This window comes from Bos indicus, chromosome 6 (assembly GCF_029378745.1).
Source record: "Bos indicus isolate NIAB-ARS_2022 breed Sahiwal x Tharparkar chromosome 6, NIAB-ARS_B.indTharparkar_mat_pri_1.0, whole genome shotgun sequence".
NCBI classification, from domain to species: domain Eukaryota; kingdom Metazoa; phylum Chordata; class Mammalia; order Artiodactyla; family Bovidae; genus Bos; species Bos indicus.
In genome coordinates, this window is record NC_091765.1 from 26,292,725 (window position 1) to 26,436,903 (window position 144,179).

The 144,179-nt window shown below is 39.8% G+C and overlaps 3 protein-coding genes and 1 non-coding gene across 5 annotated transcripts; 2 read left to right on the forward strand and 2 right to left on the reverse strand.

The window, feature by feature from the left end:
* Positions 1 to 8,803: 8,803 nt before the first annotated feature.
* LOC109560322 (alcohol dehydrogenase class-3) lies at positions 8,804 to 23,740 on the forward strand. Its single transcript, XM_070791170.1, has 9 exons — positions 8,804 to 8,957; positions 11,725 to 11,826; positions 13,394 to 13,535; positions 14,029 to 14,116; positions 19,881 to 20,100; positions 20,251 to 20,511; positions 21,077 to 21,212; positions 23,161 to 23,299; positions 23,440 to 23,740. Exons 1-9 carry the CDS (start codon positions 8,946 to 8,948, stop codon positions 23,462 to 23,464), a joined length of 1,125 nt encoding a protein of 374 aa, XP_070647271.1. The 5' UTR covers positions 8,804 to 8,945; the 3' UTR covers positions 23,465 to 23,740.
* A 5,176-nt stretch (positions 23,741 to 28,916) lies between these two features.
* Positions 28,917 to 83,729, reverse strand: METAP1 (methionyl aminopeptidase 1). 2 transcript variants are annotated; one of them, XM_070791168.1, is made up of 11 exons: positions 83,543 to 83,729; positions 63,724 to 63,775; positions 58,078 to 58,190; positions 57,074 to 57,134; positions 51,271 to 51,362; positions 50,450 to 50,533; positions 46,908 to 47,046; positions 45,273 to 45,404; positions 42,340 to 42,483; positions 37,227 to 37,292; positions 28,917 to 34,546 (listed from the first exon to the last, which is right to left on the reverse strand). In XM_070791168.1, exons 1-11 carry the CDS (start codon positions 83,654 to 83,656, stop codon positions 34,383 to 34,385), a joined length of 1,161 nt encoding a protein of 386 aa, XP_070647269.1. In that variant the 5' UTR covers positions 83,657 to 83,729; the 3' UTR covers positions 28,917 to 34,382. The 2 variants fall into 2 exon arrangements, with proteins under 2 accessions (XP_070647269.1, XP_070647270.1); XM_070791169.1 differs by lacking the exons at positions 63,724 to 63,775; positions 83,543 to 83,729 and adding an exon at positions 62,465 to 63,673.
* A 787-nt stretch (positions 83,730 to 84,516) lies between these two features.
* On the forward strand, positions 84,517 to 84,588 carry TRNAC-ACA (transfer RNA cysteine (anticodon ACA)). The gene has a single exon. It is a non-coding gene; the product is annotated as a tRNA-Cys (tRNA).
* Positions 84,589 to 119,534: 34,946 nt separating this feature from the next.
* On the reverse strand, positions 119,535 to 119,807 carry LOC109560125 (small ribosomal subunit protein eS27-like). Its single transcript, XM_019962115.2, has one exon. The coding sequence runs from the start codon at positions 119,787 to 119,789 to the stop codon at positions 119,535 to 119,537; it is 255 nt and encodes an 84-aa protein (XP_019817674.1). The 5' UTR covers positions 119,790 to 119,807.
* Between the last annotated feature and the right edge of the window lie 24,372 nt (positions 119,808 to 144,179).

Below are 144,179 nucleotides of genomic sequence, written 5' to 3' on the forward strand. Positions count from 1 at the left end.
GAAGAATATCTTGGTTGCTTCCAAGTTTTGGCAACTATGAGTAAAGCTGTTATAAATCTTTGTGGGCATTAGTTTTCAACCTTTGGGTAAATATCAAGGAACAGGATTGCTGGATAGTATAGTAAGAAAATGTTTAGTTTTATAGGAAATCAACAAACTGTCTTCCAAAGTGGCTGTACCATTACACAATCCTACCAACAATGAATGAGAATTCCTGTTGCATTCGGTGATTTTGGATTTTGGCCATTCTAATAAGTGAGTAGTAGTATCTTACGACTGAGCGACTTCACTTTCACTTTTCACTTTCATGCATTGGAGAAGGAAATGGCAACCCACTCCAGTGTTCTTGCCTGGAGAATCCCAGGGATGGGGGAGCCTGGTGGGCTGCCATCTGTGGGGTCGCACAGAGTCAGACACAACTGAAGCAACGCAGCAGCAGCAGCAGTATCTTATTGTTTTAATTTACAGTTCCCAAATGACATATGATGTTGAATACCTTTTTATATGCTTAGTTGCAACATGGTGTGACTTTAATGACCAATTTTTTCAGATCTTTGCCCATTTTTTAATTGAGTTTTTAGTTTTCTTATTAAGAGTTCTTTGTATATTTTGGGAAATGGTCCTTTATCAGATACACCTTGCCAATATTATCTGTCTGTAGCTTGTCCTATTCTCTTGACAGTGTACTTCAGAGAGCAGAATTTTTTTATATTAGTGATGTCCAGCTTATTAATTGTTCTTTTTATAGATCATGCCTTTGGTATTTTAAAAGTAATCACAATAACCAAGGTCATCTAGATTTTCTCCTATGTTATCTTCTAGGGCTTTTATAGTTTTGCATTTTACATTCAGGTCTATGATCCATTACGGGTTTTAATTTTTGTGAAGTTTGCTTCTAGTTTCTTTTTTTTTTTTGGCATGTGAATGGCCAGTTGTTCCAGTTACCTTTTTTTTTTTTTTACCAAAAGACTACATTTTACCAAAAAGATTACATTTTCTCCATTGCATTTTCTTAGATATGTTGTCAAAAATCATTGACTGTATTTATGTGGGTCTGTGTCTGGGCTCTCTATTCTGTTCCACTGATCTATTTGTCTATTCTTTTGCCAATAACCACACTGTCTTGATTATTACCGCTTTATAGTAGGTCTTGAGGTTGGGTAGTGTCAGTCCTCCAACTTTCCTCTTTTCCTTCAATATTGAGTTGACTATTCTGGGTCTTTTGCCTCTTCATATAAACTTTAGAGTCAGTTTGTCAACAGCACAAAAATAACTGCTGACACTTTCTAACACCATACACACACACACACACAAACTCAAAATGAATTAAATTTCTAAATTTAAGACCAGAAACTATACAATTCCTAGAGGAAAACATAGGCAAAACACCTCTGACATAACTCACAGCAATATCCTCTATGACCCACCTCCTAGAGTAATGGAAATAAAAGCAAAAATAAACAAATGGGACCTAATTAAACTTAAAAGACTTTGCAAAATGATGGAAACTATAAGCAAGGTGAAAAGACAGCCTTTAGAATGGGAGAAAATAATAGCAAATGAAACAACTGACAAAGAATTAATCCCCAAAATATACAAGCAGCTCAATACCAGAAAAGTAAATGACCCAATCAAAAAATGGGCCAAAGAATTAAACAGACAGTTCTCCAAAGAAGACATACAAACACATGAAAAAATGCTCAGCATCACTTATTATCAGAGAAATGCAAATCAAAACCACAATGAGGTATGCTGGTTCAGAATGGCTGCCATCAAAAAGTATACAAACAATAAAAGCTGGAGAGGGTGTGGAGCAAAGGGAACCCTCTTACACTGTTGGTGGGAATGCAAACTAGTACAGCCACTATGGAAAACAGTGTGGAGATTCCTTAAAAAACTGGAAATAGAACTGCCATAAGACCCAGCAATCCCACTGCTGGGCATACACACTGAGGAAACCAGACTGAGAGAGATAGGTGTACCTAAATGTTCGTTGCAGCACTGTTTACAGTAGCTACAACATGGAACCAACCTAGATGTCCATCGGCAGACAAATGGATAAGAAAGTTGTACATATATAAAATGAAATATTATTCAGCTATAAAAAAGAATGCATTTGAGTCAGTTCTAATGAGATGGATGAAACTGGAGCCTATTGTACAGAGTGAAGTCAGAAAGAAAAACACCAAAACAGTATATTAACGCACATATATGGAATTTAGAAAGATGGTAACAATGACCCTATATGCAAGACAGGAAAAGAGACACAGATGTAAAGAACAAACTTTTGGACTCTGACGGAGAAGGCGAGGGTAGAGTGATTTGAGAGAATAGCACTGAAACATGTATATTATCATATGTGAAAGAGATGACCAGTCCAAGTTCGATACATGAAACAGGGCACTCAAAGCTGTTGCACTGGGACAACTCAGAGGGATGGGACAGGGAGGGAAGTGTGAGGGGGGTTTGGGACAGGGGGACACATATATACCCATGGCTGATTCATGTCAATGTATGGCAAAAACCACCATAATACTGTAAAGTAATTAGCCTCCAATTAAAATTAATTAAAAAAATAATAACTTGCTGAGACTTTTATTGGAATTGTGTTGAATCTATAAATCAAGAGAGGGAGAAATGGCTTCTTGACAGTATCAAGTCTTCCTATCTGTGATCATGGAATAAATATCTCTGCATTTATTTCATTCTTGCTCCTTCAGATTTTTGCAGTTTTTCTTTACAGATCTATACATACCTTACTAAACTTAAACCCAAGTATTTCATTTTCCCCATACTAATGTAAATTATGTTGTTTTTAATTTCCAATTCCACTTGTTCGTTGCTGGTATATAGGAAAGTATGGTATATACGAAACCAATGGACTCTTGTGTACCACCTATATCCTTCAACTTTGCTATAGTCATTAGTTAGTTCCACAAGTTTTTTGAGAATTCTTACAAATTAGGTCACAAAGAGTCAGATACAACTTAGTGACTGAAAAAGAACAACAGATTTTCTATACAGTCATATCATCTGTGAACAAAGACCACTTTATTTCTTCCTTGCCAATCACTGTATCTTTTATTGTCTTGGCTTACTGCATTAACTAGGATTTCCAGTGTAATATTGAGAAGGAGTGGTCAGAAAGGATATCCTTGCCTGGAGCCTGATTTTAGTAGGAAAGCTTCTACTTTCTCATCATTAAGTATGTTGTTAGCTGTAGATTTGTTGTAGATATTCTTTATCAAGTTGAGAATGTTCCCCTCTACTCCTAGAGTTGTCATCATGAATAGGTGTTGGATTTTGTCAAATGCTTTTCTGCATCTATTACTATGATCACAGGAGTTTTCTTCTTTAGCCTGTTAATGACTGTGGATCACAATAAACTGTGGAAAATTCTGAAAGAGATGGGAATACCAGACCACCTGACCTGCCTCTTGAGAAACCTGTATGCAGGTCAGGAAGCAACAGTTAGAACTGGACATGGAACAACAGACTGGTTCCAAATAGGAAAAGGAGTACGTCAAGGCTGTATATTGTCACCCTGCTCATTTAACTTATATGCAGAGTGAATCATGAGAAACGCTGGACTGGAAGAAGCACAAGCTGGAATTGAGATTGCCGGGAGAAATATCAATAACCTCAGATATGCAGATGATACCACCGTTATGGCAGAAAGTGAAGAACTAAAGAGCCTCTTGATGAAAGTGAAAGAGGAGAGTGAAAAAGTTGGCTTAAAGCTCAACATTCAGAAAACGAAGATCATGGCATCCAGTCCCATCACTTCATGGCAAACAGACGGGGAAACAGTGGCTGACTATTTTTTGGGGCTCCAAAATCACTGCAGATGGTGACTTGCAGCCATGATATTAAAAGACGCTTACTCCTTGGAAGGAAAGTTATGACCAACCTAGACAGCCTATTACGGAGAAGGCAATGGCACCCCACTCCAGGACTCTTGCCTGGAAAATCCATGGACGGAGGAGCCTGGTAGGCTGCAGTCCATGGGGTCGCTAGGAGTCGGACACGACTGAGTGACTTCACTTTCACTTTTCATTTTCATGCATTGGAGAAGGAAATGGCAACCCACTCCAGTGTTCTTGCCTGGAGAATCCCAGGGATGGGGAAGCCTGGTGGGCTGCCATCTATGCGGTCGCACAGAGTCGAACACAACTTAAGTGACTTAGCAGCAGACAGCCTATTAAAAAGCAGAGACATTACTTTGTCAACAAAGGTCCATCTAGTCAAGGCTACAGTTTTTCCAGTAGGCATGTATGAATGTGAGAGTTGGACTGTGAAGAAAGCTGAGTGCCAAAGAATTGATGCTTTTGAACTGTGGTGTTGGAGAAGACTCTTGAGAGTCCCTTGGACTGCAAGGAGATCCAGCCAGTCCATCCCAAAGGAAATCAGTCCTGGGTGTTCACTGGAAGGTCTGATGTTGAAGCTGAAACTCCAACACTTTGGCCACCTGATGCAAAGAGCTAACTCATTTGAAAAGACCCTGATGCTGGGAAAGATTGAGGGCAGGAGGAGAAGGGGATGACAGAGGATGAGATGGTTGGATGGCATTACCGACTCAATTGACATGAGTTTGGGTAAACTCCGGGAGTTGGTGATGGACAGGGAGGGCTGGTGTGCTGCAGTTCATGGGGTCGCAAAGAGTCGGACACGACTGAGTGACTGAACTAACTGTTAATGAAATGAATTACATTAGTTGATTCTCAAATGTTGAACAAAGCTGCATACCTGACATAAATCCCACTTGGTTGTGCCATTTAAGGTTTTTATTAATTACTGGATTCAATATGATAATATTTTGCTAAGGATTTTTACATGTAGGTTCATGAGTGATATTGGTGTCTAGTTTTCTTTTCTTGTAATGACTATGTCTGGTTTGGGTATTAAGGTAACGTCGGCTTCACAGAATGAATTAGTAAGTATCTATCTTCCTTTGTGTGTCCCTCTCTGGAAAAGACTATAGACAATTGGTATACTTTCTTTCTTAAATAGTTGGTAGAATTCACCAGTGAACCCCTCTGATCCTGGTGCTGTTTGGGAAGGTTATTAATTATTGATTTGATTTAAGATATAGGCCTATCCAAATGTTCTATTTCTTCTTGTGTGAGTTTTGGACAGATTGCCTTTCAAGGAATTGCACATTTAATCTAGGTTATAAAATTTGTGGGCGTAGAGTTATTCATAGTATTATTTATTATCTTTTGCATGTCCATAGAGATTTATCATGATGTCCCTTTTTCGTTTCCGAAATTGGTAATTTGTGTGCCTCCGTTTCATTCTTTTTATAAATTTAATGTTTTGACTGTGCCATGCAGCCTGCAGGATCTTAGTTCTTCAACCAGGGATTGAACCTGGAATCACGGCAGTGAAAAGTACTGAGTTGTAACCACTGGACTGCCAGGGAACTCCCCTCTACTCTAAATTTTACTATTTCTTTTCTTCTGCTTACTTTGGATTTAAAGTGATCTTTTTACTTTCCTAAGATAGAAGGTTAAATGATTAATTTTAGATCTTTTTTCTTTTCCAGTACCTGCATTCAATGTCATACATTTTTCCATAAGCACTGCTTTCATTACATTCCACAAATTTTAAGTTGTGTTTTCACTTTCATTAAGTTCAAAATATTTAATTCCTCTTAAGAGTTCTTTGACCCACGTGTTATTTAGAAATATATGGTTTAATCTCATGTATTTGTAGATTTTCTAGCTATCTTTAATTCCATTGCAGTCAGAGACAATACTTTGCAAGATTTTTACTCTTTTAAACTTAGTAAGATGTGTTTTATGGCCCAGAAGGTAGTTTATCTCAGTGAATGTCCCATGTGATAGTGAGAAGAAAATGTAGTCTGCTGTTGTTGAATGAAATAGTCTACTGATGTCAATTATGTCCAGGTGATTGATGGTGCTGTTGAGTTCAACCATGTCCTTACTGATTTTCTGCCTGCTGGGTCTATCCATTTCTGATAGAGGGGTGTTGAAGCTTCCAACTGTACTAGTGGATTTATGTATTTCTCCTTAAAGTTCTATCAGTTTTTGCCTCATGTATTATGAAGCTCTGTTGTTAGACACATACACATTAAGGATTGTTATGCCTTCTCGGATAACTGACTTCTTGATCATGCAACATTTCTCTTTATACCTCATACTTACTGCTTTGAATCTGCCATCTGAAATTAATATAGCTATTCTAAATTTATTTCGAGTAGTATTAGCTTATCTTTCTCCATTCTTTTACTTTTAATTTATATGTATCTCTCTATTTAAAGTGGGTTTTTTGGGGAATTCTCTGGCAGTCCAATGGTTAAGACTCCATGCTTTCACTGCTGAGGGCCTAGGTTCAATTCTTACTCAGGGAACTAAGATACCACACTTTGTGCAGCATGGCCAAAACAAATTTTTTTAATTTAAAAAACTAAAGCAGATTTTTAAAAATAAAACATATATTTGATACTTGTTTTTAGATTCACACTAACAATTTATTTTAATTGGTGCATTTAGACCATGGACATTTTAAATGATTATTGATACAGTCAGATTACTATCTATTGTATTTGTTACTGTTTTCCATTAACATTGGTTGCCCTTCTTTGTTACTATTTTAGTCTTCTCTTCCTTTTTGGTGTCAACCCAATACATGATTCCATTTTCCCTTCTTTCTAAGTATATCAATTGTACTTTTAAAAAAAAATTAGTGTTTGCCCTAGAATTTTCAATATATATTTATTACAACCAATCCAAGTTCACTTTCAAATAGCACTATACTGCTTCACTGGCAGTACTAACATCTTACAAAATCAATATAATCCTAATTCCTCTCTCTAATCCCTTGTGTCATTGCTGTCATCCATTTCAATTATGCTTACTTCATAATCATGAAGTAGTTTTTCTATTATTTTTGAATAATACTGTTTTGAATATTTTTACTTTGAATAAAACTTTGTTATATGCTACGTTCTCTGCTAAATCAATAAAGAAAAATAAAAGTTTTTATTTTACTGTCACTTATTCATTCCCTATTGCGCTTCTTTTATTTGGATGAGTTTCTGACCTGACTCACTTTCCTTCTCTCTGAAGAATTTCTTTTAACATTTCTTCCAAGGCATGTCTTCTGGCAACAAATTTCATCAATATTTATGTAAGAAAGTCTTTATCTCTCATTCACTTCTAAAGGATAAAGTTACAGAACACAGAATTCTAGATTGGAAGGTTTTTTTCTCCTCAACACATATGTTTCATTCCACTATATTTTTGCTTAGATGATTTCTGAGGGGAAACTGGATGTAATTTTTACCTTTGCTCCTCTTTTCATAAGATGTTTTCTTTCCTTCTGGCTTCTTTCAAGATTTTTTTCCTTTGATCTTCTGTAGTTTGAATATATTATGTCTAAGTGTATTTTTGTTTGGTTGGTTTTGTTTTGTGTTTTGGCATTAGGCTCCCTGGTGTTCCCTGAGCTTCTTTAATCTGTGGTTCAGTATTTAATATTGACTTGAGGAACTTCTCAAGTCTTGAGTTTACCAGAAGCCATCCTGATTCACAATCTAGAAGTTGTCTCTATATAAATAAAAGTTAACGTCACGGTAAAGATAAGTGGGTGACGTGAAACATTTTGGATATACTTGTGAGAGCACCAACCCTTAAGGTATATACTGAGGAGCCATTAAAATGCCGTTTAAAAAAAAATGAGCAGCGAGAAGAGAGTGGTCTGTCCAATAAAGCCATTTTAATAAAATCCAGCATCCCTAACAGAGTTTAAGAGTAAACTAGCAAATAATCCATCCTCTCTCTCTCTACACTCTGCTCCACTCTAAAAACACATCAACTGCATCCATGTCCCAGGGATTTTTCACTGCCCCCTTCTCCTCCTTGCATAGTTCTCTCCCCATGTTCTATGAACCACCACCATAAATCCTACTCACCCTTCAGCAGCAGCTGGAATAGGAGCCTGGCTTAAACTGAAGAATGTTGCCCATCACCCAGTTCTACAAGGCCTGAGTTATTAGCCACAGCAATCACTGACCCGCAGTACACACTTAGAGGAATTCCGGGAAAAGATCAAGAAAGAGGCACTCTGTGCTCTGGCAAAATAGGCCGTTAGATAGTTAGAAATATTTCAAGAGAAACATTTTTAGAACCTAGATTCTCACATCCTCCCATATTTAGAAAAAACACAAAAATCATTTAGATATCTGTTCCTCAGGACTAGCAATAATCCTCCAGGAGATGAATGCTTGATTACAACCCTGCACCCCAAAATCACACGTATACTAGCCTTCCCCCACCTTTTCAGAATAGTTCTTCAGGGATATCTGAGAGGCTGTCTCCAGGCCACAGTCCTCAGTAAGACGCTGAAGAAACTCAACTCACAGGTCTTCCTTTGTGCTTTTTTTTTTCCCAAGTTGACACTGGGACTTTCCCCAATAAGCCCTTTATCCTCCTTCTCAAAGCTCAGCTGATGGAGACTCTCCTGCGGAGCTGTCTTTCACTCATCTTGAGCCCTCAAGACGTGCCCACAAGCTGTATAGAAGGTGCGGTCCTCTTACGGTTTCTCACGTACTTCCAGTGAAAGTCCTGGTTCCTCGCCCTCCACATACCTCCTTTATAAGCTTTATCTACGCTGCCTGGGCTACAGTTACACGGGGAAACCCTCATCTATCTGACAGATACTTTACAGACTGTGTTACGTTGCTCACTGAGCGGCCGCCGCCGCTGCTTTCCAGCCTACTGCAAACTCCAACTTCTCGCGAGACCACCTGGTATCAACTAGAGCTCCGGCCTTGCCAGGGCTCAAGCCCCACCCGCCAAGCTCCAGCCCCCGCACCCCCGCCTCCACGCTCGCCCCGGCGCAGGCGGACGCATGCCCCGCCTACATCCCCGACCCTGCACGGCTGTTTCCAGTTATCTGCTTCACGCTGACTGCGGTCTGAGGAAATGGCGAACCAGGTATAATCAGCTGTTAGGCTGGCTGAGTCCAAGAAAGGGAGGGAGAGGGGGAAAGCATGGAGCGGAACCTGGCCGCAGGCTTGAGAGGAGTCGGGGACGCGTGGGGCTTGGCCTGGAGCCTGACTCTGGCTGGTGGAGCTGAAACGCGGCCGTGGGGAGCTAGCAGCTCAGCAGGGAGGGAGTGAGGAAGCTTTGATTCGGCTCCTTTCGTGGCTGGATTCTGCTGCTTCGCGGGCAGCCGAAGCGGGATGGGGGTGGGGAGAACCGTAGAGTGGGGGCTGGGTGGGATCGGTATCCTGGTATTTGGGAGGTGGTTTAAGAGTCCCCACGTTTTGCGTACATAAAGTTACATCACTTGCTGTGGATCATACTTTCAGGTAGCAAAGCTGCAGCTAGAGCCCGTGCTCTTAACCCCTAGGTTGTGTTTCACCATAGTAGTTCATAATTGAGCTATCTTTCTGCCTCCAAGGACTGTACTTTGGAAGGCTTCGTAAAGTTTTGGAGCACCTGGGCACCAGAGCTTTCTACACACCCTACTTGAATCCTTTTGTAACACCTATGCAAAATAGTACCCCATTTTAGATTAAAAAAACTTGAGAGTTACAGGTTAGTCGCGATTAGTGGTCACACTAAGGATGGTGAGCCGGGGTTGCACCCTGTGCAACATACTATTAAAAGTTCCTGAAATACACATTAGCCAGTAAAGGCAGAAATATGCGAGTAACAGGATTAATCTAACGTCGCTGTTTGTTTTAATGCTTTACAAAGTTAACAAATTTTCTTGAAAGATTTGAACTTGAATAGAAATGGTAAAGTCTAAACGACGACCTTTGAGATTTAACAAGTTGGCAGCTGTTTTTCCTGTGATAGTTCAGATGTTGAAGTAGGGCAGTTGCCTGCGGATTTAGTGAGGCTTTGTTTTGTTTAGAATTGTTATTGAAAGGAAAACGTTAAACTTTCAGATATGCTTTAAAAGGGGGGAGGAGGGATTTAAAGCTTAGATTGTGAATGAATTATTTATTCTTGTTGCTTTAGATCTTTAGAATATGTGATTTCATTGTTAGTATTTTGAATTTTACCTTTGGAGTTTGGGATTTATGGTACATTGAGGTGAAAAAAGTTTCTAATGCAGTGTATAAATTTTTTATCAGCTCTTAATATCTACATTTTAATTTTAAAAGTGATTATTTCCAGCCTCATAAGTTTATGCAAGCCACTCATCCCTCTGCATAGGTCAGCTCTTCTTTTCCTCCACTCTTTTGTTCTCTTGCTACTAATGGCTACTAACTTACTTCTGCGAAGCTACAATGGCAACCCACTCCAGTACTCTTGCCTGGAAAAACCCATGGGCGGAGGAGCCTGGTAGGCTGTAGTCCACCGGGTCGAGAAGAGTCAGACACCACTTGAGCGACTTCACTTTCACTTTTCACTTTCATGCATTGGAGAAGGAAATGGCAACCCACTCCAATGTTCTTGCCTGGAGAATCCCGGGGACAGGGGAGCCTGATGGGCTGCCCTCTGTGGGGTCGCACAGAGTCAGACACGACTGAAGCGACTTAGCAGCAGCAGCAGCAGCACCTTGTCAAGGACTGTATTAGGGGCTTCATTTTCATATCCACAGCTCACAATCATTCTATATGTAGATATTTTATCTCTATGTAACTGTTCCTCATCTTTCATCCTAGTTAAAAGTGACACTTCCCCAAACCCACCAACCAAAGTTACACTGTTACACTCTTTCTCCACATTTTGCATTCTGTAGCACTTTGTGCCTCTCCCTTTAAATCACACATTTTGTAATTATTGGCTTTTAAGTCTACTATAATCTCAGCAGGACCTTTATTCCATAAACATGTTTCATAATCATTCTGTGAACTAATCAAAACCTTCCTCATGCACTGTACTATAGAAATACAATATGAGTCATGTATATAATTTTCACTTTTCTAGTAGCCACATTAAAATGGCATTGTTGGATTAAAATTTAACCCAATATATTCAAAATACCATCTCAACATGTAATCAGCATTTTTTAAATAGTGAGTCTTCAAAACCTGGGATTATTTTACAGGTACAGCTTATCTCAGTTCAAACTGGCCATTTTTCAAGTGCTCAAAAGCTACATGTGGCAGGTGGCTACTGTATTGCATAGCACAATTGAAAGGGATAGGTACAGTTTGTTTGTTTTTTTTAGATCCCCCATTCTGATTCTCTTCCTTATACCACTTCCCGCTGTGCAGTTTTACAGTAAACCAGTGTTACTTACACCAGCCTGAGCAAAAAAATTTCATAGGACACATCTTAAGCATTCAGAGCCCTTGGGCCCTATACCAGACTACTGAATCAGATTCTCTTGGAACCTGTATTCTTAACCTTCTCCTGCTTATGCGTTGTAGAGGGTCATTAAATATTTGATGAATGAAGCTTTTTTTTGGTCATGTAGCTTGCAGGGATCTGAGTTTTCCCCTCCCTCACTCCCCCAACAGGGACCCAGGCCCCAGCAGTGAAAGTGCTGAGTCCTAACCACTGACTGCCAGGGAATTCCTGAATGAAACTTCCACATGTGATCATCTCAATGAAAATTTTTTAATGAGTACTATTTATATAAAGTATAAACACATGCCAGGAGATTCTCAATATCACTTGGAGTTGTGTCATTGTGAATCGGTGATATACTAAGATTAGCATTCATCATCATCTAAATTAACTAAGTAGTTGTGATTAGTTCAGGAGGATAAGCATCTTGCTCTGTTTTCCCCCATTGCAGGTTATCAAGTGCAAGGCTGCAGTTGCCTGGGAGGCTGGGAAGCCTCTTTCTATAGAGGAGGTAGAGGTGGCACCCCCAAAGGCTCATGAAGTTCGAATTAAGGTAATGAAACATCTAAGGCACTGGAAGGGAAGGCCTACAATTAGGTCTCTAGATAGATGAGTCCTCTGAGGTCTACAGAGGAGAAATCCCCAAGGACAGTGTCAAGGAGAAGGGACTGAGAGTCATCCAGCCTTGGAATCCCGGCTCTCAGTCCATCCCTCTCACTTTTGCAGTGCTCCTCTCCTCTTTTTAGCTTTGGTGTTGCACTGAACAGCCTTCTCCATGGATCAGTGGATGAGTGCAGTTGATCTTCTGTAGCCTGGGTTTAGGGTGACTTTATAGGATGTTCCCCTTTCTGCTGATCCCATAACTTAAGATGTATTCTGAAGATTCTTTGGATTATCAGAAGAAACTTCAAATAAGATTTGGGAACAGGTTCCTAACTGACTAGATCAACAAGCAAGTGAAGCAGGCTTGCTTAGAGAACTTTAAAATGTACTGACCTTTGCAGACAAGTCCAAGGTTCAGGGGATTCAGTATTCCAACACCTCTTAATCTCTGCTGTGGCAAAGAAAGGGAAGTTACCCCTGGAGAGAGGAATATCGCACAAGGCAGCCAGCTGGATACTCTGGCATTCTACTCTGTACTTATGATGTAAAATCAGTGCTTTAAAGTAATGACCATTGAGTAAAATGAACCTTCTAGAAAAAAATAACCATTTTTTGCTGTGAATTGGAGTATACTTCCCCCATCCCACCTCCAGTTCTCATGCTTCCAGGGATCACATTTAACAAGTCGAGAAGCCAGGGCCAAATAATTTTTTCAGATTCTTTTAACCCAGGCTCAGGAATCTGAAATCTTTACAGAAATCAACCTGATTGTGATTTTTCTGCTAAAGAAAAAGTTGATCCTGGATGTGCTAATATGAGCTGTACAGGGCTACCAGTCTTCCCTGGGAAACTGCTAACAAACAGCTAAGAATGTTACATTGTAATCAGGTTTAAATGTGAGAAGCAGAAAAACGGATACTCCCAAGACTTTTCCTTTCTGTGCTTTTGGCAGTGTGAAAAGAAAAGAGATACTTGAAAGCCAGAAAAATTGGGATAAAGGGCTTATTTAAGCAGAAATTCTGTGTGGCTGCTCAAGAGGGAGTTGGTTCCAATAAAAGCTCTTGAATTTTGCCACAGACCAAGTAAGCTGGCATATGTCTTTTTAGAAATCTCATTCCCCAACAGTCAGGAGGAGGCCAGCAGTGAGATGGGCTCTCCCTGCTTTTGCACACAGGTGGTGTTCCTCTCCACACCCGCAGAAAGCACCGTGCCCATAACATGCCCTGGTTTACCTTCTTCTGCTAACATGTATCAAAAAGGAAAATAGATACACTTATGTTTCATTGCCTATAAAGGTACCATTAATTTTATGTACCACTAAGAAAATGCTGCCAATTCCAATTGTTAAGATGCCATCGGTGATGAGCACATGCTGATTTTAGAGAGGTTAAAATATGAAAGAAGTGTATCTTCTAACCAATAAAATATGCTGTTAAGTAAAAATGTCTCTCCTTTGACCTGTGTGTCACTCTGAATTGCATGTGCATACACTCAGACGCTATTTAATATCCTGTTAGATTATTGCCACTGCAGTTTGCCACACTGACGCCTATACACTGAGTGGGGCTGATCCTGAAGGGAATTATCCAGTGATCTTGGGACACGAAGGTGCTGGAATTGTGGAGAGTGTTGGTGAAGGAGTTACTAAGCTGAAGGCAGGTGAGGATATTTGAACCACTTATTTTACAATTTTGGCTTATTTTTATACGAAATTATATTTCTGATACACTATTCATTGTTTATTTTTGAATAAGTTACCGCCTAAGTAAGTTGTCAAGATTGATTTTATTCCTCATCTGGAAAACACAAATATTTGAGAGCTGTTTCCTTTCTGATTATGAGACTGCTACTTATCTGACATGGTTTTTGCCCAATTAAGCAAGAATTTTTGAAGATGCATCAAGTCAGTATAGTAAAGCACATGACTTCCTTGTTCTCCACTTACTGTTTTGAAAGTTTCATTTAGATAAAAATTTGAAGCTTGTTTTTTTTTTTTTTTTTTGCATAGTCAGGCAGTGTCTGATGTTATGTAGGTAAAGTTCTAGGCCTTAAAGTTGTTAACCTGCAAAGCTGTGTGAGTTGACAAGAATGGGAATTTGTTTAGAATCAGGTGCTACCAATTCAGGACAGTGTCCTTGCGTTCGTTTTCTAGGTGATACTGTCATCCCACTTTACATCCCCCAGTGTGGAGAATGCAAATTTTGTCTGAATCCTAAAACAAACCTTTGCCAGAAGATAAGGTTAGTGTCTTTTTATTTTATTCTTAAAACAAGAGGTAATATTAATCATGATAAGTAATTATGTGGCAATTTATACAGAGCGTTCTACGTGCATTATTTCATTCTGTCTTCTTGGCAACCTGTCATTATCACTGGTATCACTGTATTTTCATAGATGAGAAAATTTAGACTTGGAAATTAAGTGGTATGCTCAGCATCATCAGCTGTTGGGAGAGATAATGCAATTTTCTGAACCCATTCTCTTTCCATAATACTAGGGTAAATTTGCCAAAATAGGTAGTAAGGAGGGACATGGTTATGAAATTGAATGAAGGCATTTTTATGAGCCATTTTATTGTCCATGAAACCAAAGTAATAAAACTTAGCTCATACGGTTTTGGGAAGCCTCCAAGAGATAACATAACCCTTTGACAAAGAAAAGGTGGTTATTTTATTGTAGCAAGGTAACACACTTAACTTCTTTGAGGCATTTAAGATCTTGTGTCTGTTTTCCCCCTTTTGCCTCTTTTTTGTCACTGAAGTAGAACATACACATAATGAAGTAATTAAAGTGTACAAATACTAAGTGTACAGTTCAATGAATTTTTATGCTTATACACACCTAATAGTTATAACCTTCACTCAGATCAAGATAGAAAACCCTTCCAGCTGCCCACACAGTGCTTCATGTCCCTTACAGGTCAACACCTACCTCCCTCAAGGGTAACCACTATTGTTATTTTTCACTGTAAAACTTCATAGAAACAGAATTATGCAGAATGTGCTCTTTTGCCTGGTTTATTTCATTCATAATGTCTGTTGAAGTGGCCGTGCTGCTGTATGCCTCTGATTCTCTTTTGTTTCATTCCAAATATCTCTGTTTACCCTTTCTCCCATGGACATTCACATTGCTCCCCACTTTGACCCTGCTATGGTTAGTGCCTCTCGGAGCGTCCATGTGTGTCTCTTGATGGATATCTTGATGGACATCTATGCAACTTTCTCTTGGGTATTTCCCTAGGATTGAAGTTGCTGAGTCATGGCATATACTCCCACCCAGCACTATTTGGGAGATCTGTTAGTTTTTGCATTGTTTTCTAACGCCATTGACAAAATTAGTTTCTTTTTTTGGAAGACGAAATTGCATTTATTTTATCACATGAACACAGTTACAAAACTAGAACCAAAAAAATATAACTATAGTCATTTTGAAAGGGAATTCCAAACACTATCTGAAAGACTTCTGACATACCAAGTAGGATAATGGTTGTAGGCTTTTTTGTGGCTGTCTGTAAGCTTTTAGAAGGACAAGTTCTTTCAAAGCTTAAAATATATCCCATATCACCTTTTGTTCATGAGCCTCTTCTGAAAGCAGAGCAGTTTCTGACATTGAGAGCTAAGCAAATTTAACTTGCTCTCATAAAGATATAAAGGTTATTGGGGTAGAGCTTTGTCATCTGTTTGTTTCTGGTCGTATTTATGTTTCTCTCAAAGGAAATGTTCTTGAATCCACAGGCAGTTGACTTTTTCTTCATCTGTATATATTTTATTCATATATATTCCAAAGGTTTATCCAAGAGTGTACATCAAGTTCTAGGGTTTATTTTTATTAAAAGTAACCTTTTTATTAAGCACTCTGTGCCAGGCACAGTGCTAATGCTTACATAACCTCTCATTTGATTTTTTAGTAATCTCTAAGAAAGATGGTTTCTCTGATTTTCTAATGACAGAATGAAGGCACAGGGGTTAATTCACTTGACAAGGGCCACCTGGGATTTGAACACAAGTGTGTGTGACCTTCTCGAACTAACACCAAAAAAAGATATCCTTTTCATTATAGGGGACTGGAATGCAAAAGTAGGGAGTCAATAAATACCTGGATTAACAGGCAAATTTGGCCTTGGAGTACAGAATGAAACAGTCAGCAAAAATAAGACCGGGAGCTGACTGTGGCACAGACCATGAACTCCTTATTGCCAAATTCAGGCTTAAATTGAAGAAAGTATGGAAAACCACTAGACCATTCAGATATGACCTAAATCAAATCCCTAACGATTATACAGGGGAAGTGAGAAATAGATTTAAGGGATTAGATCTGATAGGGTGCCTGAAGAACTATAGACGGAGGTTCCTGATGCTGTACAGGAGACAGGGATCAAGACCATCCCCAAGGAAAAGAAATGCAAAAAGGCAAAATGTTGTCTGAGGAGGCCTTACAAATAGCTATGAATAAAAGAGAAGCGAAAGGCAAAGAGAAAAGGACAGATATACCCATTCGAATGCAGAGTTCCAAGGAATAGCAAGGAGAGATAAGAAAGCCTTCCTTAGTGATTGGTGCAAAGAAATACAGGAAAACAATAGAATAGGAAAGACTACTGAGCGACTTCACTTTCACTTTTCACTTTCATGCATTGGAGAAGGAAATGGCAACCCACTCCAGTGTTCTTGCCGGGAGAATCCCAGGGACGGGGGAGCCTGGTGGGCTGCCATCTATGGGGTTGCACAGAGTCGGACACGACTGAAGCAACTTAGCAGCAGCAGCAGAGATTTCTTCAAGAAAATAGGAGATACCAAGGAAACATTTCATGCAAAGATGGGCTCAGTAAAGGACAGAAATGGTAAGGACCTAACAGAAGCAGAAGATATTAAAAAGAGGTGTCAAGAATACACAGAAGAACTATACAAAACAGATCTTCACGACTCAGATAATCATGATGGTGTGATCACTCACCTAGAGCCAGACATCCTAGAATGCAAAGTCAAGTGGGCCTTAGGAAGCATCACTACGAACAAAGCTAGTGGAGATGATGGAATTCCAGTTGAGCTGTTTCAAATCCTAAAAGATGATGGTGTGAAAGTGCTACACTGAATATGCCAGCAAATTTGGGAAACTCAGCAGTGACCACAGGACTAGAAAAGGTGAGTTTTCATTCCAATCCCAAAGAAAGGCAATGCCAAAGAATGCTCAAATGACCGCACAATTGCACTCATCTTACGCGCTAGTAAAGTAATGCTTAAATCCTCCAAGCCAGGCTTCAGCAGTCTGTGAACCATGAACTTCCAGATGTTCAAGCTGGATTTAGAAAAGGCAGAGGAACCAGAGATCAAATTGCCAACATCCATTGAATCATTGATAAAGCAAGAGAGTTCCAGAAAAACATCTATTTCTGCTTTATTGACTATGCCAAAGCCTTTGACTGTGTGGACCACAACAAACTGTGGAAAATTCTGAAAGAGATGGGAATACCAGACCACCTGACCTGCCTCTTGAGAAACCTATGTGCAGATGAGGAAGCAACAATTAGAACTGGACATGGAACAGACTGGTTCCAAATAGGAAAAGGAGTATGTCAAGGCTGTATATTGTGACCCTGCTTATTTAACTTATATGCAAGTACATCATGAGAAATGCTGGGCTGGAGGAAGCACAGCTGGAATCAAGATTGCCGGGAAAAATATCAATAACCTCAGATATGCAGATGATACCACCCTTATGGCAGAAAGTGAAGAGGAACTTAAAGAGCCTATTGATGAAAGTGAAAGAGGAGAGTGAAAAAGTTGGCTTAAAACTCAACGTTCAGAAAACGAAGATCATGGCATCTGGTCCCATCACTTCATGGGAAATAGATGGGGAAACAGAGACTATTTTGGGGGGTTCCAAAATCACTGCAGATGGTGACTGCAGCCATGAGATTAAAAGACGCTTGCTCCTTGGAAGAAAAGTTATGACCAACCTAGACAGCATATTAAGAAGCAGAGACATTACTTTGCCAATAAAGGTCCAACTAGTCAAGGCTATGGTTTTTCCAGTAATAATGTATGGGTGTGAGAGTTGGGCTATAAGGAAAGGTGAGCACCGAAGAATTGATGCTTTTGAACTGTGGTGTTGGAGAAGACTCTTGAGAGTCCCTTGGACTGCAAGGAGATCCAACCAGTCCATCCTAAAGGAGATCAGTCCTGAGTGTTCATTGGAAGTACGGATGTTGAAGCGGAAACTCCAATACTTTGGCCACCTGATGCAAAGAACTGACTCATTTGAAAAGACCCTGATGCTGGGAAAGATTGAAAGCAGAAGGAGAAGGGGACAACAGAGGATGAGATGGTTGGATGGCATCACCGACTCAGTGGACATGAGTTTGAGTAATCTCCGGGAGTTGTCGATGGCCAGGGAGGCCTGGCATGTTGCAGTCCGTGGAGTCTCAAAGAGTTGGACATTACTGAGCCACTGAACTGATTGACTGTGTCTGTCTTTAGGGCCCATATTCCTAAGCAAGATGTTACATCAACCATTTAGAATATCAAAAATAATTTTGAAACCGTTGCAAGAGAGAAGATAACTTGAATCCATGGGGACTATTACACTTTTGAAATAGGCCTCCTAAGAAATCTGAATTAACCAGTTTGGACATCTGCTTTTATGTGCTGATCTGGATCAGTTCAGTTCAGTCAGTCAGTCCTGTCTGATTCTTTGCGACCCCATGATCCGCAGCATGCCAGGCCTCCCTGTCCTTCACCAACTCCCTGAGTTGACCCAAACCCATGTCCATTGTGTTGGTGATGTAATCCAACCATCTCATCCTCTATCATTCCGTTCTCCTCCTGCCCTCAATCTTTCCCAGCATCAGGGTCTTTTCCAATGAGTCAGCTCCTCACATCAGGTGGCCAAAGTATTGGAGCTTCAGCGTCAACATCAGTCCTTCCAATGAACACCCAAGACTGATTTCCTTTAGGATGGACTGGCTGGATCTCCTTGCAGTCCAAGGGACTCTCAAGAGTCTTCTCCAACACCACAGTTCAAAAGCATCAATTCTTCTGTGCTCAGCTTTCTTTATAGTCCAACTCTCACATCCATACATGACCACTGGAAAAACCATAGCCTTGACTAGACGGACCTTTGTTGGCAAAGTAGCGTCTCTGCTTTTTAATATGCTGTCTAGGTTGGTCATAACTTTCCTTCCAAGGAGTAAGTGTCTTTTTAATTTCATAGTTGCAGTCACCATCTGCAGTGATTTTGAAGCCCAGAAAAATAAAGTCAGCCACTTTTTCTACTGTTTCCCCATCTTTTTAGTTGCTTGTAATCTCTGCTGTGTGGATGCTGTTTTGGCTTAATGCTTTTTGAAGTTATATTTGCTCACAGTTTCATGATGGAATTTTTTTTTTTCTTTTTTAAAAAATTAATAAAAAAATTAATGTATTTTAATTGGAGACTAATTACTTTACAGTACTGTAGTGGTTTTTGCCATACATCGACATGAATCAGCCTCGGGCGCACAAGTGTTCCCCATTCAGAACCTCTCTTCCACCTCCCTCCCCATCCCATCCCCCAGGGTCATCCCAGGGCACCAGCCCTGAGCACAATGTCTCATGCATAGAACCTGGACTAGCAATCCACTTCACATGTGATAATATACACGTTTCAGCACTACCCTCTCAAATCATCCCACCCTCACCTTCTCTCACAGAGTCCAAAAGACTGTTCTTTACATCTGTGTGTCTTTTGCTGTCTCGCATATAGGGTCACATGATGGAATTTTAAAATCATTTTATGTGATCCATAAGTTGTACCTGTTAAAATTATTTCAGTACTCTTGACAGGTAATCTAGAGGGACATTGAATGTTGGAAAAGATTCGTAAGATTATAGTTCTTTTAAAAGTTTTCCTAATCAGGCATTGGTGAAAGGTGCTAAATTGATTAATGAATACATTAGAAATTAGAGTTTTGGTCTTAGCACAGTCTTCTAACTACTGGTCATCATTTAAAAAAATTGATTTCTTTTTCTTTAGAGTCACTCAAGGAAAAGGATTAATGCCAGATGGCACTAGCAGATTTACTTGTAAAGGAAAGACAATTTTACATTACATGGGAACCAGCACATTTTCTGAATACACAGTTGTGGCTGACATTTCTGTTGCTAAAATTGATCCTTTAGCACCTTTGGATAAAGTTTGCCTTCTGGGTTGTGGCATTTCAACTGGCTATGGTGCTGCTTTGAATGCTGCCAAGGTAAGTGTTGGCCTGGGTTTTAGATTCCACCTTCTAACTTCATACAGCAAAGCTTTGCTGAAGTAGTGAACTTGGCCCAACCTGTAAGAAAACTAATGATTTCGCTGACTCTTACAGAATGAGTACCTTATAGGCTGTCTTTAATGTTAGGTGGAGCCTGGCTCTACTTGTGCTGTCTTTGGCCTGGGAGGAGTTGGATTGGCAGTTATCATGGGCTGTAAGATGGCTGGTGCAGCCCGGATCATTGGTGTGGACATCAATAAGGATAAATTCGCAAGAGCCAAGGAGTTCGGGGCCTCTGAGTGTATTAACCCCCAGGACTTCAGTAAACCGATCCAGGAAGTGCTCATTGAGATGACTGACGGGGGAGTCGACTACTCCTTTGAGTGTATTGGTAATGTGAAAGTCATGGTGAGTATGCCTGGCTTCATTCCATGTGCTTATGTGTGTGTGTAACTGCCTTTTTAAATGTAATTTCCTTTATTAAGATAAAATATTGTTTTGTTTTGCAAAGGAGAAATCTTAAATTCTCGGATAAGAATGGTTGCTGAAAGAAGGGAACAATAACTATTGAACTAGACAAGGGAAAGATGAAGGAAAATGTTATTTTGCCTTTCAGTCTCTGCTGTATCTTAAAGTGCGTTTCATTAAATGAAAAGGCAAAACGATGCAGTTATAGAGAACATGGGCTATGGAATTAGATACATATCCACATAGTGACTCAGTAACCTTAGTAGACAACAAATAAAAGCTTTAAATCCTTTCAATTTGTGTTAATATTTAGCCAAATTAGCAAATTCTTTTAAAAGTACCTGTTAAAATTGTTCAATAAAATTAAACAACTTAATAAATACTTGGATCATTTTGTTGCCACTTTTCTAAAACAGTTCTCTGTACCACTACCCTGTCCCCCAGAAGTTTCTGGAGAAGTAGATATTCTTAGCAAAATGCACTGACTTCTGTGGTTTGTCTGCAGAGAGCAGCGCTGGAGGCCTGCCACAAAGGCTGGGGCATCAGTGTGGTAGTGGGAGTAGCTGCCTCTGGTGAAGAAATCGCCACTCGTCCGTTCCAGCTAGTCACGGGCCGCACGTGGAAAGGCACTGCCTTTGGAGGTAATTTGATGGATGAGGACATTTTCTTCTGTTATTTCCTTCAGCAGAATTGTAATCCCAATGAGTACTAACCCTGGGACTGGGGAGGTGCTCAGCTTCTTCTGAAACACAAGGCTACTTTTTATACCCTGAAAAAAAATACTAATATTCCATTAATGAAATAGCTGGGGCTAGGTCAGAAGCTGGATACAGGATAAACCAGGCCAGCCACCTTGTGTCATCTGGTAGACTTATATAGGTTATTGGCATTTTTTTACTCATTTTCCCAGAGAGTGCAGTGATCCCTGGATGTGATCATGCTTCTCTCTAAACAGTACTGATTTCAGCAGTAACCAGTCTGAGTAAAACTTTAAGTTAGACAGAGCCTTATAACAAAATGGAAAAGCTGCCAGACTGATCGTTTTTCCCTTGAGTGTCCTAAAAGTATGTGGTTACCTGGGGTTGCCAACTACCAGGAGAATGCTAAGAAATAGTTTCTCTTTCTTAGGGTCGCTCAGCTAGGGAAGAGAAAAGACATCAAAACATGTTTATATATCCCAACTATTGTGAATGAAGGAAACCTTAAGTTTTTAATAGATTTTTAAAAAATACATCCTTACAATTCTCCTAAGGAAAAAGTATTACATAGCATAAGTTTCAAATGAAATGACCTGCGTCTAACAAAGTGTCTCATTCCCTGCCTCACATCATGCCACATTTTTTTTTCCAAGGCCAGAAAATTGGGAAAGTATGAAAAATGAGGGATTTGGCCTAAGTTTTCCTTCTTTATACTACACAATTTGTCAAGGAAAATGTCAAGCTGACTAAACCCTCTTTTCAAAGCCTTAGACACTAGTATGCCCCACTTGAGTGTATTAGAACAGACTTGTAGAACCACACATGCAGCTCAGGGACATCAGCTGAGGTTCCAGAGCTATATTTGAGAATGTTCTAAAAATGTCTGGGAGACTGAGCCAGGGGGGTTGGAAGTCACTTCTAACTGAAGCCTCACCGAAACACATGTTTGTTGAGAAATAAGCTGGAGCCTTGGGGCCCCATGGGTGTTGCTAACACATGACTCACAATGTAAATAGAAGTTTTGGTGTAGGGAATAGCAGTAGCTGTAGTTGTCTGTTACCAGGAGATTTAAATGAGGGGGAAAAAAAAGGTACCAGTTTGGAATGAAAAGGTAATCTGTCGAGGATGTAAGGAGGGAGATTTGGAAAAGGGTCAGAAAGATCCCCTGGAGAAGGAAATGGCAACCCACTCCAGTATTCTTGCCTGGAGAACCCCATGAACAGAGAAGGCTGGTGGGCGGCAGTCCATGGGTTCACAGAGTTGGATACAACTGAAGCGACTTAGCACACACATAAAAGCTTGAAATATAGTCCAAAGAAACCCTAGTTTAAAAAGGGGGAAAGCTTATTTGTACATTTACTGTTTCTTTTAATAATACAAGTGAAAAATTGAAGGATCTGACTTTGTTTAAAATCTTAACATATAAGTAAAGGTCTTCTACTTTGCTTTTCAGTTCACAGTTTTTTATTCTGAGATGTTATCTTTATGTTGAAATTAAAAGCACAGAAATAAAGTCATGTATCACATCAATTTTGTTCTTCCTTGAATTTCATGATTATAGAAATTTTGCTGTTGTGGATTTAAATAATCTTGTTCTGAGACTTCTAGAGTTCTGTCCTGTATAGTTTTAAAATCTCCGTTAAGGTTTAATGAGATTTTAGTAAATCTTAACACAGAAAAAAGAAAAGTGCTCAAAAGGCATCTGTTTTTTTCTTAACTAAAGATGTATATTAAATTCTTCCTCCTCTCTAGGCTGATTTTGAAGTTTTTCATTCCTCTTTAATTCATGAAAAAATTCATTCTCTTAGATGTCTTTGTCACCTACTAAATAATAAGCATACTATAGAGATTTGTTGGAAAAAGTAATGAATAGATGTATGATTTCCTTTAGGATGGAAGAGTGTAGAAAGTGTCCCAAAGTTGGTGTCTGAATATATGTCCAAAAAGATAAAAGTTGATGAGTTTGTGACTCACAGTCTGCCTTTTGACCAAATTAATGAAGCCTTTGATCTGATGCATGCCGGAAAGAGGTAAGCTTTCTCTTTAGCTGTGTAGTATAGACTGCGGTAATGATTTGGGGCTTACGGAGGAAGTAGTATTTTTTTTAAAAAAGTGTTTTAGTGGTATTAAAGGATTCTGAACCTTTGTTTATTGTTTTCTTCTCTTACAGCATCCGAACGGTTGTAAAGCTTTAAGTTCAAAAGAGGAGAATTCTTCCATCCTTGTAACTAAGTCTTAGGGTCTGGTTGGAGCAGCCACATAAGCAGATAGGAGCTCTTTCAAGTTCACAGATTGTTAGATCTTCATTAACCTACTCTAAGCAATAATGTTTTGTGTGTAAATTCCTACATATGTCTAACCAAGGATAAGGCTAATACTGTCATAAATCTGTTTTCTAGTCTCTTCTTCACATAAATAATTGCTAGCTCATTAAAGAATATTTCTAACATAATAAAAGGAATGCCTGTGTATGTGTGGGAGTTGTCATCTGTTTTATGCTGAATTCATTCTCATGATTTCTCTCCCTGTCATCTTCATTCTTTAAAGGAAAGACGGAGAAGGCAAGGCAGTGGTGAGTGTATGCCGTTGTCTTCACTGTCATTGGTAACTTTCTTGTAACTTTTAAGGATCTCAGACCCATTATTAAAGAACAGATTTCTCCAGTCAACCGAAATCTGCTTCGGTGAGATTATCCTTTTTTTTTTTGGCTGCACTGGGTCTTCGTTACTGCACCAGCTTTCTCTAGTTGAGGTGCATGGCCTTCTCATTGTGGTGGCTTCTCTTGTTGCAGAGCACAGGCTCTAGGGTGCTTGGGCTCAGGAGTTGCAACACGTGGGCTCTATATAGCGTGCGAGCTTAGTTGCCCCAAGGCATGTGGAATCTTCCCGGACCAGGGATAGAACCCATGTGCCCTGCATTGGCAGGTGGATCCTTAACCACGGGACCACCAGGGGCATTGAAGATTATCTTCTTGAGGGCAGGTACCGTGCATTGATCAAACTTAAGAGTCGCAGTTCCTGGTATGGCATCTGGCCCATATGGAGCACTAGAATTCGTCACTGAAACTACCTTTTAAGTAGGTAGTTTTGTGTTGTTGATCCCGCTGTGAACTTATTTCAAGTATATGGAAAACATTTACTTACTGAATATCCAAACTGAAGCACTTATTTTGTCAAATCCTAACATTTTACTCTTCCAGACCACATTACCTTTCCTCTCCTGTGGTATAGTCAGCACCCAGAATCATGTTTATCACTCTCACCCAGGTTGCCATACTTTTACTATACATATCTGTACACCCGCCAGTCTTCATGTTGTCATACATGTTAAACCGGATGCTATCTTATTCTGCAGCTTTTCCACTCATTACTGTGTGGTTAATCCCTGTTGTGTATGATGCTTCCGTTCACTGAGTACTGTGCAGTAGTAGTCACCTATATGAACTACCATCATTTACTGTCTCCAACTGTGGCATATAATTGTTTCCCAAATTGTTTCTCTGCTGCTGACAGCACTGGTGGAACATCCTTGCACATCATGCTCAGTGTCAGTCATGTAAGATGTGTGTCACAGGATAACATTTTAAACCTTACTAGAAATTGTCAAATTGCTCTTCAAGTTCAGTTCAGTTCAGTCACTCAGTCGTGTCCGACTCTTTGCAACCCCATGAATCACAGCATGCCAGGCCTCCCTGTCCATCACCAACTCCCAGAGTTCACTCAAACTCATGTCCATCGAGTCGGTGGTGCCATCCAGCCATCTCATCCTCTGTCGTCCCCTTGTCCTCTTGCCCCCAATCCTTCCCAGCATGAGAGTCTTTTCCAATGAGTCAACTCTTCACATGAGGTGGAGTATTGGAGTTTCAGCTTTAGCATCAGTCCTTCCAAAGAACACCCAGGATTGATCTCCTTTAGAATGGACTGGCTGGATCTCCTTGCAGTCCAAGGGACTCTCAAGAGTCTTCTCCAACACCGCAGTTCAAAAGCATCAATTCTTCAGCGCTCAGCTTTCTTCACAGTCCAACTCTCACATCCATACATGACCACAGGAAAAACCATAGCCTTGACTAGACGGACCTTTGTTGGCAAAGTAATGTCTCTGCTTTTGAATATGCTGTCTAGGTTGGTCATAACTTTCCTTCCAAGGAGTAAGCGTCTTTTAATTTCATGGCTGCAATCACCATCTACAGTGATTTTGGAGCCCCCAAAAATAAAGTCTGACACTGTTTACACTGTTTCCCCATCTATTTGCCATGAAGTGATGGGACCAGATGCCATGATCTTCATTTTCTGAATGTTGAGCTTTAAGCCAACTTTTTCACTCTCCTCTTTCATCAAGAGGCTCTTTAGTTCCTCTTCAATGATGTACTCTGCATATAAGTTAAATGAGCAGGGTCACAATATACAACCTTGACGTACTCCTTTTCCTATTTGGAACCAGTCTGTTGTTCCATGTCCAGTTCTAACTGTTGCTTCCTGACCTGCATACAGGTTTCTTAAGAGGCAGGTCAGGTGGTCTGGTATTCCCATCTCTTTCAGAATTTTCCACAGTTAATTGTGATCCACACAGTCAAAGGCTTTGGCATAGTCAATAAAGCAGAAATAGATGTTTTTCTGGAACTCTCTTGCTTTTTTGATGTTGGCAATTTGATCTCTGGCTCCTCTGTCTTTTCTAAAACCTGCTTGAAATCTGGAAGTTCACGTTCATGTATTGTTGAAGCCTGGCTTGGAGAGTTTTGAGCTTTACTAGCATCTGAGATGAGTGTAATTGTGCTCTTCAAAGTGGTTGTCAGTTTTTGCAAATCACATGGGTATGAAATGACTAATTTGCATTTCCCTTAATTACCGAAGTCTTTCATTCTTTTGGTCATTTGTATTTTTTTTCTTCTGAGCTTCATTAGGTCCTGAAACCAGGTACCGTGGGTTTTTACTGGGTTTGAGTCCCAGCCAGGTAGGTTCAAGTCCCAAGTGAGGTTTTGGTGGGGTTCGAGTCCCAAGCAGGGTTTTGGTTGGGTTCGAGTCCCAGCACATGGGTTCAAGTCCCAATCTGAGGTAAATGGTTTCAGTACCTTTATTCATCAACTCTCAGAAAAGACAAGATTATGTGGTCAAAGTGAAAAAAGAAATCTAAGTGTACTGACAACATTCTTCTCCCCTCCCCTCTAACCAGAAGATTCTCTGCTCCTTGCCTGCCAGGCTTGGGCATACAGAGCGGAGGTGCCAGACTGAAGAAACCCAGGCAGAGGATGGATCCATTTCTGTAGAAGGCACACAGAGGAAAAGTCCAGGAGAGGAGGGGGCTGGAAGGAAGTAAAGGCGTCAAGCATGAGAAGATATTTGCCTTTCTCTGACTTAGATTACATTCCACTAAAAGTTATTACAAGACAATGGCTGTATTTCCCTGTGCTGTACAAAATATCTGAAATCGTGCAACTCTCACTGGGACTTGACTCCACAGTCATTTAGGTGAGATCACACACCCACCTGGTCTCAGGACTTAACGTAGCTCAGGTTCTTTTTAAGACTTCTTTATTCTAGATGCCAATCCTTTGCAAGTTTTATATTTTTAATATATTCTATATTTTAAATTTTTTATTTTAGTATGGTCAAACCTATCAGTGTTTTCCTGGTGCTGTTGTTAAGTAGCATTTAGGCTTCTTTACCCTGAGCAGAATAAAGCAGCAAACAAAAATGGTGCATAGTCTTAACATCCCAGTAATCCATTAACACAAAAATAAATGCATGAGGGCAATACATGCACGAGTTAGAACATTCAAATAGAGAAAATTACATGGGAAAGAAGAGTTAAACTTCCCCCTCTCCCCCAAAATTAGTGACCACTGATAAGTTTATGTATCTTCCCAGAAGTTTCTATGAATGAAATAACATGTATACATATAATTTATACAAATGAATACTAATTAACACTATTCTGTGCCTTTTTATTTTTTCCACATATATCTTAAGACTGTTTTCATATCAGGACATTGATATACATATCTTTGGTTGAATTGAAAGCATGTGCTTTTTGTTTTAATTATTCTTCTGATTGATGTGGCTTAATTGCTCCCAAAATGAAAATAGAAAATGGCAGTTATGTTCAGGACTTCTTTTTGGATCTTTGGTGCATTTGAAGGACAAAGCAGTATAGCTTCTCTCATTTTATCTAGAGGGCTAGAGACTCAGTAGGGGCCCAAAGGGCTCTAACCTATTGTCCTACATAAACTGGAAGAAGAGGAAATTGAAACTAGCGTCTACCCCAGCTCTAAGAAATGTACTTTCATCTGGTTTGTTTTAGCTCAGCCTTCCAGGAATAAAGTATATTTTACTGCCTTAAGCAATTGCCGTAACAAAGAACATATGAGGGTAATAATGGAGAAGAGCTAATAATTCTTTTAAAAGATTCTTCCACTCATTCATGTATAACTCATGAGTTATACATGAATGAGAATGGCAAACATTTTACGTTCACCAATATGAGAAAGTAAAGCAATTTTAAGATAGTAAAATAATGGAACCCCAATTCTTGTAGCTGGTCAATTAGGAAGTTTACTTTTCATTTCTGTCACAGTGAAGTGTACATAGTCTTGAGCCAGCTAATTCAGTTTAACAGGTATGAGCATTTCCTGGATGAAAGCACAGTTGCCTCTTTGAAGGAACCAGTATAACCATGAAGGCTCTTGGATCATGGGACTATAGGTTTAAAGTATTTCTTGTTAAGATCCTTTCAATACATCCTCTTGGATGGCATCTAGGCTGTTATGTATATTGTGGAACCAAATAGTTTTTGGAAGAACACAGACAACACAGGGCTGAAAAACATTCACTAACCCTGGCTGTTCAAAATCAGAACTCTGCCACCTTAAAAGTATTCTTGGGAATTTTTTTAAGTTTAAACTGCTTTATTGGATAAATGGTATATAAGTTTACCACAAATGGCTAATCTCTCCACTGTATATTTTATGAAAGCTAGTGAAAAACAATTTTTAAGGATCTAAAATTTTACAATACTACCAACTTTTAACAGCTTTTTCTCACTGAAAATGCTCATATACTTGGCATTTTTCAAATGTTACCAGCTTTTCCATTTTCAGCATGTTGGGCTATGTTGCTTTCTATTTAACCCACCTAGGGATGTTCACTGTGAAAAACAGGGTGTAAAATACATAGGCATGTCTGACTTGAACAAGGTCTTTATTACACGCACAGGGGACTAATATAAAGTAGAATGTGTGGAATGATGAGGTTTTTGAGGTGAGGGGACAAGTTGCATTATATCCAAACTTTGTTACATGGAGCTAGTTAATGTGTGTACAACTTAAAAACGGCTACACATAATGCTACTTCCATTTCTTTCATTTCAAAGCAAAAGTAAATGTAGCTGGTGATTCTCAAAGGTTTTGCTGACCTGGGGAAAAGAGAGCATATTTTACATGTGCAGAATGCTTTACAACATCTTCTGCTTGGCTGCCAGTCTCCCAAGTAGGCTGATGATCAAAGCCTTCGAGTAACTAACAGTTCTTTGGCCCTAGAGATACTGTGTGACCCAGGAAAAACGACCTACTCAACCAATTTTGTTTCAATTAATGTGCAAGATCAGACTCTTTGTCAGCAAATACCCTTTAGAAAAAATACACCACAAACCATATTTGGAAAACATTTAAGTATATTTAAACAGTTACTCAGATAATAAGTGCATAGAACTATAACAAGAAAATCATATCTTTAAAGAAACAATTTATGAAGTGAACTGGCACAGTGAACCAGTACATACAAAGTCCTCCATTATACAGATTTCTTTTGGTGGAACTTTATAAGAACAAAGCAGATGGGATGGGCTTTTTACTTGGGGGTGGGGAGATGGGCTTTTTACTGATTTCTACTGCACACAGATTTTTATCAAGCCAGACATCATAACAGAATTCACTGAGATGAGCTAATAGGCACATGCTCCCTTCAGGAAAGGAGTGCTGATTCACCACAGAACTACCCTGACTCTAGACAGGGGCTGAAATAGTCCTGATGACCAAGAATCAGATCTAGATGAAACAGTGGAAATTTGCTTTCAAATACCTGTTGCTTTTTTTTTTTTGCAAATCTACATCTTAATACTAACAGTTCTTATCCTTGTCTATTTTGTTTCCTCAGAACCACCCAGGGCTCAGATGTACTGGTAAAGTTTGAAAAAATTCTACTCTAAATTTTCTGTTGACCTCTGACCCAAGTACTAAAATAAAGTGAATTTGATTTAGTCACGTTATATATAGAATAAAACAGTTGCTAAGCTCTGTGTCATTGCACAAATAGGATACCTCCTTAAAGAGATGGAAATTTGTCCAAGCCATGCAACTAGTTTAAAAAATTAGAGATCTCAGCCCTGGTGTCCTGCTTGTTGATCTTGGGAGTTTGTGACACCACGATGCAAATGTGCCTACACGCGTGTGGGAGTAAACCCTGCCATGTGTCTGTTGTTGGAAGTGGGGTGAGGAGTCTGGAGTACTAGTAAAAGGAAGGGCCAAGCACCCAGGAGTCACAACAGTTATAAAAGCTCTGCAACAGTAAAAAGGCTGGACATGCACAAGAGAGATTATTTAAAATACTTTGAACTATTAACATAAGTGGTAAGTGAAAATCTTTCCAGGAAGGCCTTCTGAGTGCTCCACATAAACTGGTTTTTAGCACATTTTTTTGGCAATATTGACACATATTTTAATATAATAGAATTACCATATACAGACAGCTCTGCTGTTGCTCACTTAAGTCCCCAGAATGAAAAGCAGCAGGTAACAGGTCGCCAAGGCCACCTTACCCCCGCCTTTCCTTTGTAAGATAACCAAATGCAAGACATTTTTTTTTTTAACACTTGGCACCAAAAGGAGTAAGAAGGCTGCCTACCCTTCTGAGTTGAGACTAAGTGGGGCCACAGAATTTCAGTAAATGGAGCCTGTGCTGCTTCTCTTTAGATGTTCATTTTTCTAAATCAAGCAAAACATGTTAATAACTTCTAGAATATCAGCATAATGCAGCCTGTATTGTAAAACCATATCCTTAAACCATGTCCAGATGTTTTTTCCCAGTCTATTAGAAAATGGGCTAAATATCCACATTACAAGCGGTACAATTTGCTCCTCTGGTAGCTAGAGAACACACACCATCAGATGTAGACAAAATCGTAGATCACACTATCTCAATCAATTCCAGTGTTTCCAACTCTGAGACCACTAAAATATCTCCACCATCTCTATAGCATGTTGCCCTCAAGATTCACTGCATTTATTATTAAAAAATAGCTCATGGGTTTATGGGCTTCCCAGGTGACTCAGTGGTAAAGAATCTGTCTGCCAAGCAGGAGATGCAGGTTCGATCCCTGGATCAGGAAGATCCCTGGAGAAGGAAATGGCTACCCATTCCAGTATCTTGCCTGGGAAAGCCCATGGGCAGAGGAGCCTGAGGAGCCTGGCGAGCTGCAGTCCATGGGGTTGCAAAAGAGTTAGACACAACTTAGCAACAAGCAGCACACACATGATTTATGAAATTTAGAATACAGCAGAATCAAAACGAATTACTTCAATTAACTTTTAAACCAGTACCCTCCTAGTGAGATATGTTCCAAGAATAGGAGCAACCACAAATTTTGCACTTAGGTTGATTGTTGGTAGTGATTTTGGTGTTGTAATTCTGAAATTATTTTACATGTCATGTAGAATCAAGCAAATAAATATTAGTGTTGTTCAGAACCAAAATTCTCACTATGGGAGAAGGAAAATACAAATATGAAACAGGGAAGGGTGAGGAAGACTAGTGTTAAATTTGAAATCAAAGTATCAGAATGAATTCATGATTTATTTTTTAATTAATTTTTTAATTGGAGGATAATTACTTTACAATACTGTGATGGGTTTTGCCATACATCAACATGAATTTATAAAAAATGCAGTTCCTGGCTCTGTTCCCTGAAAGGGCCAAGGAGCAATTAACACCCCAGCAGTACCCAGACCTTGATTTCCAAATGCCATTCCTCATGAAGAGAAACCAGGGCTCCTTGGAGAAGCAGCCAGTTCCCAGTCTGGGGCAGGAAAAGTATAAGACAAACTGAGAACATATGGCGAAAAGCAAGGACATGCCCAAAGACTGATAGGCATAGAGCAAAATGACCCACAAATAAGCTTAAAGGTGCTTCCACTGGCCAAACATGGAACATTTAGAGTGACCAACACTTTTAGAAACAATCAGTAAGCTAATGCTGATACTCAAAAAGAAGTGGGCAGAGTTGGGGGGAGCCTACTTCTTCAAGTGTCAGTTTCATAAGCGATCAAAAAATGGTGGAAAAGGTTCTACAGTTTAAAAAAAAAAAAAACAACCTACAGATGACAACTGAATGCCATGGGTTTGGACTCTGCATTTAAAAAAAGAACACTCTGGAGAAAGCTGACTCAGGTGTGAATGTGTACTATACAGACAATTCTGAATATTCAGTTCCTTGGGTGTGACAATGATCGTGTAGGAAATGTCCTTACGTTTTAAAAGAGATGCTGCGACAGTAACAGATAAAGTACGATGCCATTCCTCTCCAAAGAAAAATGCTTCTTATATCAAGAGACGAGGCACAGCAACAACTGCTGAATGCACGAAAGGGTATATGGGTATTTCGCTGCACTATCAACTTTCTGTAAATTCGAAAAATCTTCAAAATTAAAAGCTGGAAGTTAGAAAAACGTGGGCTGGGGGAAGGGGGCAGAAATAGCTTACAGACACAATTTGGGGGCTTCAGCAAAGTGGAACATCCGTCTCAAATTTAATCAAACTCCGTGAAAAGCCAGAGCGAAGACAGGACAAACTGAGAAGTCAAGCTAAGATGGCAAATTCCTAAACATCTTCTTCCTATCAATTTAGACATGAGGGTGACAAGTAATATAAGACTGCTGGTGAATGGGTTCTAATTCACCTTTACACATTTTGTCACCAAAAGCCAGAAACTGAAGATGAAATGCAAACATGTTTCCCTTCTAAATTATAATTAAAAGGGGGCTGAACAACTGGTAGGGGAAAAAAAATATTTTAAAAGATAATACAGAAAAGAAAAAGTTAACACACTGACATTTTGAGAAGTTGGCAGAATGATAAAACTACCCTAGATGTTAATTCATCTAAATCTAGTAAACATTTGTAATTAGACATATACAATTAGACTAGAGTCCCATGCTGTTTTTACATCTCCCAAACCGAGAAAGCATCATCACCAGTGTGGTGTTTTAACAACAACAAAAAACCATCCCACCAAGATTTTTTTCCTTGAGCTTGTTTTCTCAAAGTAGACACTGACTAAGCCCACACCACAAACTCCATGATCAGTACATAAAATGCTGCACTACCAGTGTGGCAATCTTTGTCTTAAACAACTCTCAGACACATGGTTACATGTCAAATACTACTGGTAGACTGCTGAACTAAACACAGGACTGGAATTTTTATACAGTCATTCAACATTAAAAAGTATTTTTACTAAAATCGTCATGAGTTTTTTAAATGGTGAAATCAGCCACTCCATTCCCACCACTTCTTTCTAAAATCCCAAACAAAATGCAGCAAAGTTAACGACCACGTGGCAGAATAATCAAACTTTTTAATCTCCCTTTACATATTATATTAACATTTATATTGCAAGGCATTCCATTCACAAATATTACAGTTTGATAAAAAACTTCACACACATACCCCCAAAAGTCTATACCAGATTCAGCCACATTACTAAATCATCAAAATAATAAAAAGTAATGAAAACATTATCGTGATTCCTTTAAAGCAAAAAAGGTCTGAGGCACTCTGGGAAAGATGTTCTCTTACAAGTGTGACATGTCAGTGTAATCCAATTATCTTCGCATACAGTTTCCAGATACCCGGTAATCAAGTATTCTCCAATGACAATGACTTTGATCTGTCTTCATGGATACTCTCCCATTTGGGACTGAACTACTGAAAGGAGCACAGATGCTGGGCAGCGGAGGTCATTTCTAACGAGGTTCCCAACTGTGTAAAGGAGAAGTGTGACTTCAGCACACCCAGGACAGCGCATCCCTACTCCAAGGGAACTGTCCAACCTCCAGAGACGTCCTTCCGCCCCACCACCAGCTTTACCAGACGTTAGCACTTCCAGACTCTGCTCCCTGCTGGAGAGGCTTCAGAACTGTCTCTTCCCCAACTTCCACAGGGCAGCCTCCAGCCTTCTCTGAGTATCTCTCCAAGGTTATGCCCTTGAAGTAGGACAGAGAGGGGAAGGGAGCATTTTTCCTCCCATCATGACCAAACAGAGGTCTGAAATAGCAATGTATTACAAAAACGTCATTCTCTGCAACAGCCAGCTTCTGTTTGGAACACAGCTGTTTCTGCCATAAACTCGACTTTTAAAAACCTGATAACCTTTGTCCAAAGTGGATTTTGCCCCATACATTCACTCACACAGAGCCCACACTGGAGGGTCTCACTGACCGAGTGCTTTCTTATGCACAATTATAAGCGTCAATAATTAGCAGGGCAAGGAGGGAAGCCAATTTCCAGCTGGGAATTAAATCACTGCAAACGATGGGTCCGTTTATCACAGCACAGAACTCCATCAGGGAAGAATCAGTACAAACTCCAGGTCACATAGTATTCAGTAATTACATACATGGAATTTAAAATGTATACATATATACTTCCACACATACATAATAATAAAAAAAATCGGGAGCAACGTATGTCGCAGAAGTCTCAAGGATTCTCTTCTCCAGCACTCACCTGGAAAGCAGCTGGCGGTGCTGGCCCAGCGGTGGCAGTGACAGAAGCAACTAGAAGCAGGTTTAAGTAAAAGTGCTCAAAGGGCAAGGAAGAAAAACGGGTGCAGAGATCTGTGTGTGGGGCGGGGGGGAGGGGAGTTGAGAAATGCTTCCTTTATTCTTCTTGACCTTTTCAGACCCAAGACAAGTTCTTGAGGACACATGTCAGATGTTGTAGTCCTTCCTTATCGATAGTCAAAACAAAACAAGTAATAAAAAAATTTCCTCTTCCATTCTGTACTCTCAATAAAATGCGGAGTACAGCCAGAAAGTATAACTGAGATGTGCCGTCTTGGGGGAAATTAAAACTGGGACATGAAGTGAGGCTGCGCGCTATCAAGCCGCCGGGTTAGGATCTCACAGCCAGTGTCCGTGACCAGCAGAGTGTGCTCGAACTGGGCAGACCGCTTCCCGTCTCTTGTCACCGCCGTCCAGCCATCCGGCCAGGTTTCATCCTGCCATCCGCCTTAAACGAACAAACACCATCTCTTAATTCTACCACTCAGTCCTTTTTCTAAGTACACTCTAGGGAAGTGTACTTGCCCGTGCCCCTCTATCCTTGGGTAGCTCAGAAAATTAATCTTACAATTCATTATTAAGATTCCTGTGTACACATCATCTGTTTAAGCTAAAGCCTTTCCAACTTCATTTTGGTCTTTAGTTCAATGAAGCAATAATATGTTTAAATTTTACAACTTCACGTTTTGTATACTTCTCAACTACTGAATGAAGATGCTGTTTCCAAAATAAAGGCACTCAGCTTCCTTTTTGTAAATGTACTGATTACCACTCATCCCAGGATTGCATTAAAGAATTTAGCTCTCTCCTGATATAACTTTGGCATCTGACTAAACCATAGCCAGTGTATATTGTGAAGGAAATAAGATAACTTTTTATACTTTTATGATAACATTTAATTCCTGTGTAACTTTTAAATGGCAGGCACATAAATGGTGAGAACAGATTATACTGTGAAATTTTTGTAGGCCACGCCCCTGTAACCAGAAACAGGGCAAAGAGAAAGAAACAGGAGTTTAGCAAGAGAATTTAAAAATTATGATGAGGCAGAATGGGTTAGAAAGGAAATAACAGTGAAAGAAGCTGGGAGACGAAGGAAAATGAGAGGAGAAAATGGGCGTGAGATGTAGGGCAGGGAAGACAGCAGCGGAATTACAAGGTTCTACAATTCCAGACACTACTAAAAAAGCATACAGAGATGTTCCTGTCTCCAAATTAGATGTTAAAAAATAATAGTAATATTCTTTATTTTGAATACTCTTTACCAAACATTAGATCTTACTGCCTCAGACAAATCCCAGAGTATAAAGTAGTGAGGTAACCTACTTCTGCAACATTAAATCCCGGTCTAAGAAGAAAATATGAGGCAGCATAAAGAAAGTTAACTCATGCTTTGTCAACCATCTAACGATGAGTGAATAGATAGTTTTCAATGTAATGAATGATCTTTTCACAAATGGATTTAAGACATTAATACTTCTTTAATTTTACTGTTATCTGCTAAAACAGATTCTTTACTAAATGTCAAGTCAAATATATTTGACTACTGTTCTGAGAAAATTCCTCTTCGAATTAAGACACTTTCCACTATGGAGCTGAGACTTAGCCCAGCTTAGTTACACTGAAGTATATCTGGTATAATTTGATGATTACCTGAACCAGCTCAACACAATGTTATTTGCTTACTCCAGGAAACACCACTTGGAAGTGAAGAAGTGAAGTCGCTCAGTCATGTCTGACTGTTTGCAACCCCCATGGACTGTACCCTACCAGGTTCCTCCGTCCATGGGATTTTCCAGGCAAGAATACTGGAGTGGATTGCCATTTCCTTCTCCAGGAGACTTTCCTGACCCAGGAACTGAACCTGGGTCTCCCAAATTGTAGGCAGACGATTCCAAAATACACGTTCCTCTCCTTGTCCTTGCCTTTCTCTGCCATCATACTTACTTATCTTGCAACTGCTTATGCGGGGTCATCATTCTTCTGGGGAGTGACAAAAACAGTATCTTACACTTGTACAGCCCTTTAAAGGTACTCTGCGTTCATACAAACCATCTCACTTAATTCTTACCACAGCCCCGGGCATTCAGATAAAAGATAAAGGTTGTAACTTGCATCTTACAGAAAAGGGAACTAAGGATCAGGTTAAGAAGGCAGCCTCTAAAACAACCTCCAATGCTTCCCTTCAGTGTGGACTGGGTTTAGTGACTCACTTCTAAGGAAGAAAACCTGGTAGAAGTGATGGGGTATCTATCACTCTCAAGATTAGGTTATAAAAGACTGGAAGGATCCTGAGGGGACTCCATTAACACAGGGGACAGGACGCAAGAGCCCTACGACTGCTGCATCCCTCTGCATCCCCTAATCTCAACAGACAACTGGTGAAGGAGGCCCCGGTTATTACTCCGACAGCCTCAGTGAGAGCGCGAATCGTGACACAGATCACGGCTGTCATGCGCCTGTCACAGCGACCAACGACTGCAGGGACATAAAACTGCCAGTGCAAAGCATGTCTGGGCTGGGCTTTCTCCACAGCAGTTGTCTGATGGCAGCACCTGATGACCAAAGTGCAGACCCTGAAGAGGCAGGACAGCTCATGACTTCAGAGTCCCACAAGTTCTGCTACGTAACTAGCTAAGGGACTCTGGGCAAGTTATTGAACACTTAACCTCTTCAAAAATCAGTTTGTTCTCATGGATAATGGGGACAGCACCTCTACCTCATAGGTTGTGGAGAATTAAATAACTGTGTTTGCCTCAAAAAAAAAGGCTCTAATTTCCTTTTCTCCCCTCTTTCTCACCCACACCAAGACACGCAACAGTTTCCACACGGCCTTGATTGATGGAGGCAACTAATTATTACAATACATCCTTTGACAGAAGCTTTATGAAAAGGGACCAGGACTCAAGTACTTCAGCATCTACTCACAGCAGACGAATTACCATGGAGAAAGTACCGCTTTCTTGCCAACCATTACAATTTTCGGTTCTCTACATGATACTGAATCGAGTTCGAGACGGGGGGAGTGGAAATGAAGCAAAATCGAGCAGACTACTAATCTGATCATGAGTAACCAAACGTAAATAAAAATTCAATTACAGAATGTTACGGCATCCCTTTTTCCTCACCTTCACAAATCATTGGCTCAATTGTAAATACATGACCAGCCTTCATCACTCCAACTGCTTTATTTTCTGAAATTAAAAAAAAAAAAAAAATCTCAGAACACAGCAAAAAACCTACAGCATATTGTTAAACACTTCCCTGGAAAAAGTACACAGCTTACATTCCCATGAGTGATTCTTATATTAATGAATTTCTCCTCTCCTGACTCCCCTTTCTTAAAGCAGATCATTCAGCAAACAGGGGGGCTCTGAAAACCTCCTACTCTGGGGCAGATATTGTCCTAGGCATACTTCATTTTGCTTGTTTTCTCTAGGAAAATACAGAGATGCCCTAGACTGGATTTCAGATGTAGTTAGCACTCTGTGAAAGCAAAAGTACCTCCATTTATGTTATAGCAGGGTTAGAATAGCAATTATATAACCAACGAAGTTCCATACTTATCCAAGTACCACACTATAAAGGAGAACAAGATATTTCAGACTATGCCAGAAGTTGCGCATCTCCTGGCTGGGACAGGAGTGGGTATGGATATGGGGGTGGAGGTAGGGCACAGCCCACGGAAACAACTGTACCATTTTTAGAAAGTTTTGTAAACTGTCTTATCTTGGAAAGGGAAAAAAAGCCCCTGCGCACTAACCTACTTTTTTTTTTTTTAATGCTGGCAGGATTATTCCTTTTTTTTACTGGAAACAAAATTTCCATTTCTCCCTCATATTTTGTCCAAATTTGCCAATATATATTTTTAAGGATCATCATGAGAAACTCAACTGTTAGTGTCCAGATTTGCCATCTCCCCAAAAAGGCCAAAAATTTGAAAGAGGTATAGGTCTTTTTAGACAATCTCAAAAATGGAGAACAGGTTAACTTTCAGAATAAAAATCAAGAGCTGGTAAGAGCATCAGTGAACGGATGGCTGCACTTTCTCTGCCTGACCACCAGGTGGCGAGAGCTCAGCTTTCAGGCTTTCTTGATAAGACCGCTGTGCTTCCAGATGGTGACCCATGTATCCACTGGATGGATTCAACAAGCTGATTCTATTTAACACCTCTGCCTAGGTTTGTTCTAACTTCACCCTCTTGTTTACATTCCTGCACATCTTTCCTCGTGAACAGCAATCATGCTGCTTTCCACTATCTTAGGTATTGCCAAAATAAACAACCTACAGATTCCAAATCAGGAGTTTCTAAAATATTATAAAAATCTGAGGGGCAAAAATAATTTTGACTTTTTATCTCTAATTTCATGAACTTTCCCTCCAAATGGCATGCAACTTATTACATATATAGACTTGGTCATATGCCCTTGGGGATATCAAAAGAGTCAGTGCAGTATCACAGAAATAAAAATGGCTAAAGGAATCGAGAACTGTACTGGCGGATACAGCAGCACCTGGGTGCATGAGGCTAAACACTTGGAAAGTGGCAAGTCAGAATGTACATGTAAAACATATGCCGATTTCAAAGATAAAAAAAGCATGGACTATATCTCAATGATAGTTTTACACTGATTAAATGTTGAAATGCTAATATTTTTAATGTAACAGATTAAATAAAATGTAAAATTAACTGTTTCTTACTTTTGAATATGACAACTAGAAGTTTTAGTATTACATGAAAGTGAAAAAGAAAATGAAGTCGCTCAGTTGTGTCCAACTCTCCGACCCCAGGGACTGTAGCCCACCAGGCTCCTCCGTCCGCACTGTAGGCAGACACTTTACCGTCTGGGCTACCACAGAAGTCCTTAGTATTACATATGTGCCTCACATAATTCCACTGGTCAGTGCTGATGAAGAGAATCCAAGTTCCACTCCTGTTCCTGCCACTGATTCACTGTTCAAGAAGTTACAATTCCCAGCTCACTTTGGCTCATGGTTTCAGTTTCTCATCACAGCTCATTCAACAAAAACACACCCTCCGAGTATCTACACCATAGCAGATAATACGGCTGAGTACTTCTACAAAAACATGCACCTACTCTACTGTCTGTCTCACAGCATTACCGTGATCTAAATTCTCAAGGTAGGGCAGTATCACCTTTACTTCCAAACCATGATGATAAGGAAGCACATAAGCGCTCATCTTAACAAAGACCTCTTTTATACAGGACGTGGAGGGAAGTTACACAATTTCCTGGTTTCACACTCAGTTGCTTAGGAATACAGAGTTATAAGTTAAAGAAGGGATCATTTACATTCAAAAGCCTCTGCTGTACAAAGACTCCAATAGCTTCCTTTAATGCTTCCCTAAAGAGACCACAACATATTTTATTTTAACCCATTTAACACTTGACTTTTCATAAATACAGCAAAGTGGATAAAATGAAGTATACATGGGTCCTTGTCTCTTTTTTCAGAATTGTTTATTTCTAATTAAGCAGCTTAACATGAAACTCAAGAGGCATATCTTGTATAGCAGCGGGGCCGTACCGTGCTGACACTGTCATCACCGTAGCGCCTTCTCCCATAAATTTTATTTCCTTCAAAAAATCTCTCTTCATGACACATACCCACTGCTACACCTAAAACAGACAACTAGTAAGAATCTACCACACAGCACAGGGAACTCTACTCAACACTCTGTAATGACCTGCATGGGAAAAGAATCTTAAAAATGAGTGGATATGTGTGTATGTATAACTGATTCACTTTACTGTTTTTTGGGGGGCTCAACAGTAAAGAATCTGCCTGCCAAGCAGGAGATGCCAGTTTGATCTCCTGGAGAAGGAGATGGCAACCCACCCCAGTATTCTTGCCTAGGAAATCCCATGGACAGAGGAGCCTGGCAGGCTACAGTCCATGGGGTTGCAAAAGAGTCAGACACAACTTAGCGACTAAGCAACATTAACTGAGTCACTTTGCTGTACACCTGGAACTAGCACAACACTATAAATCTACTATATTCCAATAAAAATTAATATAAATAAATAAAGCCTCTCTTTATACAATCCATACCTAAATGTGAGTGCTATCTCTGCAAGTAAGGGTGCTTTTCTCATTCTCTCCCTTGCCCACACTTTTTCCACACGCAAAACACATGCATGCACACGTGTGGCACACAGCAGTGTCATCAGAATAGCTACTTCCACTCTGTTAAAGGGAACGCACAATAGGTGACCAAGGGCTGAGCAGGAAGGAACAAAGTCGGCTACTTATTATCTATTGCTAGCTTTTACTTTGTGCACAATTCCAGCTGAAATAAAAAGGACCCTGTGGTCTGCTAATAAATGCTTATTGATTTATGTCAAATGCTGTGCTTAATTGACTTCTCTAGCTTCTCCTGTTGAGAGGTTTCTCACTCATTTCCCCTTCTTGTGGCAACTACTGATATCTTGGATTTTACCAGCTCACATCTGGATTTATGAAAACAACTGTGCATTAGGCTGACAAGCCCGCTGGCTCATACCTGCAATACATCCCAGACACCACTGGTAAATTTATCTTCTCAAAATAACAATTTCACCTTGCCATTCTCCTGCCAAAAAATCTTCTGCAATTCCTTAAAAATGAAGTCAGATATCTTCCATCTGGCACTGCCCACTTCTAGCTCACACATAACTCTCAGACTAAGCTTATCTTGTCTCTGTTCAGTCTGTCTCAACCTGAAGCATCTATTCATGTTTCCCCACCGTTGCCTGGAAAATCCCATGGACAGAGGAGCCTGGTGGGCTGCAGTCCATGGGGTTGCTAAGAGTCAGGCACGACTGAGAGACTTCTCTTTCACTTTTCACTTTCATGCATTGGAGAAGGAAATGGCAACCCACTCCAGTGTTCTTGCCTGGAGAATCCGAGGGACGGGGGAGCCTGGTGAGCTGCCGTCTATGGGGTCGCACAGAGTCGGACACGACTGAAGCAACTTAGCAGCAGCAGCACCATGTGGAATGCTCTTTCTCATCTTCCCCAGCAAACCAAAATCTCATTCTTTATTTCTCCCACAAGATTCAGCGCCAAACTGCTTACATCCTTACTAGGCAGCAAGGGAAAGGCTGACTCTAGAAAGGCAGACAGAACCCAGGTACCAATCCTACCCCTGACATTTATTCACTAGTTTGTGTGGACTTAAGTAAATCAGTTCCCTAAGCACAGACTCTGCTTGTTAAAAAGAGAGCTAAGAAATTATTCATAGAGTTGTGATGCACAAACGAGATAACATAAATCATCACCATCTTCATTCTAAGAGTTAACTTTAAGTGCTTTCCAAGCAAGATCTCATTTAATTCTAGTAACAGTTCTAGAGTAGGTACCATTCCCTGATATTGTATGTATGAGCAAACCTAAGCCCAAGAAGGTACATCAAAGTCTCTACATAGCAGTGACTCCTCTTTATTTATTAAATTCCTTATGTTACCTAATGTGGATAGCTTTCATTTCCAGCACTAAATAACAAACTTACTCCCGTGTGTCTTATCTCTTCAAGAGAAAAGGTTCTGTAAGACTAATTATCCAACACTTCCTTGTTAATCTATCAGACAGCACTCAATTTCAGGAAAGGATACTTTGTCTATTCTCCTCTATTTATACCAACAAAGAACACAGTATCTGACATATATTAAGAACTCAAATCAAACTCAGCAGAATCAGTTTCATCTAAGGAGTCAGAATATATGTGGCAGGCAGTGTTGGCCGTTCACCAAAATTACTCTTTTCCTTTTCTTCCAAAGTACTCAGCAGGATCACATTTCCCTACCTCCCTTGCAGTTAGTGTAGCCATATGACTGAATTCCTGCCAATGAAAAGTAAATGTAAGTGACTTGTGCCAAGTCCATGTTGGCCCACTAAAACCTCCCAAGCATACCCCTCCATGCTTCTCCCCTCCCCCCCAGTATCTTTAAGATCAGAAAGGGAACCCCCAAAGTGACCCTGAAAGCTATGTGTTGAAAGTGACAAGCGCCTGCATCAAAGAATAACTGTTCCACGCACCCCCAACAGTAACCACACACTCAGGATCTGCACTACTGTGAGCAAGGTATGTGCAGAGTATACACATTTTGGGGAGCTATTTATAACAGCTAATAGATTATTCTAATAGATACAAAACTGTGGGTCCTGTTAAATGTTTGGGGAAAAAATATCTGCTAAATAAACAGTTAGCCAATACAAACTCTTTGGACAGTACTTACTGGCGTAGTGGGGTACATTGGGGGCTGTATGAAAAAGCTTGTGAATTCCATGCCCACAGTAACTTCGAACAACTGAAAATCCATTTGCTTGTGCATGCTTCTGGATAATGTTTCCCAATTCTCTGTATCGAACACCAGGCTTTACTGAAAGGAAAAGAGAAGACTCGTGGCAAAGGGAAAGAGTAACTGATAATTACTAAGCAATCACTATCTATGCCAGGAACCATTCTGAAGGTTTTACACGCCTACACGTAAGACTTTCAAGATGAGGAAATCGAAGCTCAGAGAGGTTAGACTGCCAGGAAACGATGAAGCTGAGAGTCAAGCTAGCAGCACCTGGTTCCTCCTTTGCTGCAGAAGAGGAGGGGCTGTGCAGCAGTCAGGGGCTGGGAGCAGCACCACTTGCTCTCTGAACAAACAAAGAGACTGGAAAACACACTTCTCTTCCTCACCTTCTCTAAGGTCAGTGGGCTTTCCATTAAAGCGAGCAGGAGAGATAAGAGAATAAAGAGCATCAGGAGAAAAAGGAACATTCATAAGGAAACTGACTTGTCTTTGGTTTCAGTCTGGTCGACTTTTCAAAGAATTGCTTCCCCTGGGCATCTTTATCCCCATATAAGTGGTTCTCAAATTGTTCATTTGCCTCTCAAGAAAATCTTGGGAGTAGGATGTAGAAAGGTACTTCTCACTATATACTTCCTGCCCTGTTTATTTTTTATGACTTTTACCATTGTTTAAACAAAAACCAGAAGAAGTGGTTCTTATTGCTGCTACGGCTCTCCTAGCACTGGGACCCCAGGATTTGGGCTCTGCTGGATTCGTGGGGGGTCCAGCCACAGTACTGGGGGTCCCCCCCTCCCTACAGTCTCTTTCTCTGCCAGCTTATTTCCAACCTGAGGTTCAGACACACCACATCCTCTCCAGCCAATCACATTTCTGGGCAAATGGCTTAAGGAATCATTTTCATAACATTTACTTGCTCTTAACCGTATGGACCAGCTTGGCTGTTTTTTTATTGGGAGGTAGGGCAGGGGAGATTAATGATTTCTGAGGAACATGCTGACTTGCATAATGATTTTCTTGCATTCCCACCCAAGCCTTCTTACCAGCCCCAGTCAGCAGGGAGGAAAGCAAAATTTTAACCCATGCTGCACATACAATAAAGGAAATACCTGTTCAACAATAATGATGCAGTGTGAGAATGGAGACTTCTCCCTAATTCTCAAGCCAGAGGCAATTCTGGTCCCAGGGGTACACTTCATAGAATCTGGAGACATTTTTTTGGCTGTCACAACCTGGAGAGGTGGTGCAACCGGCCTCCAGTGAATAGAGACCAGGCATGCTACTAAGCATCCTGTGGTACACAGGACAGGCCCCCACGACACAGCATCATCAGACTCAAAATGCCGCAAACGTGCAGGCTGAGGAGCCCTATTCTGGAAAGCTAATTTCACAGTTGGTCCAACTCTCCACAGCTCTGAACCAGGATGGGCAGTCAAATTATCAGAAAACAACAGGCAGGAATGATCCATACATAGGAGTTAATAGCACTTTCCAGAGATTAGGCAACTTCTACTCTTGGTTGTCTACTGTTCTAAAGATTTTAGTTCCTTAGCAAGTTTCATTCCTATGACTTTGTAAAACAACATTCCAGCCATCTGGTTATTTTGATCAACTCATAGAGAAGCAAAAGAGATATAAATATTAAACTCTAAAAATTATTTAAACCTAAAGCTTCCAAAATAAGATACTAAATATTAAAGTTCTCATCTCACAATACCACCGTGAATATCAAAGTTTTCAAGTATAATCAACAGTGAATTAAAAGGAAAGGAAAATCTCACATACTGATATATAAAAATAATCGCATGCTTTCACTTTTCATTCCTCTGATTTTATTAAATTAGTAAAAATTATACCATCTCCTTTATTTGCCTAAGAACGCTGTCCTGTCCTATACAGTGTAGATGATACATCAGATCTATTTAATGGTGGGGCAGGGCTGGATAATACACTGACCAGTAATGCTCAAACGCTGTGAATTCCACCTCAAGAGTTGTTGGCCCTCAAACTGTCCTTCTAATAGTCTGTTTACATTTGCAACAAGCCTTTCTTTCTCTTTCCTCACAAGATATTGCATAAATTTTTAAAAACCATGGATAAACTGTTTGTACGAACAAAGACAGACACAGTCTGAGAAAAGTCCCACAGAAATACACCTCACCAAAGACATTATTCACTGTAATAGCAAGACACCTGGAAAATACCAAAATCCAGGAGGGGAAAAGTTGTAGACGTTTTTATACTGTGGAATAAAACATAAAGCGATGAAAAGGATAGGTAGATCTATGCATGCAGGCATGTACATGTTCTAATATGGAAAGATCTCTAAGCTATTATTAGTTGAAAAAGTACTAAATTACATAATACTACAATATTATGATTCCATTTAACCTAACTAAACACATACATGTGTAATAATGTACTATGGAGAAAAAAAAACCTAAATGTTAAAAATGGACACCTCTAGAAAAGAGACATTTAAAAAAAGGAAAGGCAAGTATAAAGGAAAATCACTCATGTTTTCCTCTCATAATCTGATGCAGTCTTATAGTTTTTTATAATAAGAGAACAGAACACTTATGAAAGAATTAAAAAGTAGGAGAAAAGTTACAGTCTGGAACTATCAATACATTCTTCCCCATTTATCAGTAAATGAAAAGGAAGATAAATCATAGAAGAGACAAAGGAATAAGCAATAATTCAGTCCATCTTCATCAAGGGATTCTCAAGTCATCTTGAGATGACCCAAAGCTAACTCAGGTCGGGCAGAAGCACAGCTGGAAGGGACCAGGCATGCATGGTGCAATGACAGGTCACTCGAGCCCCACACTACTCAGCAGCTTCAGCGGGTGCCCAGCCCTGAGGCTCACCTGCGTCAATGGCTTGCATCAGGCACTCATACGTGGTCTGAACCAGTTTCCGAGCTCCCTCATCCACGTCTCCAACAAAAAATGTTTCATTCAGGTCCCCATGATAACCATTCCGATAAAGAGTGATGTCCACTGCAAAAGAATGTGCAAACATAAAGACCACATTTGTTTTTATCTCAAAATTCAAATTCTGCTGACACGACAGAATCAAGCAGGTTAATGAAAAAAATAACTTCTAAGCAACACCAATGAATAAATAACTTAACACCCAATAGATATTTCTTGTCTATAATGCACCTAAACTCACTGTAGAGGACAGGTCTGTGGTCACATAGCACAAGCCAGATGGGCTTCAAAGCTCTTAGAACAGCGATTAAATCGTTTATGGCAAAAGAATAATGTATCCCCCCGGATACATTCCAGCAAGATCAATAACCCAAGTTAATAACATTAAACAAAGGACTCTGCCACACTGTGACATCAAACAGAAAATACTGCTTTCTCTCATTATCTTTAACAAGTTTTTCCTCATCCTAGTCAATCAATAAACAGAAACATTTACACTATTCTACAGTTATTTTTCAAAAACTCATTTGCCTTTCACTTATTTGTGACTATTCATACTTCTCTTTGTCTTCATGTTTAAAAATACAGATTACCACTACACAACTAAGCCACACTAAGCTAAATGTATCCTCGAGAGCACACTGAATTAGTATTTTTAAACCATAAATCTTCAATCAAGTTATAATATCACAGTATAGATGTACTGGCTCTAGCACAACACACACATTCCTGAAAAACCTCATAATATATGCATGCAAAAAAAAAAAATAGAGCTTATATGTAAATTAGCATTGGGCAGACCTCTCAAAACCTAGGGAGTTTTATAAACTGATACTCCAAATGTAGCAAAAACAATTCATATAAAAACAGTGTCAGTCAAGTCTCCACTACCATTCACAGCCAGCATCACAGTTTGTCCATTCTCTGTAGCCTTTAACACTTGGGCTCATGCTTCCTTGTTTAATACATAGATTCTTAAAGGTATCTGATTATTAAAGAAACCAAGTTCATCACTATTAAAAATATCATCGAGGGGAGTCTAACTCATCAATTTATTTTTTAATTACAGAGGGAACCGTCTTGGCAGCTTCTTTCTCTGCACCCGCAGTTTCCCAAAATAGCTGAACACAGTGGTCCCTAAAGCCACTTTTGAAACTTAACATCAAGGACAGTACTTCTGCAGAATTTTGAGCCTTTTTTCTTAAGGTCTTCGCATATTACTATCCTCTTCACATATTACATATTCTCTTTATCTGTAATAGTGGACTAAAAGGAGTAAGAAAACAATCCCACTTGAATCAATTATTAGTTCCACATTTCACTGACACTCTTCATTTACCAGTCACATATTAAAGCTCTGCATTAAAGAACTTGTAACAAACACATTATACTAGAAGTGTCTTGAAAGCAGTTAACTGAAAACCACAAAATAGGTTTCCAGAGATTTTAAATTTAAGTTTTAAATATGAAAAAAATAAGTTAAAGACAAGTGAAGAAGATGCAAGTCACTATCAGACTCCCAAAATCTTGTTTCTTAGTTCACAGCAACAAAAGCCACACATTTCTTACCATTAACAATATCACCTTCTTGCAAAGGCCGTCTGTCTGGAATTCCATGGCAAATCACTTCATTCACTGAAGTACAACAAGACTTCGGGAAATTATAATAATTCAGGGGTGAAGGATAGCAATTTCTTGCAATGCATGCCTATAATAAATTAAAAATAAAGTAATTTGGAATGTGCAAAAGAAAAAGCTAGTATGCATGCAATTAATCAGATTTTAAAATCTGAAAAATGTGGAAAAACCTATTGTACAGATGTTCCTAATGAAAAACCTATTTAATATTTTACTTTAGAAATAATAGTAGATACTACTTTTAGTATCAAACAGTAGGGTTTCTAACAGTCAGCAAACCAGTTTACCAATAATTGCAAAAGAAAAGCAAATTCACGCATTACAAATATTTACAAACATATACAAATGTCACTATATGAAGATTTATTTTAGAATTACCAACTCCTTATGAAAAATATATTAAATATTAATGTGCACAGTTAATTTTAATGCTTATATAAATGCCTCTATCCCTATGACCAAAAAAATAAATACTACTCCAGTACTCTTGCCTGGAAAATCCCATGGATGGAGGAGCCTGGTGGGCTGCAGTCCATGGGGTCGCTAAGAGTCGGACACTACTGAGCGACTTCCCTTTCACTTTTCACTTTCATGCATTGGAGAAGGAAATGGCAACCCACTCCAGTGTTCTTGCCTGGAGAATCCCAGGGACGGAGGGGCCAGGTGGCTGCTGTCTATGGGGTCGAACAGAGTCGGACACTGCTGAAGTGACTTAGCAGCAGCAGTAATAATTAAGAACCTGCCAATCTGCCTGCAACATGGGAGACCAGGGTTCAATTCCTGATTCAGGAAGATCCCATGGACAAGGGAATGGCTACCTACTCCAGGATTCTTGCCTGGAAAATTCCATGGATAGAGAATTCCATGTGTACTGGAATTCCTGGTGTACTACAGTCCATGGGGTCGCAAAGAGTCAGACATGACAGAGCAACAATACTTTCACTTTCAAAGTATTTCCAGAAACGTTCATATAGAACATTCATACGAACATTCATGTAGGAACAACAAAGCAATCACTAAGAAAATGATCTAGTTCTCCATAAACAAGTCTTATGTTACTTGGATGTTTTTATACAGTGGTAGTCACAGCGTACATGATTTCTCTTTCCATACTGCCAGTCTTCAGACTAGTAATTTTTAAACAGCTGCCTAAAATACAGTTTGTGAAATGTACTATGATTTTATTGGTAATTCTACTATTACTTAAAATTTAGTTTTCTCAACTACAAATATTATAACCAATAACTATTATGCCTATCATTTTTCCTTTAACAATCTGCTTCTATAATTCTCACAGCAGTCCACATAGTAGTTAAGAACACACAGAAGCAGACTGCATTGACTAAAAATGCCAGCTCTGTTACTTTTCAGTTGAATAACCCTGGGCAACTTCACCTCTCTCTGCCTCAGTTTCCTAATCTATAAAATAGAGATGAGAGTAGTGCCTACTCTCCCAACAGAGTTGTTGGGAGATGAGATGAGTTGGTAAAATAAGCACATAAGAGTCCCTGGCCTACAGGAAGCATTCAAACTGCTACTGGTGCATAACCATATACAACCCTGGGCCATGGTGGGTGGGGGGGCGGGGGCAGTGAGTGGGCACAATGATCCCCTTCCTGCCTAGTCCAAAATCCACATAAAACTTGACTGCCCCCCCACCTATTTTACTAATACACTATGGCTGATCTTACCAAAAACAGAAATTAACACATACTTTGTATGTTACATGTATTATGTACTGTATTCTTACAATAAAGTAAGCTAGAGAAAATATTATTTTAAAAATCATAAGAGAAAATATATTTACAGTACATATATATATTTACTGAAAAAAATTCACATATAAGAAGACCCATGCAGCTCAAACCCATGTTGTTCAAGGGTCAACTATATTTTATAATATATTGAATAACCCCAAATTAGGATTTATAATGTCAAATTAAAAAAAATGTTATAGACATTTTTATAGCTCAAGACACATTGTCAAATATCTTTCCAAAAGGATAGTCCCAATTTAAATGCCATCACCATGAAAAAGAGTACCAGTTTCACCATCTTCAGAGAGGTAATGGACATAAATATCTTTAAAATACTTCCTAATTTAGAAGGTTTTATGACTTGCATTTGCTTGATTACGAGAGCAGGTTTAATTAGCCTTCCATGTGATTTAGTAACTAGTTACTGCTCTTCTGTTATGAACAACCTAACCATATCATGTGTGCACTCATCTACTACAGGGTTTTAAGGTCTCTCCTTGGTGGATAAGCAATCTTTTTTATAAAGTATACCTGGACTTCCCTGGTGGTTTAGCGGTTAGGAATCTACCTGCCGATGCAGGGGACATGAGTTCGATCACTGGTCCAGGAGGATCCCACATGCCATGAGACAACTGCACCCATGTGCCGCCACCACTGAGCCCACATGCCTAGAGTCTGAGCTCTACAACAAGAGAAGCCACCACAGCGCGAAGCCCGTGCACTGCAACAGAGTAGCCTCTTGCTTGCCAGAACTAGAGAAGGCCTGTGCTAAGCACCAAAGACCCAGCACAGTCAAAAAAACTAAATTAAAAAAAAATTTTTTTTTAATATCCCTATACTATATTTCCAGTGGTCATGTATGGATGTGAGAGTTGGACTGTGAAGAAAGCTGAGCACCAAAGAATTGATGCTTTTGAACTGTGGTGTTGGAGAAGACTCTTGAGAGTCCCTTGGACTGCAAGGAGGCCCAACCAGTCCATTGCAAAGGAGATCAGCCCTGGGTGTTCACTGGAAGGACTGATGCTAAAGCTGAAACTCCAATACTTTGGCCACCTCATGCAGAGTTGACTCATTGGAAAAGACCCTGATGCTGGGAGGGATTGGGGGCAGGAGGAGAAGGGGACAACAGAGGATGAGATGGCTGGATGGCATCACCGACTCGATGGACACGAATCTGAGTAGACTCTGGGAGTTGGTGATGGACAGGAAGGCCTGGCGTGCTGCAATTCATGGGGTCGCAAAGAGTCCGACACGCCTGAGAGATTGAAGTGAACTGATACTATATTTACTACAAACATGTATCTGGTCTCTTTGTAGCCTTGTTATTGTAAATAGATTAAAAAAGGAAACATTTTTTACCACTAGTTTCAGAAGTTATATTTTTTGACTTCAGAATATTTGACACACATGGTAGCATGATTTACCTAAAGCACTAATAAAATTAATCATCTTGTAAAAGCTAAACTAAAATGTTATGAAATGTGACATTTCAGAAACAAGGTACTTCGGGCTTACCTCAGACCCCAATATCAGATACTTACAGATGGGATAATGTCTGTTGAATACTTTTTATATTTGAAACAAAGTGAAAAATTTGCTTTCAAATTAGTTTTTAGCCAAGTGTAGATATTCAGAACTTAGGTTTACTTTATTTATAAGTCTAAGACAGCTAACAGTACAGAAAAATTTCTCAAAGCATAAAAGTACAATTCTTACTAAGTGTACAGCATGATCTATTTCTTCAGTAGTTACACCTGGTTTAATCAGCCCAGCGGCAATGTCCAATACTTCTCTAGCAAGCTGTAAAAGAGAAACACTTCATACATTAGAGAAGAAATGAAGTAGCATTAGAAATCTGTATCCTCTGTACTAACTTAGATTTTATGGGATACTGACAAAATGAATCTCACCTTGAATATAATAATCCTGAATTTTTATAACTATTTACATGTATTTGTAACATATTTTTAATACTCATTAATAAATGTGTATGTCTGTCTGTGTAAACATATAAATAAAATTGGGCTAGCTAGCAAATGGTTTAATTAGTACACTTGACTGATTTCTATACAAAAATGTACATCTTAAGTACTCTAAACAATAATCAAGTGATGAAGTTTGAGGCTTCTCACAGTTCTACAATGGAGAAGGAAAGGGAGGGAAATAAAAGAATAGATAAATGATTTTCATCAAAGAACCATAGGAAATAACTATTACATAAAGAATGGACAGACAACAGGGTCCTACTGCATAGTACAGAAAACCATATTCAATATCCTGGAATAAACATAATGGTAAAGAATATAAAAAAGAATGTATACATAACTGAATCACTTAGATGTACAGCAGAAATTAATACAACATTGTAAATCAACTATACTTTAATGAAAATTTTTTTTCAAAAAAAAAAAAAAAAAACGGCCAGTCACAGTCTTACTAGGTAACATTTGCCACCTTTGTACATGTGCAAATCATTGACTTCATTTGTTCTAACTACTTAAACAAGTCCTATCCTAGGAGGAGGGGAAAACTCTTACCCTACATACGAGCCGCATCCCTTCTATATCTTCAGATGAGAGTAACTTAATTTGAGAAGTACCTTTAAGAGCTTGCTCAGATTCAGACATTCCTGGAAAAGAAAATCACTAAGTAAAACCAAAATGAACAAAAAGATGTAGTATATAAAAGCATAATTACTCCCCAATGATAAAATAATAGTCAGTCTAATTCACACAATGGTATTTCATAATATGGGAGGGTCCAGGTCAGGGTTTCCGAAAAAATACTTTCAACATGAAATTTGCTAAACAAACTGAAGGAAGAATTCTAAAGAACAAATTTTCAGATTTATTAGAAATCAGTCAAGATGGCATATTTATTATTTGACAGGCAGTGTGTAATAAGGTCAATAAATGATTTTTTGAACAGCACCATATAATTAATTTATATCTGTTTTCATGATCATCTCCTGTGTAGCAAGCATATATCAACAACTGATGAATTAATTACACTCATTTATTTTCTAAAACTGGAACCTAAGTCAGTGTTTTTCAAACTACAACTTATGATCATTTAGTGGCTATTAGAGGGCTATGACTTAACATTTGTTTAAAGTAAATAAACTGAATAGAAAATAGACTATATACAGGCTGTTGTGAAATCTTTGGCTGTTAATTTATACACACACATATATACAGATTATGTTATAAAATACAGTTCTCACTCCAGTTCACAATCAAAAAAAGTTTGAAAAATACTGCCCTAAGAATTTTCACTAATAAAATCAGCTTAATTTATTCATATACTGAGAAGCATTAAAGCTAGTATAATAATAATTTCAAAATCTGACAAAAAGACTATAACCATAAACTACTCTTTATAAATGCTGATATAAAAATCCCAAATAAAATATTATCTAGCAAAATCCAAAAAACACATAGTACACTATGAATTGAGTGAAATTCATATTGGAAAGACAAGTATAATTCAATATTAACTATCAATATAACTCATCATAGTCATAGATTAAAGATTGGAAAATAAATGATCATCTAGAAAGATAGCTCTGATAACACAACCAGCTACCACCATTACATGATAAATACAAATCTCAAGCCAAGAACCAACATCGTGGAATGCCCACTATCAGCACTAGTATTGTTAGCACTGTTCTGACAATACCGCAGACATATTTAACTAGAGAAAGAAATAAGACATATAAACTTAGAAAAGGAACAAAATCTTTATTAATTTCAGATATGATTATATATCCCTAGAACAAGAGAATACGTGGAAAATAACTAGAAATAAGAATTCAGCAAGTTGGCAGATTATAATATATAAAAATCAATAACTCTGCCATACACAAAGTGAAAGTGAAAGTTGCTCGGTCGTGGACACTCTTTGCAACCCCATGGACTGGAGAGTCCCTGGAATTCTCCAGGCCACAATACTGGAGTGGGTAGCCATTCCCTTCTCCAGGGGATCTTCCCAACGCAGGGATCAAACCCAGGTATTCCCCACCGCAGGCAGATTCTTTACCAGCTGAGCCACAGGGAAGCCCAAGAATACTGGACTGGGTAGCCTATCCCTTCTCCAGGGGATCTTCCCAACCCAGGAATCGAACCAGGGTCTCCTGCATTGCAGGCGGATTCTTTACCAACTGAGCTATGAAAAAAACAAATCAAAAAATACAGAAGATACTATATTCACAAGAATAACTTAAAGAGATAAAGTATCCAGGAATAACTTAATGTTAAAAGACCTAATGAAGAAAATTTTAAAATACCACTGAAAGACATACAGGAGACTTAAATAAAATAGAAAAGCATACCCTGTTCTTGGATAGGAAGACTCAATATTGTAAAGGTGTCAATTCTTCCAAAGTTAGTCTATAAATTTAATACTATCCCTATAAAAAATGGTAATGGGACATTTTTAGAAACCAGACAAGCTGATCCTAAATTTCACATGGAAAAACAAACATGCAAGAAGAGTCAGGAAAATTCTGAAAAAGAGAGCAACAAGGCCTACCAAATATTAAAACACTCCATGCTGCTGCTGCTGCTGCTGCTGCTAAGTCGCCTCAATCGTGTCCGACTCTGTGCGACCCCATAGACGGCAGCCCACCAGGCTCCCCCGTCCCTGGGATTCTCCAGGCAAGAACACTGGAGCGGGTAAAACACTCAATAGCTATAATAATTAAGAGTTTGGTGATGGCATATGATTAGACAAATGGGTTAATGAAACAGAACAGAATCCAAAAATAGACCCAAAGATATATGAAAATATAATACAGTGATATAGGTTACATTTTAAATCAGTAAGAAAAAGACTGATTGTTAAAAACAACCAGTGACGTGACAATCAGATATTCTTCTGGGAAAAAATTAAGTTGCAGCCCTACTTCACTCCTAATAATAAATAAGTTTCACATGGGCCCAAAATTTTATCACACACACAAAAAGAGTAAAATCACAGAAATAGTAGAAGAAATCATAGGAAAATATTCTTATTATCACTGAACCAAAAAGGTCCTCCTAGGTCATAAAGCCATAAACACCTTAAAAGAAAACACTGACAAATTTTGCTACAAAATAATGTTGAAAGTTTGTCATAAATGTAAAGTTATAAACAAAGACAAAAATGTAACTATCTGCTTAGGAGAAAACATTTTATAGTACATCAAGAGAGATTATTTTCCTCAATATAGAAAGAACGTTTATAAGTCAGAAGGAAAAAACTAAGTAATCTGAGAGGGAGAAAAAAGGCTAAGGATATCAATAGACAGTTCAAAAAGAAAAATACAAATGATTTTTAAAAGTAAAGAGATGGGGACTTCCCTGCTGGTCCAGTGGCTAAGACTTTGAATTCCCAATACAGGGGGCCCAGGTTCAATTCGTCAGGGAACTAGATCCCACATACTGCAACTAAGACCTGGCACGGCCCAATAAATAAATTAAATAAATAAATAATAATAAAAGTAAAGAGATGCTCAACCTTACTCATAACTTAAAAATGCAAATTAAAATAAATGCAAAGTATCATTTTTCATCTTTCAGATCAGCAGAGATCATAAAACTTGATAACATACTAAGCTGAGGAAGACAGAAGAAAATAGACTCTCACATGTTTTTAACTGAAGAATCGCTGAGATTTGTAATTATCTCTCAAATTTTTTTAAATGCACGTATCCTGCGATCTAGCTGTTTTACTTTAGACAATTCGCTTATAGAAATGCTCTCGACATGTGCACAAAGATGCACGTGAACAGTGTGCACAAGAGCAGTTCCTGTGGTCAAACTGGAAGAAATAAAACCTGGAAATAATCTAGAAATAAACTGGGAAAAACCTAGAAATAAATTCATAGGAGTCTGGTTTAATAAATTATAACATGTACACACAGTGGAATACTTCACTCATTAAAAACATGGTGGTTAAATATTAAAAGCAAGCTTTTAAAGACAAGAAAACTTGATTGCCATCATTTCTACTTCCAAACATTTCACTTAAAAATAAAGCCTATACAATGAAACACCAAAATTAATGGGGTTATATGAAAAATTTAATAAAATTCCATTAATTATAGTCATATGGATAATAGCATAACAATTCTCAGAGAACATATGAGGCAGTTAATTTTATGTGTCAACTTGGCTAGGCCACAGTAACTAGATACTTGGTCAAATAATATTCTAGATGTTTCTTTTTCATAAGGTTAAAAAAAAAAAAAAAACAAATGGTTTTATGTGACCTTATATGGAATATTTACAACATAAAATACAGTACCACAAGGTGAAAAGGCGTATATGCTTGTTCGTTTTTTGTATAACTGGATGGAGAGGGTGCTAACACGTGTATGCACAACAAAGACTGCTGAAAAGTTCTCCAAGAAATCATTAACAGTGATTACTTCTGGGGAAACGTACTCACTTTTCCCTTCATAACATTTTATGCTACCAGAATTTACCTTATCTATGTACTTTTTTCTGAATACCAGACCACCTGACCTGCCTGCCTCTTGGGAAACCTATATGCAGGTCAGGAAGCAATAGTTAGAACTGGACATGGAACAACAGACTGGTTCCAAATAGGAAAGGAGTATGTCAAGGCTGTATATTGTCACCCTGCTTATTTAACTTCTATGCAGAGTACATCATGAGAAACGCTGGGCTGGAAGAAGCACAAGCTGGAATCAAGATTGCCAGGAGAAATATCAATCACCTCAGATATGCAGATGACACCACCCTTATGGCAGAAAGTGAAGAGGAACTCAAAAGCCTCTTGATGAAAGTGAAAGTGGAGAGTGAAAAAGTTGGCTTAAAGCTCAACATTCAGAAAACGAAGATCATGGCATCCGGTCCCATCACTTCATAGGAAACAGATGGAGAAACAGTGGAAACAGTGTCAGACTTTATTTTTGGGGGCTCCAAAATCAGTGCAGATGGTGACTGCAGCCATGAAATTAAAAGACGCTTACTCCTTGGAAGGAAAGTTATGACCAACCTAGATAGCATATTCAAAAGCAGAGACATTACTTTGCCAACAAAGGTCCGGCTAGTCAAGGCTATGGTTTTTCCTGTGGTCGTGTGTGGATGTGAGAGTTGGACTGTGAAGAAGGCTGAGTGCCGAAGAATTGATGCTTTTGAACTGTGGTGTTGGAGAAGACTCTTGAGAGACCCTTGGACTCTGCAAGGAGATCCAACCAGTCCATTCTGAAGGAGATCAGCCCTGGGATTTCTTTGGAAGGAATGATGCTAAAGCTGAAGTCCAGTACTTTGGCCACCTCATGCGAAGAGTTGACTCATTGGAAAAGACTCTGATGCTGGGAGGGATTGGGGGCAGGAGGAGAAGGGGACGACAGAGGATGAGATGCCTGGATGGCATCAATGACTTGATGGACGTGAGTCTGGGTGAACTCCGGGAGTTGGTGATGGACAGGGAGGCCTGGTGTGCTGCGATTTATGGGGTCGCAAAGAGTCGGAGACAACTGAGTGACTGAACTGAACTGAACTGATGCTGCCAATTGGGCATCCCTGGTGGCTCAGTGTTAAGAATCTGCCTACAATGCAGGAGACTGATGTTCAATCCTTGGGGAGGGAAGATCCCCTGGAGTAGGAAATGGCAAACCATTCCAGTATTCTCACCTGGGGAAGTTTCATGGACAGAGGAGCCTGGTAGGCTACAGTCCATGGGGCTGCAAGAGATGGACACGACTTCTCAACTAAACCACCACCATGCTGCAAATTACCTATCTTCTCTGTGTCTCACTATAATTAATATAAAATGGAGAAGACAATAGAACCCACCACAGGAGTGCTCAAAGTATAAAATGGAGTAATACACGTAAAGAAGTTGACACAATGTTTGACACACAGTTATGAAAAAATAAGTATCAATTATAGAATCATCAGCATCACTATTACTATTATTATCATCCCATTACTACTATTTCTATTACTGCTACAATACAGAATCTTTAGTTAGGCATGCACTCAGGACCTCCACCATCTGCTTTTATGTAAACAGATATTATTTAATTAAGGCAGGAGAACATGTTAAAATAACTTTTTTTTAAAAGCTAGAATTTGATATAACAACACAAAATACAGTATTATGTTGGATGTAGCCTTTAACAGCTATATAAACAATGTCTTCAGAACTGATTAGATTTCTAGTGTGAGGAAAGAATTTTTAATTCAAATATTCTAGTTTATCTTGGAAAAAAAATATTAGAAATGCAGCAATGAAAATTTTCTACTAAAAAAGTACTCTTTTCCTTTGCAGTAGTCATCAAGCTCATAAACTGAAAATATGAAGAAACAGCAGAGCAGAATTTACCTAAAGGGTGATCAGCATAATCTGGTCTTTGAATATAACTTGGCACTGGCCTTGTTGGCATCTGAAAACAACAAAGAAGTTAGCTGGATCCGATTCAAATGTGAAAGTAACTTTCATTATTAAAATCTACTAACAATGCAAATAAAAGTGGGGGGATCAATACCAAATAAAAAAGTTCATTCATCTCATTTAAATAAAAAAAAAAAAGGTTTTACAGGACATCTTAAATATCACAACATGTCTATTTCGTGAGGACTGAGCTTTACTTTCCTGGTGCTACTGTCATGCCCCTTCCCAGAACATGTAAGTGACAGAGAGAGTGCCAGAGGGCACTGAAGATTTATGATTACACACAGACAGGGGAGGCGCCTGTGTTGTTCCAAACAAATCCGTGAACCAAAGCAATAACGAAATGTTGTCTCGAAGTAAATGTGCACCGTTATGTTCCTGGTCATTATCTCTGGAAACTACGATTAAAGAGACTTTCTTACATTTTTCCAAATTTTAAAAATTAAAGATGTACTTCTTTAATAAAAAGACAACAGTAAAAAGAATTTAAATATTTCAGAATGACAAATTTCAACTTAAATCAATTCCGAGGTTAAGACTCTGAAGTCAGTCCGCCAAAAACACAGGAAGGAGCAAGAGGGGCAGAAAAGTCTTATCTACATTAAAGTAGAACTATATCACAGTAAAAAAATTTTAGAATAGTAGTAATATATACTCCCATTATCCTGACCTAAAAATATCTATTCTACCTCATTTTTTTTTAATTAAAGAAGTCTTGATCCTTAATCTAAAATTTCTTCTGCTTCATGACTGGCAATTATCCCTACTAACTTGTAAACAACATACCATGAAAGCTAAAAAGCTAGAATGTAACCTTAATCCTAAGCACATGATTCAGAATCGGAATACAAATTATAAGAACCATTTTTAGAAAACTGAAAATTATGAAGACTGGTTTAAAAAAATATTAAATTTTTATTACCTTATTTACTCACCAGTGGATAATGGGGTCTGAGTTTTCCAGTATATCGATAACCTGCCCATGGATCAGTGTTGATATCACCTTCTACAGTCCAGGAAGACACTTCTCGCTTGGCCTTTTCATCTTCTGGGAGATGGACGGATGAATTAGAGAAAGAAATGCCTCAGCACTCAAGCCACTAAGCAGCAGCATATTTTTAACAATCACATACTTGAAAGCCAAGCCAAAGAGCCCAGGCACAAAATCAAGCAAACTTCCACCTTAACCTGAATCCCCAAAATACTATGTTCTTGCTCTATCCACAACCCTCTGCCTCCTGAAAGATCTAAGTGTCTTGGGAGAAAAAGCCCAAACTAAACATATTATCAGTTTTTACACAATGTTGAATAGGAACAGCACGTGGTCAAACTCCTTTTCTCAAATAAATGCTAAATGCATTCTCTCTACAGTGTCAATTTACAGGAAGCCTGTTTTTTGAAATATAAAACGTGAGCCTAGTCAAAACTTCCCAGCTGAGGGCAGACATTATGAAATGGGTTCCATGCTTTTACTAAAAGAACAGATTCTAAATAATCCCCAAGCAAATTTAAAGTTAAAAAAAAAAAAACAACTTCTCACTTAGCTGATGACAGACTGTCAAGTAAACATTTTTAGTTGCTTTGAAAATTTTATGAGTATCGTCTGCTTTTTTTCAGGAAGGAGGTAACAGAAGGAAGAACTATATTAAATTAAAGTAGAACTATATCACAGTAAAAAAATTTTAGAAAAGTAGTAATATGTAAGGGAGTAATAGAAGGGAGTAGGAAAAGGCAAAGATAAGGGGAGGGAATAATCAATCAAAAGTTACTGAAAATTCATTAGAAATATAAGAACCAAAGACCCCAGGTTAGTTAATAAACCCAGGTTAGTTAATAATATATAATGCTGCATTAACTGAAATGCACCTAAAATCTTTTTCACACAGAACATACCCTCAATGGTATCTGAGCACACTGCTCTATCTACATACTAAAATAGAACTACTAACCTGAGACTTTAAACAGCAGGAATTCAAATCCCTCCCACACCAAGTAACAGCCTATATACTTCTCAATGCATACCAATCTTTTCCTGATTACTGTTATGCTCTCACAGGTTTTAAAAGTCAGGCTTCAAATAATTTTAGGGAAAAAACTCCCCTTTAAGTGATCTATCTAAAATACAAAATGGGAGAATAGATATTTTAAGCCAAAGAGGAATGGTGAAATGAGTGAAGGTGGTCAAAAGGTACAAAAATCCAGTCATGTGGTCAGTCAGTCCTGGGAATATAATGTACAGCATGGTGACTAAAGTTATCAACAACAACAGAGAAAGATAATCTAGTCTCATTTTCTCATTTTACAGATGAAGGAACGGGGGAATTTTGGTTCACATGGGCAGAGAAATGTGGAAATGCTGCTTACTAGTAGAGTATTCTCTCCACAAAGCACGTGGTCAACTTAGGCGTGAAAGACCCTTGATGTGCAATTCACAAGAATGCAAAAATACAACCAATCCATTCACATTATTTTGGAAGAAAATATAATTATAATAGTACATATGAAGTAAAAGAATAGAAAAGAATAAGAAGAGAAAAGAGAAAGAAAAGCTCTACTACGCTACTGAATTTTAGGTATTTTTCTCCCCTATGAAGCTCAAGAAAGCCTCTGTGAATGCTAATGTCAATAGGAAAGCTGTTTTTCATTCCAGGACAAAAATGGACTCTATTCATTGCCACTGGGGTTAAACATTATAGTGACGTGCAAGTAAAGTCGTTCAGTTGTGTCCAACTCTTAGCGACCCCATGGACTGTAGCCCACTAGGCTCCTCCATCCATGGAATTTTCCAGACAAGAGTACTGCAGTGGGTTGCCATTTCTTTCTCCAGAGGATCTTCCTGACCCAGGGATCGAACCCGGGTCTCCTGCACTGCAGACAAACACTTTACCATCAGAGCCACCAGGGAAGCCCCCAAACATTATAGAAAATAGTTTTAAATGCAGGCCTGATAACCTGCTTTGGCTGTGATAGCACCAAGTGCTTCTGTCTGAATTATGAAACTCAAGAATAATTTTCACCAGAAATATAGCACAGAATAGCAATCAAGATGCAGGCTTTTTGCTTTAACATATTCCAAGGGAGAATGCAGGGAAAAGGAAGGATGTAAAACCTTTCAAAGCTTCCTACTGATCTGGATTCTGAACTGTCCACAATCAATTTTCAAGAGAATTCAAAGCAGACCTCAAACAAGCATTATAACCCAAAAGCTAGCTAGACAAGAATGACATATGGCAAGTTCTTTTCTAATCTCTAGGTGTAATTTACTTAGGGAAAGTCATTCTTCCAAAATAAATTAAACTATTTAAGGATAAATTTGATCTAAGCCCCTAAGTCCTAGACACGTAACAGAAATCCAATAAACAGAAATTGGACTGGGGGTTGGTAACAAAATTGCACATTAACTGCTCTTCTCACAAAGACTGTGAAAGCATAGGCCAGCAAAAAAAACACCTGTAAGTTGTCTCTCAAACATCACCATGCAACAACAGGGCCAGGTAAGCTGCAGGTGGTGTTGGAGAGAACCCGATTCGTACAAGGTCAGATCTCAAGTATTACACGTCACATTCTTCTTTCTCTAAAACACGTGGCCTCCTCCAGTCAGATTTCACAAAAAACTGCCCGTATCTAAGCTCTGCCTGGGACAGAATTTTCTGACCACAATCCTGACTCAGTTCTCCCGATAAATGGCTGCTGAGCACTTACTAATTACTGCCCATTTAACCCTCACAAGAAACCCATGATTTCGGTAGTTTGGAGGTGAGGCTTAGGGTAATCCATGCTCACAAAGCTTGCTGCAACCAGTTCTGAAATATTACCTAACCTCTTCCCTGTACAATCCAAAACTCAAGCACACTAGCTTGGAAGGGCAGAAGAGTAGAAGAAAAAGTATTATTTAGAGGTGGTTGGTTTGTTCTGGCTGTGCCAAGTGGCTTGTGGGGATCTTAGTTCCCCAGCCAGGGACTGAACATCAGCCACGGCAGCGAAAGCACTGTGTCCAGCTGGACCACCAGAGAATTCCCATAGAGATGCTCTTTTTTTAAGTGAGTTTTTATACCACATTTTTGGCTATTCAAAAGACACTTGTCAAACACATCCACCTTTTTACTTTAGGAAAATCGGCGACAAAGAAAGTGTGTTAGTGGTAAGTGTAAAAGTGTATACTAATACAGTATTGAGATGTGAAGTGCTACAACTTACACAGATCAGACCAAAGGCAAATGCTAATACTACGTAAACTCTGGCAGTAGGTATGCATAGGAAAAATGCACTCAAGCATCAGCATTAAAGCCATTGTAACATCAGGCTTTCCAAGATGTTATAGCCAAGTGGTCTTCTTCCCTAGGACACAAGAAAAATAAATGTTGCTCTTTAACTCACATTTGGAACTTCCTAAGGCCTCATTAACTTCTGCAACCAAGAAAACTCCTCCAAGTCCTAACTATTTCATTAGCGAACTCCAGCAAACATTTTCTGAAGAAATAATACCAATACTACACAACCTTTTCCAGAAAAAAGAAGGGGAGGAGACATTTCCCATTTTATGAGTCCAGGATTACTCTAATGCCAGATCCAGTCAAAGATATAAAAGCAAATTACAGACCAATATGCCACATGAACATAAATACGACTCAGTCATCTTTAATTAGAGATCAGTACACAGAACTATTTGCTATGTTATCTCACTATAATTTCTTGGACTAAGGAGCTATCTTTTAAGCCGCTCTGGTTGCTTCCCAGCCCAACCCTAGCTCTTATTTCTTTTTTCCCCTATTCCCTTTCTCAATACTCTCCTTAGCTCTGGAGATCATGTTTCCCCACACCATCCCCTCCTCTAAGACTGTCACCCACTATGGTTATTAGGGTGTGAAAAATACAGGACTGGCCACCTGAGGGCTGACTCTACCCAACACCACCCAAAGGGACCAAGAATATTAGGCTCACCCAGTGAACCTAATCCCGTCAGATCCAAGAGGGCACAATCTGAAACACGGCATCATACTAAACTCCAGAGATGTACGTAAAACACAAGTAGTTTCAGTCCAATACAGTAAAAATTACTTCGGGAACACCAGCTGTTTAACTGTCTTGTAGTATAAGTCATAATAAAATAGTCCTATCTTCAGAAACCCAATACTGAAGAAACAAGCACACTTCACTGAGCTGGTAAACACTTGGAGAAGAGACTCATGTCAAGTTCTTTTAGTAGCATACTCTTTCACCTCAATCCTTCAGTTCCCTATGCTTTACGTTCCTGGGTGCCTGCGAGCACGCTAGGTTCTCACTCATGTCCGACTCTTTGTGACCCCATGGACTGTAGCTCACCAGGCTTCTCTGTCCATGGGATTCTTAAGGCAAGAATACTGGAGTGGGTTGCCATGCCTTCCTCCAGAAGTTCCTGGGTAAAAAATGTTAATAATTGGCTCAAAGAGCTCTAAAATTACCTAACACATCTGATGCACAGTATTTAAAGTATGAGTAAATAAAATAAAGTGGCATATTTAAACCTATCTCTACCCTTTGAGGTAACAAATCCTGTCATTTATGTTTTTTTAAACTCATTTACTCACAATCACTTTTCCTCATCTCTAACCATATTTCCTCCCACAATAGCCTTAGCACTTCGACTAAATGCAGACTTCACTTTCTATAACCACAGAATGTCTTTTTAAATTTTTATTTCCTTTTCCTTCAAATGGTGGTTAAATTGATCTCAATGAGATTTTGAAGGTATATAAATATAAAACAATCTACCAAACTTTACCAAATCAGCAAATTCCTTAAAAATATAAAGTAGATGAACTAAAAATACCAAAATCAGTTAAGTTGAAAAAGAAACCTTATACCAAGAACCATGTACCATCTGCCAGTCCTTCATCCATGAGGATGGCGATGCTATAAGAACAAAAAGCCCTTGTCAATTTTCAAGTAATTGTGATGAGTTGTCTTGAGCTAGCCACCCTAAAGGCTTAAATTTATAGGATGAGTTGCCAAAGCAGGAAAGATGACTTGAATCAGTGATAGATCAGTGTGGCTGACAGCAATAGCTAAAAAAGTAGCCAATAGTTTCACTTTGTGGTGTTTCACAAAGGAACTTCAAAAAAGAAAATTAAACATCAGGCTACAGGTAATAACATTAAAACACCAAAAAAACAAAGTGATACAATTCTGAGTTAGACAAAGCAATTAAAATGGACACTACACAAAAACAAAAGCAATCTGATTAAATGGAGCTCCTGCGCCCCTGCCTGCAACACGCAAATGCTTGAAGTACAGGACAGAGTGGGCGCCAGATGCCAAGATCAGGACATTCTCTGGTACTGGTCAAGCCAATCCAACTATCGTAGCAACCATCTCGTGTTTTCATGGTACATATGCAATAAAACATTAACAAAGGTATTACTCAGTCACATTTTACTTACATGATTGAACACCACAAAGCACAAAATTGCCCTAATTCTAGCTTCTGGGATTATATACTGTCAGAACATTCAAATACACACTTACAGAGGTGTAAGAATTCTTGTCTACTGCAAGAAGTCACTTCTATGAAAAACAGTATAGAGATGTGTAACTTTACTTACTTGCTTTCTTATGCAGTAACTTGTGAGTTGCCCAACTTCCTTTAAAACATTCCTAAAAAGAACAAACATGAAAATCAGTGTCACCTTCCTTAACTGGAAACATTTTAGTCATTGTTATATTTCAATTTTATGTTACCAAATTATTTTGAAGTATTTGAAAAGAACCCTGAACCAATGGAGCAATCACACACTGCTGCTGCTGCTGCTGCTGCTGCTGCTGAAGTCGCTTCTGTCGTGTCCGACTCTGTGCGACCCAACCCCATAGACCGCAGCCCACCAGGCTCCCCCATCCCTGGGATTCTCCAGGCAAGAACACTGGAGTGGGTTGCCATTTCCTACTCCAAAGCATGAAAGTGAAAAGTGAAAGTGAAAACGCTCAGTCATATCCAACTCTTAGCAACCCCATGGACTACAGCCTACCAGGCTCCTCTGTCCATGGGATAGTCCAGACAAGAGTACTGGAGTGGGGTGCCATTGCCTTCTCTGAATCACACACTAGGAGGAAAAAAAAATGAGGAAAAATTTACAGATTCCTCCATGATTTATAGTAGTTTGATTCCCAGTTCATCATCTATCACTATTATGTTAGTATATCCCAACACAGATAACCATTTTTAAAATGAATTTTATGTTCTACAGACAATGCAGTAGTTTTAAATGCTTGTTCAGGGCTATATATAATATCTTATATGTCCAAATATTCAAATGCAGTTTGAGACTGGAAACTGAACATCTTTAATGTTTAATGATACCACCTAGGCTGAGTATTCATTTCACTGTATCAATTCCTATAGTGCAATACTTGACTTTTTCAGACCACTGAATCCTTTGAGAATCTTGGGAAAGTAACCATTCTTCTCCACAGGAAAAAATATATCTATGCACATATAATGTACAGAGTGCCCTGCAGGTATAACATGCACTGTATATTGATACTGGAGAAGGAAATGGATGAATGAATGGACGTGTATGCATATGTTTATATGTACACAGGTGCTGGGCATTCAGTAGTAAACAATATAGGTCCACTGGAGGCAAATATTACATGGCTAATTACACGATTAAATACATAGTTTAATCCTAAGGAAGCCTACGGGCTTCCTTGATGGCGCAGATGGTAAAAAATCTGTCTGTAACACAGGAAACCCAGGTTCGCTCCCTGGGTCCGGAAAATCTCCTGGAGGAGGAAATGGCGACCCACTCCAGTATTCTTGTCTGGACACTTCCGTGGACAGAGGAGCCTGGTGGGCTACCGTCCATGGGGTCACAGAGAGTCAGACACAACTGAGCGACTAACACTTTCACTTTCCTAAGTCCTAAGGGCTAAAAAGTAAAATACACAGAAGAGGTAGAACACAAGAACTAAATACAGAGGCAGGGGTCAGTTCACACTGAAGAGTCTGCTCTATTCTAATGATAACGGAAGCCATGAAAGGGTTTTAAACAAAATAACAACCTGATAACTTGGTTATGCATCCCTGATCTCCATCAACAAAACCAAAATTAAAACTCCTGTTAGTACACAGAATGGTTCTGAAGAATTCCAAAACACTGGCTTTTAATACAGGCAATCCTTGCTATGCATAGTAGTATAGAACCATTAAAAACCATTGTACAATCTGTAACCATAAAAAGCAACCTTCAAAATCAACCAGAAAATTGTTTCATGATCTTTAAAACTTTTTGCCAAAACATTAAAAACTCTCTTACTCTAGGTTATAATATACAGGAAACTTGAAAAATTTGTTTACTATACTGTAATTTAAAACATTAGATATGTTGAAAATTAGAGTATTTTACTTTTTTATTCAAAAACTTATCAGATGTACGGCAGAAACCAACACAATACTGTAAAACATTATCTTTCAATTAAAAATAAATAAGATGTTGAAAAAAAACTGATCAGGACTAATCTAAACCTGTGTGCCTTCTTCTCACTGAATAACTCAGCAGATGGAGTGAGCATCTTTTTCATGCTTGGTATACTTTCTAGGTTTGCAACAGCTTCCAAATTGTATTCTTTGTACTTTCAATACCTCTGAGAGTTCCTTTAATGTAAAGTTTTTATTGATGTTCCTTCCCTGAAGACATTATTGATTCCTTTCATCACAATCATTTTCCTCATTTATAATAACCAGCCTGTTTCTGAGTTCCTCTGACTGCATGCCTAGAGTCTCTAGAATGGTGGGCATTCATTCGGTCAACATCCCCACAGCCAGCTATTTCTTCTACAATTCCATTTATGTTCCACTTAGGTTTCACATCCAGCAGTAACACCTAGCGTTTCTTTGTTGCATTTTCTTCTTAGCCAATTCCTTCTTTCAAATGATTCATTTTTGTAAAGTGTCATATAAGTTTATCACTGGAGAACAAGAAAGCTAGGCAACTACAGGCTCTGCTGTCTACAAGAGAACCAAGTGACAGATGCCCAGGGACCAATCACTGACAGGCTTGATTAGTCGCTCACTAATCAAGATGCAGGGCTGTGATTTCCAAGGTCATCTGAGGAATGAATAGCTAGCGGTAAAGTCTCATGTACTTCACGTCATTACCTGTGTGGTTGGGAGACTGGTTTTAACTAATCTGTGGTAACTAAATTTATGCACATCAAAATTACAAAATAAGGTCTTCCTTTATATAATTGGCAACCTGATACAACCTATTTATAAAGCTTTTCTAAATAGGTTATGTGAACAAAATACTTTTGCCTCACCCAGCATCTTTTTTTACCCTCACAGAAGCTGACGCATATTTCCTTAAATAAAATAACATCTCTATCCCAACTGATTCAATTTAGAGAACACAGAAGTTTACATACCAATTTAAATCAAGAAAGGGAGGGGGAAAGAACATCAGAGAGGAGAGGTAAAAGAAGCATTTAAAATGTTACAAAAAATCCACCGCCTGCTTATTACTAAGGATAATACATACCTCATAAAGGGCTTATAAGTAGGAACAACTTAAAACTCACATGATTTTCTAAACTAAGTTTCAGGCAATGGCAAAAATCATGGACTTTGAGGTCAGACCTGTACCTTAGCTTGATCACTTATAAGTTGTACAACATAGAGGAAAAAATCTTAATATCTTTAAGTCCCACTTTCCTCAACTGTAACGTAGGGAAAACTGTGTAAAAATGTGTGGTCAATAACAAGTGCTCAATTCTAATTATTATCCATTTTATTATTTTTAAAAGCAATTTAAATTTGGAATTTGAAAAGACGGTACACCTATATACCTTCAATGTGTGCATCAACCCTGCCCTGAATTCTTAGCTGATGAAAACTTATGGCCATTAGGCAGCTAGTGATGACTGTGGGCTTTGTAGCTAATGAGCATCACCATTTCGGCTTCCCTCATGGCTCAGTCGGTAAAGAATCCGCCCACAGTACGGGAGACCTGGGTTTGACCCTGGATTGGGAAGATTCCCTGGAGGAGGGCATGGCAACCCACTCCAGTCTTCTTGCATGGAGAATCCCAGGAGGAGGCTGGCGGGCTACAGTCCATTGGGTCTCAGAGTCAGAAACAACTGAGCGACTAGGTACAGCCCAGCACCACTGTTCAGGGAACCTGCACATCACAGAAGGGGATCCAAGAGTGGGAACAACCTCAAGTTTGAACAGACTTTCCGGCCAAAGCAGCAAAGAACACCAAGAACAACAAACAGCGTGCCAGTTCAAGGGGTGTGAGCACAACCTGTGACTAACCTTGGGCAGAGTTATACGCTATGCAGATGCAAAAGCAAATAGGAAGGCAGGTTTGGGTTTGTTTTGCTTTGTTTTTTTTAAATTTAAAAAACACTGAGCTTGGGAACTCCCTGGTGGTCCAGTGGTTAGGACTCAGCGCTTTCACCGCCGTGGGTCAGGTTCCATTCCTGGCCAGGGATCTAAGATCCCACCAGCTAGGCGGCATGGCCACAGAATAGCACTGAGCAGAGACATCAGGAGCCACGCTGCAAAGGAGACAAAAGTCAGACTCATGGACTTCGTGGAGCTCGGAGGAACCACTGAGCTGGCGATGAGTTTACCATCCTCCCCCACCAAAATCACCAGGAGTAACATGGAGGTGAGCACCAGGGCACACAGAGTGGTCCAGAAGCCTTCCAATTCTGGCTCAAGGAACAGAAAAGGCAACCTCTAGTGCTCAGAGTACAGCCCACCTTCTCTTCTCGTCCCTGTCCTCTCACACCCCAAACCCCAAGTGAACCCAAAACATGAGCGTGTAGGAACCAAAGTGCTGAGCAGGAGGTATCTCTTTCATCAGTAAAGCTGCAGTCCAGACAGGATGGGGCCAAACCCCTTTACTTTCTTCTGTCTGTGTCCTCCTGTCATTTGGCCCAGACAAAGGCACAGTTGTGACATACAGCAAAGGTAGGTACCTACAACCCCAGCTTTCTGGCCAGAGGACCAAAAACGAGAATTCCCAAGGAAGGAGCTCCCTAAAATGACCCCATCACGTTGTTCATAATACGAACTACTGATGTGTGTGAGAACAGAACTAGCAGAGACCATCATTCAGGTCTCAGGGACAGATGTGAATGGCGCTGCAGAGGCTTTGAAAACTGCACGGACACTGGAACCAAAAAAGGCAGGTCAGGACTTGCAGGCTGAACCTAACCAGATGAGTTAGTGGCCAGCTAAAACTCAAAATATCAACATTCTCCACAAGATTTAAACAAGACTCGAGATTTCATAATATGCAAAACTTCCCACAGGATACAATCTAAAATTATCCAGCATATAAAGAACCAAGACAATCTCAATTTATAAGGGAAGTGAGTCAACAGACACCAGTGCTAAGCTGACACCAATGTTGGCATTAACTGACAGAATTTAAAGCAGCTATTATTAAAACGCTCCAACAATCAACCAAAAACACTCTTATACCAATGGGAAAAAAGAAAATATTCCCAAAGATATACAGAAAAACCAAATGAAAATTATAAAACCGAAAAATACAATAGCTAAGCTTCCCTGGTGGCTAAGCTGATGAAGAATCTGCCTGCAATGCAGGAGACCTGGGTTCCGTCCCTGGGTTGGGAAGATACCCTGGAGGAGGGAAAGGCTACCCACTCCAGTGTTCTTGCCTGAAGAATTCCATGGATAGAGGAGCCTGGCAGGCTACAGCCCAAGGGGTTACCAAGAAAGAGTCAGACCCAACTGACTAAGCACAGCAGCAGCATCCAGTAGCATAATGGAGATGACAGGAAAAATTCAGTGAACTTAAAAGACCAAAGAAACTATCCCATTTGAACACAGAAAAGATTAAAAAAATAATAAAAATAAAAAACAGAGCCTCAGGACCAGTATGACAATAACAAAGAAAATTACTAAGGATAAAGAGGAAAATTATGTTAATGATTTTTTTAAAAGGTCAAATAACTAAGATGATATAACAGTTTAAATTGTATATATCCACAGAGCTTCAAAATACATAAAGCAGAAGGTAACATAAGTGCAAGATGAAACAAAAATCCACAATACGGTTGGAAACAAAAATCAACCACCACTCATAATAAAAACTCTCAGTAAAATAGAAGAGAATTTCCTCAGCTTGATAAAGATTATCTACAAAACGTTTACAGGTTACAGCAAGCCCCCTATATACAAACAAGTTCCGTTCCAAGAGCAGGTTTGTGAGTCCAATAGTTAGCGCAAGCACCCAATTAATACAATCAGCTATGCAGTACTGTACTGTAATAGGATTATAATACTTTTCACACAAATAATACATAAAAAAATCATTTCTAATCTTATAGCACAGTACCTTGAAAAGTACAGTAGTACAGAACAACAGCTGGCACACAGGGGCGGGCACTGAGTAAACGCGCAACAAGAGTTACTGACAAGGAGGCAGCGGCGGTGAGAGACGGCAGAGCGGAACGGTCGCCAGCAGCAGCACGGAGGGCAGCTGCAATTTCACTCATGCTTGACACGGATGGCACAGGTTCTGGCTCCTTGATGTTTTCAGTTCTATCTACTCTCTTAAAACTACAATCCAGCAATGTCTAGGCAGTCTCTCTTTTTTTTCCTATCACAGACAAGCCGGAACACTGGACGGCATTTTGCAACCTTCATGTACCGTTCTTCGTTTGGGTCCTATGCCTCAAAAACTAACAGCGCCTCCTCAAATAAAGAAAATCCCCTTGCCATTTCCCATGTTGTGAATCTCTTTGGTTCTTCAATTACTTCTTCCTCTTGTCTCTCTTGGTCCTTTCTCTGGGCCTCCGATTCCATCAGGTCTTCATTAGTAATCTCCTGATGTTGCATGGCAACAGTACTTTACAGTAAAGTAAACAAAAGCACAGCCTCGTGTGGAGGACACATGTGACAATGTACACCAGACACATGAATTTAAACACAAGTGGACGTGCAAACATACGTTCATATCTTTTAAAGTTTGCAACTCTCCAAGGTTCATATGTAGGGGGACTTACTACACAGAAAGCTAAGTGAATGGAGTTGTACAAGGAAGGAAAAGTAATTATACCGTAACAATAATACATAATACTTATGTAGAGCCTACTGTGTGCTAGTCACTATTTCAACTACTTTACATATGTTAAGTCCTAAGAATCCTATGAAGTAGATACTATATATACAGTACTCATTTTACTGATGAGAAAAGTTGAGCCGCGCTAAATGACCTACCTGCCCAAGGTCACACAACTATTAAGTGGCAAGTAGACTACATGACTCAAAACCACTTTACAAGTCAGAAGAGAGCCACATGGCATGTGAGGAGTATAACTGCCAAACTCTCTTCCTCCATCACAGGAAACCTAGTGACAAGGCCTAAACCAAATAATCAAGACAGAGAAATACACCATGTCTTTTAGAGATATGGAATTGAATGCCAAAATAATCAGTTTAAAGTGGTGGAAAGAAAACCAAATTCTGGGGATATAACGTACAACACAATGAGTATAGCTAACAATATTGTATATTTGAAAGTTGTTTAAAAAGTTCTCATCACAAGGGAAAAAAACTGAAACTGTGAGGTGATGAATAATAACTGAACTTATTGTGGTAACTGTTTCACAAAGTATACAATATCTAATTATTATGTTGTATACCTTAATGGGCTCCCCTAGTGGCTCAGTAGTAAAAAGAATCCGCCTGCCAATGCAGAGGACCTGGGTTCAATCCCTGGGTTGGGAAGATCCCCTGGAGAAGGATATGGCAACCCACTCCAGTAAGAATCCCATGGACAGAGGAGCCTGGCGGGTTACAGTCCATGGGGTCACAAAGAGTCGGACACGACTTAGTGACTGTACAACAATACCTTAAACTTATTCAATGTTCTGTCGATTTCTCAGTAACAATTGAAAAACTAACACCAGGTTAAGAGATACCTGGTATTAGAATATTTGTTTCTAAGCCATATGCATGTGTTTTCAAGAATCAAAGCCATATTGAATACATAACTGGCATAATCTCTAAAATGTCCAGTGCACATATATTTAAGTTCCTTTTCTACAGCCAGTATTTTAAGCTGAATGCCGTTTTCCAGCTGCAGGAAGATTCTCTCTAAAAGACAAATTGTTTTCTGAGTTAAGGCATCTTGTCACTTAAAGTAGATTTAAACCAATTAATACAGCATTAAGGCAATGTGTTTATACTTTCTGCTCACAGTGTGACCAACTGGACAGCCTACTCTTTGCTCCACAACTGGGTATCCCCCCAGTGGCCAAAATACACAGCTCATCTCTTTCAACCTCTTCCTGGGGGACGTCACCTTATGGTGAACAAGGCTTGTCAGGCAAGCATCAGCAAAGACAATCATGTTATTCTTTCTTTTCTCATCAATCTCACATCCTTCCTAATGTTGTCGTTCTTGTGACTCACCTCTTACAGTGGGCACATCTAAACATTCAGCATTATTTGTTGACTGTTCCAAGTTTCTCCATTCAGAAGGTAATGTTATTTACAACATGACAACATCCAAAAATTCAATCATCAAATCTTATTGAATTTTAAATAAACAAAGAATTTTTTATTCTAATTGCAAATGCATACCATCTGGAGTGTATCAGAGTAGGTGCCAAGTTTTTCTTTTTACCCCTACTGATCACAGAACTCTTGTAAAAAGAAATCTAGAACTCTTTAGTATTTAAACAGAAAAAGAGGGGCTCTGACTGGGACAGGAGCAGGAGGTGGTACCACTCTGACCTATGCCCAATTTCATACATATCTTATCTTTCAAAGCAATTAAGCTTCAATAATCAGATGCCTTCCTCCTCTCCATTCAAATCATACTTTCCTTCAAGAGTTCAGAAGATAACAACAAATGATTTTAAATACGTTTTCTGTAAAACTCCTCCTGTTCTCCAGTGAGAAATGACACATCCTCTAAACCCTTTAGCATGTACTGCCTCTACAATTCAATTAATCATCTATTTCATGGTGATCTCTCTTAATTTGATTCTCTAATAAACTGTGAACAAACTAAAAGCAATGTAAGTTTTTTAAAGGAACCCTATTTCAAAACGATTCTCCTTGATTGTCACTTCATACTGGGGAAAGTAAAAAGCCCAAGATGATGTGCAAAGACCAACAGTTAAGTTTTGGTTCCCACCTTAAGTATTCATGGTAAACTATTTTCTTTTCATATCTACTCTAAAAAGTCACAGCTATGGAAAAACTGCCAAGATTTAGAAATAACCCTCCTTGATTCTATTCGGGGGGGGAGGGGGGGGGGAATTAACAAGATTATCAACTTACTCCTAAAAAAGCAGAACATGTTTTACATTTTTCAGACTACCTGGTGTTCTAAAGCTTACAGTGCACTGGATCAATGTCAAACCATGTCAATTTCTCTCCCAATTAAAATTTCAATGTAGCTATCATCAACCATTAATAAACATGCTGAAATTCATCACATTCACTGAAAAGCAGCTATTCAAATAAATAGCCCTGTATTTTCCTCAGAGGATTTCAGAGTGTTTTGTACTTGGTTTGTGAGACCTACATCAAATCCCACCTTTTCAATAAGAGGACTAATAGGATTATTCTCATTAAATAAACTGAGGAACTGTCTCACAAAACAGCTTACCTAGCTAAAGACTTGTATTTCAAAATATATGAATATTTGAGGAAATGAAGGAATCAAAGTATTCATAATAAATACTTCTCAGGACACCCGCCATCCTCTTACTTGCTGAGGCCATGAAGTAACAAGGGCACAGTCTTCAAGACCCCTGACAGCATCAAGTACATTCTGTGCCTCCTAGTAACTCTTGAAGACTGAACACTGTTCCTTCCTTATACCACAATCTCATTCTTCTCCCATTTCTTTACCTGACTAGGACCACTCAAAACCCGTGAGTGACTTATTCTTCACACCATGAAGAATCAACCTCTGACTCTTACCTGAGCAACCTTTCCTTCCTTATCTCTGAAAAATGTACCAACAACCTAACTAAACTAGGATGAGAGTTCCCCCAGAGAATACCACACTGTCCTTTCCCTTGCACGACCTCGTCTATCTGTTCCTGACACTCATATTCACATCTTGTCCTCACAAGTTTTAACCTATCCCTTCAGTCTGTTACAAATGCTACCTTCATAAAGTGTCCACACCATACCTCATCCCACCCCATGCCTAACAACAGGGCACATGTATTTATTCAGCACTTCTTTGACAGCGCTTTGTCTCACTACCCTGCTTTCCACCTATTTCACTGCACCAAAGCACTGGCTACAGAGTACCTACTAAAGCTAGAATGGTGAAGTTTTTACCCCACTTTTTCTTAACACCAAGAGATATCTACCAAGTTGTAGGAGCTGATATGGGGTAATACGGTTCTCAGTCCTGAACAGGTCCTCGAATCACCTGGAAAATGTTTCTTTTAAAATACTCATGCTGTTCTCCACAAGTTAAGCAGAACAGTGGTTATCAGGGCTGCGTGGAGCAAGCAAAAGAGAGCTGTTTAATGAGCTGTTTCAGTTCCGCAAGATTAAAGAAGTTCTTTAGATATGTTCTACAACAATGCAAATATAATAAACACCACTGAAAAGTACCCATAAAAATGGTTAGGATAGTAACGTCTCTATGTGTTCTTTACCTGTAGAAAAAAGAAATTCATTTTTAAATAAGTTAAGTTACAAAGCTGTATGTTATACAAAACAATGATTCTGGTTTTGTTTCAAAAACATAAAAACAACAAGTAATACATGAATGCTGACCATATGCCAAGCACTGATTTAGGCAGTACTATATGCACCGTTAATCCTCACAACTCTACAGGGTAGATTCTATTATTTCCTATTTAACAGATGAGAAAACTGAAGCACAGAAAAATTAACACGTTAAAAAAAGCCCACACAGCTCATTAATGGCAAAGCCAGGTTTTAAATGCAGGCTCTCTTGAGACAGTTTCCATGCTCTTAACCTCTATGTAATAAATATATAAAAGTCTGAAAAAATAATAAACCAAACTGTAACACACTCTTAGGATACGATCATGACACAGCTTTTACTTTAAACACTTCTGTTTTAAATTTATGCAAAGATCATGCACTGCTTTTTATAACAAAAAAACAAATGGAGGTATTTACATTTAAAAAAAATATACTCAGTGGAATACAAAGTCTCTGGCCCTGCTAACAATCATTTTATTTCCTTGTATTTCTGTACTCAGACTCTTCACCACTGCAAGGCTGTGGTTACTTGCTGTAACACACATGCCTCAGCTTGCTCCTACTTCCATAAACATCCTTCCCCTGGAGAGAATGTCCTCTCCCCCTTGCTAACAGACACCTTTTTACTTACCTTTTTATTTATTTTTTTCAGTGTACCCAAATCCATTTCTTAACCTCTCCTGCAGAAGGCCTTCTAGGACCTTATCTATACCATTTTGCACCTTTTTATTACGCTGCTTTGAAAAACTGCCCATTAGCAGTTTTATTTGTGTCCTCCAGAGCCATCAGCACACTTTCTTGAAGATCTCAGTACCTTTCTTCTCGAGGCAGGGACTCCAGGCAGTGGCTCAGTATGGAGCATACTGAGCAGGCAGAACTAGATTTCTAAAGACATTCCTACCAGAAACAAGGGCTCATTGGAGACAGGCTGGATTCCAGATCTGGGACAGGGAAGCTGCAAGGTAAACCTTGTTTGTCTTGGGCCAGAGAGCTAGGGAACAATCAGAAACTACTGGAGGAAGGTCAAAAGGACACAGAATCCACTGTCCTTCAAAGGCACTATGGTAGGTAGTTAATTACAAAGTGAAAAACAGCATACAGTGAGCAGGCAGCACCTCCTAACCAAGCGATCACATTTAGGAGCGCCTCCTAATGTGACAGAATATGAAGCACACAGCATCACTCACGAGTCCTGTCAAGTGAATCCTGACAGAACATACAGGGGATAAAAGAACAACTTAGAGACACTACGAGGAAATAATCAGATAACCAAGAACGTGTGCACTCTGTTAGACAACTGACTAGTCTCTTCAAAAAGCCAGCATCATGAAAATAAAGATGAAAGGACTGTTCTATACTAAGAAATGTAACAATCACACGCTACTTGTGAGCTTTGAAAGGATCTTGGTTCCAAAATTAACCAAGAACACAACTACTGAAGATGTTCAGGAGATAACTGATAAATTCAAATAGGATTGACTATTAGGAGATATTAGGGAATTCTTGGCAATATTCTTACAGGTAATCATGGTACTGTATTAATAAGTAAGAAAGAATATCCCTGTCATTAGAAGATACATGCTGAAGATGGTTACATGTAACCATGTAATGAATGGGTAAGGTGTCATGTTGTCTGTGACTCAAAAATTTTCAACTAATACGTATACAAATGCAATACACATAAGAACTCATAAATAAAGCAATTAGAGCAAAATATGTAGGTGATGGTATACTGCAATTAGTTATAAGACTCTTCTTTAAACTTTTCTATGTTTGAAAATCATCACAATAAAAAGCTAGGGATACTCAATCAAGTTATAAAATAATTAAAAGAAAAAAAATCCTTGTCTATACTTTCACTTAGCACCTCCAGGTCATTTAACTTTTTTTTTTTTTTTTTAAGTACTTCCTGTCCATACAAGTAACTTCTTGGCCTCTTGAGGACAGTAAATTTTAGCAGGTTTGCAGATGCAAAAATAGCCCAACAAATGTTGTTATTCATAAGTAACACAACAGGCAAAACCCAAAAATGTCTATTAATGTCAAGTCCCAGATAGGATATGGAACAATATAAAATTTCTCCTAATGGGAGAATAAGCACAATCACACTGGAAAAAATTCTGGCTCAGTCAAAACGTAGCTGAATGCATACATAACCCATGACCCAAGAACTTTTCCCCTGGTTGTATACCCAAGAGAAACTCTTGCACATAGGCATCAGGAGCTAAGTACAAGAATGTTTAGAGTAGTACTGTTTATAATAGTAAAAACCTAGAACAACCCAAATTTCCATCAACAAAGGAATGAATAAACTGATACATTAATTCACAAATACTATGCAGCAATGAAAATGAAAGAACGAGAGCGACACGCAACAAGGGTGAATCTCAAGAACAGAATATAAAGCAAGCAAGTTGCAGAAGAATACGTGCAATGATTTATAAAACTTTCAGAAACATCAAAACGAAACAATGTGTATCTAAGGAATCAAATACATGGAAAAGCAAATGAATGATAAAGGCAGCTCAGAACAGGGAGTTCCTCTAGGGTGAGAGACACATAGGTGCTTTCTGGTTTTACTTGCTTCATTAATATATTCTTTTTAATAATTCAGGTGGTTAAATACAGATGCATTTACTGTACCATGTTTCTTTAGATACTGTGGTTGACTTACTGTTAGTTTTTTATTCTATTCAACATCTAATAAAAACAAATGAGTTTTAAAAAAAAAGTACAGATCCTGATTTTAAGGTACTTAAGAACCTCAATTCAAAAGCAATATTAAATCACATAATACCTCCATTTATATTTTCCTCTACATTTTAGTAGTGAACTATGCAAGGTTATCAGTATTCAAATAGTTAAGCCCATCACTAGTACCCGTTAGTGAAATAATCAGTAAGAAAATAAATGCCCAGTCAGAGAGAGGGGGAAGAAGTCATGTTACATCTAAAACCTAATGGCATTTACAACTTACCTATTTTACTAAATGATCTGAGCTCATGGCTTGATTGATAAGGCAGGGCAACCTTCAGAATCTGATGCAAAGGGCTGCCCCTTTGCACCTTTTATCAAGGCAGGAACAATTAATACAAGTTCTCAACAGAGATGGAAACGTCTCTGTTGCCTGCCACTTTATGATAAGAAAATTGCTAAAGTCACAAAATCTCACTTATACCCTACCCACTCTTGAGAGGCCTGAGCCTATGACCTAGACAAAGGCCACAGTAGCAGACCCCATGACAGGGATTTTAGGAATGCCTTCCAACAGACACCACAGAGCTCTGGTATATCAGGAAGAAGTCCCCACTGAACCTGGCTATAAAACAGACAGATTACTGGGGGGGAAAAAAAAAAAAAAAAAAAACAGAACTTTTAAAAAAGAATAGTCAGAACACCTTAACATGAGACCTATCCTCTTAATAATTTTAAGTGTTGATATAGGTACAATGGTAAAGAACAGATCTCTAGAGCTTATCCATCTGCAGGACTGAACTTAAATGCCTATTGATTACTAACTCCCTATTTCCCCCTTCACCCATTCCACTCTTTGAGCCTATGAATTTAAACAATTTCAGGTACCTCGTGTTAAGTGTAGTCACTTTTGATGATTGGCTAATTTCTCTTGGCACAAAGTCCTCCAGATTCATTCATGTTGTGGCACACTGCAAAATTCCCTTCTTTGTTAAAACTGCCTAGTATTCCATTATATGTTTATGCCACATTATATTTACCCATTTATATATCCATGTTGTTTCCACAACTTAGCTACTGTGAAGAGTGCACAAAAAGAAAAATCATTTGCAATGAACAGTTGAGAGGACGTTTCAGAGGTCCCTGTCCCACGTTCAACTATTGCAGCTAAATACACACACTGAGAAAGGCGGACCTAGCTTACTGGGTGTGTTAAACTGTTCTTTATTCAAAGTCAGACCCAAGGCTGATACCAATCAAAGGAAAAAAAAAAAAGATTTACAATTGTTGAGCTGACCAAGCATGAATAAGCACATGCTTCATGTTAAAACTGAGTCAAGAAAGGTTCAAGATCAAGCAGAGAGGATGGCTATACCTATATTTTGTTTCATTAGAACTTTAACATGGAGAGAGATCTCAACGGTTGCTCTATAGCACATTCCTGCCCATGTTACATCTACTAAATGGATTTCCTATTAATACCAGGGACAACTCCTCATTTATACAGGAGCCACCACGCTACTGCTTCTCCCTCCTATCTAGAGCTGGGTATGTGTTTAGCCACAGGCTTATGTGTTTGTCATCCCCACCAAATTAACTAAGACCAAACTAAATATTGTGCAAGTACGCCAAACCTGAAAAAGACTCACCAAAAAAAAAAGGAAGAAAAAAATAAGTGACTAACACTTCTGTCACAAACTATATGAACAGTATAAGCTCATATCTACTTCCAATAGCCCTTCAATCTCTAAAACAGTAACTCGGAGTTAAAGATTGGTTAAACTTTTGATTATCTACCAACCAAATGATGTTTGCTTTTTACAAGTTCTACAATAAAAATATAATTCATGCCAAGACTCCAACATAAACATTTATAATACAAGCATGTCAGTTAAAGGAGATCTCCACCAGGAGGTTCTCAAACTATTAATAATCCATTAACTACACTGTGAGAACTACCAGCACCTCAAGGTGGGTTCAATCCTTGGTTTATATACCAGCCCCACCATTACTCTATACTCTCAAGTAATCAAAATGATTTAAAATTTCACAAGAACGTTTACTGCAAAACAGTTAAACAGCAGCTAAAAAATTAAAAAGAGAGTAAATTCAACCATACATGAGTAAATATACAGGACAGTACATCTATCACATAAAATATTATTCAGCCATTACAAAGGATAATGTAAATGGAGCCATTATACACATTCCAAATGTATTACTTAAGACATAAAAGAGAGAAAATTCCCTAAGATTATGTATATGATCAAGCCATTTTGATAAAAATGCATACAAGTATACGCACATGAGTGTATGTAGGAATACATGTAAGACTACCCATCAAAAGACTTACAGAAATTATCACCAAGCAACCTTTCACCTGTATTTTCTAATTTTTCTACAATAAAAGTTATTTTTAAGGAAAAAAAATCACAACTAGATATTGCTATCTTACAGCAATATCTAGAAATAGTGTGAGGTAATTTAAGGAATTTTAAGAAAATCCCTAGGAATGTCAGGAACTTTGTTATCAAAGGAGAAAGTGTTTTAGAGGACAGGGCTACATTTCAAAGACCTACATATTGGAAGTGCAAATCTTTCCTCACTTTTCCACTCCAACATACGAGATGCCCACCCACTCATTTTCTTACTGAAGATCCAGGCAGTCACTTTACATGGCCACTACTTCTGTGAAAGAACCTATTCCAAGAATTTGTGCAAAACGTTCATAACAAATAAGACTCCTCCTCAAACATTTTAAACCTTCCTTATGGCTAGCTACAATGGTAGTAGACATAAGGCATGTGCAACAACACTATTTACTGAACACAGTGTTGAGGCGCTTTGCACGCTCTTATTCGCCTTCACCTCAACTATAAGGAGGGTGCATCATTAGCGCTCTCTTATAAAACAGGACACAACCTACTCAAAGACATGGTCACAAAAAACCCAGGTAAGACTCCAAACCCAGGCTTCTTCCTTTTAAGTGCTTACGCATTATGAAGGGCTGCAAATCACTCAGGTGCTTCTCTGCAGATCCTTTAAACTACAGTCAAGATAGTATCTGCCCTGGGGTGTTCACTAAGGGCCTGACTGCTCTTTGCCTTTCCTTCTCAGGCCTAATGACCATTTTTCTTTCATTTAATGAACTGAGTGCTTACTGTGTACAAGGTACTTACGAGAAATACAAAAATGAGTACAGCACAGCCTCCATCCTCAAAAAACTCTTACAAACTCTTTGGGACTATGAGTAAACTACTAAGCTACTATTAAACCTAGTCAACTACTACTGAATAAGACGGATACAGCTATAAAGAAATACCATGAAACATCACAAACTCCTGTAAAGCTCGATTTCAAGTGAAATAGGTTTTACTCATTAAAATACAAAAAACTGTCTTAAAATTAAGCATCTTAAGTAAAAACATTCCTATCTTCTTAAGCATAAATACAGTATAACGATAAAAAGAGCTAACATTGATTAAATGTATTGCTACGCTAGGTGTTTCATTAATACATACAAACCCTGAGGTTGGTACTATTCAAAGCCCCATTTTAAAGGCTGTAATGGGACCTCCCTGGTGGTACAGTGGATGAGAATCCACCTGCGAATGCACAAGAAATGGGTTCGGTCCCTGGTCCAGGAAGATTCCAAAAGCCACAGAGCAGCTAAGCCCAGTGCACAACTACTGAGTCTGTGTTCTAGGGCCCAGGAGCCGCAACTACTAAAGCCTGGGTGCGCTAAACCCAGTGCTCTGCAACTAGAGAAGCCACTGCAATGAGATGCCCACTTGCCGTAACTACAGAAAGCTGCTGCGCAGCAACAAAGACCCAGCAAACAAAAATAATATAATTAATGTTAAAAAATGAAAGGTTATAACAAAAAACAAAGATTACCTGCCTAAAGCACACAGCTAGTAAGTAACAGAACTGTGATTCAGTTGTGGCAGTTTACTTCTTTATTCTGGCTTCCCTGGTGGCTCAGCGGTAAAGAATCTGCCTGCCAATACATGAGATGAGGGTTCCATCCCTGGGTTGGGAAGATCCCCTGGAGGAGGAAATGGCAACCTACTCCAGTATTCTTGCCTGGAAAATTCCATGGACAGAGGTGCCTTGGGGGTTACAGTCTATGGGGTCCCAGAGTCGGACACAACTGAGCATGCATGAATGCACCTCTTTATTCTGCCTTTTGACTCAAGCATTTATTGACCTCCTATTACACGCAGAGCATTGTGTTGAGAAATGAGGAGAGGGCAGTGAGAGTTTATTCATGATGCTCACCTTCTGACTGAAAGACAGATAAACAAAAATCAAATGATCAGACTGTATAAAATGTTATAAAGGAAATAAGGTGCTGTGACAGGATAACCAGAAAAGACTTACTTCTGTTCTTATAGTTTTGTTCACAGTTTATTCCCAAAGACGAGCTGGTCAGACAATCAGCCTGGGGACCACAGAAGCAAGGAGAAGAGAAAAGACTGACCACTGCTAGTGAAGATGATCAGAGAAGTGGCAAGGAGAAGCCCCAATTTCATCATAAATGTGGAAACCGGCTTAGTGATTGAACAAAGTCTCAAGCTGGGACTGAAAGAACATCTATGATTTCAGAAGACAGGTGATATTCCGTGTAAAGGAACAAGTATAAATACAGACTCTGGTTAAAGCAAGAGAATAAAGCTGGACTCAGAAAAGGTGCCCTAACTATGGGGCTAGAATCCTGCAAGTAATGGCAATTCTATTCATTATAGGTGGGGGAGAAGCACAGTCAGATCGCTATGCTAGGGGAAAAATAACTTTTGCATGAAAGGTTTTGTTCCTTTGATTTGTGTGTGTGTGTGAGTGTGTGTGTGAGTGTTTACTTGCAAGGTGGGAAACTACAATAGAGAAATGAACTAAGAGAAACTGGTGAGAAATTTTAAAAACTGACTAAAGGAGGAAGCAACAGGAATGAAGAGAGAGAGCTTCAAGCATCAGTCAGGATATATTCAACTACAGGCATAACAATGGAACAAGAAATATACCTGCAGAATCCAACATGAAATACCTACTGTACTAAATATACCCTGCGTGTTTTCACAAATGTGTTGGCATGTTCCCAAAAACCCCAATGAGCCAATGTCCTTTCTACTAAATAATACATGCCTAGGAGAGTATCACCTATCCTTGATGAGTATAGTTTCACAGCATCTTTTCAGAATCTCAACAAGTGTCTGTACATATTATTTCATGTAACATTACAAAACGACAACTAAATTTAAGCAAAACATAAAACACCACATTATTCTACTCAGAGTACATGATTTTCAAAAACAAATTACTGGATTTTTTTTTTTAAAGTCCAGGTCCCACACAGGCCTCAACAAATCACAGAATTTAAAAATTATTTTAAAGAAACAAAAGGACTCAGACCAGGTTCAGCATGTTGAGAAGTCCCAGTGCTATTTTTAGAAAGAGCAACACTTCTCCAAGTGTAACTTTTTCCAAATGATACTAACAAGGTCAAGGATCATATCCTATCTGAAAACAAGTCCTATACAACATTGCTAGGATCTTTTACAACAACTTATCTTACAAGTGCTGGATCTCCGGGATTTTATTTACATCTTCATTTCACATACAGCTTTATGTTTACACATTTATATTTGAAAGTTATATTTGTGCTTACTGTTCATGTATGTTTTCCTTCTATTCATTTGTGTATATATACACATACATATGTGCTAGGCTCTACTGCCAGCCTTAAAAAATACTGCCTTTGTTTTATTAAGATTTCACATTCGTTGGATACTTTGGGTCTCAGAACAACCTTGTGAAATACATTAGTAAAAACTTCATCTTCCCGTCTGGACAGTGGTGGGACTGGAGCTCAGAAAGATACTCCTGACTAGTTCAAGATCTCAGTCAATGGCAAGGACAGGGCCCTGTCGGTGCCTTTAGACTCTTTGTGCATGCTCTCCTCCCCGCAGGACACTACCAATTTCGTACTTGAATATTCCCGTGCCTCTCTTCAACAAAACTGGATTGTAACGAAAAGCCGTACAAATGCCGCCAGGCCAAAACTCTGAGCGTCTAAATGCAGCCGGAACACTAGGGCTCTTCAGTAAACAAACACTAGCACACGTTTCAGTCCGGACACCATTCAATGCTGGCTTTGCTCCACTGCACAAAACTTATTAAAATACGGCCTTAAAGCATAATCCTTAATGGAACTGTCTTTTTCGCTCAGTGGGAAGTTCAGTTAATCTGAGGTGACTCATATTGTTACCTTACGGTTTTGTAAATCAATAATTCTGAGTGCCAAAGGAAAAGAATGAATTACACAGCTCCCTCTCCATCCGCAACTCCAAAGTTGCTTAAGTGTCAATGTGCGGTAGTAAAACCTAGGGACAGAGGTAGGTGGGGCTGGAGCTAGCATTGCCCGTCTCGGCGCCCCCACCGTCCCAGGTATCCCTTCTCCAAGCCCAGCGGGTCTCTTCGATCCCCAATCCCGTAGGACCACAGTGACTACACGGCTCCACAGCCCCCACCGACCAAGACCAGAGCCCCGCCGGGAGCTGCAGCTGTGGCGACTCGCACAGCCAGGGCTGGCCCCTTCCCCGGCGATCCCACCTGTCCCGCGTAGCCCGCACACCTGGCAGCCCCCACCCGGTCAGAAGATGCGCGTCGAGAACTGGCTCCTAAACGCGGCGCCCTAGGGCGGTCGGGAGACCCGGGGCAACTCCGCTTCCGCCCCCAGCCCACAAGGCAGCACGCCCGCGCCCGCGCCCCCACCCCCGCGGGCGCCCCAAGCGGCCGGGGTCCGCAGGGGCCCCAGATCCCCGGGAGGCGAGAGGGGGCGGCGGCGCGGCAGACTAGGGCGGAGGAGGAAGAGCGGCCGGCGAGCCCGCCCGGGGAAGAGGAGGAGCGTGTCCCGACCGGCCGCGAGGGCAAAGAGGAGAGGGGAGGGAAGCGGCAGCGGGGCCGCGGGGGAAGCGGGAGTCTACCTGCGAGCAGAAGTACGAGCCCTGGATGCCCAGCTTGATGCAGGTGGGGCACTGGAGCTTGGCCTCGCTGCTGCAACCGTCCGTCTCGCACACACGAGTCTCCACCGCCGCCATGCTGCCTGGCTACTGGAGGAGCGCCTCACCGAGGAAGAAGGGGAGGAGGGAGGGAGGAACGGTTGGACAGAGGGAGGGCAGGGGAGGGGAGAGAGGCCGAGCCGGGGGAGGAGCTCGGACTGCCGGGCCTAGGTGCAGAAGGAGGAGGAGGAGCGCGGGGCCTGCCCAGAGTACGCTGCGCGCCCCGCCCCCTCCCCCGCCCCTCGCGCGCAGCTGGCCCCGCCCCGTGGCCTTCGCCCCGCCCCTCAGCCGAGGGCCCCAGCCTCTCGGCCGCCTGTGCGCACGTGGGCCGCAAGGGTACCTGGCCTAGCCCTCGGCCTCTCCGCGCGGTAGCGCTTCTACCTGCCGCGAGCCGGCCCCCGGAGGAGAAGGCCATGCTCGGCCGACTAGGAAAGGCCTTCTCGGTGCCTAACGAGAAATCCCCGGTTGTCGCCTACTGACTGGATCCCAGGGTCCTGAACGTCTGCCGTACTCTCAGGCCGTTGGAAAGGACACTCCACTCTTCTGTGTTGGTCCACCCGGCAGCTCCTTGGAAAAGGAAAGTAACTCCATTTTTACGGATAGTGTCTGCTTTGAGGCCTAAGGACGGCCGCTCATTCACAAAGAAAGGAAGCCCGGGAACTGTTAATGAAGAAGTGTGCTGGGTTTTGTGTCAGCTTTCCCTCGTGCCCTCTTATTTTTCACACCACTCCCCCCTCCATTCGCAAAATACGTGCTAGTGATAGTAACACAACTCCTGAATATTCAATACAGTTTTTTGTATTATACCAGTTGATTGTTTAAGAGGTAAATAGGGGAAGATTGTGTTGATCATGAAATGTCAAAATTGAAAGAAGCTTTAGAGGTCATCTGTTAGGACTTCCCTGGTGGCTCAGACGGTAAAGCGTCTGTCTACAATTCAGGAGACCCGGGTTCGAGCCCTGGTTTGGGAAGATCGCCTGGAGAAGGAAATGGCAATCCAGTCCAGTACTGTTGCCGGGAAAATCCCATGGACAGAGGAATCTGGTAGGCTACAGTCTATGGGGTCGCAAAGAGTCGGACACGACTGAGCGACTTCACTTTCACTTAGAGGTCATCTAATGCAAACCTAAGTCTCTTCGGCTACATCCCAGGTCTGCCATTTTCTAATTGGTGCTTGAGTATGGTTCTGTCACGAGAGAGGAGAGAGGGACTAGTATTTACTGATCATCAACTTGGTAGTGCAAGTTCATGTGCCCACCTGCACAGAGAGAGCAAAGAAACCAAAGCATTGGAGTTTGGAGCAGAGAAAGGTTTATTGTAGGACTGTGTAAGGAGATGGATGACTCCTTGCTCTAAACCACAGCCCCTCCCAAACCACCCCCATCCTCCACCCCCCGCCCCCAACCCTGGCTCCCTGAAGGGTTTTGGCAACACATTTTTTTAAAGCCTGGTGAAGGATGGAGGGAGCTGCAAGGTGTGCAATCAGCTGGTTTACAATTTTCTGATTGACTGAAAGTGAGGTATCTCGGGTAAACGGCCGCCCTAGGTGACAGAAGGCCTGGGGCTCTGTGCTCAGGGTTATAAAGTAACATCTTCCATTCTGTGAAGGGTTTTCACATCTGTAAAACAATTCAGGCAGTGTGCATTAAATACTATTATCTGGGTATTTCAGAGAGGAGCTAAAGCAGAGGATTTAGGGAAAGGCCACATGGAAGGCCCCATAGGATCCTGCTCCATTGCAAACTAAGTGCTGAGAACTTTGTGTTACCTAATAAATATTTTTTAAAATCTTTCCAAACTTGATAGATGAGAAAAGCACATATTTTTAATAATTTTGTTATATAAGTACATATAAATAATAAAATCAATAAATTGTAAAATGTTATATATACATAAAAAGAAATCAAGCAACAAATATATGTATATACATAGATGTACATGTATATGCACATATAGGCTTTCTTGGTGGCTCAGAGGTAAAAAATCCACCTGCCAATATAGGAGATGTGGGTTCAATCCCTGGGTTGGAAAGATCCACTGCAGAAGGAAATGGCAACCGACTCCAGTATTCTTGCCTGGGAAATCCTATGGACAGAGGAGCCTGGTGGGCTGTAGTCCATGGGGTTGAAAAGAGGCAGACACGACTTAGTGACTAAACAACAGTAAAAACAATATGCACATATGACACATGTATATAGAATATTTTTAAACAAAAACTGGATCATACTATGCAGAGTATTTAGTTACCTGTTTTGTTCAAGTTGTGAACTATATTGCCATCAAATATACTTTTTCCAGGAAATTCCTTTGTGGTCCAGTGGTTAGGACTCTGCACTTCTACTGCAGGGGGCACAAGTTTGATCTCTACTTGGTGAGCTAAGATCCCATATGCTGTGTGGTGCAGTAAAAAATATATCATATATATAATGCATATTGAGCTGCCCTTGTGGCTCAGCTGGTAAAGAATCAGCCTGCAATGTGGGACACCTGGGTTGGATCCCTGGGTTGGGAAGATCCCCTGAAGAAGGGAAAGACTACCCACTCCAGTATTCTGGCCTGGAGAATTCCATGGACTGTATAGTCCGTAGGATCACAGAGAGTCAGACATGATTGAGCAACTTTCACATAATGCATATATATGTATATTTCATAAATATGTATATGTACCTTTCCCACATAATTTTGATGTCTGTATAATATTGTTATATAATTTACTGAGCCAAATTCACTAATAATAGACATTTAGATTATTTTTAATTGTTACAGATTATAAACAAAGCTGTGAGTATCTTTTTAGTTCTAACTTCACATAAATCCTTATTTATTTAGGATATACTCTTAAAAGTAGAATTGCTGCATCAAAGGATTGTCACTGCTGTTTGTTCTTTTTTATATAGTTTGCCAGTTTTTTCCTCAGAAAGTGTATAAAATTTACACTCTGGTCAGAACTGTATTAGAGATCTTATTTCCTGAGACCTTACTAGCGCTAGATATTATCTATATTTAATGTTTTTCATTGGGATAAATAGATAAATCTATTTGTTATCAGAATATAGTAAGGCTGAACATTTTTCTCTGATTATACCTTTTTTATTTCTATTTTTATGTGTTTGCTTTTATTTGTTAAAATTTCTTTTTTCAAGAACAATGCTAAAAAAAGGTCAAGACACAAATTGGCCATAGTACCATTACCTAAACTCACCAGTGTTTCATCTATGCTAGTTACCTTCAATACCTTTTTCACATGTGTATTAAATGTTTACATATTTGCTGTTATTGATGGAATATTTTGTTCTGCGTTTTCACATAGCACTATGCCATGGATTATTCTTAGATTTATAGAAAACTGGAAGTCCCATTCCCTTTCTATATGATAACTCTTTGTGTATTTGTACTATTGTGTTTTATGGTTTGTAAGTTCTTACCGTATTCCCTTGTATTTTATTGTATGTTTATATCCATTGTCATCTTTGTCCCTCTACTCTGGAGGAATTCCAGTTTGCTGGCTTCTGATGGGTTGTGTGCAAGATTGAGCTAATCAGATAGAGGAACAGGAATTTCTGAAAATTCTAGTTAAAAAGACCCTCAGGGTTCCTCTCAGGCACAGGGAGACTGGAAACTCCTGTTGGCCATCTCCTCTGGAGGCTGCTATTTCCTTGATCTTTACTAAAGCCATACTGTAGGCCAATTAAGAGCACAGATGTTGCATTAAGATAGGCACTGTTCAGTTCAGTCGCTCAGTCATGTCCAACTCTTTGCAACCCCATGGGGTGCAGCATGCCAGGCTTTCCTGTCCGTCACCGATTCCCGGAGCTTACTCAAACTCATGTCCATGGAGTCTGTGATGCCATCCAACCATCTCATCCTCTGTCGTCCCCTTCTCCTCTCACCTTCAATCTTTCCCAACATCATGGTCTTTTCAAATGAGCCGGTTCTTCACATCAGGTGGCCAAAGTATTGGAGTTTTAGCTTCAGCATCAGTCCTTCCAATGAATATTCAGGACTGATTTCCTTTTGCATCTCCTTGCAGTCCAAGGGACTCTCAAGAGTCTTCTTCAACATGACAGTTGAAAAGCATCAATTCTTTGGCGCTCAGCTTTCTTTATAGTCCAACTCGCACATCCATACATGATTACTGGAAAAACCATGGCTTTGAATAGATGGGCCATTGTCAGCAAAGTAACGTCTCTGCTTTTTAATATGCTGTCTAGGTTGGTCATAGCTTTTCATACAAGGACCAAGCGTCTTTTAATTTCATGGCTGCAGTCACCATCTGCAGTGATTTTGGAGCCCCCCAAATAAAGTCTCTCCCTGTTTCCATTGTTTCCCCATCTATTTGCCATGAAGTGATGGGACCAGATACCATGATCTTAGTTTTCCAAATGTTGAGTTTTAAGCCAACTTTTTCACTCTCTTCTTTCACTTTCATCAAGAGGCTCTTTAGTTCTTCTTCACTTTCTGCCATAAGGGTGGTGTCATCTGCGTATCTGAAGTTATTAATATTTCTCCGAGCAATCTTGATTCCAGCTTGTGCTTCATCCAGCCCAGCATTTCGCATGATGTACTCTGCATATAAGTTAAATAAGTAGGGTGACAATATACAGCCTTGACGTGCTCCTTTCCTGATTTGGAACCAGTCTGTTGTTCCAGTCTACTTCTAGCAGTTGCTTCTTGCCCTCCATACTGATTTCTCCGGAGGCAGGTAAAGTGGTCTGGTATTCCCATCTCTTTAAGAATTTTCCACAATTTGTTGTGATCCACACAGTCAAAGGCTTTGGCATAATCAACAAAGCAGAAGTAGATGTTTTTCTGGAATTCTCTTGCTTTTTCAGTGATCCAACGGATATTGGCTGTTTGATTGCTGGTTCCTCTGCCTTTTCTAAATCCAACTTGAGTTGAAACCTCTGCCTGCAAACCCCTTTCCTTAGTCATATTTCCATATCAGAAAAATACAAATTAGAGTACCTACTTTATAGAGTTCTGTCATAATTAATTTGGATCGACTTTTTAAAGTGCTTAAGAGACAGATAAGTAATAATTATCATCAATATTAGTTAGCCTGCTATAAGTTTCTCTTTGGTCCCCTTCACCCCCACAAGACAAGCTATTGAGTGACATAAACTTCCTTGACCACCATTCTGGCTGTTCTTAAGACAATCAATTTTATGCTTTTGTTTAATTGTGAAAAAGTAACAAAACAGATTTTTATGAAATTGTGCCAGACATAGTCCCTACTTTATTCTTTTCTTCCTTCTGATATTTTTAACTCAAAGTCCCTATTGGACATTAATTTCTGTTTTAATTCCTGGGGGCAAAGTTCAGGTAGCCCACTTAGAGCCAAAAGAATGGACTTCAGAGTCTCAGATAAGGATTTGGTGTTTCTGAGAGTCCTTTGGCCCTAGAGGCACTTGTTTCTCTGAACTTTTACACACAGAAGAGCATTTTTCAGGTAATGTCTAAGCACATGCCCAAAGCTATCTCCAACTAGCTACTCTGCTTCAAGAGTCCACAGACAGTTTATATTCAATATGGTCAAAAAGAAACAATTGTCCTCTATTAGACACTTTTGTCACCCCCTTTACATCTGCTTTTCTTCATGAATTCACTATTTTATTTAGTGACAGCCTTTCTACTGTTATCTCCCAAGTTAAAAATTAGGCTCTCTCAGGACTTCCCTGCTGGTCCAATGGTTAAGATTCAGCACTTTGACTGCCATGGCCCGAGTTCAGTCCCTGGTCAGGAAACTGAGATGTTGCAAGCCATGCAGTGCAGCCAAAAACGAAATTGGGCTCTCTCTTCTTCCCCATGCTTCAGCATCAAATTAATTACTCAATCCTATAGCTTTTATCTTCTAAATATTTGTTTTCTGTATTCTCTCTGTTCTTTGCATTTTTAGTTTAGGCCATTTTAAGCCTAGCCTCTTAACGACTTCTAACTCCATTGAATCTAATCCCTGCCATCAAACTGATTGTTCTAAGAGACAAATCTGATCATGCCTTTCCCATGCTTAACATCCTTTGCTAATATGGGGCCTGTGGAGCTGGAGCCAAGATCCAAGAGGTAACCAAAGCTCGCAGAATTGGGGCCAGTGAAATAGTCAGAGCTAAGGGGATCTGTGGGAATACTGCTGCTGCTGCTGCTGCTAAGTCGCTTCAGTCGTGTCCGACTCTGTGCGACCCCATAGATCGAAGCCCACCAGGCTCTCCCATCCCTGGGATTCTCCAGGCAAGAACACTGGAGTGGGTTGCCATTTCCTTCTCCAGTGCATGAAAGTGAAAAGTGAAAGTGAGGTTGCTCAGTCGTGTCCGAGTCTTAGCGACCCCATGGACTGCAGCCCACCAGGCTCCTCTGTCCATGGGATTTTCCAGGCAAGAGTATTGGAGTGGGATGCCATTGCCAACACTAGGCCAAAGCAAAGGAGATAATCAAGCATCAGGAGCTTGGTACATAAAAGGAAAATGAGAAAATAAGTAGCTAAGGATATTGAAAGCCAAATTTTCACTGTCTAAGCAGTAAGTTTAAAATATGGGAAGACTGAAGGCTAGAATGAATCGTGTAGGATTATACTGGAAATAGAAGTATCAGTATGAACTCAAACTTTAGATAGATAATTCAGTTGTATGTGTATATGTTTGGGTAACACTTCGCCCACTAAGAGAACCTAGTAGCAATGAACACATCTAGTTTCCAGATCTTGGTTTCTAAAAACCATTCCCCACTGAAAGGAATCAGAGCTTCTTGGAGAAGAGGTACTTTACAGGAGCAGGGGAAGTACAAGGTAAGTCTGTAAAGTCCCATTGTACCAAAACATAAGGTAAAGCACAAAGGTGATGGAGAGTATAAAAAGGACATTGGAGCCAATTTGAAGGAGCTCCCACTGACCAAACTGGAAATAATCCGAGCATTAGAATAAATGATAGTATCAGGTTATAAGCCATTTTAAAAAATGGTCATCCATGAACACATACTGATAAAAACATACAAATGAGAAACAAAAGTAAGCACTTCTTTATAACAGAATGTCAGATAATAAATGTGGAAGAAATGAAGTTACTAGAAAATTACCCAAAGTGGAGAGTGAAAAAGTTGGCTTAAAGCTCAACATTCAGAAAATGAAGATCATGGCATCCGGTCCCATCACTTCATGGGAAATAGATGGGGAAACAGTGGAAACAGTGTCAGACTTTATTTTTCTGGGCTCCAAAATCACTACAGATGGTGACTGCAGCCATGAAATTAAAAGACGCTTACTCCTTGGAAGGAAAGTTATGACCAACCTAGATAGCATATTCAAAAGCAGAGACATTACTTTGCCAACAAAGGTCCGGCTAGTCAAGGCTATGGTTTTTCCTGTGGTCATGTATGGATGTGAGAGTTGGACTGTGAAGAAGGCTGAGCGTCGAAGAATTGATACTTTTGAACTGTGGTGTTGGAGAAGACTCTTGAGAGTCCCTTGGACTGCAAGGAGATGCAACCAGTCCATTCTGAAGGAGATCAGCCCTGGGATTTCTTTGGAAGGAATGATGCTAAAGCTGAAACTCCAGTACTTTGGCCACCTCATGCGAAGAGTTGACTCATTGGAAAAGACTCTGATGCTGGGAGGGATTGGGGGCAGGAGGAGAAGGGGACGACAGATGATGAGATGGCTGGATGGCATCACTGACTCGATGGATGTGAGTCTCAGTGAATTCCGGGAGTTGGTGATGGACAGGGAGGCCCGGCGTTCTGCGATTCATGGGGTCGCAAAGAGTCGGACACAACTGAGTGACTGATCTGATCTGATCTGATCTGGTAGTAATACTTGGGCCTCCCTTGTGGCTCAGCTGGTGAAGAATCTGCCTGCAATGAGGGAGACCTGGATTTGACCCCTGGGTTGGGAAGATCCCCTGGAGAAGGAAAAGGCTCCCCACTCCGGTATTCTGGCCTGGAGAATTCCATGGACTGTATAGTCCGTGGGATCCAAAGACTCCAACACAACTGAGGACTTTCACTTTCATAGTAATACTTGGGCTGCCGACAAGCAGGAGACACTGGTTCGATCTCTGGGTCAGAAAGATCCCCTGGAGGAGGGCATGGCAACCCACTCCAGTATTCTTGCCTGGAGAATCCCATGGACAAAGAAGCCTGGTGGGCTCCAGTCCATAGCATCACAAAGAGTCAGACATGACTAAAGTGACTTAGCACAGGTGCATGCATCGGAATACTTTACTCAAGCCATGCTAAATTGATTTGGAGAATATTTGTTAAGGAACAGAATAGTTACATAACCTTAGTGTAACTCCCTACAAAATATATACCATTTAAAAAGGCAAAATAGGAACTTCACAGCTGAGAAACCTTGCAGATATTCCGAACTATGTTATCAAAGTTAAAATCACCAGTAATAGGACAAATCAACTTTGTGCATCTCCTAATATGAAACACCAAGAACACAGTGTATCTTTTGTGGTGTTCCTGCCAAAAATGCATAATCGACTCTAATCGTGAGGAAACATCAGACAAATCCAAACAGAAGACAGTCTATAATATAATTGACCTGTACTCTTCAAAATGCCAGTGTCCGAACAGGGAAAGATTTGAGGAACTGTTCCAGATCTGAAGAAACACAGCAATTAAATACAACACTTGACACTGGATTGAATCTTGGACCAAAAGAAAAAAAAAATATTTTTGCTATAATGGAAATTGTATTTGATCCCTATTTGATCTCTTGGTGAAATTACTGTTTCTTCAAGATCCATCTCAGGTATCACTTCACCCGTTAAATTTGTGTTGACCCATGCAACTCTGACTTCCCTGTGGCTCAGACAGTAAAGAACCTGCCTGCAATGCAGGAGACCCAGGTTAGATCCCTGGGTTGGTAAGGTCCCCTAGAGAAGGGAATGGCTACCCACTCCAGTATTCTTGCCTGGAGAATCCCAGGGACTGAGAAGCCTGGCAGGCTACAGTCCATGGAGTCGAAAGGAGTTGGACACGACTGAGCAAGTGACACTTTGAGTTTCACTTCATGCAACTCTGGGGCTTCCCAGGTGGCGCTAGTGGTAAAGAACCTGCCTGCCAATGCAGGTAGATGTAAGAGACACAGGTTCAATCCCTGGCTCTGGAAGATCCCCACGAGGAGAGCATGGCAACCCACTCCAGTATTCTCTGGGTTTTCCTAGTGGCTCAGATGGTACAGAATCTGCCTGCAAGGCAGGAGACCCAGGTTTGATTCCTGGGTCGGGAAGATCCCCTGGAAAAGTGAATGGCAGTCCCCTCTAGTATTCTTGCCTGGGGAATCCCATGGACAGAGGAACCTGGAGGGCTAGAGTCCATGGGGTAGCAAAGAGTAGGACACGGCTGAGCGACTAACACATGCAGCTGTCCTCCATCAGTACCTTCCATTGTGCTGCCTCCAAACCAGGTGCAAGGTGTTACTATCGCAATTGACAATAATTTTATGTAACATTTATTAAGAACTTACTATATGATATGGTCATGTGTACAAGTAAGTACTACTACGTAAGGATAAGTAAGATGCTAATGCAGTTACTTTTAATCCTCACAAGGACTCTGTGAGGTAGGTCCTCGTTGTTGTTCAGTCCCTCGGTCATGCCCCACTCTGCCACGCCATGGACTGTAGCACACCAGGCTTCTCTGTCCTTCACTATCTCCCAGAGTTTGCTCAAACTCATGTCCATTGTGTTGGCATGCCATCCAACCATTTATTCTCTGTTGCCCCCTTCTCCTCTTGCCCTCAATCTTTCTCAGTATCAGGGTCTTTTCCAATGAGTTGGCTCTTCACATCAGGTGGCCAGAATATTGGAGCTTTAGCTTCAGCATCAGTCCTTCCAAAAATAGTCAGGGCTGATTTCCTTTAGGATTAACTGGTTTGATCTTGCAGTCCAAGGGACTCTGAAGAGTCTTCTCCAGCACCACAGTTCAAAAGCATCAATTCTTCGGCACTCGGCCTTCTTTATGGTCCAACTTTTACATGACTACTGGAAAAACCATAGCTTTGACTATACAGAGCTTTGTCAGCAAAGTGATGTTTCTCCTTTTTAATACGCTAAGTTTGTCATAGCTTTTCTTCCAAGGACCAAGTGTCTTTTAATTTCATGGCTGCAGTCACCATCTGCAGTAATTTTGGAGCCCAAGAAAATAAGTCTGTCACGGTTTCCATTTTTTCCCCATCTATATGGCATGAAGTGATGGGATTGGATGCCATGATATTAGTTTTTGGAATGTTGAGTTTTAAGCCAGCTTTTTCATTCTCCTCTTTCTCCTTTATTAAGAGGCTCTTTAGTTCCTCTTTACTTTCTGCCATTGGGGTGGTGTCATCTGCATATCCGGAGAAGGCAATGGCACCCCACTCCAGTACTCTTGCCTGGAAAATCCATGGACAGAGGAGCCTGGTAGGCTGCAGTCCATGGGGTCGCTAAGAGTCGGGAACAACTGAGCGACTTCACTTTCACTTTTAACTTTCGTGCATTGGAGAAGGAAATGGCAACCCGATCCAGTGTTCTTGCCTGGAGAATCCCAGGGATGGGGAAGCCTGGTGGGCTGCTGTCTCTGAGGTCGCACAGAGTCAGACACGACTGAAGCGACTTAGCAGCAGCAGCAGCAACATCTGCATATCTGAAGTTATTAATGTTTCTCCCACCAATCTTGATTCTAGCTTGTGCTTCATCCAGCTCGGCATTTCGCATGATGTACTCTACATATAAGCTCAATCAGCAGGGTGACAATATATAGCCTTGACATACTCCTTTCCCAGTTTTGAACCAGTCTGTTGTTCCGTGTCTGGTTCTAACTGTTTCTTCTTGACCTGCATGCAGGTTTCTCAGGATGCAGGCCTGGTATTCCCACCTCTTTAAGAATTTCCCACAGTTTGTTGTGATCCACACAGTCAAAGGCTTTAGCTTAGTCAATGAAGCAGAAATAGATGTTTTTTTGGAATTCCCTTGCTTTTTCTATGATCCAATGAATGTTGGCAATTTGATCTCTGGTTCCTTTGCCTTTTCTAAATCCAGTTTGTACATCTGGAAATTCTTAGTTCATGTACTGTTGAAGCCTAGCTTGAAGGATTTTGAGCATTACCTTTCTAGCATGTGAAATGAGCTCAATTGTGTGGTAGTTTGAACATTTTTGGCATTGCCCTTCTTTGGGATTTGAAAGCCCAAGTCCTAGTACTAATCCCATTTTTTGCCCAAGTTCACATAAACAGTAGGTGGCTGAGCCTGGGCTTGTGTTCAAGTCTGTCTGACTACAAGTCCCATGCTCTTAACCACTGTATCCCTTACCTTTAATCTTTCACCTGTCTCTCCAACTAGTCTGTAACTTCCTTGTGACATGGGGGTTTATGTGTTATTTTTTTTCTATTCCCAACCCTTAACCTTATCACAATTCTTGATGTATAATAAGTGCTCAGTCAACGTTTTTCCTCTTTAAGTTTTATGTAATGTAACTATGAATTATTTCAAATGTTCAAAAGAGAAAAAAGGTATGTGTGTGTGGTAATTGAAAGAGAGTCAGGGGTGGAAGGGAGACACTGGTTTTATTAGAACCCTAAAAGAAGCAGATAATACTCTCAAGCTGGGTTTTTTGAGAAAAGTAAAGAATTTGATAAAAGGAATAGGGACTTGCTGGTGGTACAGTGGTTAGGTCTCCATGCTTCCACTGCAGGGGGCACAGGTTCTATCCCTGTTCAGGGAAGTTCTACATGTCTCACACTGTGGCCAAAAAAAAAAAAAAAAAGGACTATATACTAAGGATTGGACAGGGCCTTGGAAAACCAAAAGAAATGGTACAATAACTGAGAGTTAACAATGGGAAAATATTTACATTTCTCAATCTGAAGGAGTAAGAGGACAGGGCAGTAAGTTGCAACTGTCCTAGAAAATCAAAGCCAGAAGGTTTGGTATTCAGATGCAGTGGAAAATGGATCAATTTAGTTTTCTCTTTCCAGAGTAGCATTTTTATTGATGGATGCTAAAGAATGTTTTGTGTCTGCCGAAGAAATATTTGTAGCCAAGAAGCTTATTAACATTCACCAAAATTTAGTTTTTTGTTTCTATCTGCTCCCCTTCATGGGCCCACAGTATGGACACTGATGTTGAGGATTCAGCAGATTCATGCATGGTAACTTACTGGATATTTCCAGTGCTCGACGCAATAAATGCAAATGCCAAAATCCAGAGTGAGCTGGGAGGAGAAGGCCTCCTAGCAGGAGTTATGACTTTTGGTGAAGAGACACAGCCAGCCCAAATCCACCCCAAAGTCAGTAATCTAGGACCTCATTCTCTTCCTTCCCTTCAGTCCTCTAAAACTACAAGGATAAGGAGCCTGTCATCTACAGTGGACCATCCAAGTCCACCTCAAAGGGTAGAGGGCCAGATTGAGAAGGGATTGCAGAACAGTCAGATATGACTTAGCAACTAGACAACAGCAGCCACCAAGCCTCTTAAGAAATGAAATACTGGTCAATACAGTTGAGGTCCTCAGGGTACCCCTCCCCAGTCACGTCCCTCCACTACCTCTCCTGCAGTGCTGCCACAAAGACTCTTATACTTCTGCATAATATATCTTTTCATTGAAATTGAATAACACAAGTTTATGACAAGGACTAACACTTGCCCTGCTCCGTCATGTTTTTATAGCTGAGAAGCACCATGGTGTAAACAATGGCTTGGGAGTCAGAAAACTGGTCCATGTGTCTAGTTCCAAACCCTTTGTCTTGTGCAACGCTCTTCAGATCTTTCAGCTTTTGTCTCCTCATCTGTAGAATGTTGTTAAGAAAATCAAATGAATTTGTACCTATGAAATCATTTTGTAAACCATAAAGTGCCATATGAATGTAAATGACCACTGCTTATGCTTGCCTCCCTTCTATATATGACATACCCTGTAAGAGCAGGAACTTGTCTCTCTTGTTTTTTTGCTGTTATGTCCCTAGTACCCAGAATAGGGGCTGGCACAGTATAGGCGTGGCATTAGCATTAGTCAGGGAAGGCTAACTGCTGTAATAGACAATCCCAAAACACTTAGTGACTTAAAAAAATCAAGAGTTTATATCTCCGTATGTCAGAGTCAGTTATAGATCAGTCGGGGAAGCCCTGCTTTCTCAGTCAATCTGATCTCAGATCCCAGATCAGTCTTTTATGTATACCACATCCTGGGTCCTTGGAATCCTTATCTGAGAATAGGCTGCCACGAGAACTCTCCTATGCATGAGATTTCACAGGTCACCGCTGGAATGGTGTAGTTCACTCTAGCGCATTCCTCTGTCCAGAAGTCAGTCCCCGGCCACATACAAGGGATGCTAGAAAACAGTTTATCTGTAGCCTCAACATAAGAGAAAATGAGTTTGATCAGCATTCTACCAATCATTATTATGACTTTCACAATATCTGTAGAATAAGCACATGAAGAAATGGAAATATACACGTATGAATGCAGCCTAGGATGCACTTTTGTTTATCAGCTTCTCAGTAATGACATTTTTTTTTGACTTGAAGTATAGTTGATTTGGGGGCTTCCCTGGTGGCTCAGTGGTAAAGAATTCACCTGCTGATGCAGGAGATGAGCGTTCAATCCCTGGGTTGGGAAGATCCCCTGGAGAAGGAAATGGCAACCCACTCCAATGTTCTTGCCTGGGAAATCCCATGGACAGAGGAGGCTAGTTTATGAGTCTCAGGAGTTATAAAAGAGTTGGATATGGCTTAGTGACTAAACAACAACAAAAACAACAATAGGTTATTTACAATGTTGTATTCAGGCATGCAGCAAAGTGATTCAAATATACATATATTCTTTTTCATTATAAGTTATTACAAGGTATTGAATATAGTTCCATATGCTATACAGTAGGTCCTTTTTAAAAATCTATTTTACAGATAGTGGTGTATATCTGCAGAGAAGGCAATAGCACCCCACTCCAGTACTCTTGCCTGGAAAATCCCATGGATGGAGGAGCCTGGTGGGCTGCAGTCCATGGGGTCGCTAAGAGTCGGACACGACTGAGCGACTTCACTTTCACACATTGGAGAAGGAAATGGCAACCCACTCCAGTATTCTTGCCTGGAGAATCCCAGGGACGGGGGAGCCTGGTGTGCTGCCATCTATGGGGTCGCACAGAGTCAGACACAACTGAAGCAACTTAGCAGCAGCAGCAGCAGCAGTGGATATCTGTTCATCCCAACCTTCTAGTTTACCTCTCTCCCCACCACTTTCATAACCATAGGTTTGGTTTCTATGTCTATGAGTCTGTTTCTGTTTGGTAAATAAGTTCATTTGTATCACTTTTTTAGATTCCACGTACAAGTGATATCATTTGTTTGTCTTTCTCTGACTGACTTCACTTAGTATGACAATCTCTAGGTCCATCCATGTTGCAGCAAATGGTATTATTTCATTATTTTTATGGATGCATAGTATTCCAGTATGTGTGTGTGGGGGGGGATGTTTGCCATATCTTCTTTATCCATTTATCTGTAGATGGACGTTTATAGGTTGCTTTCATGTCTTGGCAATTGTAAATAGTGCCACTATTGAACACTGGGGTGCATGTATCTTTTCAAATTAGAGTTTTCATCCTTTTTGGATCTATGCCAGGAATGGGATTGCCGGTTCATATGGTAACTCTGCTTATAGTTCTTAAAGAAACCTCCATACTGTTCTCCCTAGTGGCTGCACCAATTTACAATCCCATTAATTATATAGAAGGGTTCCCTTTTGTCCACACCCTCTCCAGCATGTTACTTGTAGACTTTTTCATGATGGATGGCCATTCTGACAGATGTGATGTGATATTGCATTGTGGGGTATTTTTAATTGTATTTATTTATTTATTTTCAACTGCATTGGGTCTTCATTGCTGCATGCAGGCTTTCTCTAGTTGTGGTGAATGGGGGCTACTCTTCATTATGATGCATGGGCTTCTTATTGTGGTGGATTCTCTTGTTGGGGAGCATGGGCTCTAGAGCTCAGAGCCTGTGATGCACAGGCTTAGTTGCTCTGCGGAATATGGAATCTTCCCAGGCTAGGGATCGGACCAGTGTTTCCTGCGTTGGCAGGCAAATTCTTAACCACTTAACCACCAGGGAAGCCCCTCATTGTGATTTTGACTTCCATTTCCCTAATGTTTAGAGATGTTGAACATCTTTTCATGTGATTGTTGGCCATCTGAATTTCCTCTTTGGAAAAATGTCTATTTAGGTATTCTGCCCATTTTTTGATTGGGTTATTTGTTTGTTTATTTATTTATTATTTTTTTTTTTTGAAACTGAGCTCTATGAGCTGTTTGTATATTTTGGAAATTACTCCCTTGTCAGTTTCATTGTTTGCAAATAATTTCTTCCAGTACATAAGTTGTCTTTTGCTTTGTTTATGGTTTCTTTTGCTGTGTAAAAGCTTTTACATTTAATTAGCTCTCATTTGTGTCTTTTTGCTTTTATTTCCATTACTCTAGGAGACAGATCAAAAGAAATATTGCTGCAGTTTATGTCAAAGAGTGTTCTGCCTATGTTTTTCTCTAGGAGTTTTCTAATATCCTGTCTTACATTTAGGTCTTTAATCCATTTTAACTTTATTTTTGTATTTGATGTTAGAGAATGTTCTAATCTCATTCTTTTCCATGTAGCTGTCCAGTTTTCTCAGCACCACGTATTGAAGAAACTGGGTTTTTTCCATTGTATATTCTTACCCCCTTTGCTGTAGGTTAACTGTGAGTTTGTGGGGTTTCTGAGTGGGCTTTCTGTCCTGTTCTGTTGCTCTGTGTGTCTGTTTTTGTCCCTGTGCCACACTGTTTTGATTACTATAGCTTTGCTAGTTAACTTTTCTAATGCATAGTATGATAAACTTTTTTTTTTTTATAGTCAGGGCCAGTGCTTGACCCACAGGTATTGGAAAAATTGCCTTACCTGTTTTGAGGAGTTAGCTTGACCTTAACTAAAATTCTTTAATTTTAACATGTACATATTTTAATTCTACTAGAAAGTGGTTTTTACAATTAATATTAACATTGTATACACTTTGTTTAGGTTTGTGTGTCTGTGTACATAGTTGCTGCTGCTGCTAAGTCACTGTCAGTTGTGTCCGACTCTGTGCGACCCCATAGACGGCAGCCCACCAGGCTCCCCCGTCCCTGGGATTCTCCAGGCAAGAACACTGGAGTGGGTTGCCATTTCCTTCTCCAATGCATGAAAGGGAAAAGTGAAAGTGAAGTCGCTCAGTCATGTCCAACTCTTCACGACCCCATGGACTGTAGCCTACCAGGCTCCTCCATCCATGGGATTTTCCAGGCAAGAGTACTGGAGTGGGGTGCCATCGCCTTCTCCCCGTGTACATAGAGTAGCAAACTAATAGAACAGGATTACAGAAATGCACATTTCAGTCATGAATGACATAAAACATACCTGTGTTCCTCTGTACAATATGTATGTGTTCATCAGACAGTGGATACTGTAAATTATATCTCCAATAATGATTTTTATTCATGAAATGAAATAGAATTAGCATGTTTTGCTGAAAACCTCTCTAGAAGCCAGTATTTCCTTTACTGTGTTGCCATAGATAGCTTTTCTGCAATATTCTTTTTCAATTTTTAAATAACCAGATTTTAACAGGCTGTTTAAGATTCTAAGCAATGACATCTTTTCCTTCTTATTAAATTATAAGGTACTCAATGCATTTTAATAAATGCTTTGATAAATTGTTAGTATGAATAACAAAAGTTCTGTTGGTCTTAATTTGCCAACATATATGTGGAATCATGATGGGGAAAAAATTCCCACACTTAGTGTGTACATAAATACAGAGGCTCTTAAAATATTTTAAATAAGACACATACTTAAAGCTATATTTTAAATAAACACAGTAAATATTATTTGATAAATACTTGTAAATACTTCTAAGAGAATGATTTTCTCATTTGATACATAACATCTACTAGAGATAACAAACTAGAAAATATAACAAATTTCTTTTATAAAACCAGTTTACAAATGTTTTATTGGCCTTTTGGATAGAAACGGGAATTTATTTGCCAGGAAGGATGATCCCATCATACTTCTGCTGGTATGGGGAGGTAGGAGGGAGGAGGGTTCAGGATGGGGAACACATGTATACCTGTGGCAGATTCATTTTGATATTTGGCAAAACTAATACAATTATGTAAAAAAAAAAAATAAAATAAAACCAGTTTAAAAAAATACCAACAAGTAGCTTTTCATGAAATATATTAATATCAAGAAGAAGAAATTTGGAAAACCTTATTGAAAGACTTAAATAAATATAAAGACCAGTATAGTTGACTTCTTACAATGTTGTGCTAGTTCCAGGTGTACAAACATTTTTTCTGATTCAGTTTATCCCAAGTTAACATATAGGTTAGTTATAATTAACAGTTAAAATCAGTGATATATGTTATTATTGTTTTGTTAATTGTTGAAATGATTTTATTTATTTTTAATAACAGTAAAAGATAGTCACAAATTTATGGAAGGGAAGTAATAATTAAAAGAGAAGTCTAATTTTACAATATATAAAACTATATATGAAACCAGTATAATATCAATAATATAGTCCCATAGGACAAAGTAGTCTAGAAAGCAGAATGATAGAGTCCAAAAAACAATAATATCTGGATTCAGATTCTGAATCTCCTTTATAGTTAGTTTCTCCTTGCCTCCCTTCTGTGGCAGTGGTTTAGTCGCTAAGTTGTGTCCTACCCCATTGACTATAGCCTGCCAGGCTCCTCTGACCATGGGATTCAGGCAAGAACACTGGAGTGGGTTGCCATTTCTTTCTCCAGGAAAAAGTGAAGTGAAAGTTGCTCAGTTGTGTCTGACTCTGCAACCCCATGGACTATACAGTCCCTCGAATTTTCCAGGCCACAATACTGGAGTGGGTAGCCTTGCCCTTCTTCAGGGGATCTTCCCAACACCAGGATCAAACCTAGGTCTCCCGCATTGCAGGCAGATTCTTTCCCAGTTGAGCCACAAGGGAAGCCCAAGAATAATGGAGTGGGTAGCCTATCCCTTCTCCAGGGAATCTTACCAACCCAGGAATCTAACCAGGGTCTCCCACATTACAGGTGGATTCTTTACCAACTGAACTATGAGGGAAGCCCCTCCTATATAAGAGGATTTCCTCACATGTGATGTATGATGTATATGTGCTAAGTCACTTTAGTCATGTCCATCTCTTTGCAACACTGGGTACAAATCAATATAAAGGCAAGGAATGATTGAAGAAATAATCTTAGGAAAATTAGGTAGAAATTTGGGAAAAAATAAATTGAAAAATGGTGAATTAAGAACAAATATAGGGCTTCACTGTTGACTCAGTGGTAAAGAATCCACTTGTCAAAGCAGAACATACAGGTTCAATCCCTGGTCTGGGAAGATCCCACATGCTGCAGAGCAACTAACCCCATTGCCACAACTACTGAGCCTGAGCGCTATAGCCCAGGAGCCACAAGTGCTGAGCCCATGCATCATAACTACTGAAGCCTGTGTGCCCTCGAGCCTGTACTCCGCAACAGCAGAAGCCACTGTAATGAGAAGCCCATGCACTGCAACAAAGAGAAGCCACTGCTCAGTGCAACTAGAGAAAAGCCCAAGCAGCAGTGAAGATCCAGCACAGCCAGAAATAAATAAATAAAATTATATTTTATTTATATAAAAAAAGAACAAAAGTAAAAAATTAAAAGTAATAAAATTAGCCAATGAATAATTGAAAGAAATAAAATTGGATATTTAGAAAACCTCTGAAAGATTTTCCAAAATTCTGTTTAGAATTATTTCAAACAGATGACTAAGTCCAAATTCAACTTTATCATGAATTTATTGAGCACCTACCATATCGTAAGCATTATTATAGAATCTCAGATTAGGTCAGTAAACAACCGACAACACAGAGTTTGTAACCCCGAAGGTTTCAGCAAGAATCAAATATCAAGGATAGATAACTGTTTTCAAGAAAAATAAAGAACTGTGTGGTAATGGTTTATAGACAGACATATAAATAAGTAAAACAGAATTGAGAGTCCAGAAATAAACCCATGCATTTATTTTCCAAAAAGTTGAAAACCACACAAATGTCCATCTACTGCTTAATGAATTTTTTAATGTATTGTATCTGTATAATGGAATAGTGTTTGACCATTAAAAGAATGAAGTACATGTTACAACATGGGTAAGCCTCAAAAGTATTACGCTAAGTGAAAGAAGTCAAACACAAAAAGCCACATATTGCATAATTTCATTTATATGAAATGTCCAAAATAGGCAAAACCATAGAAATAGAAATTAAATTAGTAGTTTCTTGAGGACAAGGAGAATGGGGAATGACTGAGGGTTTCTTTTTAACTGATGAAAATGCCCTGGAACTAGTGGGGATAGTCTTATTGTTGTTCTTTGGAAAGTGATACTTTCCCCCTATAAATGCTTTTAAGATTTCTCCCTTTGTCTTCGGTTTTCATTAGTTTTGCTATAATATCCCAGAGATGATTTTCTTTTTATTTATCCTGTTAAGTCTAGAGTTTATTGGCTCAATGGCTTGATATCTCTTGTTGGATTTTGGTAATTCTTAGTCAATATCTCTCATTTCACATATGTTAAAAGTAAATTTCAGTTACATGTATATTGTTTCTTATCAGTGTCCCATATGATTCTTAATATTTTCATTAAGAATTTTTAATATTTTAAAAAATATTTTCTATTCATTCTCTTCTCCAACTTTCTGTCTGAATGCTGGGAACTCCAAATGTAATTATTTGGTGGTTTTTTCCTCCTGATCTTAAATCATTCAAGAAAATAGTTCTCCTGTCTCCTGCCAAAGAGGTGTGTTTATCTGACTGCCTCAACCCCAGGAATGAGTGTGCATATTTTCACTTTATTCTCCCAGTCAGCTCCTGGACTCACAACTTCCTTTTGTCCAAATCTCATGTTTGCATTCCCATTTTCTTTGACCTTGTGGGTTTTAATATATATTTTATTCTTTTACTGCCCCTTTAAGGAAGCCTTGAGTAGAAGGAAAAATAAATGATTATTCTGCCATGCTTAACAGGAAGTCATATGTATAGTACTATTCAGTGTTGGTAAAAGTGTCATGAAACAGCATTCTCATAGATTTCTGATGGTGGTGGCCTTTTTATAAAAGATCTTTAAATCTGATTTCTCTTCTGAGAAGAAAGCCTAAATAAATAATCTAAAATTCAAAATTTAGAATATTTTCTAGGGACTTCCCTGGTAGTCCAGTGCCTAAGACTCCACACTCCAAATGCAGGGGGCCTGGGATTCAGTCCCTGGTCGGGGAACTAGATCCCACATGCTGCAACTAAAGAGCACATATACCTGGTTCAGCCAAATAAATAATTTTTTTTTTAAAAGAATGGTTTCTATTCAGAAGGATATTCACAGTAGCATACTTAATGATAAAGTTCACATTAACCTAAATACCTAATGATTTGATAATAGATAAATAAATTTTAGAGCCTACATCTAATAGAAAATTGTACAGCCCTTTAAAATTGTTTGTCAAGATATGTATTAACATAGATAAATGCTATTACATTATGTTAACTGAAAAGGACACAATTTTTAAAAATTTTTAAGAAACAAACACAACTCAAAACAGAAGCATATAAAAGTATGTTTCTGTATGGAAGTAACTTATCCAAATATGAACAATACTTACCTTAGGATGGTAGAACAGTGACAAATGGGTTTTTTTTTAATATATATATACTTTTCTATATTTTCCATTATGCCTAATGAATGTGTACTTTCTTAAAATTGTGAAGATAGGGGAAACACCATTTTAAAAAGAAGAAACATTATTTCTTTAATTTACACACTATGCTGTTTATAATATTAATAATATGAAGCCCACATTATTTGTTCAAAATATCATATTTCTTTCTAATTCATTACAAGTCCTGGTTTTTAGTCCAGTTATAAAGATGGAGAGTTTTCAACATGCATTTCTTAAAAATAGCGTTTGAGAAAGAATTCTGGACTCACAAACCTAACAAACCCCTAGATCATATTCTCTACATTTCATAGAAAACACGTTTCATTTACACAGCCTCAAAATTAATTGATTCAATTTCTGTGCTACTACAACTCTAAAATGCAGTGCCTTAGATAAATATCAACCAAGCACTACAGAGTTTAATTTGAAATACGTATTTCACGTTACAGTCTGATCTCCCTCAATACTGTTTAACAAATTAAAATGGCAAATGGCATCATCTGCTAACCCTTTGAGGCAGCAAGAGATACTGAAGAGTTGCTTGAGTTTATCTCTGCTGACATATTCTACGTGTTGCAAGACTGTTCTAAGATTGATTTATACAAGTTGAACCAGAAGTGATTTTTTTAAGTGGATTTAGAAATGTGGTGTAAAATAAGCATTATTCTGGTTTTCTGTTTTGAGTGCTTGAGATAAATTTAAAAGAAGTGAAATCTTTGAGTAATTAGAATTAGACAACTATCCCAGTGTTAATTAGCTATACCCCAATACAAAATAAAAAGTGTTTAATAAAATAGAATTAGACAACTATCCATAAGTTCTGGAACATTTGAAATATACATTAACACTAATGCCACGTTGCAGATTCTGAACTTAATTTCTCATATGAACTGCGAAAATAATGCAACAGGCTAGCAGGATCTAAAAGATGGAAACTTTATTACCAAGGAACATAATATTTATAGGCAAGAAAAGAGCCTTTTGTATTCTGTTTATGTTCACAGCAACCCTCTTAGCAAAGAGAGAAGCCCAGAAAAGAAGCAAAGTATAATTCTTAATATCTTTCCATTTGGGCTCAAATTACACAGAATGGTTTATTCTGCCTTCCAGTAGATGGCTGGAAAGACAACTACTACACCAAGCCAGTTTGGAAATGAAAGACAAGCATCTATTTGTTTTACAGATTTATATCAGCTTCTTCTCTGATAGCTCACCCAAGCTTTTTGGGGGGCCCTCTACAGCTGCAATTTTGCAGTGCTCAGTGGGACACTCATTCACATGATATGAGTTTACAGATTTCTGTTGCTTCCATTCTTAGCAAAAAGGTCCTTTCCTAGCAGTGCTTTCCAAGTTACTCTGTTTGCATAGCTTTATGACTCTCTAAGGAACACACACCATGTAGCATATAAATTAGGAAATTTACAGTATCCATTCATGGAGCTTGATTTATGGCAGGACTCCCATTTCAGCTCTGTTCTAGGCATGTCTGAAAGCAGCGAAAGAGATGAGATTCCACAGGGGCTAGCAGAGAAACCTCAAAGGAGAGGTCAGATGGGCTACCAAGGTCAGAATGTCTTTGGGAGAAAGTTACTTCATCTAGCTGTGAGTACAGCAGCTCTTATGAGAATAACCAGTGTAACTGTGTGATACTGTAATACTTGTCTCCTGATAATTCAAGAAGTGTCAATATGCAACCTGGATTGCATAGTCTGTCTACTTTGCTTTTCCCGGTGTCATCAGCATCGAAATGAATAAAGCAACTGAATAATGCAGTTCACTCATTCCTTATCTTACAGTTAAGCCATATGTCTTCTCAAATACTTGGTATATTTAGGCAAGTTTTTTTTTCAATAATAGTTTTTACAGCAAGAATATTAGTTCTCTAAGGTATCTCAAGTAATTTTGTAATCATAAATGTTTTATCTATGTATTCTGATATATTTTACAGAGATGAAGAGGATATGTTTTCAATGTCTCATGTCATCTCTTCTTATTTAAAGCATTGATATGATATGTAAGTACTTGATTTTATAATGTATAAAAACTGAATTAAGATATGACCATAAGATGCAAAAAACTGACTCATTAGAAAAGACCCTTATGCTAAGAAAGACTGAAGGCAGGAGGAGAAGGGGCTGACAGAGGATGAGATGGTTGGATGGCATCACGACTCAATGAATATGAGTTTCAGTAAGCTCTCTGGAAGTTGGTGATGGACAGGGAAGCCTGGTGTGCTGCAGTCCGTGGGGTCACAAAGAGTTGGACACGAATGAGTGGCGGAACTGAATTGTAAGTGCTTTTGCAGGGTTCTCTGAAAAGTCTGATATGCGTGAACCTACACTTTTAAGGCTTCTAAAAATAGAGATCACCTACAAAATCATGTTATATTCCTGAGAGTCTCAAATATTGAAAGAAACTATTTGCCATTAAGATCTCTCTGTTCTGTTTCACTTAGGATGAAAGCCTTTGATGAACTCATGAGATTGTGGAAAGAATGTTTCTAACACTTTTAGTTATATTCAAAGATTGAAATGCAATCAACAGCTTAGTGGGGATATTCCTACTTATTTGATGAGTTGGATTGTTTGTCTCATCTCAGAAAATAAAAGATCAGCTTCTAATATACAAGGGTCCCATAGGATGCAAGAAGAGGACTCTTGCCTATGGAATTAGTAAAGTAAAAATGATTGTTGTACAGATTTAGAGATTGGCTCATGTATAAAGAATCCTTCGCACACTGTAAAAGATTACACTTGCCATGACTTAGGAGATTTGAAGAAGCAGAATGCTGATTCTGAGGTCATAGGGCCTTTGGGGATGTATTTATTTGCTTGGACTGAGATAAAATACCATGAACTCGGTGGCTTAAACAACAGTTTATTTTCTCACGGTTTTGAAGACTAGAAGCCCACGATCAAGTTGTTGACATATTTGGTTTCTTCTGAGTCCACTCTGCTTGTTGTAGATGTCCAAATTCTTGCTGTATCCACACATGATCATCCTGTGGCCTGTGTTGTCTGTGTCCTAATCTCTTATAAAGATACCATGTCATATTGGATTAGGGCCCATCCACATGGTCTCATTTTATTGCCTGCTAAGTCGCTTCATTCATGCCCGACTCTTTGCGACCCTGTGGACTGTAGCCCACCAGACTCCTCTGTCCATGGGATTCTCCAGGCAAGGATACTGGAGTGGTTTGCCAGGCCCTCGCCCAGGGGATCTTCCAGACGCAGGGATTGATCCTGGGTGTCTTATGGCTCCCGCATTGGCAGGCAGGTTCTCTACCACTAGCACCACCTGGGAAGCCCATTCTATCTTAATTACCTCTTTAAAGGCCCTGTCTCCAAATACAGTCACATTCTGAGGTGCTGGGGGTTCGAATTTCAATAAATGAATTTGAGGGGGACCCAGTGCAGTCCATAATATTGGGAAATATGCTATCCTGGATCTCTCAGAATATAGATCCAAGAAATGTGGAAGTAGTTCACAGTATTTCCCAATGTAGGATCTTGATTATTCACATGGTAATGCTAGAAGATCCAGGAGAAGATGCCTGAGCTTACAACAATATTTGCACATATTGTCACACATTCAGAATAGAAGTCAGTTACTGCTGTTATTGGTTTATATATATATATAATTGATTTATTTATTTTGGGCCTTCATTGCTGCATGGACTTCTCTCCATTTGTGGTAAGTGGGGGCTACTGTGTAGCTGGGCTACAGTTACATCTCTTGTGGAGCATGGGCTCTAGGGCACTCGGGCTTCAGTAGTTGCAGTGTATGGGCTCAGTAGGTTGCGCTTCCTGGGCTCTAGAGCACAGGCTCAATAACCGTGATGCAGGGGCTTATTTGCTCTGATGCATGTGGGATCCCCCGGGACCAGGGATAGGACCCACAGCTCCCATGGTGGCAGGTGGATTCTCCACCACTGAGACACCAGAGAAGTCCTTGTTATGGATTTTTAAAGTAATTTTTTAGAAAGTTTTTGTTTTATATTGGAGTATGGCTGATTAGGGCTTCCCACATGACTCAATGGTAAAGAATCCACCTGCTAGTGAAGGAGATGTGGGTCAATCCCTGGGTCAGGAAAATTCCTTAGAGAAGGAAATGGCAACCCACTCCAGTATTCTTACCTGGGAAATCTCACAGAGAGAGGAGCCTGGCAGGCTACAGTTCACGGAGTTGCAGAAAAGTCAGACACACACACACACACACACACAAAAAGTCAGACACAACTAAACGACTAAATGACAATAGCTGATTGATGATGTTTTGATAGTTTCCAGTGCCAGTAAGGGGATTCAGCCATACATATACATGTATCCATTCTCCCCGAAACTACTCTCCCATCAAGGCTACCACATAACATTGAGCAGAGTTCCTTGTGCTCCTGTTAGGGGTTTTTAAGTTAACCTTTATTGGAGTATAGTTTTTAAAATATTTATTTATTTATTTGTCTGTGCCAGGTCTTAGCTGCAGCATGTGAACTAACGGAAGTAAGTGAAGCAAAATGAATCAGTTATACCTATACATATATCCACTCTTTTTTAGATTCTATTCCTATATAGGTCATTACAGGGTACTGAGTAGAATTCCCTGTGCTATACAGTAAGTGCTTATTAGTTACCTATTTTATATATAGTAGTATGTATATATCAATCCCAATCTCCTGATTTATCCCTACCCCTTTCCCCTTGGTAGCCATAAGTTTGTTTTCTACATCTGTGGCTCTTTTTGTGTCTTGTAAATAGATTCATTTGTACCATTTTTTTAGATTCCACATATAAGCGATATCATATTTGTCTTACTCTGTCTGACTTTAATTTTTCGTAAAGATCCGTAAAGAGTTAACAACATTTTCTTCCCAGTAGTAGTAATAGTAGTGAAAGTTGCTCAGTTGTGTCTGACTCTTTGTGACCCCATGGACTATGGAGTCCATGGAATTCTCTAGGCCAAAATACTGGAGTGGGTAGCCTTTTCCTTCTCCACGGGATCTTCCCAATCCAGGGATCGAACCCAGATCTCCTGCATTGCGGGTGGAGTCTTTACCAGCTGAGCCACAACGGAAGCCCAAGAATACTGGAATAGGTAGCCTATCCCTTCTCCAGGGGATCGTCCTGACCCAGGAATCGAATTGGGGTCTCCTGCATTGGGGGTGGATTCTTTACCAACTGAGCTATCAGGGAAGCCCTTTCTTCCCAGAGCCTTTGTCAAAATTGTTTACATCATCTCACTTAATATCAGTTTCCAAGACATTTGTTTGGTTAGAATGTCTCAACCACATATGTATCAACAAATTTGCAAGTTTTATTCAAGAAGTGGGCATTTACATGCATTTGTCAGAGCAGGCTCAGTGCTGTAATAAATAAATGCCAAATCTCAGCACTTTAAAGTTTATTTCTACTTTCTATAAAGTCTAGTCAATATTCCCGATCATGTAGCTCTCCTAGGCAATTTTTCTCCAAGTGGTTGCTCAGAGAACTAGGCTCTTTCCATCTTATAGCACTACCATCTTACATAGGTAGGTTCCAAGGTTTTCTGGAAGGGAAACAGAACATGTAGAAGGCAATGGCACCCCACTCCAGTACTCTTGCCTGGAAAATCCCATGGACAGAGAAGCCTGCTAGGCTGCAGTCCATGGGGTCGCTAAGAGTCGGGCATAACTAAGCGACTTCACTTTCACTTTTCACTTTCATGCATTGGAGAAGGAAATGGCAACCCACTCCGTATTCTTGCCTGGAGAATCCCAGGGACAGAGGAGCCTAGTGGGCTGCCGTCTATGGGGTCGCACAGAGTCGGACACGACTGAAGTGATTTAGCAGCAGCATTAGCAGCAGAAGTCACTCCAGATGTTTACCTCCTTGACCCAAATGCAAAAGAATGTCACTTCTGTTCATGTTGGCTAGAACCAGTCCTTAGATTCAGAGAGACTAGAAAACATAGTCCTTGGCTAGACAGCTGCTTTCCAGTAATAGCTATCCACTGTGAACACAGAACTTGAATCTTTGGTAGTCAGCTGGCCCCCTCTGCTATGTACAGCAACTCCAGCATTCAGTTCAGTTCAGTCGCTCAGTTGTGTCCGACTCTTTGCGACCCCAAGAATCGCAGCACGCCAGGCCTCCCTGTCCATCACCAACTCCTGGAGTTCACTCAAACTCACATTCATCAAGTCGGTGATGTCATCCAGCCATCTCATCCTCTGCTGTCCCCTTCTCCTCCTGCCCTCAATCCCTCCCAGCATCAGAGTCTTTTTCAATGAGTCAACTCTTCGCATGAGGTGGCCAAAGTACTGGAGTTTCAGCTTTAGCATCATTCCTTCCAAAGAACACCCAAGGCTGATCTCCTTTAGAATGGACTGGTTGGATCTCCTTGCAGTCCAAGGGACTCTCAAGAGTCTTCTCCAACACCACAGTTCAAAAGCATCAATTCTTCGGCGCTCAATTTTCTTCACAGTCCAACTTTCACATCCATACATGACCACTGGAAAACTCCAGCATAGGTTTCTTTAAATACAGTTGCATTGGAAATTTAGTGACCAAAAGCCAAACTGCCCAGCTAGAACCTCGGCTCTGCTGTTTATTGGCTGTGTGACCTTGGAAATACTGCTCACCTCTAACCACCTCAGCTTTCTCATCTATAAAGTAGGAATTTTATTCAGAGGTTTGAACAGACTACTGTAAAGCACTTGAAATATTGCCTAGCCCACAATCAACAGTCAGTAAATGTTAGCTATTATCATTATTCTCATGAGTATGTCCCCACCACACTCCTTGTAAAGTAGGCTGTAAAAGTTTCAAGAACCCATAGCCCTCAGTGCAGTAGAGATGACCCAAGTGGGAGAACTTTGCCCAACAATAGTAGCCATGACGGAATGAATGGACCAGTATTCTGTCTTGTAACAGCTGAGTGTTTAACACACAGAGTAAGTCAGCAGTTTATTACAGGGGTAGAATTCAAAAAATGAAAAGAACAAAACCAAACAAACACCCAGAGAAAAGACAATGATCAGAAGCCATGAGACAATAAATGCCAAGAGTTGTCAGACACCGTGAATGGGAAAAGCTAAGAAAGACAATGGAGAGAATGGAATAGCAGGAATAGGGGGCTGCAAAAAGTAGCTGAGTCGCCAGAATGGTATAGGACTGCAATAGGGACCCATGGCATCATGAGAACACAATGAAACAAACGGCTAACATCCCAAATAACCTTCCTGCTTCATTCCAGTGGGAGGAGAGTCTGACTGTAAAACAGATACTTGTCTTCCTTACTTTAAAGCCCCATCACTTAAGATTCCCTACCTTGTCATTTTGGCTTGTGATTTGAAAGAGCCTGTCATCATAGCCACTGTGATTAACTTGAAACTTATAAGTGATCTGGGTACTTTTTTCTGATAATATGAATATAGTGGCTGTGAATTTCAGTTCACAGATAACAGGTGTAGAAGAAATGTTCTTCAACAAGGGACTTCCTGATTCTGAGCACCACCAGCACCCTTCCTCTGATGTGTTGAAATTTAACCTTGTTCATTCTTGGAGCTTGACCCCAGCATACCCAGGATGGTTCACAGTTCTGGAATCTTACATAGTGCCACAGCATCCAGCAGGTGGAATTCAGCCCATGGGTTGTTGGTCATCTCTTCACAGCCCTGATCATGCTCTGTCCACATCATCCCCTGAAGTCCAGCAGCTCGGAGCTGCTTCTGCACCAGGTTCACTGCATGATTACCAAGGCCGTGAACTCCGTGCACCCTGGGGTCTCAAGAACCCTGCGATTGTGGCTTTCTAGGGTCTATCTTGTTCTCTCCCTTGCAATACTACCAAAAGTATGGTCCAGGTACCCATGTCCAAACCCATGCCTCTGGCCCTCATTGAACCTAAAGTGTTTTTAACATTATTATTAACCGAGAAGCTCTTTTACTTCAACTTTCTCCAAGTCATTTTGTCCCTACTTGTACTTTCTCTCTTCTGCTGAGGTTTAAACTTTTGAAATAGACACCAGAGTTTTCCAGCTGACTTCCATGCCCATCCTTACTACACACACTTCACCTTGATGAAAAAAGCAAAGACCTTCCCACCTACATTTATGAGAGAAAAGGAAAGGGAAAAATAAAGAGAAAAAAATTAGATATTTTTGGGAATTCACTGGCAATCAAGTGGTTAGGACTCTGTGCTAACTCCTTGCTTCCACTTTAGGGAACTAAGTGGGAGCTAAGATCCTTCACACCACTCAGCACAGCCAAAAAAAAAAAAAAAATGTTAAACATTCCAAAATACTTTTTGTTCTTTTTTTTCCTTTTTGCTGTAGATACCTGGAAGCTCAGATTCAAATTTTATGCCCAGTACAATTACAGACCCTTGGAATGAGGATATTTACTAGGTTTTTTTTTTTTTTTCTTAAATTCTGATTTCAAGTTGTCATTCTCATTTTATTAACTTTATTTGGTATACCTTGTAAACAAATACATTTTCCTACCTATTCAAATCCATATTGATGTTTTTAAACAAATTATTATAGCAGTGTGGAGGGTAGCTGGGGTTTACCAATAGAGACATACTCTCAGGACTCAGAACTGGAAGGTCTGTCCTGATATCCAGCAGTTCTAGTGACTCTAAGCTTTCACTGACCTCTGTTGGATGCTCGACCATAGCAGAGACTCAGTTACTGTCTGTTTCTGATTGCTCTAGTTCCCACCAGTAAACTGACCATCTTCTTTCTTTCAACATAATGGCATCTGTTTATTTTAGCTTCTCCTTATTCTTGACTTCTCCTACTTATAGGCTTCTACTAGTTACCTTTTGTCGATCTTTGTCTTTCAGTTTTTGCTTTTGCTACCATTTGAACACCTCCCAAAGAAAGATGATATTCATCAGACTAATTAATTGCAATTATTCCCAATTGAGTTTTCCTGATAGATCAACTTATAGGTTCATTTTTTTCTCACTAGACTACTGATTTGTTTTAAAATGATATTAAAGGATATAGATCAACAGCCAGATGAAGAGATATATAGGGCAAGGTCCCGAACAAAAGAGCATCTGTCCTTGAGGAGCTTGGGGCCCAGCATGGTGGCCTGAGGAACCCGTGTAGAAACCACTTCTCCCACATGGAAACTCCAAAAAAGGGCCTCAACTCATAGGTTATTGACTTTTCTTGGATCTGATACCTGCCTTTGTTTGTGACAATGAATAAGGTGTCAGGGTCCTTTCATACAAGAGAATTGTATGCAGAAGTAAAACTCTAGAAAAGGATAACAGGGAAGAACTTAGAAGGCGCTGTGGGCAAACAGGTATCCTAAAGCTTAGCTTGTTCAATATTACCACTAATTAAAGATAGGGTAAATAAACCAAATATTGCTCTCAGAATATAAATATATCCTTTCCCTTTGAGGCTTCCATGGTGGCTCAGATGGTAAAGTGTCTGCCTGCAATGTGGGAGACCCAGGTTCAATCCCTGAGTCAGGAAGATCCCCTGGAGAAGGAAATGGCAACCCACTCCAGTACCCTTGCCTGGAAATCCCATGGACAGAGGAGCCTGGTAGGCTACAGTCCATGGGGTCGCAAAGAGTTGGACACAACTGAGCAACTTCACTTTCCTTTCACTTTTGAGGATAAAACCCCATCCTGACCCATTCAGACATTGTTTGGTTCCATGACCTTTTTGATACAATGACCAGAGTCCAGATTTGTACATTTGCCATAGTCTGGGTTATCAGGTCTTAAGTAAGACCTTAAGCAACATGGTAGCCTGTGACTACAAAATGAGATTATACTTTCTAGTGGAAGTGAAAGTCGCTCAGTTGTGTCTGACTCTTTGCGACCCCATGGACTATACAGTCCATGAAATTCTCCAGAATACTGGAGTGGGTAGCCGTTCCCTTCTCCAGGGGATCTTCCCAACCCAGGGATCAAACCCAGGTCTCCCGCACTGAAGGTGGATTCTTTACCAGCTGAGCCATCAGGGAAGCCCTTACACTTTCTCTTTATCTCTAAATATTATTATGACACAAGCTTCCAAGTGGCCCTCTGAAAAGATCCCCAACAGTTCTGATGATGACTTGTTATCTCAACACTATTTTATATGTATTCATTTGTCCAGATTCCACTAGCTTGTAGATGCAAATAAAGTCATGTTAAGAGAAATAACCAACTAGTAATCAACTGACATCATCACCTACATGATGCAGGACTTCAGTCTCCTTTTGAAACCTCACTTTCTTGAAGTGTTTTAGGCATCTTCACTAGGTGTCTCACATATGCTCACAAACCCACCCCACCAGGTACCACATTCACTTGCTGGAACCTGGAGCTCTTCGACCAAAAACATGTTTCCCTGGCAGGATTTGGCCCTGCTCTGCTGGCGTGGTAATTCCTGCCGGGTTTCACTGGTGTTCAGGAATGCCTCTGAATCACATGATGAGCACTATAGGTACCAAGTTCCCTGCAGACACTGCGATGGTTCCACAGGCATCTCAGCTTCTGCTTTACTCCAGCATGCATGGCAGTTCTTGCTCTGCCTGGCAGTGTCTCTGACCAAGCACCACCCAAAGGCACTAAAGAAAAATGCTTCTCCCCTGTCTCTTCTCATTGGGGGAATCCAAACCAGCAGTATCCGGGTCTTAACAGATTTCGGTGAAACAGCACTTTCAATTTTTACTTGGGACCTCTTCTCCCGAGGTCCCAGACGCCCACTCAGGAGACTTGTAAATGAGAATGGGCTTAATGATAGCCACCAGGCTGCCAAGATCACTATTCTCTTAAAACTCAAGTCCATTGTTTCTGACTTGACTTTCTTCAAGATGATTTCTCCCAAGAGGCAACTTTGTCCTCATCCAAATGGTTCCATGTGGGCCCACCTTACCAGTTTGCCAGACACTCCTGCTCTTGCCTGAAATTCACCTAATTACAACTTTCTCCCCCAATTCTATCTGCCAGATTAAAATGAAATCTTCAAGTAACTGTGCATAAATAAGTATTCTCTTCCCACCTCTAAAAGAAAACCAAAGCAGCTCTATAGACATTAGCAAGTGCTAACACAGTGACAGAAAATACTGTAGAGATGAGAAAAACAAACCCACTTCATGTCAGAGCCAACTGCTTAGGCTGATACATGTAATTAATTATAGACTTGCCAGCTTTCAGCAACTTTGCAGAAATTATTGCCTAAATAATAAATCATTGAAATCCAGAATTTCAGAATCATTAAGAAAGCTGTCAGTAATTCATGGGACTGAAGAACAAAGAAAATAAAGACTTGAATCTATCTTGCTAACCTATTTTAGCTTTGCTTACAGCAAATTTTTATGTAAATTAAACAGAATTAAATAAAGAAAATAAAATGTAATTTTGAGCTAGTTTTGTTGAGAAATGTCAAAAGCATTCATTACAGATTCAAGAACAATTTACCATAAACTCAAAAGTTAATTACAAATCTAATTATAATAAATCACTAATACAATTGATTAAACTATTTCATCTTGAGTTTAAACATTTTTCTATTTTGATAGCACTTGTTGGGTTTGTTTATTTGGGGTTTCTTTTGGCTGTGCTGGGTTTTAGTTGCAGCATGCAGGATCTAGTTCCTTGATCAGGAATTAAACCTGGGCCCCCTGCACTGGGAATGTGGAGTCTTAACCTCTAAACCACCAGGGAAGTTCCACTGGTTGATTATTTGTTTGGTTTTTAATGTCTATACCATTCCCAGAAGACCATTTTCCTTTTTTCCATAGTATGCACTCCAAATAGTACGATAAATGAAGGAGCAAATGAATGATTGTTATGTATAAAAGAAGGACTATTTCCCTCAAATATTCTGGGTTGCCTTCTTGCAGCATCATGTCAAAGTGACTAGGACCCACACCAGAGCCAAACAGTCTGGATTCTGGTTCTGACTCTGCATCTGTTACCAGGGTGAACCTGGAAATGCACTTAACATCTCTGTGCCTCAGTTTCCTCATTTGGAAATGGGAATAATAATAGTGCCCATCTCATAGAATGTGAGGAGAAGGGAATGGCAACCCACTCCAGTACTCTTGCCTGGAAAATCCCATGGACGGAGGAGCCTGGTAGGCTGCAGTCCATGGGGTCTCGAAGAGTCGGACACGACTTCGCTTTCACTTTCACTTTTCACTTTCATGCGTTGGAGAAGGAAATGGCAACCCACTCCAGTATTCTTGCCTGGAGAATCCCAGGGATGGCGGACCCTGGTGGGCTGCTGTCTCTGGGGTCGCACAGAGTCGGACACGACTGAAGTGACTTTAGCAGCAGCAGCATAGAATGTGATGAGGATTAGATGCAATTTCATGTGTAAAGTCCTTGGAACAATGTGTGACACATGATAAAGCATAATTCATTTCCATCATTATTCCTCTAACTTACATATCAATACTCCATTTTAAGTAAAAAAGAAACTAAAGAAATTTGAAATTTGAAAAACTATAACTAATTTTAGATAAAGTGACAACTAAACCCTAAGAACTTTGCAGGGACTTCCACCGTGGTCCAGTGGTTAAGACTCCATGCTTCAGTGTAACAGGCGCAGGTTCAATCCCTGGTCAGGAAACTAAGATCCCACATGCCACATTGCATGACCAAAAAAAATAAAATAGTTTTTCAGGTTATAAAATGTCATGCTTGCTGAAGAGGAAAAAGATACCCAGGAGATGTGCCCATGAAGTAAGAGAATTCAGAGGTTTAGAGGGAAATCCTGGTGCAAGAGATAATATTTACGGCAAACCAAAAGCAGAGGTGAGAGGTCCCAAATCACAAGGGGCCTAAAGAAAACCAAAACAAATATTGCCAGTAGACATACCACAGGTCTGGTCACCATGTGCATATGACCTTAAAAGATTTCAGCTCAATCTTTGAGGAATTTCTTACCTAAGGAATGATTTCTTCTATTTCATATATGACCAGTGTTTACAGATACCTATAATCAGTCACATCCTTGAGACCCACCTCTGATTTGTTCCACAGATGGGTTTCACCATGATATGCAAATTAAAACTCAGACTAACACAGTCCCATCTCCAGCTCATCTTATGTACGTGTTTTTCTGCTCCTCCCTGAGCATCGTGCCTGAAAAAGCAGGCACTTGCTCAGCTGGCAACTACCCACATAGTTGGGTCAATGCAGGAGACACAGATTCAATCGATGGGTCAGGAAGATCCCCTGGAGTAAGAAATGGCAACCCACTCCGATATTCTTGCCTGGAAAATCGCATCAATAGAGGAACCTAGCAGGCCGCAGTCCATGGGGTCATAAAGAGACATGACTGAGCACATACTCATGCACACAGTACTTTGCCCATCTTCTTAAGTTCTTCTGTTGTTGCTATTGTGTTTAGCTATGGCTCTTCTTAGCTAAATTCTTTGATTTTTTTGGCAATAAATTGTATATAACATGTTCATGTAATTTTTAAAAAAATCTTTTCCAGATTTTTGGTTACATTCCCTTTCTCATTTCTAATATAGGTATTTGTTGTTTCTCTCTTTTGTTATAATTTAAGGTCATCGGCTGAGAGTGCTTGAGATACCCATCTACCCAACAGGAATGGTCTTGTCAATAAAGCCTCTCCACTGGCCATGATTCTCCCTCTCTTGTACAGAGCTTGCACGGGTACTGCCTGAATTTGTGTCTCTGATTCTTCTCATTCAGCACTTCAATAACTGATCAGACCCCTGCTCTCTGACACATTTTTTCTTTAGATATGTTAAAGACTTCCCTAGTGGTTCAGTGGTAAAGAATCTGCCTGCAATGCAAGAGACCTGGGTTCAATTCCTGAGTTGGGAAGATCCCCTGGAGAAGGGAATGGCAACCCATTCCAGTATTCCTGCCTGGATCATCCCATGGACAGAGGAGCCTGGTGAGCTACAGTCTGTGCAGTCGCAAAGAGTTGGACACAACTGAGTAACTAACAAACACATTGTCCACTTGGGTTGATCTGGAAGCCACTCTATTTAAGGTGACTTTACCTATTATTGGTTTTTGCTTTTGGTATGAAAAATAACGTTTATTTTCTGATTTTAAAAATAATACAAGCAGGTTACAAAGCAATTAAATACTCCAGAACAGCTTAAAGAATGTAAAATTGACCAGAGGAACCAGTAACCAGTTAAAGCCATTGTTGACATTTTGGTAAACATCCTTCCAGATCACCCTCAATTAAAATGAAAAAAGTATATTATACATGCCTTTTTATAACCTACTTTTTTACTCTACAATATACTGCTGCTGCTGCTAAGTCACTTCAGTCGTGTCCGACTCTGTGCGACCCCATAGACGGCAGCCCATCAGGCTCCACCATCCCTGGGATTCTCCAGGCAAGAACACTGGATCGGGTTGCCATTTCCTTCTCTAATGCATGAAAGTGAAAAGTCAAAGTGAGGTTGCTTAGTCGTTCCCGACTCTTAGCAACCCCATGGACTGGAGCCTACCAGGCTCCTCCATCCATGGGATTTTCCAGGCAAGAGGACTGGAGTGGGGTGCCATTGCCTTCTCCTACAATATACTATAGACATTTTTCCTTGTCAGTAATTATAAATGTTTGTCATCATTTTCAGTTCAGTTCCGTCACTCAGTTATGTCTGACTCTTTGTGACCCCATGGACTGCAACACACCAGGCTTCTCTGTCCATCACCAACTCCCAGAGCCAGTGGTCATCATTTTAGCAGATGTATATTGTTACCTTGTATGAATGTCCCACAATTTATTGTGTTTAATTTTACCCCCTTTGGTCACGCTGCATATCTTGCAGGATCTTAGTTCCTCTTCTAGGGATCGAATCTGGGCCACATCAAAGAAAGTACCAAGTCCTACCACTGGTTTGCCAGGGAATTCCCTATTTGTTTAAAATTTTAAGGTTAAAATATCAGAGGAACATCTTACTTTGAAATTTCTTGAAAGTTACTTCACCACCACTTCCCTAGAGCAAATGCTCACTTTTCTTTGTTTACCATGGGCTGGTTCTCTGCTAAGACCTATATGCATGAACTTAATTCATTCTTCTTAGAAAAGCAGAGACTTGAGGGAAAACCCAGTTCATCAACTGTTTTCCAGCTGACAAGGTACCATAGACTTTCCACAAAAAGGTAGTTTTTTTCCCACTTGTTTTTTTCTTTGTTTTTGTATCCAAAATGTGTTTATTGGGATGGTTTCCCATTCATCCTGATACAGGGTACTTTTAGTGCTGCTTCCATCTGAGGGAGCATCCATCTGTAAGCCTCGCTTTTCCTCCTGTAGGCTGACAGAGGACGGTAGAGCAGCCAACACACAAAACTACTGTTTGTGCGTGGCTAAAGACAGTGGTGATTTTATAGCATCCTGGGCATTTTACATCCATGAAATCGGAATTGGGGCTCTGCACCAGGCGCTTCTTCTTGTGTTTCCTCTTTTCCTCTTCTGGAGAGGGATGAAGAAGATCCTTTGCGAGAGGCATGTTCTCATGAGGAGGTCATCACCGCTGGAAAGGCACTTGTTTTGAAAGTGCTCTTGAAGGCATCATTGCTTTTTTGGCTGAATCTTCACTTTCACTTCAACTAGCTTTTATTGTGCTCTTTCCAACACTGATTTGAGATCCAGTTTCTTCACTGATAAAATAAAGTAGATGGATGAGTTGTTTCTAGGACTTTTTTTTCCTAGCTCTGACATATTTGATTCTGACGGAGAAGGCAATGGCACCCCACTCCAGTACTCTTGCCTGGAAAATCCCATGGACGGAGGAGCCTGGTAGGCTTCAGTCCATGGGGTTGCTGAGGGTCAGACCCGACTGAACGACTTCCCTTTCACTTTTCACTTTCATGCATTGGGGAAGGAAATGGCAACCCACTCCAGTGTTCTTGCCTGGAGAATCCCAGGGACGGGGGAGCCTGGTGGGCTGCCGTCTCTGGGGTCGCACAGAGTAGGATACGACTGAAGCAACTTAGCAGCAGCAGCAGCAGCAGCGGAAGACAGTGTGATGGGTGGGCTTGTGCATTTTCAGTGGAAGGCATAAGACAAAATGATTGAAAACTTTCCCTTACCATCAAAATGTTTATATCAGAGAGGATAAATATATAGACCATGCTTAAGGTATAAAAATTAAATCTTTTAAAGGGAATTTTATGAGCACATATAGGAAAACAAATTGACTAAAGAAGGCAAAGAAGGCTTCATGGAAAAGAAAATTAATCTGGACTTGAAGACTAGATGACAGCTAAATGTGCAAATATATAGATGTGTGGAGATATAATCTGTGATTTAAGAGTTAAAGTAGATGGGATGGAGGGTGTATCAGATAACTTGTATTTGCTCCTTTGGGTCCCTTCTTCACTGTGCTCCATTTTAAATATTCACGCTGTTGAGAAGAGTCCTTATTCCTGGGGAAGTTTAACTGCACTGGTAGACTTGCTTTTCCTCTGGCTTCCAGATGGGTTCAGCTAATTTGAAAATAAGAGAGTGAGGGAAGACTGAAGTAGGAATATCTGTTCCCTGACCCCCTCCCTGCTATGTCTCCATGGCTTGCTTCCTCTACTGAAGGCACAGCTCTTATTTAGAATCCAGTTCAATATTGGGCCCTCTATCCTATTCCACTGATTTGTTTATCTGTTTTTGTGCTTTGATTACTGCTTTGATTACCGTAGCTTTGTAGTATAGTCTGACATCAAGGTGCATGATTCTTCAAGCTCTGTTCTTAAGATTGTTTTGGCCATCTGAGGCCTTTTGTGTTTCCATCCAAATTTTAAAATTATTTTTTCTAGTTCTGTGAAAAATATCATTGGTATTTTGATAGGGATTAAATTGAATCTGTAGATTGACTTGGGTAGTATGCTTATTTTAGCACTATTGATTCTTCCCACCCAGAAATGTGGTATATCTTTCCATCTGTTTGTGTCTTCAGTTGCTTTCATCAGTATCTTATGGTTTTCTGAGTACAGGTCTTTTCCCTACTTAGGTAGATTTATTTCTAGGTATTTTATTCTTTTTGATGTAATGGTAAAGGGAACTATTTCATTAATTTCTTTTTCTGGTAGTTTGTTATTAGTATATAGAAATGCAACAAATTTCTGTATATTAATTTTGTGTCCTACCACTTTACTGAATTCATTGATGAACTCTAGTAGTTCTCTGGTAACATCTTTAGAATTTTCTATTGTGTAGTATCATGTCATCTGTAAACAGCAACAGTTTTAATTTTTCTTTTCCAATTTAGATTCATTTCAGTTCTTTTTCTTCTGTGAGTAATATGTCTGGGACTTTCAAAACTATGTTGAATAAAAGTGTATGCCATCCAGTTTTTGCTGTTACCCTGATATGGTATCTGTGATAATTGTGAAATCATTATATCTTATCAATGGTGTGTAGGGGCCACCTTGCCACTTGGACTCATACCCCAAAGCTGTATTACATCAATGATGTGTCATAATCAGTGGTATCTTAGGGTGGAAGCACTATAGTATATTGTTCTGTAGTATAGTGTATTGTATGTATTGTTCTATAGTATAGTGTACTGCCTGACATATTCTTCAGTTTAGTTCAGTTGCTCAGTTGTGTCCGACTCTTTGTGACCCCATGAATCGCAGCACGCCAGGCCTGCCTGTCCATCACCATCTCCCGGAGTTCACTCAAACTCGTGTCCATCGAGTCGGTGATGCCATCCAGCCATCTCATCCTCTGTCGTCCCCTTCTCCTCCCGCCCTCAATCCCTCCCAGCATCAGAGTCTTTCCCAATGAGTCAACTCTTCACTTGAGGTGGCCAAAGTATTGGAGTTTCAGCCTCAGCATCAGTCCTTCCAATGAACACCCAGGGCTGATCTCCTTCAGAATGGATTGGTTGCATCTACTTGCAGTCCAAGGGACTCTCAAGAGTCTTCTCCAACACCACAGTTCAAAAGCATCAATTCTTCGGCACTCAGCTTTCTTCACAGTCCAACTCTCGCATCCATACATGACCACTGGAGAAACCATAGCCTTTACTAGATGGACCTTTGTTGGCAAATTAATGTCTCTGCTTTTGAATATGCTATCTAGGTTGGTCATAACTTTTCTTCCAAGGAGTAAGCATCTTTTAATTTCATGGCTGCAATCACCATCTGCAGTGATTTTGGAGCCCAAAAAAATAAAGTCTGACACTGTTTCCACTGTTTCCCCATCTATTTCCCATGAAGTGATGGGACCAGATGCCATGATCTTCATTTTCTGAATGTTGAGCTTTAAGCCAACTTTTTCATTCTCCACTTTCACTTTCATCAAGAGGCTTTTTAGTTCCTCTTCACTTTCTGCCATAAGGGTGGTGTCATCTGCATATCTGAGGTTATTGATATTTCTCCCGGCAATCTTATTTCCAGCTTGTGCTTCTTCCAGCCCAGTGTTTCTCATGATGTACTGTGCATATAAGTTAAATAAGCAGGGTGACAATATACAGCCTTGATGTACTCCTTTTCCTGTTTGCGACCAGTCTGTTGTTCCATGTCCAGTTCTAACTGTTGCTTCCTGACCTGCATATAGGTTTCTCAAGAGGCAGGTCAGGTGGTCTGGTATTCCCATCTCTTTCAGAATTTTCCACAGTTTATTGTGATCCACACAGTCAAAGGCTTTGGCATAGTCAATAAAGCAGAAATAGATGTTTTTCTGAAACTCTCTTGCTTTTTCGCTGATCCAGCAGATGTTGGCAATTTGATCTCTGGTTCCTCTGCCTTTTCAAAAACCAGCTTGAACATCTGGAAGTTCACAGTTCACATATTGCTGAAGCCTGGCTTGGAGAATTTTGAGCATTACTTTACAAACGTGTGAGATGAGTGCAATTGTGCAGTAGTTTGAGCATTCTTTAGCATTGCCTTTCTTTGGGATTGGAATGAAAACTGACCTTTTCCAGTCCTGCGGCCACTGCTGAGTTTTCCAAATTTAGGAAAGGCTAAAAAGGTCCAATCCAGATTCTTGTGGGAAAAAAGACAGTTTGAATTTTATTCTGTAGGCAAATGAGGGCAATTCTTGGGCTTCTAAACAGACTGTCATAATTAGGCTTATGATATAAAAATGATCTTTGAACAATATGAAGGGTGGACTGAAAATAGATGTTTGAATACGGGAAGACCAATTGGGCTGCCATTGCAATGATTTAGGGGAAAAAAGTTATGATGGGCCAAAGTAGGGTAATTAGAGTGAAAACAAAAAAAATGGGACAGATGTGACAGCCTGATAAGGCTGTTATTGTTGCGGAAAAAGCAGTTAAATCAGAATAGCACAAGTTTTGGGTTTAAGACTTTCAGAAAATCTAAAAAGATAGGTACGGACCCATGGATCCTCCCTTTCCTAGTAGTTTTCTCCCTTGCTAGAACAATATTCTCATTTGTGTGGAAACCAGGGAAAGGTTCATACCAAGAATTTTGAAAGCCATAAATTGATAACAGTTGAAGTTGGGTTATAGCAAATGAGACTTGTTATTCTTACTACTTTTGTGTATGTTTGGAATTTTCCACATTAAAAAATTAAAACACACACACACAAATTAAAGTAGTCATCCCTCAATATCCACAGGGAGTTGGTTCCAGGACCCCTCACAGATACCAAAATCTAAGTATGTTCAAGTTCTTTATATATAAGGTATAGAATTTGCATATTCTATATCTGTGCCTATCCTCTTTTATATAATTTTATTTATTTTTTGCTGTGTCAGGTCTTCATTGCTCCTAAGGCTTTTTCTCTAGTTTCCATGAGTGGGGGCTACTCTCTAGCCTCACTGAGCAGGCTTCTCATTGAAGTGGCTTCTCTTGTTGCAGAGCACAGGCTCGAGGCACTCAGTCTTTGCCAGTTGCAGCACATGGGCTTAGTATCTGGCGCTCACAGACTCTAGAGTACAGGCTCAGTTGTTCCACGGCATGTGGGATCTTCCCCAACCAGGGATGAAACCCATGTCTCCTGCATGGGCAGATGGATTCTCTACCTCTGAGCCACCAGGGGAGCCCTCCTCTTGTATACTTTAAATCATCTCTAGATTGCTTAAAGTATTTAATACAATGTAAATGCTATGTAAATAGTTACAGGCATTCAGGCATGGGGCAAACTCAAGTTTTGTCTTCTGGAACTTTCTGTAATCTATCCCATATGCATACTCACATGTGAAATGACTTATGTGTGAGGAAGTTTATTGAACCATTCTTTACATTAGAAAAATGTTTTTCAAAAAAAGCAAGCAAAAGCCTCTAGGATACTGATTAAATAAGTTTTATTTTATCTATAAGATGAAATAATTTTCAGTCAATGGAAAGAATGAAACTGTTCTATATACAGTATATTTATATGGAGGCATCTCCTACAAATAGTATGTGAACAAATACACAAACCCAAGTGAGAGTAAATTGGTGTATTATATATATACTGCTGTTTATTAGATATATTCAAAATATATACATATACCTAAATATACTCAAAAATAACTGGCAGCCCAGAGATAAGATTGCAGTAGGTGGAATTGAAAGAGACACATGTACCCCAGTGTTCATTGCAGCACTGTTTACAATAGCTGGCACATGGATGCAAAGTAGGTGTCCATCAGCAAATGAATGGATAAGGAAGTCATGGTACGTATACACAATGGAACATTACTCAGCTCTAAAAAGGGATACATTTGAGTCAATTCTAATGTGGTGGGTGAAACTGGACCCTATTATACACACTGAAGTAAGTTAGAAAGAGAAACACAAGTACTGGATATTAATGCACATATATGGAATTCTGAAACACGGTAGTGAAAATCCTACATGCAGGGCAGCAAAAGAGACACAGATGTAAAGAACATACTTTTGGACTCTGGCGAGGGTGAAGATGGTGAGATGATTTGAGAGAATAACGTTTAAACATGTATATTACCATATGTAAAATAGATGACCAGAGCAAATTCGATGCATGAGGCAGGGTACCCAAAGCCAGTACTCTGGGACAACTTGGAGGGATAGGGTAGGGAGGGAAGTGGAAGAGGGGTTCGGGAAGAGGGGGACACACGTATACCCATGGCTGATTCATGTTGATGTGTGGCAAAAACCATCACAATATTGTAATTATCCTCCAAATAAAATAAATAAAATATTTTTTTTTTTAATGGCTGTAGGTGCATGCAGGGAAATCATCCACTCAATACTAAAGGGTGCACATTTCTTGCAGTTCTCTACATTCCTACATTTCTCCCTCCAAATTGGCTTTATCCTAAAACTTGTTCCCTTGTGGTCACAAGATGGCTGCAACCATTTAAGTATTTACATGAAGACACAACTGCCAGCAAGAATGTCTCTTTTTGGGTTCACTTTCCTGTGCTGTGTTGTGCTTAGTTGCTCAGTTGTGTCCAACTCTTTGCAACCCCATGAACTGTAGCCCACCAGGCTCCTTTGTCCATGGGATTCTCCAGGCAAGAATAGTGGAGTAGTTTGCTATGCCCTCCTCCAGGGGATCTGTCCAACCCAGGGATCAAACCCAGGTCTCCTGCATTGCAGGCGGAGCCTTTACCATCTGAGCCACCATTTTTCTTCTGCTGCTGAGTCGCTTCAGTCATGTCTGACTCTGTGCGACCCCATCCCTGGCAGCCCACCAGGCTCCCCCATCCCTGGGATTCTGCAGGCAAGAACACTGGAGTGGGTTGCCATTTCCTTCTCCAATGCATGAAAGTGAAAAGTGAAAGGGAAGTCGCTCAGTAGTGTCCGACTCTTAGAGACCCCATGGACTGCAGCCCACCAGGCTCCTCCTTCCATGAGATTTTCCAGGCAAGAGTACTGGAGTGGGTTGCCATTGCTGTCTCCACTTTCCTAGGAGTAAGGAAATCTTCCTAGAAGCCCTCTAGTGGACAAGCCTTAATGTTACATTGACCAGGTTTGGAAAACCTTCCCAATCTGAAACCTAACACTGGAAAATGAATAGCTTAGACCAGTGGTTCTCAGGCTTCCCAGGTGGCTCAGCGGTGAAGAATCCACCTGCCAGTGTAGGAGACGCAGGAGACAAGGATTTGATCTCTGGGTTGGAAAGATCCCCAGGGGTTGGAAATGGCAACCCATTCCAGTATTCTTGCTTGAAACGTTCTGTGGACAGAGGAGCCTGGCGAGCTACAGTCCATGGGGTCACACAGAGTCAGACATGACTGAGCACACATGCACCACCCCTGTTTCTCAACCCAGGATAATTTTGCTTTCCAGGGGGCATTCAGCAATATCTGGAGACATTCTAGTCACACCTGGGGAAAGGGTGCTACTCACATCTTTAGGGTAGAAGCAAACGACAGTGCCAAACATCCTAGAACACACTTGAACAGTCCACCACGACCAAAAATGACCTGACCCCAATCCTTGTGCACTGTTGGTGGGAATGTAGATTGATGCAGTCACTGTGGAAAACAGTATGAAGTCACCTCAAAAAATTAAAAATAGGTCCAGCAATTCCAGTTTTGAATATATGTCCAAAGGAAAAGAAACCACCATGTCTTTTGGAAGATATCTGTACCCCCTTATCTCTGTATATATCTTCCAACAGAGATAGACCCATATATGTGGTCGTAAATGGCAGGATTTCCTTCTTTTTCTTCTTTTGTGACTAAATAGTATTCCACTATATATAGAAGAGGACAGAAGAGCCTGGTGCACTTCAGTCCGTGGGGTCACAAAGAGTTGGACACAACTTTGTGACAGAAAAACAACATATATATATATATATATATGGAGGATATACTGTCTGAAGATATCTGCACCCCCGCACCTCTATTTGTGTGTGTGTATATGGAAGTGAAAGTGGAGAGTGAAAAAGTTGGCTTAAAGCTCAACATTCAGAAAACGAAGATCATGGCATCTGGTCCCACCACTTCATGGGAAATAGATGGGGAAACAGTGTCAGACTTTATTTTTCTGGGCTCCAAAATCACTGCAGATGGTGACTGCAGCCATGAAATTAAAAGACGCTTACTCCTTGGAAGGAAAGTTATGACCAACCTAGATAGCATATTCAAAAGCAGAGACATTACTTTGCCAACAAAGGTTCGTCTAGTCAAGGCTATGGTTTTTCCTGTGGTCATGTATGGATGTGAGAGTTGGACTGTGAAGAAGGCTGAGCATCGAAGAATTGATGCTTTTGAACTGTGGTGTTGGAGAAGACTCTTGAGAGTCCCTTGGACTGCAAGTAGATGCAACCAGTCCATTCTGAAGGAGATCAGCCCTGGGATTTCTTTGGAAGGAATGATGCTAAAGCTGGAACTCCAGTACTTTGGCCACCTCATGCAAAGAGTTGACTCATTGGAAAAGACTCTGATGCTGGGAGGGATTGGGGGCAAGAGGAGAAGGGGACGCCAGAGGATGAGATGGCTGGATGGCATCACTGACTCGATGGATGTGAGTCTGAGTGAACTCCGGGAGTTGGTGATGGACAGGGAGGCCTGGCGTGCTGCGACTCATGGGGTCACAAAGAGTTGGACACGACTGAGAGACTGATCTGATCTGATGTGTGTGTGTATCCTTATGTGTGTGCATATATGTATATTTCTCGCATCTAACTTTAGATACACACACAGGAGTGCAGGTATCTTCCGACAGTGTATCTTCTATGTATATAAACACATATATGGGTGTATGTCTGTGTCTGCTCCACAGCAAGAGAAAGAGAAGCCATTACAATGAGAAGCCCACGCTCTGCAACTAGAGAGTAGCTCCTGCTCACCACAATTGAAGAAAAGTCAGAGCAGCAATGAAGACCCAATGTAGCCAAAAATAAATAAAGAAATAAATTTTTTTTAAAGGAATTGGGAATACCTGATGGTTTTCTAGATATAGAAAATGGGAGAGAGACTGTCATTGGAGGGATGTTAAGATTTATAGAAAAGACTAACTGGAAAGTGATTTTACTGTTAACCAGAATAGAAAATTCAGGAAAGGAAACATGTGTGGTGAGGTACAAGGGAGATTAAGTGCTGTTTTAGGCTCCGCTTGCCTTTGTCAGCATTCCTCTGGAAGCAATTATCAGGATTAATTTTATAGGGCTGTTTTTGAGTGTTATATACTATTCAATACTATGTGTCAACAGTTTTGTAAGCCTGATACTGGGTGGTTCTTGGCTGGCAAGTCAGCTACCCTATTGTGTTCCTGGGCCCTGAATTTGCAAACAATACGCAGTCAAATTTATCTTTCTGGACTTTGCTTTTAATGATGACTGAGAGGCCACTACCAACTCCCACTCCTTTGTTGAATCACACAGTTGTTGTTCTGGCAGGATCTACTGCAACGACTTGGTTCTAAGTTTCTTGGTCAAAATCACAATCCAGTTGTGCCTCTCTAATTATACCTAAGCCATCTTGATTGATTTTGGTAATTTCTACTCAGTATTGGGGAAATAGGCTTTGTTTGGGCATTTTTCTCTGACTTATTGAAAAAATACTTTGAGACTTACTGAGTCCAAGGAGACCTGTTCTTTTATTTTTTTCAGAATTTTTCTATTTATTTTTCTACTGATGTATAGTTGATTTACAATGTTGTCTTGGTTTCAGGTATACATCACAGTGATTCAATTTCATATATGTATCGTTTTTCAGATTCTTTTCCCTTGTAGTTTATTACATAGCATTGAGTATAGTTCCCTGTGCTGTACAGTAGGTCCTTGCTGGTTATCTGTTCTATATTTCAGTCGTGTCCAAATCTTTGTGACCGCATACACTGTGGCCCACCAGGCTTCTCTGTCCATGGGATTTTTCAGGCAAGAAAAACTGGAATGGGTTGTATTTCCTTCACCAAGGGATCTTCCCAACCCAGGAATCAAACCCACGTCTCCTGTGTCTCCTGCATGGCAGTCAGATCCCTTACCCACTGAACCCTCTAGGTGTAGGTTAATCCCAAACTCGCCGAGGGGGCATGTCCTAATTCCAAACTGTTTAGCTACTGAAGAAGAATTAGAGAAGTGGCCCAGTTCACTAACAGTTGTAGTTCAGGGGTATTATTTTGTCTACTAACATAGCAATGATAATCTTGCTGGTTCAAATGGACACCAAATACCTTCGGTGTAGGCCCCAAAGCTATAGCATTTTAACTTATGTTTGGGAACACATCCTCCAAACCAAGTGAAAGGTAAAGCGGTGAGGGGGAGAGATTCCTGGGGAGCCACACGCTATGCCAGGTAGGGCTCGGTTCCTATCCCCAGATGCCCCTTTTCTTCATGGCTGATTTCTGGTGTCCTTCACTGCCAGGGCATGAGTTGAGACAGGCTCAGTCCATTAAATAGATGGTAATAAATTGGAATAGCAAAACAGGAGAGGTCAAGGTCTTGGTTCCTTTCTACCCAGGAGACTCCTTTTGCTTTCCATGAAAATTTGCATATGAAGAGGCATTAGGAAGGGCAGGCTTTATCAAGCCACAAAATAAAGGGTAAAGAGTGCCTATATTCTTACATTTACATAACTGAGAGCAGTCACTCCAGCAGTTCCTCTCGGAAAAGATACGCTCTAAAGGGAAATTCTGTGTTCACACGGAGTAACAGCTGGCCAATTTTTAAATTTGTTTTTTTATATTTTTTTGAAAAAAAAAAAAATCAAGTTCTACCTAATCAGGCAACATGCTATTCTCCCTCATTCCGTTCTCTCTGGGGTCCTCATTCCATTCTCTCTGGGGAAACAAACTCATCATTTTGTAACATTCCTTGCTTTTAGATCGTTGAACCACCTACAGGTACCCCCTACCCCATTTTGTTATGTTTTAAATTATTGGTTACAGTTCTATCTCAACAATCTAGGTCTTAGAAATATTTGAACTAGTCCTTACCGACTTTCTCTTGCCTCAGATTCCTCTAATTATTTATTTTTCTTTCTTACCTATCTAGAATCCAGATCACTTAGTGACCTTCTATCAGTATCTTGCTCTTCCCAGGTGGTGAAGAACCCACCTGCCAACGCAGGACGTAAGAGAGGTGTGTTTGATCCCTGAGTCAGGAAGATCCCCTGGAGGAGGGCATGGCAACCCACTCCAGTATCCTTGCCTGGAGGATCTCATGGACAGAGGCGCCTGGCGGGCTACAGTCCATAAGCTAGCAGAGAGTTGGACACGACTGAACAACTTAGGCCATCAGTATCTTATCAATTGCGTCAGTTTGGATTTCATTTCTCTTGCAGATGTTCTTCTCCTAGAGAGTAAATAGCTATTATTTCTTCATTTCAAATCTACGGAATCAGTTTCTCTTACAGTCTATAGATTCTAGGTTTTTTTTTTTTTTTTTTTTATCACACATGGCACCTCTTTTAGTTTCTGAGTATTTATCATTCCCCTATTTCTGTTGCTTAAAGGACTTTTAAGAAATCTTAGGTCTTCTCTCTTTTCTCTATATTCAAAAGTTTTGGTACACTACAAATGTAGTCACATTTATAAAAAATTTCAAACACCATAGAAGTTAGAAAGTACCCCCGCAACCTTGATCCCTTCCCCTTGCACATTCTCCAGAAATAACCACTGTTAATATAGCAATATATATCCCTCTAGATATTTTCAAATTATCTTTCTTTCAAAATATGCTTTAGTTTTTACTCTTTTATTAGAGATTATACATTTTATAATGCCTATGTTGGTCAACCTGGATAATTATTCATCTTTGTATGATATTAAGCTCTTGTCTTGATTTCTCCTATGTTAAACACTCTCTTCTTGGTAGCACATCACTCCTTCCCCTTTTCTGTAACCTACTCTTCCCACTCCTCCCACTCTCTGGCTCACACAGTCATCATATTATTATACATGCTACGCTTTCCTCTAGGCAGAGTTGACTGGCCCAAGAGTGACTTTATAACCCAAGTTAGAATACCCCAGCACTGCTGAACTTTGTTGATTGGTCAGGTGTGGGCACCTGACTTAAAACTTACAAGCTTTCACACAGCAAAGGATACCATTTTAAAAACTGAAAGACAACCTATGGAATGGGAGAAAATATTCACAGATTATGTGACTGACAAGGGCTTAGTCTCCAAAATATAAAAACAGCTCATATAACTCAACAAAAAAACAACTAACCCAAACAAAAAAATGAGCTGAAGACCTTAAAAGACATTTCTCCAAAGAACACCTGCAGATGGCCAGTAGACACATGAAAAGATGCTCAACATCACTGATTATTAAAGAAATGCAAATTAAAACTATAATGAGGTACCACCTCATACCAGTCAGAATGGCCGTGATCAAAAGGTATATAAATAACAAATGCTGCAGAGGGTGTGGAGAAGTGGGAACTCTCCTATATTGTTGGTGGGGATGTAAATTTGTGCAGCCACTATAGAAAACAGTATGGAGGTTCCTTAGGAAACTAAAAATAGAGAATTCCTGGTGGGCCAGGAGTTAAGATTCCAGGCTTTCACTGCCAAGAGCATGGGTTAGATCCTGATTGGGGAACTAAGATCCTGCAAGCCAAAGACTGTGGCAAGAAGTAAAAGAAGGAAGGAAGGAAGAAAACTAAAATAGAATTACCATATGATCCAGCAATCCCACTCTGAGGCATATACTTGAACAAAACTCTAATTCAAAGAGACGCATGCACCCATATGTTCATAGCAGCACTGTTCACAACAGCCAAAACATGAAGACAACCTAAACGTCCATTGATAGATTAATGGATAAAGAAGATGTGGTACATATATACAATGGAATACTACTCAGCCATAAAAAAGAATGAAATAATGCCATTTGCAGCAACATGGATGCGACTAAAGGTTATCATACTCTGTGAAGTCATAAGTGTTAGTTGCTCCGTTGTGTCCTACTCTTTGCAACCCCATGTAGCCCATCAGGCTCCACTGTCTACGGGATTCTCCAGACAAGAATACTGGAGTCAGATGCCATGCCCTTCTCTAGGGGATCTTCCTGACTCAGGGATGAAACCTGGGTCTCCTGCATTGCAGGTAGATTCTTTACTGTCTGAGCCACAGGGAGGTCATAAAGAGAAAGGCAAATACCATGTGGTATCACTTACATACAGAATCTAAAGTATGGCACAAATGACCCATTTAGTAGATAGACATATACTCACAGACATAGAGATCAGACTTGCGATTGCCAGAATGATGGGGGGTAGGGAGGACGATGGACTGGGAGTTTGGAGTTGGTATAGATGCAAATTGTTACATTTAGAATGGATAAATGTAACAACAAATTCTACTGTACTGTAAATATAGGGGAACTATATTCAATCTCCTAGGATAAACCATAATGGAAAAGAATATTTTTTTAAATGTATATATGTGTATAACTGAGTCACTTTGCTGTACAACAGAGATTGGCACAACATTATAAATCAACTATACTTCAAATAAAAAAAAAATTCATGTGCCCTGTGACTAGGCTAAAGAATACCTAGATAGCTGGTAAAACATTATTTCTGGAAATGTCTGTGAGGGTGTTTCTGGAAGAGATTAGTGTTTGAATGGTATATCCATCTATGTGGGTGGGCATCATCCAATCTGCTCAGGGGCTGAATAGAACAAAAAAGTGGAGGAAGGGTGAATTTGCTCTTTATTTGGTTTGAGACATCCATCTTCTCCAGCCTTTGCACTAGGACCCAGACTTCACATCAACTTCTCAATTCTTGGACCTTTGGACGTGGACTGGAATACATAACATTTGCTGCTCTGGTTCTTAGGCCTTCAGAGTAAGAGTGAATTACACCAGTGGCTTTCCTAATTTTTAGCTTTCAGACCACAGATTGTGGATCTTCTTGGCCTACATAATTGTGTGAGCTGATTCCTATAATATATATATATTATATATATATAAATATATTATATATATATAAATATATATATATATATTTTTTATAATATATATATATAAATCCCACTCCAATATTCTTGCCCAGAGAATTCCCATGGACAGAGGAGCCTGGCCGGCTATAGTCCATAGAACTGCAGAGTCAGACATGACTGAAGCAACTGAATATGTATATATATTCCTGTTTGTATCTCCTATTGATTCTATTTCTCTGGAGAACCCTGACTAATAATCACATAATGTCACTTAGTGGGAAGGTCTTGCCTTCGAGGGTCTAGAATTTGGTGTTGGGGATTGGAGACTATAAGATCAGTTTGTTTAAATGCTGAATTTTTACCAAGCAAAAATAGCAGGGACATTAGAAATAACATTTCAGGATTTTAGCATTTCTAAATATAGATGTGAGTAAGGTATCTATCTAAGTATAATAACATTGAACCACATTCTCAAACTGTATTATCCTAAATGGCAATAGTAATCCTTCAGATCATGACATGGATTATTTACAGGCAATTTCTAAAAAATATGTAAATCACAACTTAAGTTGCCAGATGTGTCACTTTGCAAGTTAATACTTTTCATCTTTGATTTACATATTCAGCTTAATATATGTACTCAGAGTGTTATGACAAATTATGCCATTATATATTTTCTAATTCATTCATAAATTATAACTTAAATTATAAACTTCTCCAAGTCAATTCAAATGCTAGTACATGTTCTTTTAAGTTTTTTAAAAATACGCTAAATATAGGTGTTCTTTTACTGTGTTTCAAACTATAATTATTCAAAATTTTAAACTGTCATCTATGTATATTGATTGTTACTGGTTGGGTTCCCTGGGAAGCAAACTCTGACACAGAGCTTGCAGCAACAAGCCATTCATTAAGTTAAACCTTGGTGGCTCACCATTATGTTGACAGCAGTTTAACCCTTGTGCTGCTTAGATCCACTTCTTCACATACATTCTGGAACACCTCCTCCCAGATCCAGTAGACCTATTTTTTAGGGGAAATTTAGAAGTGGAAGTTGAGTGGAAAGAATTACAGCCCTGATGTCAGGGCTGTGGCTGAGTTCATCTTGCCTCTCCTCCACTATCTGCTGAAGAGTCTTATCATTCTCTGAGAATACCTTTGCTGGTCTTGGCAGTTTGCCTCATGGTTTGGCTCAGGTCCTTATCCTATAGGTCTGGTTCCCAGGGAACCACATCGTCTTTGGTACATAATAATTTGTATACTTGTCCATTTGCCGTCACAATTGGGCAGGAAGTATCAAGAGGTACCCAAGTGGATTTTCTGGGCACCAAGCATATCCTCCCTTCCTGGTTGGTCATCAGGGTCAGTTATTTCTGACGGAATGATGATTCCTTTCTTTGTCTACTAAGTTGGATTTTGCCGATGATAGTAGATGGATCAGCCTTGGTAAGTGAAATTCATCTTTTTGGGTCCCTGTGCAGTCACCATGGATATTCTGTTCAAGCACCCACTGGTCAAGCACTGAAGTGGCTGATGACAGAGGCTGACTACCATCAAGTGGCCAAGTCATTTTGTTTCTTAGTTGCTTACGTTTCTTCCATGATGGATGCTGTCTGGTGGAGATTAACATAGGATACAAAGATCCTCATATTTTGTGTACACTCTCATCTGTTTATGCATTCTACCCTAGACCTACTCTATTCTAATTTTGTAATCTTCCTTCAGATTCCTGCCCAGTTGGCCAAGCCATTCACCATTGACATGAGTTTATATATATTCTAACCGTGGGCCACTTATCTTTCCACACAAAGTAAAGGAGCCAGGACACAATGTACCCTTTGGGAGGAAATTCACTCACCACCTTTTTTTTTATTGAGGCCACACTTATGTGGGGCTGTAGTGACTCTTCTCTTTTCAGCTTGCATCCACATATTGAGTTAACCCAGCCTTGGTTCAAGCTTGAATCTTTCTCCTCCATAAGCTCTTCCTGAGAAATTTCCCATATAGCCATAGTAATGGAAGGAAAGATGCTGGGGCAACCTGCTTGTGCCCATTAGTCCTATTTATGCTGAATCCTAGATGTACCACTTTCATCTTGTAATGAATCATTGCTAGCCTGCCTAAGCTTTGACTTGGTGAAGTAGGTCTCACAGAACCCACCTCACCAGGATAGTTATAACTATATAGTAACTTGGTGTCCAGTAACCATGAGTAAGCCCCTTTTGGGACTCCCCTGGTTGTCCACTGCACTCTGCATTCTCAATGCAGGGGCACAGGTTTGATCCCTGGTTGAGAAACTAAGATCCCTCATACCAGACGGTGCAGCCTGAGAAAACAAAAACAAACAAAATAGACCCCTTTCTTCTACCAGGGTCTAATAACAGGCCAGAATTTTTTTTTCAAGAGTAAAATTTTCTGCTGCAAATGTTGTGGCCTTTCTCTAGAACCCTAGAGGCCTGCATTGTGATTATCCCACTGGGGTTTGAAAAAAGTCCACATACTTTCACCACCATTGACACATCTAACATCATATGTCTTCCAGGCAGTATAGCCCAAGGCCTGTCTGATACTACTTCAAAGTCTTTTCTCCTCTCCCTACTCAAAGCTAGCAGCCTTTCTTATCACTTGAACCCACATGTAGAATATGCTGCCTTTAAAGCCTGAAGAGACATATTTGATGTTGGGCTTCCTTTTTCACTGTGGGGGAATGTGAGATACCATAATTGATCCTTTAGTTTGGAAGGCATATCCTGACATGCCCTTGACTAATGGATTCTTAAAAATTGTATTTTCATGTTTGATAGAAAACAACAAAATTCTATAAAGCAATTATCCTTCAATTAAAAAATAAATAAGTTTTTTAAAAGTTGTATTTTCAGGGACTTCCCTGGTGGTCCAGTGGCTGAGACTCTGTGCTCCCAATGTGGGGAGAGGGTGGGGGTGGAGCCTGGATTTGACCCCTGGTCAGGGAACTAGATCCCATGTGCCACAAACTAAGACCTGGCACAACCTAAATAAATATATATATTTTTTAAAAACTGTATTTTCATGGCAGGCTCCTGAATCTTAGTACATTTTATTCTCCACTCTTTGATTGCACATATGTCCTGCCAAGGTCTCCAATGTTGTAGCCCTTTTGTGCTTAACCAGTTTGATTAGAATGGTGTCATTGATATAGTGGGTCAATATGATGTTTGCAGGATTTTCAGACATTCAAAACCTTATTGGGGGAATTCCCTGGTTGTCTAGTGGTTAGGACTCTGTGCTTTCACTGCAGGGCCCAGGTTCGTTCCCTGATCCGGGAAGATCCCACAAGCTGTACAGTGTGGCCAAAGAACAAACAAAGCACCTCATGGGATTATACTAATGCTGTTTGTTGTTACTGTTGTACAGTCACTACATTGTGTCCCACTCTTTGCAACTTCATGGACTGCAGAAGGCCAAGTTTTCCTGTCCTTCACTATCTCCTGGAGTTTGCTGAAACTCATGTCCATTGAGTCGGTGGTACCATCCACTCGTCTCATCCTCTGTCACCCCATTGTCCTCCTGCCCTCAGTCTTTCCCAGCATCAGAGTCTTTTCCAATGAGTCGGCTCATTACATCAGGTGGCCAAAGTACTGGAGCTTTACCTTCAGCATCAGTCCTTCGAGTGAATACTCAGGGTTGATTTCCTTTAGGATTGACTGGTTTGATCTCCTTGCCATCCAAGGGACTCTCGAGAGTCTTTTCCAGCACCACAATTCAAGAGCACCAATTCTATGATGTGTGTTATATTGTATTTAAAATGAAACCATTATAAGATTAAATGCATTTTAAAAAGTTACCAAGGGGTAAAAAAGAAAAAAATAATCACCAAGCTAAAGAACAATATAAAATAAAACAATAAAAATAATTGTTTAAAGAGTTTTTTTAGTGTGGACCATTTTTAAAGTCCTTATTGAATTTGTTATAATATTGCTTCTGTTTTATGTTTTGGCCCAGAGACAACTGGGATCTTAGCTACCCTGCCCAGGGATGGAACCCACACCCTCCTGCATTGGAACGGGAAGGCTTAACCACTGGACTGCCAAGGAAGTAATAAAATAACTTTTTAAATTCCAGTTTTACTCCAAGATTCCTTAATTTTTTTTTCCCTTGGCTGTGTGTCTTCAGGGCCCTTAGTTCCTTGACCAGGAATCAAACCTGGGCCTTTGGCAGTGGAAGCAGGAGTCCTAACCACTGGAAAGCCAGGGAATTCCTTCCTTAAACATTCTGAGGGGCAAAAGTTTAATATATAGATTCAAGCCAATTTAAGCTGTTGTCCCATCCCAGCTTCAAATTAAAAAGCAAATAGACACATTCCCCTCTGGAAGTAGGTGTGATTTTTTTTTTTCCATGAAGCTAAGCACCAGATGTAGACCTACAAGACCTTCTAGAACTAACACCAAAAAAAAGATGTCATGTTCATTATAGGGACTGAAATGCCAAAGTAGAAAGTCAAGAGGTATCTCGTGTAATAGGCAAGCTTGGCCTTGGAGTACAAAATGAAGCAGGGCAAAGGCTACCAGAGTTTTGCCAAGAGAAGGCACTGGTCATAGCAAACACCATCCAATAACACAAGAGATGACTCTACACATGGACAACACCAGATGGTCAATACTGAAATCATATCAATTATATTCTTTGCAGCCGAAAATGGAGACACTATATACAGTCAGCAAAAACAAGATCAGGAGCTGACTGTGGCTCAAATCATGAACTCCTTATACAAAATTCAGACTTAAATTGAAGAAAGTTGGAAAATCCCCTAGGCCATTCAGGTATGACCTAAATCAAATCCCTTACGATTATGCAGTGGAGGTGCCAAATAGATTCAAGGGATTCAATCTGATAGAGTGCCTGAAGAACTATGAATGGAGGTTCATAACATTGTACAGGAGATGGTGATCAAAAGCATTCCCAAGAAAAAGAAATGCAAAAAGGCAAAATGGTTGTCTGAGGAGGCCTTACAAATAGCTGAGAAAAGAAGAGATGCTAAAGGCAAAGGAGAAAAGGAAAGATATACCCATTTGAATGCAGAGTTCCAAAGAATAGCAAGGAAAGATAAGAAAGACTTCCTAAGTGAACAATGCAAAGAAATAGAAGAAAACAATAGAATGGGAAAGACTAGAGAACTTTTCACAGAGAAGAAAATGGCAACCCATTCCAGTGTTCTTGCCTGGAGAAACCCAGGGACGGGGGAGCCTGGTGGGCTGACATCTATGGAGTTGCACAGAGTCGGACACAGCTGATGTGACTTAGCAGCAGCAGCAGAGAACTTTTCAAGAAAATTAGAGATACCAACAGAATATTTCATGCAAAGATGGGGACAATAAAGGACAGAAATGGTATGAACCTAACAGAAGCAGAAAATACTAAGAAAAGGTGGCAAGAATACACAGAAGAACTATTTAGAAAGAAGTCTTAATGACCCGGATAACCATGATGGTGTGATCACTCACCTAGAGCAGACATCCTGGAATGCGAGGTCAAGTGGGCCTTAGGAAGCATCACTAGGAACAAAGCTAGTGGAGATGGTGGAATTCCAGCTGAGCTATTTCAGATCCTAAAAGATGGTGCTTTTGAAGTGTCGAGCTCAAAATGCCAGCAATTTGAAAAACTCAGCAGTTACCACAGGACTGAAAAAGGTCAGTTTTCATTCCAATCCCAAAGAAGGGCAGTGCCAAAGAATGTTCAAACTACTGCACAATTGCACTCATTTCACACGCTAGCAAGGTAATGCTCAAAATCCTTCAAGCTAGACTTCAACAATATATGAACAAAGAACTTCCAGATGTGCAATTTGGATTTAGAAAAGGCAGAGGAGCCAGAGATCAAATTGCCATCATTTGTTGGATCATAGAAAAAGCAAGGGAATTTCAGAATAATATCTACTTCTGTTTCATTGACTATGCTAAAGCCTTTGACTGTGTGGATCACAACAAACTATGGGAAATTCTTAAAGAGATGGGAATACCAGACCACCTGACCTGCCTCCTGAGAAATCTGTATGGAGGTCAAGAAGCAGCAGTTAGAACTGAACATGGAACAACGGACTGGTTCCAAACTGGGAAAGGAGTACATCAAAGCTATATATTGCCACCCTGCTTATTTAACTTATATGCAGAGTACCTCATGCAAAATGCTGGGCTGGATGAAGCTCAAGCTGGAATCAAGATTGCTGTGAGAAATATCAATAACCTCAGATATGCAGATGACACCACCCTAATGGCCGAAAGTGAAGAAGAACTAAAGGGCCTCTTGATGAAGGTAAAAGAGGAGAGTGAAAAAGCTGACTTTAAATTCACCATTCAAAAAACTAAGATCATGGCATCAAGTCCTATCACTTCATGACAAATCAATGGGGAAATGATGGAAACCGTGATAGACTTTATTTTATTGGGCTCCACAATCACTGCAGATGGAGACTGCAGCCCTGACATTAAAAGACGCTTGCTCCTTGAAGGAAAAGCTATGAAAAACCTAGACAGCATATTAAAAAGCAGAGACATCCCTTTGCCCACAAAGATCTTCGTAAGTCAAAGCTGTGGTTTTTCCAAGAGTCATGTGTGAATGTGAGAATTGGACTGTAAAGAAGGCGGAGCGCCAAAGAATTAATGCTTTTGAACTGTGGTGTTGGAGAAGACTCTTGAGAGTCCTTTGGATGGCAAGGAGATCAAATCAGTCAATATTACAGGAAATCAACCCTGAATATTCACTGGAAGGACTGAAGCTGAAGCTCCAATACTTTGCCCACCTGATGTAAAGAGCCAACTCATTTGAAAAGACCCTGATGCTGGGAAAAATAGAAGGCAGGAGGAGAAAGGGAGGGCATAGGATGAGATGGTTGGATGGCATCACCGACTCAATGGACATGAGTTTGAGCAAACTCTAGGAGACAGTGAAGGACAGGGAAGCCTAGCAGTCCATGGGCTCATTGCAAAGAGTCGGACATGATTTAACAACTGAGCAACAAAACAATGTCTTCTATCAGGTGATTTAATCTCCCAAAATAATGGTATAGTTAAGTTGTAGTGTGGTACAGTTGACATATAATGTAACATTTCAAGACAAAAAAATGTTATTGAGTTACAGTTATATGTTTTCACTCAAATATTTTCAGTCAAGTTCTACTGATTGATTTGCTCTTCAAGTATTAATTACATTTAGCTAATCTTTTATTTTGTTCCCTGGAGAAGGAAATGGCACCCTACTCCAGTAGTCTTGCCTGGAGAATCCCATGGAGGGAGGAGCCTGGTAGGCTACAGTCCATGGGGTCGCAACGAGTTGAACAGGACTGAGCGACTTTCTTTCTTTCACTTTCTTTTTTTTTTGTTACCTAACAAAACAGTAATTCCCCTTTAGTTTTTCAGTTTCAACAATGACTGCTGACATTTTCCTATATATTTCCAAAATATCTTTCAGAATGTAAAAATTAAGCTCTAAGAAAGGAATAAGATCATGTTTACTTGCCATCTTATTTTATGGCAAAATGAAATAGATATCCCATTTGACTATTAATATCATATGAACCTATTTTCTTACCTTTCAGGAGGGAAAAACATATAGACATACATGGAAAAATTTTTAAGCAAGGTCAGATTTTTTTTAAGCTTCCATCTCCATAAATTGCCTCACAATTAAACTAACAGCTTTCATAAATCTGCCTAGCATGGTATTTTTTTTTTTTTTTTTTTTCCATTTCCCAGAAGTCACTTTTTATAAAGTGACTTCTAAGTACATCCAGTGGAAAAGACCCTGATCCTGGGAAAGACTGAAGGGAAAAGGAGAAGACAGCGGCAGAGGATGATTGGATAGCATTACCAACGCAATGGACATGAACTTGGGCAAACTCCAGGAGATAGGGACAGGGAGTCCTGGTATGCCGCAGTCCATGGAGTCAAAAAGAGTCGCATACGTCTTAGTGACTGAACAGCAACAACAGCAACATCCAGTCTGCTAATATGTATATCAGGGTCAAAGCCTTTTCCCTTTCTTAAAACCTGATAATCTCAGGCATTGATGTGAGGAAGTACGGGCCTTTGTTTCCCAACTTTGCATTTCAGAGCTGTGAATGCTGTCACATTTGTACTAAATGCATCCACAGACCTGACAAATGCTCTCCCCAAATACCAAATCTTTAATAGTGATTTCTCATTTTTTTAAAAAAGATATAAATGGCTTTCTGGGAGTATAATTATGATTATTTTATTTTTACAGAACAGTAATCACGGTTTTCTATTAGCTACTTGAAACATATAGGGTAATATCTGAGAATTCTTAGTACATCCCCTGTTTTTAAGAATTTAGAGGCAGATGAATTGAAAAATTTATAATTCACAAGTCTCCAAAGATGCTGTTGGAGAAGAACACTTGACAGGCCCTAGGGAGGGTAGCCATCCAGACAGTTCCTGTAGATTGGCACTTAACAAAGAATCATCACAGTCTGAGGACACATAGAAAATCCAGTCCACAGGGGCAGTCTTGTTTTAGCCAAGCTACTAGAGCATAAGTAAAACAAGCTGAAAACTTAATGCCATTTTAAAAATGGACTCTGAGCAATGTAACTATTGTGGCCTAGACATTCATGTATCCATATCAACCCTACATATATACAAATCAATACCAGAAGATATGTTCATCATATGGTTGCTTGGTAAACCTGGAATCAAAACAAGGCAATTGTATAGTTGTGGTGTCCCCAAGAAACCATTCTCATTGGGGGCCAATGGACCCGAGTTCATATTTTTGTGCCAGGGTACTCTGTCCCCTCAACCCTGAATATTCATTGGAAGGACTGATGCTGAAGCTGAAGCTCCAATACTTTGGCCACTTGATGCAAAAAACTGACTCATTGGAAAAGACCCCGATGCTGGGAAAAATTAAGGGCAAGAGAAGGGGGCAACAGAGGGTGAGATGGTTGGATGGCATCACTGACTCAATGGACATGAGTTTGAGGAAACTCAGGAAGATAGTGATGGACTGAGAAGCCTGGCATGCTGAGTTCACAGGGTAACAAAGAGTTGGACAGGATTTAGCGACTGAACAACAACTATTCTGTCCCCAGAACAATGCTAGATCATCAAATTTTGTTATCCTGGATTCCTCTGTTACACATGGCAAGCAGATCAACTTCCACCCATTAATACATTTCTTTCTTTAGACAAGTTCAGTGTAACACTTAACTCAGGTATGTAGCAATGAAAATGCAGTCATGGATTTTCAGAAAATCCTCTCTGAAGTTCCACCCAAATTTCTGAGTTTTGGGTGTTTACAATCATGTGGGTTATTTCTATAGACTACTGATTGCATCCCATACATTTAAATTTTTTTCTAATTTCAATTTTAAAAGGTACATTAAGTGTATTTATAGTAATTGTTGGTACTAAACATGAATTTTTCACATACTCTTTGCAGGTTATTTCTCATTGTTTCCGATGACTGACTTTCTTATTAGGCAGTCCAATTACAATCTAGTCAATATCATATATTGTTAAGAGCCCTGAAGGCAGAACTGTGTTTCTGGGAAAGTTATTTAACCTCAGTTGCCTTATCTCAGAAAGTTCTTTTGAAGATAAAATGAGGTATCATCAACACATGTAAACTGCTTAACATGATGCCTGGACATAGAAATTTTTTCTATTCCATTATTAGTCCCGAGGCCAGACTTTGGTAAAGTTTTAAAAATTAGACTTGGGTTTTTCCCAAATATTGGTTAGCAATCTACCTACAAATCATCAAGGAGCTAATACTTTACTAGTGGAGACAACCAACAATTAAATAATATTTAATATAATATTGGGTTTAAAGCAAGGGTTACAAAGTGGTCTGATAAAGCAGTGCAAGGGGATAAATAGTAATGACCACGGTAATTTAGATAGGGTGGTCAAGGAGCGCTTCCTTCAGGGGATAGCACTGGAACAGGGATCTGAATGCAACGAGGGAAGAGACTAAGTGACTGTCTCTATCATTAGGTGAATGAGTGTTTATTATGCTGCTTGTTAGCTGCACCCTTTCGGTTCTTAGTCACACTTCTTTATATGGGTAGTGAACTATTTATATACCCATGACTTAGGATGGCAAACAGATTTTACAGGCCAGAAAGGAAGTGCCTGAGCGTCCCATGTCCTTTCAATATCCTTCAAATATTACACATTTCTCATTACTAACATAGTACTTGAATTGTCAAGTTTTGTAATTGAACTTAGTATTAAAAGTTCTTCAAAAAGACCTAGGCATTTTGGAAGACCCTGTTGGAGGAAAGCAGCTCTGATATAGAGGAAGGAATATCTTAGAGTCGAGAGAACTGGGTTTGGATTCCGGCTCACCATTGGCTGGGTGGACTTGCCTGTGTCCCCTAACTTTACTGAGTCTGTCTATAAGATGGAGGTGATAATGTTTAATTATGCTTAAAGACAGTGAGTGGGGGTTGGTTCTCTGCATAAAAGAATTTTTTAGCATACTATACTATACAAAAAGTAGAAATAAGAAATTTATGTTCATGTGATATTTTATCATGGTAATTATAGTTAACATAGAGTGCTTACTATGTTCTAAGAACTATTCTAAGCATGTTAATGGATTAATTTATTTCTCACACTGATCATGCAAGGTAAGTACTATTATTGCCCCATCTAACTCATGACAAAAAATGAGGCAGAAAGAGACAGATATCTCCATATGGTCACACAGTAAATGGTAGAATGAGGATTATGAACCAAGAAAATTTGACATTGGAGCTCATGCTCACAAATACTAAACTAATTGTAATTTAAAAGATTATTCATCATGTTAGAAGCCATCATTTTCAGTCCTTCCTAAAGTAACATCATTGTAGAAAGTGACAACAGTAATTTAAAAAATAGACTGTAAAGTATAACCAAGTTTGAGAATGAAAAAAGTGGAAAAAAAAAAAAGTAAAATAGTTTTAAAAAAAGTGTTAACTAGAGGTTGATTTAGGTTTATCTAAAATTAATACCCAACATGAAAATATTAAGAATCATTTACTTTATTATAGAATTTCGTATCTTCAGTTTCAAAACCTACTCATTTTAAGACAAATGATTGCTTTGTACTAATCAGAGTCTAAGAAAGGGATCTAAT

What these genes read in the sequence shown, in the direction of transcription:
- LOC109560322 (XM_070791170.1), top strand. An exon ending in AGTTACTAAGCTGAAGGCAG is followed by an intron (nt 13,536 to 14,028) that starts GTGAGGATATTT and finishes TTCGTTTTCTAG; the next exon opens with GTGATACTGTCATCCCACTT. An exon ending in GAAAGGCACTGCCTTTGGAG is followed by an intron (nt 21,213 to 23,160) that starts GTAATTTGATGG and finishes GATTTCCTTTAG; the next exon opens with GATGGAAGAGTGTAGAAAGT.
- METAP1 (XM_070791168.1), bottom strand. Translation starts at nt 83,656, where the DNA reads ATGGCGGCGGTGGAGACTCGTGTGTGCGAGACGGACGGTTGCAGCAGC. An exon ending in GGATGCGGCTCGTATGTAGG is followed by an intron (nt 50,534 to 51,270) that starts GTAAGAGTTTTC and finishes TCTCTTTTACAG; the next exon opens with CTTGCTAGAGAAGTATTGGA. An exon ending in GATGCAAGCCATTGACGCAG is followed by an intron (nt 42,484 to 45,272) that starts GTGAGCCTCAGG and finishes TTTTCCTTTCAG; the next exon opens with TAAAGCCTGGTGTTCGATAC.
- LOC109560125 (XM_019962115.2), bottom strand. Translation starts at nt 119,789, where the DNA reads ATGCCTCTCGCAAAGGATCTTCTTCATCCCTCTCCAGAAGAGGAAAAG.